The 144179-nt window shown below is 44.8% G+C and overlaps 1 protein-coding gene across 3 annotated transcripts; it reads left to right on the top strand.

Annotated features, from left to right (window-relative positions):
- The first annotated feature begins 47415 nt into the window (after positions 1–47415).
- ECHDC1 (ethylmalonyl-CoA decarboxylase 1) lies at positions 47416–102108 on the top strand. 3 transcript variants are annotated; one of them, XM_073627217.1, is made up of 8 exons: positions 47483–47555; positions 51318–51391; positions 60918–60992; positions 63746–63967; positions 65744–65886; positions 71580–71632; positions 83960–84040; positions 95568–102108. In XM_073627217.1, exons 4-8 carry the CDS (start codon positions 63748–63750, stop codon positions 95968–95970), a joined length of 900 nt encoding a protein of 299 aa, XP_073483318.1. In that variant the 5' UTR covers positions 47483–47555; positions 51318–51391; positions 60918–60992; positions 63746–63747; the 3' UTR covers positions 95971–102108. The 3 variants fall into 3 exon arrangements, with proteins under 3 accessions (XP_073483317.1, XP_073483318.1, XP_073483319.1); XM_073627216.1 differs by lacking the exon at positions 51318–51391 and having other exon boundaries at positions 47416–47555; XM_073627218.1 differs by lacking the exon at positions 47483–47555 and having other exon boundaries at positions 51318–51337.
- The last annotated feature ends 42071 nt before the right edge of the window (positions 102109–144179 follow it).

Raw genomic sequence — 144179 nt, 5'->3', positions numbered from 1 at the left:
ATGGTCTTAATAGACCCCAGGCTTTTGCATTGGATCCCTTGCTGCGCTGGCAAATAATACAAGAGTTTACGTAGTTCTTACAGTCCTGACTCCACCCTGGCCACCAGAAGGAACGATGTATTAGTTCCGAGGTCTTTTGTACCCCGAAATGTCCTGCAAATTTGTTATCATGAAATGTCTTTAGTACCAAGGGTCTTACTTGCGCTGGAACAAATATTTTGTTTTGGGCCCATAGTAAACCATCCTGTTTCCTCAGTGTGGGTACTTCAGGGTTTAAGCATTGGCTGGAGGCCTGTTCAATGGCAGTTCTTAGATCTGGCTGGATTGAACAAAGAAAATTCTGTGAGGATAGAATAGTACCAGGTTCTGCTGTTTGAGAGGTTTCTGGGAACATTCGAGATAGGGCGTCCGCTTTCCCATTCTTGGAACCAGGCCGATAGGAAATGTGAAAGTTGAACCTGGAGAAGAACAAAGCCCAGCGGGCTTGCCGGGGTCTGAGGCGTTTTGCTGTTCTGTGGTACTCCAGGTTCTTGTGATCTGTGAAGATCATAATGGGGTGAGAAGCGCCCTCCAAAAGATATCTCCACTCCTCAAGAGCAAATTTGATGGCCAGTAGTTCACGCTCCCCCACATCATAGTTCCTTTCCGGCGGGGACAGTTTCCGGGAGGCAAATGCCACAGGATGAAGAAGGGCCTTCTGGCCTCGTCTTTGGGATAGAATTGCTCCTAAAGCGGATTCTGAGGCGTCTACTTCCAACACATAGGGAAAAGCGGGGTCTGGATGCAGTAGTACCGGGGCAGAAGTAAATAGATTCTTCAGTTTATCAAATGCTTCCTGAGTTTCTGAGGACCACTGGAATCGACTTTGCTGGCGAGTCAGTTGGGTTATGGGAGAAATGATCGATGAAAATCCTTTTATGAACCTGCGATAAAAGTTGGCAAAGCCCACAAATCGTTGGACCCCCTTTTTGTCTGTAGGGGCTGGCCATTCTTGGATAGACTTCACTTTCTGAGGATCCATTGAGACCCCTTCAGTGGAGATAATGAACCCTAGGAATTGGACTACTGTTTTTTCAAATTCGCATTTCTCTCCCTTTAGGTAAAGTCCGTGCTTCCTGAGGATCGTGGGTACCTTCTTCACATGGACCTGGTGTTGCTCAATGGTTGTAGAGAAAATCAGAATATCGTCAAGGTAAACAATCACAAAGTCATCTAAGTATTCACGAAAAATATCATTTACTAGGTGTTGGAATGTAGCTGGGGCATTGCACAGACCGAATGGCATCACTAGATATTCAAAATGTCCGAACCTAGACCTAAAAGCCGTTTTCCACTCATCCCCTGGGCGTATCCGCACCAAGTTGTAGGCGCCCCTTAGGTCAAGTTTAGAGAAAACTCGTGCGGTTCGAAACCGTTGGAACAGTTCTGGGATGAGGGGAAGTGGATAACGGTTCTTGATGGTGATCTTGTTGATCTCCCTGTAGTCCACACAAGGCCTTAAAGTACCATCTTTTTTTTCAACGAAGAAAATCCCTGCTCCAGCCGGAGAAGAGGAAGGACGAATGAATCCCTTTTCAAGGTTTTCGTTGATGTAGACCGCAGAGCCTCCAACTCCTTTTCTGATAGAGGGAATATACGACCAAAAGGAATCTCGGAACCAGGTAAGAGATCAATGGGACAGTCGTATGGTCGGTGAGGAGGCAAACTGTCAGCTCTCCTTTTGTCAAAAATGTCCATGAATTCATGGTAGGCTGCAGGGACGTGCTGAAGGTGATCAGGAACTGGCTGGACAGTTAGACAGGAAGCTGTGCAGACAGGACCAGAGGTGAAGCAGTGCTGGGAGCAGTAAGCCGAAGAGAAGGAGATCTTCTTCTCACTCCAATTGATATGGGGGTTGTGAGCTTGCAGCCATGGAAGTCCCAGGATGATAGGGAACATGGGGGAGCAGATGATGTCAAAGCACAGAAATTCTTGATGTCCTGAATCTGTGATGGTGAGAATGGGTTTAGTTTCTTGGGTAACAGGCCCGGAACAGGGGGATGATCCATCGGCCAGGTGGATTTGGAGCCTTTGTCTTTTATTTTGCAGAGGGATGCGTAAACTTCGAGATAGGGATGTATCCAGGAAGCAGCTGCAGGCGCCAGAATCAATAATGGCTGGTAGCCGGATCTCCTCGCCTGCCACCTGTAGGGAGACAGGAAGGACAAGATGAGTTGTACTTGAACCATTGACTTGAAAGTTCATAGCTGTTTGTAATTGGGACTTACTGGGTCTTATAGGACAGTTGCGCAAAAAGTGGCCTGACCCTCCACAGTATAGGCAGAGATTGGCCTCCCGCCGGCGTTGTTTCTCATCAGGTGTAAGTGGAGCCCGGATCAGTCCCAGTTGCATTGGCTCGCTCTCCAAGGTAGAGGAGGAAGGGACTGCAGGAAGAGGATGACCTGTGGGGACCCTGGGTAGCATCCATGTAGGCCGAGGAGATTGAAGACGTTCAGAACGTCGTTCCCGTAGACGTCGGTCTAGTTTTATGGCTAGCTGGATCAACTCCTCCAGGGTGGAAGGAGAATCCACACGTGCCAATTCGTCTTTGAGAGTCTCTGAGAGTCCCTGGCGGTACTGGTATTTGAGAGCCGCCTCATTCCATCCAGTGTCCCCTGACCATTTCCGAAATTCGACCGTATAGTCCTCCACCGGTCTTTTTCCCTGGACTAAGGTATGTAAGATGGACTCGGCCGTGGCTATGCGTTGGGGATCATCATATAATCTTCCCATAGATTCAAAGAAGGTTTCCACGGAGTTTAGTAAGGGACTTTTCTGCTCCAGGAGGTTGTGAGCCCAAGCTTGGGGTTCTTCGGACAACAAGGAAATGATGAACCCTACTTTTACTGTCTCAGAGCTGAAAGTCTTAGGTTGGAGAGCCAGGTATAACAAGCAGGCGTTTTTAAATGCTCTAAACCTCTTCCGATTTCCGGAAAATCGTTCGGGTGTGGGCACCCTAGGTTCTGGGAGAGTCATAACAACTGCAGGAGCTGTGCTGGAGTGATCTTGTGAAGAGCTGGCCCCACTGGGGGATGTGGAAGTTGCATCCCCGGGAGATAAGATTAGGTGCTGGAGACGACCTTCTAGTTGGAAATAGCCATCTTGTAGCCTCTGGACTGCTTGCGTAAGGGTCGTTACCTGCTGGCATAGAGCTTCGAGAGGGGAACCCACTCTGTCGGCCTCAGACATCTGGCTGGTTTGTACTATCACGGGTACTCACCGAGGCCGAGATGCTGGGAGTGGCTTCCCTTGCGGCTAAGCGCACCACACCCCTGGTAGTGGTACAGAGGGTGTAGGGCACAGAGAGGCACGGGTCGCCTGCAGGCAGGAAGCTTCTTGAGAGGAGGACTTCAGTCACGCAGAGATGAGAGCAACGGTGGCTCTGCCCCAGAGCTGGAGAAGAAGACCCGGCCGGGGTTCTAACCCGCAAACACAATGGGAGCTGGGATAAGTGCAGGAGATCAGGCACTGAGAACCCAGTAGTGGAGAGTCTATGATGCAGACCGATAACTTAATACTGGAGACTGGTAGATGAGGAAGTCCTTGAAGCAGGCCGAGGGTCAAACACAGCAGATGGTAAGTAGAGGAATCCTGAAGGCAAGCCAGAGGTAGGGGATTGGAGATGTCAGCAGAGAAGTCCGTTTAAACAAGCCGGGGTCATACACGAGAAGGCAGGAGAATCCGGAGACAGGCAGAGGGTCAAACACTGGAAGCAGATCGTGGGAAAGTCCTTTAAACAAGCCGAGGTCAAAATGCTGGAGAGAGACAAGGTAGGTCAGGCAAATCCGGGTCAAACAGGTAAACACAATAAGCAGGAATCAGGAACGGAACACTGGAAGCTGAAAGACAAACCAGCAATTAAACAGGGCACAAGTCAGTCCTTATATAGGCCAGAAAGGGGGCGTGACGCTGACGAGCGAACGTTCGTACGCCATTACGCCGTATGTGCCGCTACTTTGCTAACGCGCATGCGCCGAAGCGCGGCTCCGCCGCGCAAACGCACAGGAACCTTCCGATGTTGACAGGCTCTTTTCTGACACTGAACACTGTGAGGAGGACACACTACACTAACTTGTAGCTTTAGCTGAACACTGTGAGCAGGACGCACCCCACTAACTTGTAGCTTTAGCTGAACACTGTGAGGAGGACGCATTACACTAACTGTAAATAGTCTAGCTGCCTGACTGTGGTACTAATAGGATCAAAAGAACACCAGCAATTTTCTTCAGGTAGCTGTAAATACTGTAACAAGACAAGCCTGCCTGTCAGTAGGAAGATAATAGGAACGGATCTAGCTAAACTGAACACAGTGTATATATATATATATATATATATATATATATATATATATATATATATATATATAAAACACCTGGGATGCATATATATACACAATACACTGTAAGTGCAGCTAACTCACTGACTGTCCTGCCTAATCTATCTAACTTAAATCAAATCACACTGTCTCTGTGTCTATCTCTTTCAACGCCGGAACACACACTACACAGGGCCACCGTGCAGGCGGCCTTATATAGTGTGGGGCGTGTACTAAATCCCCTAAGCCATAATTGGCCAAAGCCTCCTTGGCTTTGGCCAATTACGGCTCTCTGTTCAGACGGCGCTGTGATTGGCCAAGCATGCGGGTCATAGTGCATGCTTGGCCAATCATCATCCAGCAATGCACTGCGATGCCGCAGTGAATTATGGGCCGTGATGTGCCACACGAATTTGGCGCGAACGGCCCATATGGTTCGCAATTCGGCAAACAGACGATGTTCGAGTCGAACATGGTTTCGACTCAAACACGAAGCTCATCCCTATCCCAGAAGAATACTTTCCTCTGGCGTGCAAACAACTTTATATTACATATTATACATTACACCCTACCTACTCTAAAGATATTGAAGAACACTTAAAAGAATACTTTGAGATAAACAGTGAATCGGTGGGGGACCCTGCCATGGTGTGGAATGCGCACAGTTATTGGGGGTATCAAAATGAAATTAAGTTCAATCTGTAAAAAGATGAGGATGCAGCAAATTGACTCCCTTACCTCCCAAATTGCCAACATTGAGACCCAAAATGAAACCGTTACACATCCGTCACTACTGGCCCAAATCCTAACGCTAAGACAAGAACTTAGATCACTACTCCTTAACTCATACGAAGACACGCAGCGCAAAATTAAAGCCACCTCTTATTCTACCTCCAATAAAGCTGGTAAAAAATTAGTGCAATGTCTAAAGGGGGTAAAACTCAAATCTAAGATTCTGCATCTATTTCACCCACACTCAAAAGGAAAACTGTCCAATCCCCAGGATATAGCGAATGCCTTTAGCGACTATTACAGTGATTATACAATCTTAGAAAAGACCCATCTACGCATCAACCATCTACTGATGAGATGGTCCGGAGCCGCTAACTTTTTTTGAAATCCACAACTATTACCTTGTTTTGTTTTTACTGTGCCAGAAGGTTAGGCATTAATGTTTTAAAAAGTTACAACTTATAAGAAATACCGTATTTATCGGCGTATAACACGCACCGGCGTATAACACACACCTCAATTTAGGAGGGAATTTTAAGGAAAAAAAACTTTTAGGAGGGAAGTTGAAGGGAAAAAAACTTACATTTAAATGCCCATCATTGCAGCCTTCTCAGTGCAGCCTTGCCCCAGTCCAGCCTTGTCAGTGCAGCCTTGTCAGTGCAGCCATGTCAGTGCAGCCTTGCCAGTGCAGCCTTGCCAGTGCAGCCATGTCAGTGCAGCCTTGCTAGTGCAGCCTTGCCAGTGCAGCCATGTCAGTGCAGCCTTGCTAGTGTAGCCATGTCAGTGCAGCCATGTCAGTGCAGCCTTGCTAGTGCAGCCATGTCAGTGCAGCCATGTCAGTGCAGCCTTGCTAGTGCAGCCATGTCAGTGCAGCCATGTCAGTGCAGCCATGTCAGTGCAGCCTTCCCCAGTGTCCAGTCCAGCCTTGCCCCAGTCCAGCCTTGCCCCAGTCCAGCCTTGCTGAAGCCTGTGAGCTTCAAAATCGCCGACCGCGATTTGAAAATGGCGCCGCCGGCGCCGAAATACACAGAGCCGGTCCTCGGCTCTTCTCGGCGGCTCTCGTTTACTTTCGGTTCCACTCGGACGGTGAGCGGAGCTATCCGAAACTAGCCGAGTATACTCGGCTAGGTTCGGGCGGCGCTCGAGTGAAACCGTAAGCCGCTGAGAAGAGCCGAGGACCGGCACTGTGTATTTCGGCGCGGGCGGCGCCATTTTCAAATCGCGGTCAGCGATTTTTTAATTCTGACAGGTCAGGATCGCAGGGGATCGGCGTATAACACGCACCCGCGATTTTCCCCTGATTTTAAGGGGAAAAAAGTGCGTGTTATACGCCGATAAATACGGTACATTGAATAAAATACATAAAGTACAGCCCTCCCCTGGGCTACATTAGAGTTCCCATTGGAGTACCCAGGGGAGTGAACCACAAGCCTAGTTTTTCTGGTTAACATATTTCAGCAATCCCATGAAAACAATACAGCTTCTAGTTTCTGTTTGACTGATATGCAAGTCTGTACCCCAACGTTACCATGTATAAGATAACATGTAAATCGATGTATAATGTGCACATTGTGTTCTTTTGGATACTTTACAAAACGATAAAAAACTATTGATGAAAAAAAAAATTATAATGCTGCTGAGATGGTAGAAGATGACTTCAAAGTGAAACTAAGCTGTTGCGATGGCAGAAGATGACGTATAACTGAAACCATGCTGTTGAGATGGGAGTTACTAATTATTTTTTCATTTACTTTATTAAGTAGAAAATTGTGTTTACTTTTGAAGTCTGCCATTCATCCAATTCCTGGTCACGTCTGTTTATCTGAATACTTTGTGAAGCCAATTCTTACACAAACATGTATAACATATGCTTATAGAAATTGACTGTCATAGAAAGTACAACGCTCAATAGTAACTAGGGTTCTTGACAAAACAGAATTATAATGCACAAATCCCCCCCAAAAAAGTCCAGTGTGCATTTATTGAATAATTAACTTGAAAACCTAACATTAATAATGAAAACAAGAACAAGCAGGAACTGAAGACAGTTGCAGTAGAGGCCTGGCAGAGCATCACCAGGGATGAAACCCAGCGTCTGGTGATGTCTATGCGTTCCAGACTTCAGGCTGTAATTGACTGCAAAGGATTTGCAACCAAGTATTAAAAAGTGAAAGTTTGATGGATGATTGTTAATCTGTCCCATTACTTTTGGCACATATACAAACTGTTGTAATTCCTATATCATTCACCTGATTTGGATGTAAATACCCTCAAATTAAAGCTGAAAGTCTGCAGTTAAAGCACATCTTGTTTGTTTCATTTCAAATCCATTGTGGTGGTGTATAGAGCCAAAAAGATTAGAATTGTGTCAATGTCCCAATATTTATGGCCCTGACTGTATGATTTTAACGTTGATTTACTTCTTCTGCAGTAGTTCATCTAGAGCAGGGGTCTCAAACTGGTGGCCCTCAAGCTGTTGCAAAACTACAAATCCCATGAGGCATTGCAAGGCTGACAGTTACAAGCATGACTCCCACAGGCAGAGGCATGATGGGACTTGTAGTTTTGCAACAGCTGGAGGGCCACCAGATTGAGACCCCTGATCTAGAGCAATCTTTTCAAATAAAACTGAGGAAACATTTCCATGTATTTGCTATATGTTTATGGCAATTTTGTTTTTTGGATGTACAGTAGATTCCATAAAAGAATAAACGCAATGCTTAGCATTATGTCCCGGGCTGCCACTCTCCAAAAAGGCACAAAGGTTTGGATCCCAATTCTTGTGGGGCTTTCTGATTCCCTTTATTCCAGTGGGGTTACATAGTTACATAGTAGGTGGTTAAATAAAGACAATAGTCCATCCAGTTCAACCTGTTTGGGTATGTGTGTGTCAGTGTCGATAATCATTTCCCATATCCCTGTATGTTGTGTTCTTTAACCACTTCAGCCCCGGAAGATTTTCCTGCTTAATGACCGGGCCATTTTTTGCGATACAGCACTGTGTCATTTTAACTGACAATTGCGCGGTCGTGCACCACTGTACCCAAACAAAATTGATGTCCTTTTTTTCCCACAAATAGAGCTTTCTTTTGGTGGTATTTGATCACCTCTGCAGCTTTTATTTTTTGCGCTATAAACAAAAAAAGACCGACAATTTTGAAAAAAAAACTAACATTTTTTTTTTGCTTTCTGCTATAATAAATATCCCCAAAAAATATATAAAAAAAACACATTTCTTCCTCAGTTTAGGCCGATATGTATTCTTCTACATATTTTTGGTAAAAAAAATCGCAATAAGTGAATATTGATTGGTTTGTGCAAAAGTTGAAGCGTCTACAAAATAGGGGATAGATTTATTATTTTTTTACTAGTAATGGCGGCGATCTGCGATTTTTATCGGGACTGTGACATTGTGGTGGACAGTACGGACACTTTTCACACTATTTTGGGACCATTGTCATCTATACAGCGATCAATGCTAGAAATAGCCATTGATTACTGTAAAAATGTCAGTGGCAGGGAAGGGGTTAACACTAGGGGCAATCAAGGGGTTAAATGTGTGTCCTAGAGAGTGATTATAACTGGGGGGTGGGACTGCCTGGGGGAGGAGACCGATTGTTGTTCCTAAGCAGTAGGAACAACAGATAGCTCTCTTCACCCCTGACAGAACGGAGATCTGTCTGTTTACATTGACAGATCTCCATTCTCTCCTTTTCAGGAGCAATCATGGGTAGCCGACAGCCATCGCGGCTGCCGGCCATGCGCATGGGCTCCTACGTCACGCGGCAGGCGCTTTAAGGAGTATAGGGCGCATGCACCCGCTGCATGACCCCTTACTCTGATGTATGATCGCCGAGTTTGCTTGACTCGCTGATCACAGAGCGGGGCACACAGGCTGCTCGAGCACGGTAGGATGTACATGGATGCCTTCCCTGCAATTTAGGCCCGTGCTGTAGCCGTCTTTCAGCTATAGCGCGGGTGGGAAGGGGTTAATTTCTCATTATTCTCATCATATTCCACCCAACATTTCTTTGTCAAAAAGATTCTTTCTAGGCATTGGGGGTGTTAAAAAATGATCATATTTTAGGCCCCTTTCGGTGAGTTATAGAGATGTTCCTCCCCTTAGACTACTTGTGGCCCCCAATGTCCTCAATCCCCCAAAGAAAACAACATTATTTCTGGATATGAAGGGTTACTACCCTTATAAGAAATGTGGTGTCTGTAGAGTTAATGAACTCAATAGTAGAAAATGCACCTCATTTCAATCCAGGTGTACCGCTAGTCCTTTTTAACATGTACCTCGAAAATGTTGTTTACCTATTAACTTGCCATGTGGTCTCCAATAGGTGGGCAGTAAGGTTCGCACTGTTCAAGTTAGAGTTAATGAACATATTTCTAGCATAAGAAAGGGTTTCCCTAACCATATTGTTTCAAACCACTATGCTCTCTGTCATACTAGGAACCCAGAGGGGACACTGTTGATGGCAATAGACAGGTTTGTCCCTAACTGGAGGGGAAGCAACATTAGGAGGGAGATCTCCAGACTTGAGACCTGGTGGATCTACACCCTCAAAACATATGTCCCCTATGGGTTAAACATCGAATGGGACGTAAATGCATTCATTAATAATGCCTGATTATTATGGAGTAACCCCTGATGTTTTGTTTTTAAAGTGTTACTAAATCCAGAGCCTGCATTCACTATATCTGGTCTCACACAGTACACAGAACATGGAAATGCAATAGTTTTAGTAAAATAAACAGATAAATACCTTTTTTCATCAGATGTATTTAGCAATTAGAGCAATCTTGTGGCTTATATCAGTGTGTGCAGCTAGATTGTAGGAGGAGTTTTAATTTCTCCCATGATTGTCTTATCAGGCTTCAAGATCCCTGACCCTGTGTCTGGACATGTCTGGACAGTGCTGATTGGCCCTGTGCTGATCACATGCACCCTCCCAAGAAAAAAAAAAAAAAACCTCTCTAGCAATACACACCAAACTGAACACTCCATATACTCTGTAAATATCAGGTTTTTTTTGGAGTCTGTGGAAGAAGGGAAGGACCAGAAAAGACAGGATCAAACAGCCCTTTTACACAATGCACAGGATTAACACGTTAGATTCCACACTAAGAGGTATGCATGCTTTACTGCATATACAGACTGATTTTACTGTTGTGGGTTTAGTAACACTTTAATCATTAACATGGGGTGACATCTTTATTGTTAACATAGTGTTCCATATTTCAATAAGTCCCCGTCCATAGACCATGATACACACCACCACACATTTGTGGTTAAGAGACCCTTGTCCTCTCAACATTGGAATAAGCTGCTTGCAGGTGTTTGGAAGCTGGCAGTGGGTTATGGGGGGGGGGGGATGACAGGGGGTAGGGTGTTAGCAAGGTGGCAATGGAGTGCCAGATGTAATGAGGATGACAAGTAGTAGGGTGTTAGCAAGGTGGCATTGGCACCTGCCATTGCCAGGTGTGATGAGGTTGAAGATGACAGGGGGTAGGTTGTTAGCAAGCTGCCAGTGGGCAGCCAGGTGTGATGAACATGTGGATGACAGGGAGTAGGGTGTTAGCAAGGTTGCAGTGGGGTGCCAGGTATGAGGAGGATGAGGATGATAGAGGGTGGGGTGTTATCAAGGTTGCAGTGGGGTACCAGGTGTGAAAGGGTGTACCAAGATGGCCGTAACAGAACCTCACTAAGGTTGCATTTTCTGATAGGTAGCGGCTTTCTGATAGAACACCGGGAGCAGACACATTCCTCCTGTCTTGCTTCAGACCAGTCACAGAAATGTTGCTAAGACTCTGCAGCTGCCTGGGCCTGGGACACCATTATTAAAGCGAGAATCCAGGGAGGCATACTTTTAACTGGGGACAACATCGGCAACACTTCTTTCCCCAGGGACAGTGCCCTAAAAGCAGGGACAATTTTTCCTGAGAGCAGAACCCCAAAATTGGAGACCTTCCCCTGAAACCAGGGACATCTGGTCACCCTTTAATACAGTCTACTAGGGTATAAAAGAGGACACAGAAAATAAAAAGAACTTAGTCTATCAGGGTATAGGAGATGATACAGAAAGTAGAAGTGACAATTATAAGTGAAAAAAACACAATGAGGAAGAACTTTCAGTTCAATAGGGTATAAGGAAGGATAAATAAGATAGCAGGGGCGGATCCAGGGGGGGCAACGGGGCAATTGCCCCCTCCGAGAAATGCGGGTGACTGTGAGAGCAGGGTGTGACAGAGAGCCCGCTGGCGGGCGGCTCCGTGAGTGAGAGAGCCGCCGGGCGGCTCCGTGAGTGAAAGAGCCGCCGGGCGGCTCCGTGAGTGAGAGAGCCACCGGGCGGCTCTGTGAGAGAAAGAGGAGCCGGGCGGCTCCGTGAGTGAGAGAGCCGCTGGGCGGCTCCGTGAGTGAGAGAGCCGCCGGGCGGCTCCATAGGTGAGAGAGAGAGAGCCGCCGCTGACATGTGCCGCTCAATGTGTTTGTGGGCAGGTTGCTGCCTGCTGGCCAATAAGGGAGCCGGCGCCCGCCCTGCATCCCTGCAGTTCAACTTCCCCCCTCCATACAGGCAGCTGCGGCAGCAGAGAGATTACACCATCTCTCTGCTGCCTGTCTCTGGGACACAAGAGACCACCTTAGCAGGTGGCAAGTGACAGGCGACGTGGTAAGTGACAATCCGCAACATGTGGCAGGCGACGTAGCAAGTGACAATCTTCATCTGGTGACAGGCAACGTGGCAATTGACAATCCGCAACATGTGGCAGGCGACGTAGCAAGTGACAATCTTCATCTGGTGACAGGCGACGTGGCAAGGGACAATCTGCATCTGGTGACAGGTTACGTGGCAAGTGACAATCTGCAACATGTGGCAGGCGACGTGGCAAGTGACATGGCAAGTGACAATCCGCAACGTGGCAGGCGACGTGGCAAGTGACATGGCAAGTGACAATCCACAACATGGCAGGTGACGTGGCAAGTGACAATCTGCATCTGGTGACAGGCGACGTGGCAAGTGACAATCCGCAACATGTGGCAGGTGACGTGGCAAGTGACAATCTGCATCTGGTGACAGGTGACGTGGCAAGTGACACACTCGGAGCTCCCACTGATTCTGCATTATGGTGAGTTAAACTATTTAATTTTTTATAACAATGTAATTATAGGAATAATGCGCTTCAATCATCCTGACACCATAACAACCATGGTGCTGTGATGATTGAAGCGCCAACACCAGCCATTTCCCCGATAGATGTACCCCAAAAAAATATATTTTCTGGCAGTGCCCCTCCCGAGACTAGACTCTGGATCCACCCCTGTAAGATAGATGAGTTTACAAGCCATAGAAGGTCTGCAGGGAAAGCGATTTATAGTAAAAGCTCTGATTGCAGAGTTATACTTTAACATGGGGTCTCTGACACTGCAATAGTGCCCTGATAGCTGTGATAGGAGAAGGTGATAGAGCTCTGAATACTAGAGTCTCTAGTCACAGTATGTGAATTCACAAAGCACACACACCAGATATAATAGTAATAAAGATTAGAGGCAGTACAATGTTCTTCAAGATACAAGATTCAGCTTCCAGAAATGCTTTTCTCCATTCCATGTTGTATGTCTCCATCTAGTGGTAAAAATAAAGAATGCAGATCATTAAGAAAGCTGACTGTTACAGCCTAGAAAATAAATGTTTAAAGAGGAACGTTACCCTAAACATAAAAATTACAACAAAGGCACCTTTTAGAAGTGTTTAGGAATGACAATCTATAAACAAACAGACACATCTAGATAATTGCAGGTTGCTTATCCTTTGCATAACTTATTTTTATTTTCTTTCCTTCTTCTCATGATAGCTATTTGTACTAGGGTTGCGACGACATGCTTTTTTCACCGGCGTGTACGAGTACCGATACTTTCGGTCAAGTGCTCGCCTAGACCGGGTACCAATACCTTTGCGATTATATATGTAAAACAAAATACAAAATAAATGGGCTCAAATCGCACTGCAAAGAATCGCACTGCAAAGAATCGCATGCGATTTAAACAGGAATGTGGTGCAATTCCTGCCTGAATCACGTGCGGTTTCCTGCTCCGCTCCTATATGAACCCAGGCTGAAGTCACTATTATAAGCCTGGGTTCATACAGAAGCAGTGGGGGAAACCGCATTTGATTAAGCTCCCTTGTAGAGATGAATGTGATTGAAAAAAATCCATATTCTGCTTATTCACAAGGTACACACTTGCCACATGATCACACAGAAAACCTGTAAAAAAAACAAAACATGAGTTATTACCTGATAACTCCTTTTCCAGGAATCCTCCAGGACAGTCACATGAGAGACAGGCTCCTCCTCCTAAAGGAAATACAAGCACAGAGAGAAGTTAAAAGCTCCCCAACCACTACTGCCCTTCAGTATTACCAAAGGTGAACCAAAAGACAAGCAGAACCACCCACACCTAAAATAAGAACCTTAGGGCCGGAAAGGTACCATCTTGGAGGATAACTGGAAAAGGAGTTATCAGGTAATAACGTTAATAAGTTTTCCCAAGTCATCCTCCAGGAGGGTCACATGAGAGACTACAAAGACCCATATTTTAGAAGGGTACAAAGCCAGAAAAAAACTTTAAACAGCAAGAACCAATCTAAGCAAAACTGAAGATCTGTACTGCCAAGTCAGAAGTGTCAGAGCTAGACCACAAGGTGGCTCTGTGACCAGCTCAAAGATGGCAACAGTCCTCCAGAAAAAAAGATTAAGTAAAGTCTGCTGAAACCCTGACTGGACACACAGGTTATGGGATATAGTAATATTAGACTAGATTTATCTTGCAACTAAAGTCTTAGCTAGTTGAAAACCCCTGAAAGAATGGACAAAATTGACCATAACATATACTACAAGACTCTTTGTACCTCCAGATACAGCTACTCTTGTCCCTAGAAGCAACCTTTTTCTAGAATATCAGCATAGAGATAGCAGAGTTGCCTCCTGAGAATGGCAAGATGATTGATCAGGCCTAACACAGCTGACCATTACCTAGCCCCTCTGGAATGCTCACCCACGAACTGCTTTACATCCAAACCCCAGTGCAGAGCATCAACCAATGTAGAACTGCAGTTTGGGTGCTTATACCCATTATGATAACTAAGGTGCATAGACAGTTGACCTACCTGCTCCACATATCCAAAATACACCCATACCTATAACTTTCCTCACATCCTAATGTTGGTATGGCAGCTATGCAAGTGTATACCTCAGCTTACCAAACATCTGCAGTTAAATTTACTATTAAGCAGGAAAGAGCGAGGTAAACAATGTCCATGACTATTTTACCAAATGCTAGGTGTCCCGCTCAATGTTTGATGTCTGACTCTACTCCAGCACCATAAGGCGCACTGTAAAAATGATGAGTGTTAAGTCATGAAGATCACCAGTTCAAAAAACTGAGCCTGTGCCCATAACAGAAAATTTCCATTGATATGCTACATCATGTTCTTTTATGCGGACTGTGTAAAAGATACGTATTGACTTATTTCCATATAAATATAATACCATAGAATAAGGGTCCAGTGATAGAGAGTCAGGGTACCACCTCTACCGGCCTGCAATAAATATATCAAGGGAATGGCTTGTCTGTAGGGTTGCCACCATTTCTTCAAGCCAAACCCGAACACTTTAGCAGCCTGGGACACATTTGGGTGCCCCAAGGAGAGTAGTAATGTGGTGTGCATAGTGTGCTGCAGCGAACAGTGGGTGGGGCCAAATGGCTCTTTCTGACATCATCACCCTGCCACCCAGTGATGCTGAACTTGCCCCAAGACAGCCACCTGCAGCTCCCGGATGGCAACAGATTTGTGTGATTATCTTGGTTACTTGAGGAGCCACTGCCCGGTTTGAATAATGTGTCCGGGTTTCAATCTGCCTGAAACCTGGACACATGATTCAAAACCCTGACTGTCCAGGTGAATCTTGGACAGGTGGCAAACCTACTTGTCTGCCTCTGCAGAACCCTGGCCTATTACCCCAGTCACTCCATCATTCATGCAAGAGTTTAATACCATAGTATACAACCCACAAGAGTGATCACACAAAACTATGTAAAAAGCCTAGTGTTTAACATCTAGTTAGCTTCATTTCTAGCACTATACCATGAAAATGACCTTTACTGTAGGAAAAACTACATAAACAGGATGAGGAAAACTCATAAAAGGTTCAGAACATGAGTTATATGCTTTAATACAAAAGGAGATCTACTGTATAACATTTCAAATGGTAGATGACTGGAACCATTTGTAATAACCTTACCAGTCAGGCCCAATAAGTGCAATTGGTATGCCTGAATGTGAAATATATGAACATGAACATTCAACTGCCAGAACCCATGAACCATCCATGTGCAAAAATATGAAAAATCACAGGGTTAACAGGTTGTGAATGCCTGAGATACTATATGTAGTGCCCTCCCCAACCTCCAAGGGCCTGGTGGTGACCCCCAGAGGCCAGAAGGGCCCACATTCCTAAGCATGGTGGGTGTTGTGCAAGGTGGAAAGATGGGCACCAGTCACTTTTAAAAATGAAGAAAGAGATTTTATTTCTCTCAACAGGAACTGTGGGAGAGAGGGGTAGTGGACAGGACACCCTTAGGCAAATGCAATAGATATAAATAAATAGACAGACTCCTTAGACAAAAATAGAATTAGGCAGACAGCAATACAGAAATATGACCTTTAAGCTGAATGCAGCAATCTGTATTTTGCAGCAACTGCTGTCTCCTAAGCAACAAGCTTAACTCACACAGCTACCCGCTGTACTTCCTCAAGCTTAGGTCACACAGCTAGCCGCTGGATTCCTCATGCTTTTTTTAACAAGAAAGGATTCCTCAAGCTTAACTCACAGCTACCCATTGTACTTCTTCAAGCTTAGTTCACAGCTACCCGCTGCACTTCTTGGATGAAGTCTCTCCTGAAGCTTTCCCAGCCACTTTACAGTCCCCGGCTGATGAAAAGTGTCTCCTCTGGTACTTCTTCAGATCTGAATCCCTTTACACTTGCCTCAGGCAACAAGAGTGTTTGACCCTCTAGCAACTTCTTCTCCCTTGCCTCACAGGCAACGATCAGGCTCCCCTCAGGCCAAGCTCCTTTACACGTGATTAGGCCTCAGGCTTTAGGCCTACACCTCTGCTGCTGCTCCACACCAATGGCGGCTGGTGGTTTTTTGTTTGGGGGGGACAAACAACCACCCCCCCTGTGGCACCTCAAACCCCCCCTGTCTGCCAGTCCACCGGCACTTACCCCATTGGCTATGCATGAATCTATCCATTAACCATATTGGGGGCGGCGTGAATAGAGGGGCGGCGCCCGTACGCCCTTAATGGACGGGCCACCGCTGCTCCACACAGACCCACCCAGGCCACAGTCCGGGTGGAAAAGAACCCCGATCACCTGATCTTCTCTGAATAAATACCCTCTCCCAGCATCCACGGCGGCCAAAGAAAAGTATATACATGCATAACCTGAATCCACTATAATTCATCACACTGATGCTAAAGGTGAGAGTGCCACCTATTGACAAAAGGGAGAAATCACAGTTAACTCCAGGCTTAGGAGAAATCCATTTGATTAATAGACTACAAATTACCCAGGTTATCTACCACCTAGCACAACTACATTTACTAGCAGCCCTGTTTAGGACAAGGGTGCTACATATATAAAAGATACCATGATAAAGTCTCAGCAACCAGGAAGTTTTATCCCTAACCTATATATTCCTATGTTACCCATGTGCATTTATGCATAAAGACAACCATATTGCAAAAGGCATGGGACCACATACAGAAATAAGGCTTATGCCACCAAGCATACTATAGGAAATATCACACATACAGAGTCACAGATAATTCATTTAATAAATTAGGCATGATCTATCACAAAGAGAAAACAATAGAACATAAAATAAAACAAGCATAGGCTCCAATGTCGTGCTATTCCAATAGTACATTGCAACCCCTACTGCAGAAGCATGAGGTCAGTCATGGTGTATTAATTTATGAAATACCCAACATTGACACATTTTCAAATGAGGCCGATGCCACAAAGTTCAATCTGACTATAATAACAGTGATATATGTATATATGTATAACAAAGTGATACCCTATGTCCTGCCCTAAATTAACACATAGTTAAAAGTATTTTGTACAGTACACGAGTCCAAAGTTGAGGTACATTCATATAAGGACAGCTAATTATGCAGAACCTGCCACAAGGCCTGTAACTAAAATCACATACATAGGGAACAGGTTGTGAACTTCATATATCAGATGTGAGGCACTTCAGCAGTGGTTTATTAACTTAAATCAGGCACAGATTCCACCCCTAAACATATATGTGGGGGGGGGGGGGGGTGGCAGGTTTGCTTGCCGCCCCCCCAAAAAATATTAAGCACTGGCACCAAGTGAGTTTAATTAATCAGCCACGGAACCTGTATAATTAATATGTGCTTGGTTTTAAAGGGATGAGGTGGCAACTCTAAGTACAGGACTTACACCTGGGTGGGTGCACAGAACTCTTCACTCCAACCCCATGAGGGAAACAGCATAGGGTAGTGCTCCAAAATGAAACAAATGGGAGTCACCCTGTCCCTGAAGGAAGGGTTAGTAGTCTTGCCTGAGAATATGGTTATCCCTCTCACCATGCACAATGCCTAGGCCTTCTTTCTGAAAACTTACATGTCTGTCCTGTATGTGTTCCAATAGGCAGAGGTATGTACCCTCATAGGGTTGGACCTATAGAGCCCTCCACCAGACTTACCCCCTAACCTGTCACAGTCTTACCATGGAAGGGCTGGTGAAGGACCCTGGTGAAGTCCCCCTGTGCTCTGGAGTGTACTGTACCTACGACTACAAGGCTACAAATGAGTAGCACAATGAGCAATTTTAATTCACGTACTTGTGAGTATAATGTATGACAATTGTTTCTTATTAAATGTTGTGGGATAATGCACTAGACTGGTGCGCCCTCTTTCATTTGTTTTTTATAGTGGCTTCAGGACATCCCCAGTCCAAGAGGGCAGCAAAGCTTGAGGCTATATCCCTGTGAATTGTTATAACCATATAATTTAGTTATGTACACTGGAAAATAGATTTTCTTACTGATTGCTACAAGATAACTTAATTATTATTCTTCTAAGTTATTATTGAGAAGTTCCTTTTCCTCATATTTTGTAACCTTACATAAATTTAAAACCAGTACTGTAAAATTGTATTGTTGTATTCTCAATAAATTATTTGAAAAGAGGCTATATCCCTGTGATATTGAGTCATTCTCAATATCTTTACCGGGATACCATACTTTTGCGCAGGAGACTAATTCTTGTTGTTTCTATTGAGGGGTTGGTGCCTGGCTTTGGAGAAGTTGCCACCGTGGCTAGGTTCTCCCATCCTGAAGGGGTAGGTCTGGCATAGTTGCCAAGATTGTAAAAAAATTTATAGGGGCACTTTTTGGCCTGTGAGCGGAGGCTTATAATTAGGGGGCGGGGCATTCGTTTGTAGGTGTGACGTAGAGGGGGGAAACAAAAATGCTATGTGCGCCGCTGCTAAATATGGGTGTGGTTTAAGCTAACTATTGGGCGTGGCTTAAAGGGGCGTGACTCAAAGGAAGTATGGTTAGAGTCTGAGATGAACGAGGGATGGAGATGGAAAACAAAGGGAGAAAGAGAGCAAAAAGAAAGAAAGAAAGAGGGATGGATGGACAGCAGGCCCAGATCCTACACCACACTATAAATATGTGTATTTCAGAAAGTTTAACAACCAGCAGATAAAGATACTCCAAACACCTGTTGTTGGCACTTCAATCATCCCGGCACCATGGTTGTTATGGTGACAGGATGATTGAAGCGCATTAATTCTATTATTACATTGTAATATAAAAAGAAATAGTTAAACTCACCATAATGTAGAATCAGTGGAAGCCCCAAGTGTGTCACTTGCCACGTCACCTATTATCAGGTGTCCACAGCGGAGTCCCTCCATACACCAGGCATTCCCAGCAGAGTCCCTCCTTACATCAGGCATTCCCAATGGAGCCCCTTTATACACCAGGCAATCCCAGCGGAGTCCCTCTTATACCAGGTATCCCCAGTAGAGTCCCTCTTTACATCAGGCATTCCCAGCAGAGTCCCCCTTACATCAGATGTCCCCAGCAGAGTCCCTCCTTACACCAGGCAATCCCAGTAGAGTCCCTCCTTACACCAGGCAATCCCAGTAGAGTCCCTCTTTACATCAGGCAATCCCAGTGGAGTCCCTCCTTACATCAGGCATTTCCAGCGGAGTCTCTCCTTACACCAGGCATTCCCAGTGAAGTCTCTCCTTACACCAGGCATTCCCAGCGGAGTCCCTCCATACATCAGGCATTCCCAGCGGAGTCCCTTCATACACCAGGCAATCCCAGCGGAGTCCCTCTTACACCAGGTATCCCCAGTAGAGTCCCTCTTTACATCAGGCAATCCCAGCGGAGTCCCTCCTTACATCAGGTGTCCCCAGAGGAGTCCCTCCTTATATTAGGCATTCCCAGCAGAGTCCCTCCTTACACCAGGCATTCCCAGCGGAGTCCCTCCTTACACCAGGCAATCCCATTGGAGTCCCTCCTTACACCAGGCAATCCCAGTGGAGTCCCTACTTACACCAGGCAATCCCATCGGAGTCCCTCCTTACACCGGGCAATCCCAGCGGAGTCCCCCTTACATCAAGTATCCCCCAGTGAAGCCCCCCTCTCATCAGGTATCCCCCAGTGGAGCCCCCCTCTCATCAGGTATCCCCCAGTGAAGCCCCCCTCATCAGGTATCCCCCAGTGGAGCCCCCCTCTCATCAGGTATCCCCCAGTGGAGCCCCCCTCTCATCAGGTATTCCCCAATGAAGCCCCCCTCTCTTCAGGTATCCCCCAGTCAGAGCCCCCCTCTCATCAGGTATCCCCCAGCAGCAGAGACTCTCTCCGCCGCCATTACAGAAAACCAGATCAAACAGGCAGAGTCAGTGGAACAAAATAGGTGGCACCAGCTGGGTGGCTGCCAATAGAAATTGAGCTGCGGTGCCGCCCACCCCCACCCCTTCCCAAATCAAGTCACAAACAGACCGGCAGCAGGGCGGGAGGTGGGCGGTGCCATAGCTCAATTTCTATTGGCAGCCACCCGGCCTCTTGTTCTAGTCTTCAAGAAAATGGAGGCCAGTGGAGACATTGTCTCCACTGGCTGCGAACCTCTAGCGGCGGCAAAAAATTGGGAAAACAAGGATTTCCCGGGAATCACGAAAACCGGGAAAAGGGTCTAAATCCCGGGAATGTCCCGGGAAATTCGGAACAGTTGCTAAGTATGGTCTGGCCATGACAAAAAGGCTGCCACACAACATCCTCTCCCCAGGAAATGACAGGCAGCCCCCAGCGATGTCACTGCCTGTGCACATCCGAGGATCAATGGAAGTGGCCTCTGTCCAATTCAGGGGTGGATCAAGAGTCTAGTCTCGGGAGGGGCACTGCCAGAAAATTTTTGCCTTACTTGTAAAATGCATTTTTTGGAGTACAGTACAGACACATATTCTAAGAGGACTGGGTTGTATGTTGCTACTTTTACGTGATTGGACACTGGCAGCAACACCATATAACCCCTCCCACTGACAGTTATCTTTAGTTTTTTTAGCAAGCAATAAGGATAAACAAAACCAGAGGTGAGGACCCTGTGTCTTGTACTATACTCCAAGAAATGGATTTTACAGGTAAGTCAAAATTCCTTTTTTCTTGATCGTATTATAGGACAAAGGCATATTCTTTTATGACTGGGACTTTCAAAAGCAATACAAAAAAGCAGGGTTGGCGACACAGTAAACAAACTGTCAACAAGCCCCTAAACAAGGGTATAAGACCCTAACAAAACAGCTGCTTGTAGTACCTTATGGCCGAAGCTTGAACATCCACCTTGTAAAACTTAGCAAACATGTAAACAGAGGACCATGTCACAGCCTTTCAAATCTGTGAAACAGATGCTTGATGCTGAAAGGACCAAGAAATTCCCACAGATTTAGTGGAGTGTGCCTTAATTGGCATGGGAGGAACCTCATTGTGTAGGGAATAGGCATGAACCACATCCAAGCAGTGAAGAGAGACCTCTCTAGGGTGCGCATGAGCCAAACAAAAAATTACAGCATGACATCCTGGTATAGGTGAAAGGAGGAGACCGCCTTTGGCAGAAAAGAAGCCTTAGGTCTCCGGACAACCTTATCCTTGTGCAACACCATGAAAGGTTCCTTACAAGAAAATGCAGCCAACACTGATACTCAACTAGGGGATACAGAGTTTTGCCCATTGGGACTTTAGATGAAGCGCCACACAGTCAGTAATAAAAACATAGTATAGATTTATTGAGTATGCCAGCAATAGGATTGGGAAAGATGTCAAATGCCAAACCATTGGCCCAAATGTACATATCCATTACATAGTTACATGCAGTCATCAAATAATTCATAGTAGGTGTGTCATAGCATCTATGGTGACCCAACATGTTTCATGAGTTCAGTCTCATAGGGCGTACACACGGTCGGACTTTGTTCGGACATTCCGACAACAAAATCCTAGGATTTTTTCCGACGGATGTTGGCTCAAACTTGTCTTGCATACACATGATCACACAAAGTTGTCGGAAAATCCGATCGTTCTAAACGCGGTGACGTAAAACATGTACGTTGGGACTATAAACGGGGCAGTGGCCAATAGCTTTCATCTCTTTATTTATTCTGAGCATGCGTGGCACTTTGTCTGTCGTTTTTGTGTACACACGATCGGAATTTCCGACAACGGATTTTGTTGTCGGAAAATTTTATATCCTGCTCTCAAACTTTGTGTGTCGGAAAATCCGATGGAAAATGTGTGATGGAGCCTACACACGGTCGGAATTTCCGACAACAAGGTCCTATCACACATTTTCCGTCGGAAAATCCGACCGTGTGTACGGGGCATTACTCTTCAGGGGTTGATGCATAGACATGAACTATAAAGTAAAATAGTAAGAAGAAATAACATAGTAAAGAACATGGAAATATGTCAAATAAATTGAGTTGTGAGAATCAAACTGAGGGATTTATACCCACAAAGATGCAAAGTGCTGCGTGCCAAAATCGCTCCGCCGCTGCATCTTTGTGAGTATGGATACCTAGTTCATTGGAATGTCCTCTAGGATGAAACTTTCTCTGCTCGCACCATGCAAGGTAAGCCTTCTAGGTGTGATGGTAGATTTTGCAGGAAGTTGATTTCTTAGAACAGAGAAGTGTCAAGACTACCAAATCCGATAAGCCTCTGTCCCTCAAAACCTAGGGTTCAACAGCCAGGCTGTCATGGTTATGCAATAGAGTTTGTCTGTCAGCGTACCTGTCTCCATGTGTTCATCTCTAGAGACCAGCTGACCCTCACCTGACTGCTTTTGTAAACTCTCCTTTAGCATGGCTCCACCCCAGCTCCTATCAGGGAACCCTATATTAACCTGTGCACTGCAAGCCAGCAGTGCTGATCAACCATTGTGTGTTAGCTTACTACTTGCTTGTTGTACTTGCTGTGTTCCTTACGTCTGATTCCAGTTACCGACTTTGGCCTGTTCTTAACTATTCCTGTCTGCTCGTGACCCTGACCTTTGGCGTGTCCCCGACCATCCCTGTTTGCCTGTGACCCTGTACCTTGGCGTGAACTCTGTTGTCCTTGTCTGCTTGTGGCTCCGACCTTGGCTTGTCCCTTACTTTCCTTGTTGTTCCAGCCTGCTGCCTCCTTCCTCTTCTCCTGTAGTCTACCGTGAGCGTAAGCTGTGAGACCCTGGGGGCCACGACCTGGAGCCAGACTGCAGCGCAGTCCATCCTCACCACTAGAGGCTCTGGTGAACACCTGCTGGCTCTTAGACTCCGCGCCCTGGGGAATCTATGCTCTAGCTCCCAGTGGGATCTGTGTCAGTTATCCAGTAGACCTGCTTCCTGAACCTCCCAGGGTTCAATCCGCAGCAGTCAGTCCTAGGGTCCACTACCTAGCGGTGCACGTCTGTCTCCTACAGAGTGCATCTGTCACCTAGCCTCAAGGTGACCTGACACAGGCTGTCAAAGGCAGAAGGAGAATAATAGATTGGATGAGATAGTAGATCTATACGATCCATAAGAGGGCTAGAGGAGTCCACCAGAAACCGGAGTATGTCCGAGTACCAAACCCTCCTGAACCAGTTTATTGCCAATCACTGGATTGCCCTCAAGCTCAATCCTGTGGAGCAGTTATTTAAGGAGCTTTAGTAGAGGAAAATCAAGGTAAAAAGTGGTGAAACTGATCCCATTGGGTCACCAGTGTCCACTGCGAAAGCTTGGGGTTCTATGGACCTGATGATGAACCTGCTCAGTTTGTTCTTGAATCAGGATGCTACCAGGCCCACATCTGGCGTTACATAACCTACAACAAAGGTCCAGATGCTGGCGGCTGAGGAAGTCAGCCTGCCAATTTTCTACTCCTGGAATGTGTACTGTGGCCAGGGCCGGAATGTGGCTCTGTGCCCAGGTCAGAATCCTTTCCATTTCCTCTTCGGCTGCTCAACTTCTTGTGCCTTCTATTGGTCGATGTACTGTAGGCCATGGTGTTTCCTGACTGAACATGTGTTGTAAGTCCCCAAGGCTGAAAGGTTCAGTGTTGGAGGAACAGCTGTATGGTTCCAAGCTCCACAATGTTTATTGGGAATTTGGATTCCTCCACTGACCATGCTCCCTGAACCATCAACATTCCGAAGAATTCTTTGCATCCCAACAGACTGGCATGCATCATAAGAACATCCCAAGTCATTGGAAGTTGACTTTCTCCACTCTAATGCTGGACTGAAAAATTCACCAAGTCAGGCAGAGGCAGACCAAGTAAGACATACGCATGCAATAGTCCGAAGATTGTGTCTGCTTGTCCCATGCAGACAGGATGTTGAGTTGGCATGACCTGGAGTGGAATTTGGCATAAGGTACTGCCTCAAATGAGGCTACCATTAGACCCAGTACACTCATGCAAATGTTTACTAAGCAGTGTGATGTCTAGGAAAGAAAGACCCAGCCCGGGATGTGTCCAGCATCATTCTTAAGTATTGCAAACTGTAACTTGGATCCAGTATAGACTTCTGGGGATCCAGCCAAAATTCTGCAAAGCCCCTTACATGTAGGCATTCAAAGCCTGGATGTAATGATACTACAATAGCAGGTTGTCAAGGTGTGGGCAACCTGAGAGCAAAGAAGAATCAGAACAGGGACCAAGACTTTTGTGAAGACTTGAGGAGCAGAGGCGCAAGGCCACTAGCTGAAAATGATAGTCTTCCACCATAAAAAATAAAAAATTGCTGCAGCATGGGAAAAATAAGAATGTGCAAATAGGCATCTTTGCTGCCAATGCCAACAGGTCCCTCTGTCGTAGGGATGCAATGACTGACCTGTATGATTCCATAGAAAACTTCTGGATCCCAAGGAAAACATTCAAACCCTATTGGGCACCCGCCATCTACAGGTATAACTCTTATTCTTTTTTCAGTCACCACTAGGGGGCAAACAAGAATCCAGTTTAGACAGGAGCGCCTTCATACTAAGAGAGCTCCCCCCTGTGGTTAATTGGCAAACTACTATCGATTGTATCAATTGTACCATACATGTTTAGATTCATAATATAAAGAGTGATCAGCGCAACTTATTAACAGCTGTGTGTATCTTAAAATGAATGTGTAAATATTGCTCTGTAAATATTGCTGTGCAAACAAATAACTATGTGCAACTTCAATAAACAATGATATACTAGTAATCATGTATGAGTAAATATGCGTAAACGCATGCAATAACAAATCCTATATATAAGGTTAATAATAGCTATTCTCAGTATATGAATAATGAGATAATCAATGCCATATAATCAGATGATAATGGCTATATGATAGGCCATTAGCTCTGAAATATAAAAGTAAATATAAATATACGTAAACGCAGTGCAATAACAAATCCTATATATAAGGTAAATGATAGGTTATTCTCAGTATATGAATAATGAGATAATCAATCCCATATAATCAGATGATAATAGCGATATGATAGTCCATTAGCTCTGAAATAAGGGTGCAGGATTGCAAAAAATATCAAAAAAATATATAAATATACGTAAACGCCTTGCAATAGCAAATCCTATATATAAGATAAATGATGGACTATTCTCAGTATATGAATAATGAGATGATCAATTCCATATAATCAGATGATAATAGTGATATAATAGTCCATTAGCTCTGAAAAATAATAATAAAGGTGCAAAAGTGCAAAAAAGTGTTTATGTGCAACAAACTATCAAAATAAAGTCTTTAATAGGTGGTTGCCGATGTGCGATCTTCCTGTGCTCCACTTAGTGCTCTCTATATTCTTACCTCAATATGGGTAAAAAACGCCACAGAGATCACTGTAGTTTGGGGCCTCCCCTGGATCGAGCAACAAAGGATGATATCTCTCATAATGGTGTATTACGAATGATAGCTTCCAATCGGTCCATACGACCGTTCATTCACAGCGAGTATAAACAGGGGATAAAAAGGAATCTCCCATAGTGTAGTATATAAAAACTCACTAGTTTATTAAATAGCCAAATGGATACTTACAACGATAAGAGTTAAAAACAGCAGATCTGTAATTTACACGGCATTACAGGCGCCTCTTTACGTCACTTCCAGTTTTCTTGTAGTCCGGTTACTAGATTCATACCACCAATTTTCTTTGCACGTTATTACCAACTTTTAACCGTTTCAAGTATATAACTTTATTTATTAGGGAATCACCAAAACAGATACACACAGAGAGAAACATCAGACTGCAGCAGGCATAATCATTTTATTCATGTATAAATGAAAAGAATGTCAAACCTTCATTAAGGCGTGAAGGCCAATCCAAAGATCCATCTAGCTTCAGTTCTCAGCGGCATTCTATCCAAATCACCCTTTCTCTGCCCCAATTAATGTCCTGCACAACCCAAAGTTTTAGACGATCGGGTTTACCCCTTAGTTTATGAATGAACGAATGAATGAATGACTTGTATAGCGCTACAAATGTGAACTGAATCGCCTCAAGGAGCTAAATCCGTCCTGTGTTGTCCTGCTTCTTAGAAGAGGTGGGTCTTGAGTTTTTTTCTGAAGGCTCGATGGTTTTATTCCATGCGGATGTTAGTGGGTAGAGTGTTCCATAGCCGTGGTCCTTGGACTGCAAATCTTCGTTCTCCCTTTGATTTGTAGCGGGACTTGGGAATGAGGAGGAGGTTTTGGTTAGTTGATCGGAAACTTCGATTGGGTGTGTAGTGTTTAGGGATGAGCCGAACACCCCCCCGGTTCGGTTCGCACCAGAACCTGCGAACGGACCGAAAGTTCGCACGAACGTTAGAACCCCATTGACGTCTATGGGACTCGAACGTTCGAAATCAAAAGTGCTCATTTTAAAGGCTAATTTGCATGGTATTGTCCTAAAAAGGGTTTGGGGACCCGGGTCCTACCCCAGGGGACATGTATCAATGCAAAAAAAACTTTTAAAAACGGCCGTTTTTTCAGGGGAGCAGTGATTTTAATGATGCTTAAAGTAAAAAAAAAAAAGTGAAATATTCCTTTAAATATCGTACCTGAGGGGTGTCTATAGTATGCCTGTAACGTGACGCGTGTTTCCCGTGTTTAGAAGAGTCCCTGCACCAAATGTCATTTTTAAAGGAAAAAATCTCATTTAAAACTGCTTGCGGGTTTAATGTAATGTCGGGTCCTGGCAATATGGATGAAAATCAGTGAGACAAACGGCATGGGTACCCCCCAGTCCATTACCAGGCCCTTTGGGTCTTGTATGGATATTAGGGGGAACCCCGCACCCAAATTAAAATAAGGAAAGGTGTGGGGCCACCAGGCCCTATATACTCTGAACAGCAGTATACAGGCTGTAGGTTTGTTGTTAAGTAGAATCTCTTTGTAATTTTGAACGGGTACATTTTTAACGTGTTTAGCTCCAGCCAAAAAATCTTTTTTAAGCTTTTTGGAAAACATAGGGAAGGGTTATCACCCCTGTGACATTTGTTTTGCTGTCTTTCCTCCTCTTCAGAAGATTTCACCTCACTTTTTGTCCCAATGGATTGGAAAGCATCAGTGGAAAGGAGAAATGTTTTTCCCATATTAACTCTTACAGGAGAGAATTTCCCTTCCTAGGGGTAGATTTCACTTCCTGTTGTCTCCTTCCGTTTGCAAGTAGGAGTCGTTTGTAAGTTAGTTGTTTGAAAGTAGGGTCCTGCCCTATATACTCAGCAGAAATTTGGGCCTTAGGTGTTGCTGTAGCCACAACACTGTAAGCCCTCACAGGGCTCTGCTGTGAAATATTAGATCAAGAATTGTAATTACATGCCCCTGTTGAACAGGAGCTGAAAAATTAGGCCTTAGGCACTGGTGCTGGTGCCACAACACTGCAACCCCTCACAGACACTCTAGTTGGAATGCAGGAACGAGCCCTGCTGCAAAGTATTGCATCAAAAATTGTAATTACACGCCCCTGTTAAACAAGGGCTGAAAAATTGGGCCTTAGGCACTGGTGCTGGTGCCACAACACTGCAACCCCTCACAGACACTCTAGTTGGAATGCAGGAACGAGCCCTGCTGCAAAGTATTACATCAAAAATCATAATTACACGCCCCTGTTAAACAGGGGCTGAAAAATTGTGCCTTAGGCACTGGTGGTGGCACCCAGAACCAAAAATGTTCTTACAAGCTATCAGCGTGATGATTGAGGAGGAAGAGGATAATTACTCAGGGATAGTCACTCAGCATCAGCATAGGCAGTCTTTGAAGGGATCTGAGATTTCAAAAAAAATTATTCGGTTACATCAGCATCAGGTGCTTGGTAGCTGGTGGTGATCCAAGACTCATTCATTTTTATGAAGGTCAGTCGATCGAGTCAGTGGACAGACGCACCCTGTGATCGGTTACCACGCCTCCAGCAGCACTGAATGTGCGTTCCGTAAGAACGCTGGATGCAGGACAGGCCAGTAGCTCAATTGCATACTGTGCAAGCTCTGGCCAGTGATCCATCCTCAAGACCCAGTAACCCAGAGGATTTTCGGTGGGAAAGGTGTCCAAGTCTGATCTTGCCCCTAGGTATTCCTGCACCATGTAAAACAGACGCTGGCGATGGTTGCTGGAACCGATCATACCTTGGGGCTGCGGACCAAAAAATTGTCTGAAGGCATCGGTCAGACGGCCACCTTCTCCACCGCTCCTTCTTTGACTGACCGAAGCCTCAGCAACACGTTGTCCAGAAACAGGAGTTTGTAACCTCCCAGTCTCTGGGAACGCGTTGCACAGACCTTTCTGCAAGGCCTCCCGAAGATGTTTCATCCTCTGCTCCCTCTGCGATGGCAAGATAAGGTCCGCAACCTTACCCTTGTAACGTGGATCAAGGAGGGTTGCCAGCCAGTATTGGTCCTTCTCCTTGATACCACGAATACGAGGATCCTTACGCAGGCTTTGCAGGATCAGGGAGGCCATGCATTCGGTCCGGAGTCCTCTGGGTCACTAAGGACGACATGGTCCGCAGCCACCTCCTCCCAGCCACGTACAAGCCCATGTGTTTCTTGGGACTGATCCCTTAAAGACTGCTGCTGATGCTGAGTGCCAGGCTCCACCTCCATACTGACACAATCTTCCTCCTCCTCCTCCTCCACTTCCTCCTCGTCCTCTTCCTGTGTGATCGGCGGGCACGCAGGAACACTGTCTGGATAAAGGGGGCCTTGAGAGCTAAGGAAGTCCTCCTCTTCCTGCCTCTGTTCTGCCTCAAGTGCCCTGTCCATTATTCCACGCAGCGTGTGCTCCAACAGGTGGACAAGGGGGACAGTGTCACTGATGCATGCACTGTCACTTCTCACCATCCTCGTGGCCTCCTCAAATGGTGACAGGACAGTGCATGCATCCCTGATCATGGCCCACTGGCGTGGGGAAAAAAAACCAAGCTCCCCTGACCCTGTCCTGGTGCCATAGTCGCACAGGTACTCATTGATGGCCCTCTGCTGCGTGTGCAGCCGCTGCAGCATGGCCAACGTTGAGTTCCACCTGGTGGGCATGTCACAGATTAGGCGGTTCTTGGGCAGGTTAAACTCCTTTTGGAGGTCCGTCAGCCGAGCACTGGCATTATATGACCGGGGGAAATGCACACAGACTTTCCTGGCCTGCCTCAGGACATCCTGTAAGCCCGGGTACCTGCCCAAGAACCGCTGCACCACCAAGTTAAGGACGTGAGCCAAACAGGGCACATGGGTCATTTGTCCCTGTCGGAGGGCAGAGAGGAGGTTGGTGCCATTGTCGCAAACCACCATTCCTGCCTTAAGTTGGCGTGGCGTCAACCACCTCTGAACCTGCCCCTGCAGAGCTGACAGAACCTCTGCCCCAGTGTGGCTCCTGTCCCCCAAGCACACCAGCTCAAGCACCGCATGGCATCTTTTGGCCTGCGTACTTGCGTAGCCCCTTGAAGGACTACGGAGCACCGCTGGTTCCGAGGAAGAGGCCATGGAGGAAGAAGAAGAGGAGGGGGTGGAGGAGAGAGGTGTGTCACAATCATTAGCATTTTGGAGGCGTGGTGGCGGAACAACCTCCAACACTACTGCACCTTGTCCTGCATCCTTCCCAGCTGCCAGCAGAGTCACCCAATGCGCCGTGAAACTTAGGTAACGTCCCTGTCCATGCCTGCTGGACCATGAGTCAGCGGTAATATGCACCTTACCGCTGACCGCCCTGTCCAGCGAGGCATGGACATTGCCTTCCACATGCTGGTAGAGAGCCGGAATTGCCTTCCGTGAGAAAAAGTGGCGTTTGGGTACCTGCCACTGAGGAACCGCACATTCCACAAACTCACGGAAGGGGGCAGAGTCTACCAACTGAAAAGGCAGCAGTTGAAGTGCTAGCAATTTTGCCAAGCTAGCATTCAACCGTTGGGCATGTGGATGGCTGGGAGCAAACTTCTTTCGGCGGTGCAGCAGCTGGGGCAGGGAAATTTGCCTGGTACAATCTGACGTCGGTGTACCAAAATCAGATTGCCCACAAGTACGTGGCTGTGACACACCTAATTCTACACCTTCATTCCTCTCAGTGCAGGTCTCAGAGAGGACTGAAGGTCTAGTGGGGTTGGAAATCTCAGCTGATGAGGAGCAAGCAGAGGTCCTCTTTGTTCTTTGGTGTGGGTCTTTTAGATACACTTGCCAACGAACTGCATGGCAGGTCAACATATGTCTGGTCAAGCATGTGGTACCCAAGCGGGAGATGTTTTGGCCACGCGAGATACGCTTGAGACATATGTTGCAAATAGCAGCGGTGCGATCTGATGCACTCGTCTCAAAAAAGGCCCACACCAAAGAACTTTTTGAATAACGCGCAGAGACTGCAGCGCCCTGCACATGTGGAGCTTTGGGGTGTGATGCAGTCAATGTGCTGCCCTTAGGCTGGCCCCTGGAGGGCATCCTGCCTCGTTGGTGATGTGCCGCCTCCTCCTCCTCCTCCTCCTCCTCTCTCCTATCAGGCACCCACGTTGAGTCAGTGACCTCATCATCCCCTCCCTCCTCATCACTGGAGCAAACCTGGCAGTATGCTGCAGCAGGGGGAGCATGACTGCCAGATTGCTGTCCTTCTTGGGCACCCCCTCTGTCCGTGCTCGTGTTACTGCCTTCATCGAGCTCAGTATCATCATCAGAGCCTTCCAAGCGCTGGGCATCCTCCTGGAGCATGTACCCAACACTGTGGTCAAACAGTTCGAGGGACTCCTCAGGAGGACATGGTGGGGCTAGGGAAGGAGTCACTGATGACATTGAGCCAAGGGAAGAGGCCGCTGCTTTGCCAGACAAAGTACCCTGGGCATGGGTGAGAGAGGATGAGGAGGATGAGGACGGCTTGGTCATCCACTCGACCAAGTCTTCCGCATGTTGCGGCTCAACATGGCCAGCTGCCGAAAAAAAGGCCAAGCGTGTCCCATGGCCACGTGCTGATGAGGATGCACCGTCTCCACGACCAGCACTAGACACAGAGCCTGCTTGCCCTCTCTTATTGGCTTGTGACTGTCTGCCTCTCCTTCTTGGCCTTCCAGACATACTAATGGCCTGTAGCTGCACTAAGCTGGGATATATATATATATATATATATATATATATATATATATATATGTACTGATACTGCAGCTAGCAAAATCAACTGCCTGCCTGTAGTATGAGAACACCACCAACCTTCTACAGGTAGCTTTAGCTGAACACTGTGAGGTGGATGCACCCCACTAACTTGTAGGTTTAGCTGAACACTGTGAGCAGGGCGCACCCCACTAACTTGTAGGTTTAGCAGAACACTGTGAGCAAGACGCACTGCACTAACTGTAAATAGTCTAGCTGCCTGACTGTGGTACTAATAGGATCAAAAGAACACCAGCAATTTTCTTCAGGTAGCTGTATTTACTGTAACAAGACAAGCCTGCCTGTCAGTAAGAAGATAACAGGAACGGATCTAGCTGAACACTGTGAGCAGGACGCACCCCACTAGCTTGTAGGTTTAGCTGAACACTGTGAGGTGGACGCACCCCACTAACTTGTAGGTTTAGCTGAACACTGTGAGCAGGACGCACCCCACTAACTTGTAGGTTTAGCAGAACACTGTGAGCAGGACGCACTGCACTAACTGTAAATAGTCTAGCTGCCTGACTGTGGTACTAATAGGATCAAAAGAACACCAGCAATTTTCTTCAGGTAGCTGTATTTACTGTAACAAGACAAACCTGCCTGTCAGTAAGAAGATAACAGGAACGGATCTAGCTGAACACTGCGAGCAGGACGCACCCCACTAGCTTGTAGGTTTAGCTGAACACTGTGAGGTGGACGCACCCCACTAACTTGTAGGTTTAGCTGAACACTGTGAGCAGGACGCACCCCACTAACTTGTAGGTTTAGCAGAACACTGTGAGCAGGACGCACTGCACTAACTGTAAATAGTCTAGCTGCCTGACTGTGGTACTAATAGGATCAAAAGAACACCAGCAATTTTCTTCAGGTAGCTGTATTTACTGTAACAAGACAAGCCTGCCTGTCAGTAAGAAGATAACAGAAACGGATCTAGCTGAACACTGTGAGCAGGACGCACCCCACTAGCTTGTAGGTTTAGCTGAACACTGTGAGGTGGACGCACCCCACTAACTTGTAGGTTTAGCTGAACACTGTGAGCAGGACGCACCCCACTAACTTGTAGGTTTAGCAGAACACTGTGAGCAGGACGCACTGCACTAACTGTAAATAGTCTAGCTGCCTGACTGTGGTACTAATAGGATCAAAAGAACACCAGAAATTTTCTTCAGGTAGCTGTATTTACTGTAACAAGACAAGCCTGCCTGTTAGTAAGAAGATAACAGAAACGGATCTAGCTGAACACTGTGAGCAGGACGCACCCCACTAGCTTGTAGGTTTAGCTGAACACTGTGAGGTGGATGCACCCCACTAACTTGTAGGTTTAGCTGAACACTGTGAGCAGGATGCACCCCACTTACTTGTAGGTTTAGCAGAACACTGTGGGCAGGACGCACTGCACTAACTGTAAATAGTCTAGCTGCCTGACTGTGGTACTAATAGGATCAAAAGAACACCAGTAATTTTCTTTAAAATACTGTAACAAGACAAGCCTGCCTGTCAGTAAGAAGATAACAGGAACGGATCTAGCTGAACACTGTGAGCAGGACGCACTGCACTAAATGTAAATAGTCTAGCTGCCTGACTGTGGTACTAATAGGATCAAAAGAACACCAGTAATTTTCTTCAAAATACTGTAACAAGACAAGCCTGCCTGTCAGTAGGAATATAACAGGAACGGATCTAGCTGAACACTGTGAGCAGGACGCACTGCACTAAATGTAAATAGTCTAGAAGATAACAGGAACGGATCTAGCTAAACTGAATACAGTGTATATATATATATATATATATATATATGCAACACCTGGGATGCATATATATACACAATACACTTTAAGTGCAGCTAACTGACTGACTGTCCTGCCTAATCTAGCTAACTCAAATGAAATGACACTGTCTCTCTCTCTCTCTCTAAGCACACCGGAACACACTGCACAGGGCCGCCATGCAGGCGGCCTTATATAGTGTGGGGCGTGTACTAAATCCCCTGAGCCATAATTGGCCAAAGCCTCCTTGGCTTTGGCCAATTATGGCTCTCTGTTAAGGCGGCGCTGTGATTGGCCAAGCATGCGGGTCATAGTGCATGCTTGGCCAATCATCAGCAAGCAATGCACTGCAATGCCGCAGTGAATTATGGGCCGTGACGCGCCACACGAATTTGGCGCGAACGGCCCATATCGTTCACAATTCGGCGAACGATCGAACAGCCGATGTTCGAGTCGAACACGGGTTCGACTCGAACACGAAGCTCATCCCTAGTAGTGTTTTATTTTCTCGCATAGATATTGAGAAGCGTTTCCTTGTGTGCACCATTGTGTGCATTTGTGGGTGAGGCGGAGGGTCTTGAATGTGATCTAATCCTTTACGGTTAGCCAATGTAGGGTCCTCAGGGATGGGGAGATTCACAGGGTTTTTTTCCCGTTACCAGTCTTGCTGCCGTGTTTTGGATGTCTTGTTGGCGTGCAATCTGGTATATAGTAGTCCTATGCAGAGGGAGTTTGCGTAGTCGAGTCGAGTCGAGATGATTGTTCCAACTACTGCTGCTTTGTCCTCTTCTGGAATGAAGGGGATGAGTCTACGTAGCAGGCGGAGAAGATGGTGAGATCCGCTGACTACTGATCCTATTTGTGTATCCATCGACATCTCTGAGTCGAAGATGACTCCGAGACTTTTTTTTTTTTTTTTTTTTACAAATATTTTTATTAAGATTTTTGAGACAAACAACAAACAACACAATAACACATGGCTGCTACAGTACATCAAAACTTTGTCAGATTAAGTAAAACAATTGATAGGACATATGACAGCGTAAGTTGCCAGGTTAATTAATAGCAATCAGGGTATGTATGTGGTTCTCTTCAGAGGGAATTAAATTAGTTAGGTACCATAACAAATTACGCCTGAGATTTCAGACATCGAGGCCTAGAGACACAGTATTTTAATCAGTTTATTAACCTAAGGACTATTGTGAATCTGTGTTCAATGTGAGATATTCAGAACCTCCATCCATTTACACCAGACCCTGTCGAATTTCAAAGGACAACCTCTGTTAGCGTATGTGTCTTTGTATAGCGGGAGGTTCTCATTGACCAAACGTTTCCACTGTGTGATTGATGGGGGGTTAGGTTTTTTCCACTGTATTGCGATGCACTTCCTGGCATAGAAAAGTAATAAACTGGTCAACGTGCGTTTGGCTATGATTGGAACAATATTTTCAAGTAAACCTAGTATACAAATCTCCATCAGCGGTTGTAAGTTAGTTGAGGCCACCTTGTTAGTCAGGTCGAGTACCTCTCCCCAATATTGCTGTATTTTTGGGCAGCGCCAGAAGATGTGTGCGAAGTCTCCTGGGGATAGACCACATCTCCAGCATTCCGAAGAATGCTGAGGGTTCATCAAATGTAGTCTATGTGGGGTAAAGTAAGCCCTATGAACAATTTTAAATTGTACTACTCTGTCTCTTATGGAAACAAGTGACCTGAAGGGGAAATCCCAGACGTCATCCCAGTCATCATTATCCAACGCAGGAATGTCGCGTTGCCAACGGGACCAGAGCCCTTCCAGAGGTGGCAGGGACACAAAGGTCAGGTGCGCGTACAGAGAAGATGTAGGCCTCCCATCGCAGCCGGACCTGAGCGTCTTCTCCAGCTCGGATTGAGTCAGGATGCAAGATGCGTGGGGGAATTGAGCCGCAAATGCGTGTGCTAGTTGAAAATAACGGAACTGGTAGTGTTTCGGGAGATTGTACATTGAAGATAACTGGGCAAAAGAAAGCAGTGAGGTCTGTGACACCACTTGTGAAATTAATTTGATACCATATTTAGTCCATGCCTGGGGGTCTGTGAGCTTAAAGATATGTGGTAAATTGGGGTTTGACCATAGCGGGGCGTTGGGAGAGAGTTCTGAGCGGTTGTATTTACCAATACTAAGACCTATTCGCTATGCTCGCAGAGTAGTGTGCATGGAGGGGGTAAGTGGGTGCAGGGCGCGTGGACCTCTGTGAATTAAAAATTGAAGGGTCTCCCAGGAACCCACCACCGTAGCCTCCAGGGCTGAGGCCGCGTTAGTTTTGTCCGGGACCAACCACCGGACCACTGTCACTAACTGAGAGGCCAGGAAATATTTGTAGCAGTCTGGGAAAGCCATGCCTCCCTGTGATGTGGGCCTCATCAGGGTAGACAGTTTATATCTTGGTGGGGTAGGGCCCCACAAGAAGTCAGAAAATTTTTGGTTAAGTTTGATGAAAAATGATTTGGGGATCCACTGTGGGGAGTGGCGAAAGAGGTAGGTAAATTTGGGGATGATTTTCATTTTAAGGAGATTAACTCTACCCCAAACCGATAAGGGTAGATTGCTCCATGATTTGAGTTTAAGTTTCATATCTCCCACCACTGGGTCAAGGTTTAGTTTAATGAAGTCTTGGGCATGGGCAAAGATCTGGACTCCAAGATACTTAAAGGTGTCCACCCATCTCAACGGGCTGTCAGGGGGAGAGGTGTTTTTTGCTTCCTGGTCTATGGGGAATAGGGTGGATTTGGACCAGTTGACCCGAAGACCCGTCACCTCAGAGAATGTGTCTAGGACTGATAATGCACCCCGGAGCGACGGGCCAGCGTCCGCGAGAAAAAGGACCATATCGTCAGCGTACAGGGCTACCCTCTCCTCCAGCAGGCCAATACGCAGCCCCTTGATGTGGGGTGATGTACGTAGGGCTTCAGCAACTGGCTCAATGGCTATGGCAAACAAGGCCGGAGAGAGGGGGCAGCCCTGCCTAGTTCCCCTAAACAATTTGAAGGGAGATGATAATTTGGAGCCAAGTCGAATCGAAGAGGTGGGGCACTTGTAGATCACCTGTAACCACGCAATGAATTTTAAAGGGAAGCCCATTCTACGGAGGGTCTCCCACAGAAAGGGCCACTCCACTGTGTCGAAGGCCTTTTCTATGTCCAATAGCGCTATGGCCCTTGTCCCCGAGTTTTTATGCTGGGTATGGATGTTTGTGAAAAGTCTCCTGAGATTTACATCAGTGGACCTCTTGGGCATAAAACCTATTTGGGAGGCTAGCAGTTTGGTTAAGATTTTAAGATCGTTGTTTAACAGTGCGATCGGTCTGTAAGATGCGCATAGTTCCGGGTCTTTGGGGGGCTTGTGTATTAAGGTAAGGTATGCCTGGTGCATTGATGGAGGTAAGTCACCCCCAGACAGGCAAGTATTATACAGCTGGGCCAGAATGGGTGCCAGCAGATCGCAGTGAGTTCGATAGAAATCTATGGGAAGTCCATCTGGCCCTGGAGCCTTACCGGTGGGGAAAGAGCGGATAACGTTTAAAACTTCTAATGTCGTAAAAGGCTGGATCAGTGACTGTCTCTCCACGTCCGAGAGCCAACCAAGTGCCAGCGGATCTAAGAGATCTTGTAGTGACTCTGGACTGAAATCGGAGGGGAGAGAGGAGGCATAGAGCCTTCCGTAGAAGGCACCAAACATCTCCAATATGTCAGATTGGGACGTCACTGTCTCTCCATCTGGGGAACGCAGGCTAGAGACTACTGTGAGTGGATGGTCATGTTGAGCCAACATAGCCAGAAAACGACCGTTTTTGTCACCCTGCTCGAAGAACCGTTGTCTACCTGTATGTATGTCTAGCCTAGTGACCTCCGACATATGTATGTTCAGTGCACTCTGAGCTGCATTTAGCGAGTCAAAATGAGAAGGCGAGGGGTCTGCACTGAACACCGCAGCCTGATCATCAACTGACTGTTGAAGTAATTGAGTTTGTTGGCTTTGTTGTTTCTTGACACTGGCAATGGTGGAAATGTAGAGGCCTCTGGCATAGTCTTTGAAAGTGTCCCAAACTATTTGTGGAGATGAAGAGTCCTTATTATGATCCCAAAAATCAACCAACCTGGGGGGGATAATGTCCGCCACCTCGGGGTGGGAGATCCACCATGCCCCCAGCCTCCACAAAGCCGCATCACGGGATGCAGACGAGCGGAATTCCACAACCAGCGGGCTGTGGTCAGATAACCCACTAGGGCGATATGAGGCTTCCACTACGTCCGCCAAGAGCGATGGGTTGGAAAAGGCCAAGTCTATTCTTGAGGCAGTCTTGTGGGAAGCCGAGAAGCACGAATAGGCCCTAAGGGCAGGATGTCTCCATCTCCAAATCTCCTCCAGTCCCATTGCCCGTGCCCAGCAAAGTAAGTCAGAGTTATGTGTCTTAGGAGGGACAGGTCTATCCATGTCTGGGGAGATGATAGCATTAAAATCTCCCATTACTAAGAGTTTCCCGGGACAAAAGGGGGCCGCCCTTTCAAGGACTGCGTAAAGAAGGTCTGGAGAGAAGGGTGGAGGGACATACACATTCACAACAATATATTTCTGAGACCAATGTCTAAACACCAGAATTGCAAATTTACCCTGGGTGTCCGTGCATACCTCTTCAATTGTACATGGAAATTTTTTAGCGATTAGAATTGAGACCCCCCTTGAATATGAGGAGTATGTTGCATGTAAGGACCTCTGTATCCAGGGTTTTTTAAGGGTCAGAACCTTGCTGCCTGTGAGATGAGTTTCTTGTAAAAGTATAATGTGAGGGGAGTGGAGTTTAAGGTATTTAGTTAGTAGCGCACGTTTAAATTTGGAATTTCGGCCTCTGACGTTCCATGAAAGGACAGTGAACGTATCAGTTAGGGAGGTAGCCATCTGAAGTAAGGAAACCAAGGCAAAGCAGGATGGCTGGAGGGGCTTATGGGGGAGCAACTGGCAGACAGCAAGGACCCCACGTCAAACCACCATGGGGCAGTAGCAAATGATCCCTGCAGCAGCCTTCTATAACCTAAAATTAAACAAAACAAACTAAAACCTAACATGCCCAAGCACAAGGTGCTTATCCTACTAATTCCCATCTCCTCTCCCGGAAGGGAAATATAACCCAGGGAGGAGAATTGGGAATAGTTTTACCCAAAAACAAACAAACTTCTAACTGTAGATGTACCCCTAAGTAGGGTTATCACGCTGCAATACTCTTACTGCAGATCAGTCCGTGGTTCCTTGATCCATCTATAGTTGATAACAAAGTCCCAAAAACAACAACAAAAAGGGAAAGAAAAAAGAAAAAGTGGGGACTTATTTTCACTCTCCTTAAAAAATATGGGGTGATAAGCCTTCTTTGATTAGGAGCTGATGAAGGGGTATGCGGGAGGGGTACGTGAACATGAGTGTGAGTGGTGATCTCTGGATCAAAGGGGGGGGGGATCCTGAGAAAATGAGAGCGCCTGTGGCTTGATCTCCGATCAGTGATCAAGAGGACAAAATCAAAAACAATGGAAAAAAGGAAAACAAAAAAAGTCAGTATGGGTGCCGCTGGAGCTCCTCCAACAGGAGGCGCTAGCATTAGGTTCAACATCCCAGTGTACCCCGTATAGATTTAGGATATTGTTGGGGTATAGTAATGCAGGAGAGGGTGGGAGCTGAAAATAAATTGTGCTGGGAGACCAGAGGGGACGAATGTGGGGGTCCTTAAGTGGAGGTAGGATATGTAGCTGGGTCTCACAAGTCATAAAGCCGTAGATGTTCCAGTTGCTGATATGACCCTAGTGGGTATCCAACCATGCCGCTGCGGCCTCGGGGGTATCAAAGAAGCGTGTGGAGTCACCATCTGTGATCCTCAATCTGCTGGGGTATAGAAGGCCAAAACGTATTCCCCTCTCTCGGAGTCGGCGTCTGACATCTGTGAAGGATTTGCGGCGCTGCTGCACCTCTTGTGAGAAATCAGGAAAGAAGGACAGTCTAGTATTCTCATACTTGATTTCCGGCATGGAGCGGGCCGCCGCCAGGATACGGTCCCGGTCCCGGTAGTTTAGCAAGTGTAGGAGGAAGGGGCGTGGGGGAGCCCCGGGTCTCGGAGGGAGCGGTGGGACTCTATGGGCTCTTTCGACCACGAAAGTGGGTGGCATGTTGGTCAGATTGAACAAGGTAGACAATAGCTGTTCGGTAAACTCCGCCGGTTTGGAGCCCTCAACTCTCTCAAGTAAACCAATTATACGAATGTTGTTGCGCCTAAGGCGATTTTCGGTATCAATGGCTCGTTCCTGAAGCGCCTTCACCTGAAGTTGCAAGGCCCTCACCTCTCTGGAATCCGTCCGGATCGCATCCTCCACTGTGGAGACCCTGTCTTCTACTTCGGATATACGTGATCGAAATTTATCCATGTTATGACGAATGAGACTTACATCTACTGTTAGGAAATCAATCTTGGTAGTAAGAGTTTCTTTGCATGCTGTGATGGCTGCCAGGATCTCTGCTCCCGTTGGGGACTCTCTGGTCCCGGGCTCCGCCACCGCCTGTGCGTTCGCCGCCATCGTAGCCGTCTGTTGGCGCCCGGACGACGCGGCCACCGAAGTAGCGGCGTGGGAGACCTTTTTTTTTGGGTGTGTACAGCGGGTCCTGGGTGGGCCCATCCGCAGTGTGTTCTGCACTGAGGGGTGGCTTGTCTATGGGGGAGGGCAGGAAGGCACCAGGGAGCACAGCGAGCGGGACAGAGGGTGTACAGGGCCGGGGCCCACCGTAAAGGCAGACCCCGCTGGATGGTGTTTTAGTGCAAGCAGCACAACCTCTATAGGGCACAGTACCTCAGTATGTAAGGTGGGCCAGGCTCCACAGGTCACCGGATAGCAGCAGGTCCTGGCTCCCAGAATTCCTCCTGGCAGGTCCGCTCTGGTCGTCCACACCGCCCCGCCGCTCCTGGGAGCCGCCGCTAGAGGCGCGGAGGTAGATGCCGCTCCCCGTTCCACCGACCGCGGCACTCGAGCCCGGGGATGCCTGAGGATCTGTAGGCCGCAAGATGGCGGCGGCCGGGAACCCCCAGAGAGGAGCCGTCCCCTGGCCCCCAATGTTGAAAAAGTCCCCTCCAGGAACCACCGTCGTGGGGACAGGGAGACTGGCCGCTCCGGACCCCGGCGCCCCAGCTCGGATATGTCGGAGGCCTCACAGGCCTCAAGATGGCGGCGGCCGTTACTGTGTGGGGCCGGCCGCTGCCGAGTATGACTGGTGGTCAGCGCGGCCCAGCTCCACAATCCACCCCGGGTCCAGTGCGGGTGATGTCCTGTATTGAGTGGGGAAAGTACTGGGGCTCTGGAAGGTTTTTTCGGGTCAGGATGGCAAAGGATTTTGTCAGGATTGCTGGAGCTCCACAGCAACACGTCTGGTGCGCTCTACATCCGGACACGTCCCCGACTCCGAGACTTTTGGCTTTGGTGCTTGGGGAGATGGTCTGTCCAAGGATGGTGTGTGGTGTCCATGGGGTCTTTGTTTTTGTATTTCGGTTTGCGTGGAGAAGAAGCTCTGTTTTGGATCCATAGAGTTTGAGGGAGCTCGTGGTCATCCAGTCATCTAGCAATGTGAGGCATTTTTCTAGTCTCTAATATTGGTCTTTTTGTCCGGTGATGCGAAAGTAGAGTTGAATGTCATCAGCGTATGAGTGGAAGCATAGGTCCGATTTTCTGATGATATTGAGGAGTGGAGTGTAGATGTTGAAGAGCACGGGTGATAAGGGTGATCCTTGAGGGACTCCATAAGAAATTGTGCGAGATTCAGAGGTGAAGGCTCCTAGTTTCACTGTCTGTGAACGATTTTCTAAGAAGGATGCGAACTGAATCTGAATCTGTGACTCCTGCTACTTCTGCGAGGCGGATGAGTAGAGTATTGTGGTCCACTGGTTTGAACGCTGCACTGAGGTTCAGCAGTACCAGGAGACATGATTCTCCATCATCTGCTGCTTCGAGGGCGTCGTCCCATATTTTGAGAAGTGCCATGGCCTGGGTGGAAGTGGGTCCAAGAGTTTGTGTGTGTCCAGATGGAGTTGTAGCTGTTGTACTACTGCTTTCTCCATAATGTTGGAGATGGGGTTAAGGCTTGTTACCGGCCTGCAATAGTTAGGGTCTTTGGGGTCGAGGTTGGGTTTTTTTAGGAGGGGTTTGACTATGCCTTGCTTGAGGGCGATCTGAACAATCCCTTCTTTGAACGACTGATTTATGAGATGTGTTATAGTAGGAGCCAAGATGTCGGAACATTCTTTCAGGAGTTTTGTGGGAATTATGTCATTTGGTGATGTGCTGTCTCGGAGGCTTCTGATGATGTTTTTGGTGGTGTCAGTGGTGATCAGGATCAGCGAAAAATTTGGTGACTGTGTGATGTTCGTATCAATTTCCTCTTTTTGCTTTAGTTGAATGAGGTTGGTTGTTTTTTTTTCTGTTGAATTACTTTCCGAATGTTGTCGATTTTGTCAATAAAAAAATCCGATAACTCATTGCAGAATTCTGGAGTTTCGTCGGCGGTTTAAGGCTTTTGAGATGGTGTTTGAGAAAAGTTTTTTGCTTTGAAGATTGCTTTGTGATATTTCTTAGTGAGTGTTTTGTAGTTTGTAAGGTTTTCCTTTGTAGAATTTCTTCTCCAGGCTCTTTCAGCTCTTTTGCGTTCCTGCTTTAGTAAAGTAGGGGTGCCATTAAACCATCCAGAATTTTTTTGCGGATGGGTGCTCTATCTACGTTTCGGAGCGACTGAGTCTGCTGTTTGTAGTAATGCCTTGTTTAAGGAGTTGAATATTTGTTCCGTTGAGTGGTTTAAATTTAGCATTGCTATTTTGTTTGATAATGTGGTTTTGAAGAGTTCAGAGTGTAGTTTCTTCTGAGATCTGGTCCAGTGTTTTGTCATTGAGTGTTTCGGTTTTTGGAGGGTGGTGTTGGTGGTGATTTTAAATTTGATAGCGTGGTGGTCCATCCATGGTAGCGGTACGTTGTTGAGTATGTTGATGTCCATATTTTGTTTGAAGATGAGGTCTAGAATGTGTCCTAAACCATGTGTGGGAGCATTTATCAGTTGCTGAAGACCTAGTTCTTCCAGTTGGTTAATTCAGGCGGTGGCGATGAGGTTGAAATCCCAGAGTACCAGAAAGTTTTTGGTTTTCAGGGTGTGTATCAAAATGAATTCGGTGAAGGGTATAAGGAGATTTGTCTTTGGTCCTAGTGGTCTGTAGCATAGCAGTATGTGAATGATGTCTTGGGGTGTTGTTTGAAGATGTAGAGTAAGTGTCTCAGTGAAAGGCACTGAGTTCTGTAGAGTTGGTTTGGTGAGCGCAAGGTGAGATTTGAAGATTACTGCTAGGCCTCCTCCTTTTTTTCCTATTCTATGCTCAGTTAAGATACTGTAGTTCTCAGGCACCAATTCTGTTAGGATGGTGTTGCAGTCGGGTGTTATCCAGCTTTCCGTGATGAAGAGGCAATCTATGTTGTTTTGGGTGATGAAGTCATGGACTTCCTGTCTGTGCTTGACTGGAGATCTGGTGTTGATCAGGGCACATTCTAAGTGTTGTAGTTGAATTAATGTCTTTCTGTGTTTGGTGGTTGATTGTATATTGCTCCTTAGTAATTATTCTTTTTGTAGTATTTTTTGAATGGAGGTTGGTAGTGTTGAGGAGGTATTTCTTAGCCTGTGGAGGGTGTCCGCTGAGTATTTGAAGTTGCACGTGGTGAGAAAAAAATTGATGTTGATGGGATGATACGATGATGATACTGATGTAGCGACAATGAGGTTGCTGAGAAGATGATGGTCCTGAAAGATGCAGCTGATAATGGGGGTGGTGATGCTGATGGGGCAGATGATGGTGCGAATAGTTCTGGTGGTGGTGATGGAGGAGAATCCCGCTGACCTAACCGCCCTCCCGTTGATCCAGAGGAAGGCAAAAAACCCCTAGCTGAGCTGGCCAATTGCTACAGCAGAGGAAAAAATTCCTTCCTGACCCCCCGAGAGGCAATCGGAGACCCTGGATCAACTGTTAAGTAGGTGGTGCCCCAAAGTACTTACCTGACCGGGGATGGTCCAGAGATGAAGAGAGTGAAGGAGAGGATGAAGAGAGGGTGGACGGGTGTGTAGGAGACTGTCAGGAACAGATGGTGAGGGCGCTAGGGTGAACCTAGGCCACTACTTACCAGTACTGCAGCCTCGTCTGGGTGGATCAAGATGGTCGCCGGGGCTAGGCCTGAGCCGTGGTTTATCCTGGCGCTCGGTATCTCCCGGTGTCGCTACGGTGAGGTCCAATAACGGAGGGGGAGGTACTCCGTGGTATGGAGGGGCACGCTGGCCCGCTGAAACAGATAGTGGGGGAGAGCTGTGGAGGTTGGCCAGCGCGAGGCCGGAGCTGGGCCGCAGCCGCGGTCTGTCCTTCGTATCTAGCAGGCTAGAGAAGAGGTGACCGGATGGCGGCTGTGGATGGTGCCCTGGTGAGCTGGGGGCTGAGGAGGGGCCGGGTGGGACCAGGATCCCGGTTCAACTATGCTGGGGAGTCCGCGGAAGAGTTCTGGATAGCCAGTAGAGTGCTGCGGTAGCGTCTGGACGGACCAAGATCGCCACTGGGCTAGGCCCGAGCCGCGGGCTGTCCAGATGCTCGGTGGCTCCTGGTACGGCTCCTGGTACGGCTACGGTCTGGTCCGTTGGTCATTCAAAGTGCGACAGTGCTGAAAGCTGAAAATTGCCTTGGGCAGGAAGGGGGTGAAAGTTCCCGGAAGGCAAGTGTATGTATATTGTTTACTATTCTCAGGGTAGCAAGCATGTATGTATGGTGAGATTGTGATTCACGGGGGATGCTTTTCACTGGGCAGTTTATACTTCTGTCTCCTAAACTATGTATGTCACCCACCCCAATCACCTGCTCCTGCACTATTTTGCTTCTCCTTTCACTGTCCAGTCACAGGGTGGGGGAAGAAGACCTGTAATGCCCCGTACACACGGTCGGACATTGATTGGACATTCCGACAACAAAATCCTAGGATTTTTTCCGACGGATGTTGGCTGAAACTTGTCTTGCATACACACGGTCAGACAAAGTTGTCGGAAAATCCGATCATTCTGAACGCGGTGACGTAAAACACGTACGTCGGGACTATAAACGGGGCAGTAGCCAATAGCTTTCATCTCTTTATTTATTCTGAGCATGCATGGCACTTTGTGCGTCGGATTTGTGTACACACGATCGGAAATTTCGAACGGATTTTGTTGTCGGAAAATTTTATAGCCTGCTCTCAAACTTTGTGTAACGGAAAATCCAATGGAAAATGTGTGATGGAGCCTACACACGGTCGGAATTTCCGATAACAAGGTCCTATCACACATTTTCCGTCGGAAAATCCGACCGTGTGTACGGGGCATAAGTGTAAACAGAAAATTCAATACTCACCTTTCCTCTACTTTCCTTTTCAAATGCCTATTCATGGCAGTATATGCATGTGGTTTTCACTGTACAGTATGCTGCCATGAAGGGACCAGGAAAGATCAGGTTCCCTCACCTACCAAACAGGGCTGTGCTATGGGACAAAGCTGTGTAACGCTGCATTTACACCTGCACATTTCCTAAATGCGCAACACAACATACAAAGATTTGCTTTTTTCCCCCCAGGTGTTACAGAAACATGCTGCAATCCTGGGTCGAGCTTGAGGTGCCATTAATTGTTAAAGGCACCCCAAACACGGGAAGCAGATCTGCGTTTTGCCACATGACAAAACACGCCAAAAGCTGCACTGAAAAAACACTCCACACTCCACGACCAAAAAGGTTCTGGAGCTACTTTGAGGCATTTGTTGCACATAGAGCAGCCCGTTCAAGTGAATAGACCACCCTAGGTGCGGCGTGTGTCAACTCATGAAAAACACACAAAAAAAGCAAACGGGAACGCGCATTTCTGCAACCCTCAGGTGTGAATGGGGCCTAGATCTAAGGACTGGTTGGACAGGGATACAAATCTTTTACCAGGTAAACAGTATGCGTTTTCTCTAGCCTTTTGCAGCTTGTTTTAAAAGCATTGTAAGCACCCCCATCAGTGCTGTAGTTTGAGCCAACCCCTATAACTAAGACCTCTTTCACACTAGTCGGTTTTCAGGCACTTTAGCGCTAAAAAATAGCACCTGTAAAGTGCCTGAAAACTGCCTCCCCTGCAGCCCCAGTGTAAAAGCCAGAATGCTTTCACACTGGGGCGGTGCGCTTGCAGGACGGATAAAAAAGTCCTGCAAGCAGCATCTTTGGGGCACCGCCCTCCTCATTGAAATCAATTGGTAACGCTGCCGAAGTGCCTGCAAAGTACTTCGGCAGCGGCGCTTTTAGCCCCTTTACCACTGATGCCCCACCTCCTCATTGTGAAAGTAGCCTTTGCTGATCAATATGAAAATGTGGGGAACAATATAAAGAATTGCCTGTCACATTAAGGGCTCGTTCACACCATCTGTGCATGAAAACTGATGGGAAAACCAACATCAGTTTCCATGAGTTTTCATGTAAGTCAGTTATGTGCCCTATTGACACCAATGTTGATGTCATGTCAGTTTTTTTCCCATGCAGAAAAAATCTGCACGTATTACCAGTGTTGTGGTCACATCATGGTGCAGAGACGTCAGTTTTTCTGCACACGTTTTGCAGAGGCACAAAAAAAAAACAATTGTTCTCTATGTGCCCTGTTCACACCACAACTAGGGTTGCCACCTCATGCCTTTAAAACAGAACACATATTAATTACACAGGTTCAGGGGCCAATTTAATACAGATAAGGCACTAAATTAAAAGAGAAGTATGTTTTTTTTATTTTTTTTATTGCCCGTTCATACTTACCTAAGTGGATACAGCATTCGTCCGATGCTGCATCTGCCCCCCGGCATCTCTGCACTGAGAATCGAGTGATCGAACATTGCCGATGGCTCAGTTCTCACAGATCCCCGAGAGGAAAGCTGCTGTCAATCAGCAGCTCTCCTCTTTGCTCCTCCACACTCACTGGAGCGCTGAGCTGTGGAGGGGCGGGGAACGGCCGTCTCAGGCTCCCAGCGGCTCGCTGAGAGGCTGAGACAGGTATCAGTCCGGGCACCTGGCGGATTCAGACTTCATTGTCGGGATGAGGCAGTGCGCTGCTTGGACTGATTCCTGTGACATAAGCAAAGAATGGACTTCAGTCTACTCTCTGCTGAAAATGGGTCACAGGAGTGCAAAGCTAATTGCACTCCTGTAACCCATAGGAGAAGCCCAGTCAAACGAGCTCAGGCTAGACTTCTCCTAATAAGCCAAAACCTGTGTTATTATTATGCGTTCGGTTTTAAAGGGATGAGGCGGCAACCCTAACCACAACACTAATGTATCGCTGGTAGATTTGCAATTTACCGCATGTTAGGTAAATTTAGTAAAGTGTGCGTTAGGAAGGTTAAAGTTTGCCTCTGTTCCAGCTTGGCTGACGTTGTGGGTGTTTCCGTGCTGACCGGTGGGTGTCGCTGTTACCACTGGTCAGGGTTGGAAAGGCAACGTGTTGAAGCGTATGGATGCCGAGGAATGGTCCTGAGCTGTCGGTCCTGTGTGACGAAGCTGGACAACCGAGGAGATCCCAGGGGAGGACCCGTCTTGGAGAGATCACGCAGCGTGCTGGTCTATAGAGGGGCCAGGTGACTCGGTTGGAGGACGTATCCAAAAGTAACTATACAGCATAGTGTTGCCGGCTCGGCTTAAAGGTTCAAGCACTGTGACTGATTTTTACTACAGCAAATCTATACATCCTGTGGCAGAGGATCGTACGGATTTTATTTCCAACCAAGTCTGTGGCAGAGACTTTGATTCGTGCTGCGTACTGTCTGCTAGACCGGTGAGAGAGGCCTATCCAGACGAGCAAAGAGTGTGTCCCACGAGGGGAGCGTATTTCAAATAGTATTTGAATTATACCAAGACCCTTTCAGAGAATATTTGAGTTTCTTCTGCGAGTTTCCTTTCTACCTCTTTCCTGCTACTTCCTAAGTCGTTTGTTTAATAAAGCATTGAAAACGTACTCCAGTGTTGGTGCGTGTGTCGTCCAGAAGTAAACTCAACGGACCCCTAGACCCGGTGCCGGTGAAACAGAGGGAAGCAGAGTGAAGGTAACAGACCCGCTTAAACCAGCAGCTCCACCGTGAGTTAGTGCTACACTAATATCACGTGCAGATTTTTTTCTGCACGGGAAAAAAACTGACATGACATCAACATTGGTGTGAATAGGGCACATAACGTGCATGAAAACGGATGTCTCTGCAAGTGAAATCTGTGTATTTTTTTCCTTTCAGTTCCCATGCACTTATGGTGTGAACGAGCCCTAACTTGTCCCCTCCTCCCTGGGAACAGTCAATGTACAGCAGGAACTCTCTGTGCTCTGCTGGTTTCTAGCCGGACACATTTCTCTGCTGCATCGTGGTGAGTGTTTGGGATAATAGGGCAGGATTGTGGTTTGACATTGCAATTAGGAGAATAGTGTTATGTTTACTTGTAATAGTGACTAGAAAACGTGTCAGCATTGCACATTGTAGTTTTCTACCCTGAATAGTTAGAATGGCAGCAGGAACTCTCATCAGGATCCTGTAATAGTACAGTAAGAAATGTGTTAAAGTAAACTAAAGGCAATTTTACATTTTTTTTTGGATAGAGTGGGGCAGGGTTAGAACGTTTTCTAGTATTTTATTGCAGACTGTGTCCACATTAAGGATTTTTTCTGTTTGTTCTGCTTACAGTTTCACTGAATGTGAAAGAAAATTCCAAATTTTGGGTTGTCACCAGGAAGAGAAATAGAAGGAAAAGTTTCCTGAGGGGATACTAGTTCTGGTGACAAGCTCACTTTGAACGGATTTCCTCTGACTTCCTGTTTTGGCTATGGAACAGGAAGTTAAGGAAAATCTTTAAACACAATTGGCCAAAAAAAGCATTTTAGGCATCTTTCACACTTGTGCAACTTTGGACATCCGAGTAGAGTTGCCATCTCATCCCTTTAAAACTGAATACATATTGATTACACAGGTTCTGTGGCTGATTAAGATGGTATTTTAACAACTTACGGACCGCCGCACGCTGATATACGTCCTAACTTTGAAGAGGAATATCGCTGTTATGGCAGCGGTATCCTCTTCTTCAGCCGGTGGTCCGCTTTCAGATAAAAGTGGTCTCTGCGGCGGATTCACTGCGAGATCACTTTTATCGGCAGTGGGAGAGGGCCCCCCTCTGCTTACCAGAGCCGTTGGCAGCAGCGGAGGTGATCGGATGTTGCTCCTTACTTGGCATGGAGACGAGTGAGGGGAAGATGGCCCATTTCCATACCATTGCAGGGCGGAAGCGACGTCAAAATGTCACTTCCACCCATAGCTCTTAAAGGGACATTTTTTTTTTTTTTTAAAGGACACTTTATTTTTATTTTTTGCATTTTAGTGTAAATATGAGATCTGAGGTCTTTTTGACCCCAGATCTCATATTTAAAAGGTCCTGTTATGCTTTTTTTCTATTACAATGGATGTTTACATTCCTTATAGAAGGGACAAAAGTGACAGATTTTTTTTTTTTTAAAGAACAGTGTAAAAATAAAAGGTAAAATAAGAAAAAAAAAAAACTTTTTAAACGCGCCCTGTCCCGCCAAGCTTGCTTGCAGATGCGAACGTGTACGTGAGTAGTGCCGCATATGAAAACGGTGTTCAAACCACACATGTGAGGTATCGCCGCGATTGGTAGAGCGGGATCAATAATTTTAGTCCTAGACCTCCTCTGTAACTCAAAACATGCAACCTGTAGAATTTTTAAAATATCGCCTATGGAGAGTTTGTCACCATTCCACGAGCGGGCGCAATTTTGAATCGTGACATGTTGGGTATCAATTTACTCGGCGTAACATTATCTTTCACGATTTAAAAAAAAATTAGGCTAACTTTACTGATGTCTTATTTTTTAATTCAAAAAAGTGTATTTTTCCCACAAAAAGTGCGCTTGTAAGACCGATGCGCAAATACGGTGTGACAGAAAGTATTGCAACGACCTCCATTTTATTCTCTAGGGTGCTAGAAAAAAAAAATTATAATGTTTGGGGGTTCTAAGTAATTTTCTAGCAAAAAAAAAAAATGTTTTTAACTTATAAACAACAAATCTCATAAAGAGGCTCGGTCCTTAAGTGGTTTACTCACTTGGTGCCTTATCTGCGTTAAATTAGCATCAGAACCTGTGTAATTCATGTGTGTTCGGGTTTAAAGGGATGAGGTGGCAACCCTACATCCAAGTCGCATGACAAATCATACCCCATGATTCCCATTGATAACCATTCGTATCTGTGCGACTTCAAAATAGTCCCTGTACTACTTTGGTCCAACTTTGATGCAAGTTGAGGTCCATAGACCTCAAGTTTACACAGGCATTCCCTGAAATTGCACGACTTTCAAGTCGCGACAGTGTGAAAAGGGCCTTAATGGTTATAAACCTCCCTTACTCTATCCAAAATAAAATAATGACTACAAAACAACTTTTGCCCTTAGTTCTTCTTTAACCTCTTCCTGCCTGTAGAACATCATATGATGTCCTGGACATTTGGTGATTATACTGGAAATTGCTTACCCACCCCACCGCCTTTTTCTGGCTCCCCTGTCCGATCGGGAAGCCCGGGACTAAGGATGGACTCAGGCGTGTTTGCAACTCCACGTGCCCGCACCCGCCAGGAAGCTTACACTGCGCACTAGTGTTAAATGAGCTTACACTTATTTAACACTAATAAATAACCTGTGTAAAAAAAGATTTATATACTTATCTATACCTATTTTCTGCAAGACCCAGTCACATGATCTCCATTATCAGCCAGTGGTGGCTGCAGGGGGAATGGAGAAATTACTCGACAATGGCTGGGAAAGCCTGGAGTGATGATGTTACTCATTGGCTCCTATGGTGCAGCTGTTGTCTGTGGTCCCTCCTGCCGCTGCTGCTGGCTGACACAGGGGAGGTTGCTCATGTGACTGAACTGGAGTGGGCTGAAGATAGAGATATATATATATATACCTATTGTAAGTCTTTATTTATTTATTTACACAGGTTGTTTAGGATAGGTGTGTGGGTGGCATTTTTTAAGACTAATAAGGCTTTAGCTGGAATTCTTCTTTAAAGTGGAGTTCCACCCAAAAATGGAACTTCCACTTTTTGGATTCCTCCCCCCCCCGGTGTCACATTTGGCACCTTTCAGGGGGGAGGAGGGAGCAGATACCTGTCTAATACAGGTATTTGCTCCCACTTCCTGGCATAGATCACCGCGGCGCTTGCGGTGACCTAAGCCACTTCCGGCGCCTACTCTGTCCTCCCCCGCTGTATTCTGGGAGACACACAGGTCCCAGATCACAGCAGGGACCAGAGAGGATGCGCAGCGCGACTCGCGCATGCGCAGTAGGGAACCAGGAAGTGAAGCCGCACGGCTTCACTTCCTTATTCCCTTACCGAGGATGGCGGCGGCAGCAGCCGAGAGCCGACGGACGGATCGGCTTCGGCTGCCGACATCGCGGGCTCCCTGGACAGGTAAGTGTCCATATATTAAAAGTCAGCAGCTGCAGTATTTGTAGCTGCTGGCTTTTAATATTTTTTTCGGCGGACCTCCGCTTTAAGTAAATAGATCCATAAAAAGGTCATACCTGTAAAAGAAGGCGGCCAATACTTACTTTCCATGCAGCCAAACTCTGCTCTGATCAGTAGAAATGGTCCCCAAAGTCTTAAAGCAGTTGTATACCCGCACAGATTTTTTTATTTTTTTTTTTAAAACCAAAAAACCTGCAAGGCAAAGGCATAATGAGGCCTCGACATCTGATCCCAGTCCACACCGAGGGAGCTGACATATTTCTTCCGGGTATCACGGCTCCGGCGCTGTGAGTGGCCGAAGCCATGATTGCGTCACTCCCCGGCATGCACGCAGGAGTCTTCTTCCCAGCAAGGTCCGGCAGCGTCTGCTGGACCTTCAGCCGGGCCTTCACAGCGCATGCGCCACTGACGTCAGCGGCTGCATGCAAAGTAAATATCTCCTAAACCATATAGGTTTAGGAGATATTCATTTTACCTACAGGTAAGCCTTATAGGCTTACCTGTAGGTAAAACTAAAAAAAAAAAAAAGGGTGTGCAACCGCTTTAAGGGAAACTGACACTCTCATTCCTCCAACTGACTTCCACTTATTACAGGATACAACAGTGATGTGGAGGTAGGCAGAAGGAACCAGCGAGAGCCGCAGGGGATCCAGAAGTTGAGCACTTCTGTAAGTTTTGTTTTCTCTATAGATTTTAAGGACTAAGGTGAACTAAAGGCAAAACCTTTTTTTCTTCATTTTGGATAGCGTAAGGTAGGGTTAGACCAATGCAGGGGCGTATCACAAAATGAGTGGGCCTGTGTGCAAGATCAAGAATGGGCCCCAAGCACCGGCAAATTAAGAAATGCGGCACGCACAGCTCGCTGCGTCAAAAAGTGGGCGTGGTTTAAATTGCGCTAAATATTGGGTGTGGCTTAAAGGGTGTGGTTAAATAGAGTCTGAGATGACTTGCATAGTGCAGAATGTGGTAATGTTAAATAGGGAATGTGCAGTGCGGAGTATACGGAGGTGGGTAGTATCTGCAGGAGAGGAGTATGGGGTGTAAGACGGTGGATAGTATGTGCAGGAGAAGAGTGTATGGAGGTGGGTAGTATGTGCAGGAAAGGAGTGTGGAGTGTACAGCGGTGGGTAATATCTGCAGGGAGAAGAGTGCGAAGTGTATGGTGGTGGGTAGTATGTGCAAGGAGAGGGGTGTGGAGTGTATAGTGGTGGGTGGGATGTGCAGGAGAAGAGTGCAGAATGTATGGGGTGGGTAGTATGTGCAGGATGGTGTCAGTAGGGCAGTGGACTGTCAGTAGAGAAGGACACGGGGCCGGGGGAGGACACAGTGGGGCAGTCGAGGGTGATCGGTGCAGTGGATGGGGGGCAGTTACAGCAGGGCCACTGTTAGAAATTATGAGGCCCCCAGCCTGCTGCTTAGTGGGGTCCTGCTGCTTAGTGGTGAGAGATGGGGTCTTTGAGCTTAGTGGGGCAGATTGGGGGGCACTTCCAGTCAGTGGGGGAGGGGGCACTGGTGCTCCTTACCTGGCTGCTTGATCCACCTGGTATGGGATAGCAGTCAGCAGAATTTAAACACAATAAAACACACTAAAACCTTTGATTGGAAAAATATTTGGCAGTGGCCTTTATTATTGGCTTTAATAACTAATAAAAAAAATAATTAATAAAAGTTAAACTTTAGAACACTTAAAACAGCTCAGCCACTACGGCTCAAGCTGTATAATCAAATAAAGTGGAATCACCCCACTTTCAACATATAACTTTATCACCTTTAAATAATTTGTTGAACTTTGTTTAACCACTTGCTTAATGGGCACTTAAACCCCCCTCCTATACAGACCAATTTTCAGCTTTCAGTGCTCTCACACTTTGAATGACAATTACTCAGTCATGCAACACTGTACCCAAATGATTTTTTTTCATACAAATAGAGCTTTATTTTGGTGGTATTTGATCACCTCTGGGTTTTTTAATTTTTGCGCTATAAATGAAAAAAGACCGAAAATTTTGAAAAAAAAATAATTTTTCTTAATTTCTGTGATAAAATTTTGCAAATTTAGTAATTTTTCTTCATAAATTTTGGCCACAATTTATACTGCTACATATCTTTGGTAAAAATAACCAAAAATTTGTGGAAATTATTTGGTCTGTGTGAAAGTTTTAGAGTCTACAAGCTATGGTGCAAATCATAAAAAAATTATCACATCTGATGTACTGGTGGCCTATCTCATTTCCTGAGACCCTAACAAGCCAGGAAAGTACAAATGCCCCCCAAATAACCCCTTTTTGGAAAGTAGACATTTCAATGTATTTAGTTAGAGGCATGGTGAGTTATTTGAAGTTGTATTTTTTTCCCACAATTCTTTGCAAAATTGAGATTTTTTTGTTGTTTTCCCCACAAAATTGTCATTGTAATAGCTTATTTCTCTCACATGGCATGTGTATACCACAAATGACACCCCAAAATACATTCTGCTACTCCTCCTGAGTATTACGATACCACATGTGTGTGACTTTTTCACTGCCTGGTCACATACAGAGACCCAACATGCAGGGAGCACCATCAGGTGTTCTAGGAGCATAAATTACACACACATTTCTCATCCACCTATTACACTTTTGAAGCCCTTGGAGCACCAGGACAATGGAAACACCCACAAAATGACCCCATTTTGCAAAGCTAACACCCCAACGTATAATCTATGAGGCATAATGAGTCTTTTGAACGGTTCTTTTTTTCCAGAAGTTTTTGAAAAATGTGGAAAAAAAATGAAACGCATTTTTTGTTTACACAAAGTTGTCCGTTTATAAGATATTTCCAACACATAGCCTTTGGATAGCAAAAATGACACCCCAAAATACATTTTGCTACTCCTCCTGAGTATGGCGATACCACATGTGTGAGACTTCTAGACAGCCTGGCCACATACAGAGATCCAACATGCAAGGAACACCGTCAGGCCGAATATCTTCCTCCTCTGAGTCACTCAGTGTTCCACTACTGAGGACTGGCTCATAATTTATGTCCAACTCGGAATCGGAGTCGGAAAGGGAATCCGAAAAAGAGAGCTCCTCGTTGCTCTCGTCGGCCTGGGACAGTATTTGGTACGCCTCCTCGGCGGAAAAGCTTCTTTTGGACATTGTTGCTAAGCCGAAACTGATGAGGCGGCACTGATGAGCACAGATGGGCACTGAGGTGGCACAGAGGGGCACTGATGAGGTGGAACAGATGTGCACTGATGAGGTGGCACAGCTGGGCACTGATGAGGTGGCACAGCTGGGCACTGATGGGACAGCACAGATGGGGCAGCACAGATGGAGCGGCACAGATGGGCACTGATGAGGTGGCACAGATGGGCACTGATGAGGCGGCACAGATGGGCACTGATTGCACAGATGTGCACTGATTGGCACAGGTGGGCACTGATGTGGTGGCACAGGTGGGCACTGATGAGGTGGCACAGGTGGGCACTGTGCAGATGTGCAGATGGACACTGATCACTGCTGGGCAGACAGGTGGGCACCGATTGGCACAGGTGGGCACTGTACTGATGGGGCACTGTACTGATGGGCACTGTAAAAACATTTTTGAAATCTCACAGATCGCTGACAGTTTCTCTCTCTCCTCACATGCTGTCTCTGTGTGAGGAGAGAGAGCCGGCAATGAGAGATGATCTCAAATGTTTACATTTGAGATCATCGCTCATTGGCCATGGCGATCGCGCTGTTAATGGCCGCTGTGATTGGCCATTTACAGCGATCTGTGATTGGCCGTGTCCAAGGGACATGGCCAACACAGAATTTCCCCGATGCGCGCTCGTGAGCGCGCACTGGGAGCGAGGAAAGGGGAGGCCGTCATATGACGGCCTCCCGGGAATTGATATCCGCGCTGTAGCCGTCATTCGGCTACGGCCGGGTGTCAGGTGGTTAAAATAAACTGTCCCCCTTGAAAGGTGACACTAGCCACATAATAAAGTTCTTAGCCGTGACGGGTGGGAGGGAACACCACAGCTGTTGCTACTGAGGCGACTGAACCTCTGGGGCTCGGAACCCCCCTTTTATTTGAAATTCCACACAGAAAACCCCTTAAACTGCCCAGATACAGTGGTCATCTGACCTTCCCAGAGGCCAAGGGCCAATGGGAAGTCTTCCCGCAATTTTTAAAACGTGAGGGGATCTTTTTAAATTCCATACCACAATCCCCTTAAACTGCCTAGATACAGTGTCACCTGACCTTTCCAGGGGCCAAGGGCCAATGGAAAGTCTTCCCGCAAATTTTAAACCTGAGATACTAGAAACTCAGCTGCCGCAATCTCATGAGGCAAGGGGGGCTTAAAACTGTTTTCCCCCCTTTTCCTAACATGGAATAGCAGTCAGCAGACTTTAAACACAATAAACACACTAAAACCTTTGATTGGAAAAATATTTGGTTGCAGCCTTTATTTTCGAAATTGGAATTTAACCACTTCAACCTAGGGATCATTTCTGAAAAAATCAGATCTGTCCCCGGGGATGAAAAATTAAACCTTAACAAATCGTCCCTGATTATGTAAATTATATTGAGGGTTTTAACCTTCCCCAAATCATTACCTCCCATATGCAAAATTAAAATATCAGGTGCTGGCCACTTTAGATTTAAAATTTCTAACTCGCTAAATAAATCTGACCAAACCATTCCACGCTTCCCATGCCACATCACTTTGAAATCTGTCCGGTCTAAACCCAAGTTCTTAGAATATTATCTCTCATCCGATCTCTTGCTGGCCCAATGTATGAATGAATGTCTGATAATTCAGACTATTTTCTGGGGACCCGAAATTATTCAAACGAAAGAGTTAGGACGAACATATAAGAAACTATCCGATTTCCATCTACCTATTTTCTTGATCAAACTTTCACTGAGACCTAGTCTGGCTGCTTCAGTGGCTGCCCCTATTATCGAAACCTAAAATTTGTTTTCACTTTTTAAAAACCTGTAAAAATTGAAATTTGCTTAAAGGAGAGCCGTCAAAATGTAAAAAAACCTGCCCTTTAACCTCTGGCCTATGCCTGATATAATTCTTTAACAATGTCACTGGGCAAAGCAGTGAATTAATACAAACATTTAATACTACCCAGGATCCTTTACCAATTTGATCCGTTTTTGACTGTCTAATACAGGGATCTCAAACTGGCGGCCCTCCAGCTGTTGCAGAACTACAATTCCCATGAGGCATTGCAAGGCTGACAGTTACAAGCATGACTCCCATAGGCAGAGGCATGATGGGACTTGTAGTTCCGCAACAGCTGGAGGGCCGCCAGTTTGAGACCCCTGGTCTAATACGTACAGTATTTTACCTGTAGCCTCACCTACCAACACGTCCTCCCATTGTAGTCCCCTGTTTTATGCTTAGCTGAAGGGACCAGCTCTGAGATTCTTAGAGCAGCAAAGAAGACTATTAAAAATACAGTTTTAAATAGTGTCACTTCAAACTCTGACCAGCAAACTGTGTCTGCAGCCTTGCAAAGCCTCCCCAGAACCTCAGTGGAGATTGGCTCCCTAGAATCCGTAACCTTATTTGCTTTTTTTTATATCCTTTCAATGCTTGCCTTACCATGAAAAAACTGAAAAGAGAGGGAAGATTGTTCAATTTAAAACTTTAAACTTTATTCACATGTGACCAGGAGAAGTCTTTACTGAAAAGTTTGTTCAAGAATAACAGAGCTAAGCCTTTGGAAACCGAGGTATCAGCGACACCATGCTCTTGCAAAAAGGAAGACCATAACCACCAAGCTGATTGGTATCCCACCATGGTGGAGGGGCAATAGAGTGCTGCACATTGATTAAATCTTCTTCAAATGAGTTTCCATAAGAACTTCGGGCAAGTCAAACCCACCACGTTTGGCAACAGGGAAGTGAAACGTTCCATCTGAAAATGAGATAAAGCGTCCACCAAGTCATTTTGTTCTGCCGGGTATAAATTATGCTTTAATCCAAATGTTCAGACTCAAACATTTAAAAATGAAATGCCTCAGCAGAACAATGACTGGTGGAGACTTTGAGGATAAGCAATTCCCCATCCTTGACAAGATCTCTTTGCCAAACCGCCCTGCCGTTAAAATATTTCAGAAACTTTAACCAAACTAAGTCCTCCTGTATGTCGTGTGATAATCTTACATGAGCTGATGGAGACTTGAGTCCAGCTATTGCCATATAAAGCCTCTGAGAGAAAATCCTCCCAATAGGCATTATACGGGTGGCAAATGCCAACTGACCCAGCAGTGAGTGAACCTCTTTAAGAGTAACCTTCTTTTTCCTAATCACCAAAATGATACAACCTGTAAGCCTGCTGATTTTTCCCTTAGGCAACCTGAATTTCATATTTACCGTAACTATGGTGATACCCAAGAAATCCAGAGAAACTGACGGAGAAACTGTCTTTTCCTGTGCTAAAGGGACCCCAAACGCCTCGCAAACTGAACATTTTTTAGCAAGAAATCTCTACCACTATTTGAATGAGAAGGACCTAGGAAAAGAAAATTGTCCAAGTAATGGATCAGGGAATGCACTTACACCACCCGTGAAACTACCCATTCTAAGAAAGAGGTAAAGGATTCAAAATAAAAACAATATAAAGAACAGCCCATTGGCAGGCATTTGTCAAAATAAAAATGTCCCTGAAAGAAAAAGCCCAACAAATTAAATGACATGGGGTCTATAGGCAGCAGCCTGAAAGCAGCCTTCACATCTGCCTTAGCCAGCAGTGCTCCCGGACCTAATTCCTTCCAAATGTCTAAAGCGTCCTCAAAGGAAGCATACGAAACAGACAAAATCTGGTCGTGTATTTGGTCATTTAGGGAATCACCGAAAGGGAATGACAAATGATGAAGGAGCCTGTAAGAGTTTGGTTCCTTTTTGGGAAATTCCTAAAGGGGAAATCCTAACATCTGAAAAGGGGGGGGCCAGCTACCCTACCCAAACTCATTTCGCTAGCAATTTTTTCCACCACTATAGCTTCTAAACTCTTTATTGATTTTACATTGTGATGTAGCTTGCACCCTGACCCATTAAATAGTGGTAAAGAAAACCTGACAAAAACCCTTTAAACAGGAGATGTGCTGTCTGTGTGTCTGGGATTTCCTTGAGCCAAGGGGCCATTACGTGTAGTTTCATCGGTGACTCCGCCTTTAGAAAAGGATTCCTTACCTGCCAACTGGTTGGAAGATGATAGTTTCTTGAAACACTTGGAGATGGGGTGAGTACCTGCACAAGCCTGTACTTACACGTGTTAGGCAATCTAAAGTGGTTTTCATTGAAGTTAAAACAGACCTCTTTTCTATAACTTGAGTGTGATGCTTGTACGGCCAATTTTTGTCAGAATGATTCATCGTAAACATACCAAGCCATACCCCCAAAGTTTTTGTAAGCCTCTAAAACTATGTCCAAATACTGAAAAAGACCTGGTCTTTTCTCCAGATGTCTTTCGCATAGGACGCTAGCGAATATGAAAAAGGCTTGCAACCAATTGTTAAATGTTTTGTTAATCGGCCGTCCTCTATCCTCTTCAGATTTATCATCTCTTCCACTTGACTTTTGAAAAAACTCTTTTGATAAGGGGAGTAATGATAATATATCCAAAAATTCCCCTCGCCAAATCTTCTCCTTGATGCGGTGGACAAATGAAAACCTAGAGGAGACAAGATGCATGGCAACGCTTCCTTTCTACATGTTTCAGGCGTATTAGTGTTTTGTAAAGCAATAATATCGGCTGTAGAAGAAAGCTGTGATTTAGCCAATGCGGAGCAAACTCACCAGTGCCAGGTACAGCAGCAGCAGCACCTGCCTGTTGATCCCTTGAAGTGCAGACCACCGGGATAGGATTTCCTTGGGGTTGTTGCCCAACCTCCAGAGGGGCTTGACACGCCGGCCAGGATCCTCTCTCCTCCAGCGCCCCTTGTGACCCAGGCGGCGCTATTCTTGCTGGCCGGAAGGGAAGTGACTAGTTGAGCTGACAGCCGACCCGAAACTTTCTTCATGGGTGGAGCATCCTCTTCCTCCAAACCTCCAAAAAGGCTTTTTTCAACGGGAGATACCATTTAATGGACACAGTTGAATGCTATGCAAACAGCAGAGGGACACCGTATTTGTCATATTGTGCCTTGCTATTGCGGCATGGGTTTACCGTGTGCTCAAGGTTGGGTTTTGTCTGTGTTGCAGGGCGGGTTTTGCCTGTATCTAAGGGTGGGTTACAACACAAACATAACCCGCCCTTCAACACACCCACAACCCGCCTGCAACAGCGAGGCTCAATCTCCGTGCATATCTCTCTTTGCATAGCTTTCAATTGTGCCCGTGAAATGGTATCTCCCGTCGAAAAAAGCCTCCTACGATGTGCGCATGTGCTATGGTGACGTCAGGCCAGCTGATCAGGAAATCAGCTGGAGTGCCCTTCCATTCTGCGCATGCGCGGGCACAAATCAACAGAATACCAGCCCGGCCACAGGAGCAGTGATGGGTTTGTCACTGCTCCTGTCAGCAGCGGTGCCTGCCTCACCCACCCTTCCTTCAATACGGCACCTCTGGATGAAAAGATGGGCCCCCACCGCTGCACCAATCGTCCCTGAACGTTTCATTCGTGGATACAGGGTGGGTCAGGTCACAGTGTGGCCCCCCCCGGAGGCCCATGTGCAGTGAACACCCTGCACCTATGGGTGATGCGCCACTGTACCCCTGCCAGATTTGTTTTTGCCATCTGTGTCCCATTGGGGAGATTTCTCTTCACTTCCTGTACAATAAAAACTACAGGAAGTGGGGTGGGTGGGAACCCTTCAAAGTAAGGGAATCCCTGGTTGTCACCAGAACTAGTGTTGCCATTGGATGATTTTCAAATGTGGGATTTTTTTAACTTTCACTTTCAGTGATAACGGTACATAGGACAAATGGAGATGGTGAATCCCCCAAAGGGACAGACAGCAATAAAAACTGACAGGGGTTCTAATTCCTCTCCATTCTGTCCAAAACCTGAAAACATTTTTGACTTTAGTTATACCATAAGTAGATATATTAGTTCTGCTATTCTGACAATGAACACTTTTGGGAGTGTTAGTTTCTCAAATGTAAAGGCCTACCACACCTTCCTCGTAAAAGAGATTCATCCCGTTATCCCTGGTGATTATTTTCAACTAAATGGACAGTAAAGAGAGATCCAAAATGTATATGTTACCAACAGAACAAGAGCTGAGGGTTAATTATCCAATTGGGGTGCACAAAATAACCTGAAAGGGGTTTTAACATACCTCCCAACTTTTTGAGATGGGAATGAGGGACACGTATCAGCAAAAGTATGCAGGCATAGAACACACCCCTTCACTCCCCCTTAAAGGAGAATTTTACAAAAAAACAAGATTGGTTAAACCCACAAGTGCTTTTTTTTACCACTACTATTCCTTTTATATTGGCTTTTGGAATTTACAAATGCAGCAATTTAGAAATCAGATGAAAAATTTAGTGCTGGAAAACTTTTTGATAGATAAAAAGTGCATTTTATATACATCTATATAGATCAGACCATAATGAGGGACAAATGAGGAATGAGGGACATTGCTCGAAATCTGGGACAGTTGGTAGCTATGGTTTTAACCCTTCCCTACTTTATCCTAAACTGAAAAACGAGGTGACCCTTTTCAGGCCATGCTCTTCACCAAGATAAAAGGTAAAGGAAATGATTATTGCTCCATGGCTTTATTTGCAGAACAATTTATTCATAAAAGAGCCCTGTTTATACCTTAATCCCCCACAGAGTGCTGTAATATACTTCACTTACAGGACCTCACACAGCTAGGCAGTATCACTCTCGGGAAACTCAGAAACCCTGCGTCCTAATGTGTGGATTGTATGTAGGAACTCTGTCTTATTGTAACTTGTATCAACAGACCCTTTGTGATCTCCCAGCAATGAATGACTCAGCAAGCAAGGAAGACAGCACAAAAGAGCTTCCGCATGCAGTGCAGAATTAAATTAATTTATTGCTTATTAAAGCAGTAAATGCATTTAAAAGACAACATAGGTAACAGGGTTATAACCCAGTGTGTCAAAACAGGTCATGTTCAACACTAAATGGCAAACTTAACCCACTTAGCTTGTTAAATCTTCACTCGCCACATTATTATTAATAATAATAATAATAATATCAATAATAAATGTTTTTCAATTTAGGATTTCTGCATGCAAGGAACAGCAAGGACCCTACAGTGGGTGTATTTGGGAATACTGCACACCCATTTCAAACAGGTAAGCAAAATCCTTTTCTAGATCATCATATTACCAAACATCCCAACCTGCAAAAACTAATTACAGGGAGGTGGTGCTTCGCGTCGATCCGAACCGCACTGAAGGATACCCAGAGCAGGGAGGGTTTTGTGCTGCTGGGAGAGGAGTGCTGTCACTTGTAAACAGAGAAGCTGGGCTTTTCTGTTTATAAGTGACAGCCGTGAGCAGAGGAGCGAGTGATCAGCGCCAGAGGTGGCGGAACACAGTTCCGCTGAGTTCTGGCTGAAAAAAAGCCCTGCATCCACCTGTCACTCAGCCACAGACAGAAGATAGAGCAGCCCGAGCAGCTGTACTCCATTTGGCCGCCTTGGGATGTCTGTATTACTGACAAAAGCTAGTGAAATAGTACACCAGTGACTGGATGAAAAGTTGATGAACTGAGCAAATTCTCTGTACCTTCAGTATGCATTTCAAAATTGAAAGTGCTATTTAACTCAAAAACAAAAATCTAATATATTGCATCTTACATATCCTACAATCCCTGGGTCTCTTAATCCCCATACACATGGGCGGAATATTGGCCAAAATCACCTGGTACAGTAGAAACCAGCTGACATTCTTCTTATGTGTACAGGTCCTTGTCTGACAGAAGTCGATTTCTCGACTGGCTTCTATTGAATGAGCATACTGGAAAACCAGTAGCCGATCGGCATCCAATCAGCACTCTCAGCCAATGGCTGCAAGCACTGGCTGGTGTGTTCTGGCACTGTCAGAACCCAATAGAACAGCGGGGAGATCACTGTGCTAACATCACATAGTACAGCAAACTCCTCAGTCTTATTTTTGTTCAGCCCACTGGGTTGAATGAAAGTTAACTTAGCATGTGTACCAGGCCTTAGTCTAGTGCTGGTGCAGGTGGGATCTAATTAGATCTGCCAGCCACAAACAGGATGAGCATTCACAGACACACAGAGAGTTTACAATGCAGCAAGTTTTTTTTTTTTTTAATTTATATTAGCACTCCCAGATTTGTGATGCGACACAGAGTGGATGGCAGTGCATGCACTGGACACTGTGACCCAGGACATGAAGTTGTCTTGTCCCTTTGAAGATTAGGGAAAGGCTAGCTGCAGCAAACCATGGATATTGAGGAACCGGTCAGCCATGACCCGACATACTTCAGCCCATCATTACAAGGTAAGGCAAACAGGCACAGGGAATATAACTGCACTAATACTTAGTTAAAACAAAGAAAACGTTTGAGTGTACAATGCCTTTAAAGATTCTCCTAGTACATAAAAAACATTTCCATACTTATGTGTCGCTAATGCAAAGGTAGAGTATATTCTCCAGTCCCATGAGAAATATTATCCATACCTCAAAATTTCATGATATCCATATCCTGCCTGTACCACTGAATGTCACTCTCTTGAGGACCTACTGCTGCCACGTGGTTCTTCTGCATCTGCCACTTCCAGGACTGTTGATTCCTGGTTCCCCTCTGTGCTCTGTGATTCCATCTACCAGCCTTTATTTCACTAGAGGACACAGTAGTGACATTTTGGCTGACAGACGGAACCACAGTGTTTGGCTTGGATCAGGCATTTTACCCCAGAATGTGTGTCCGATGTGGAGGATTCTGTGGCAGGGAGAGAGCTGACAGTGAGCCGGTCGGCAGACCTTTTTCGGTCATGACCCTTCAACAGAAACCGGCCTGGCTGCCGCATACACGAGCCGAATGTTGACTGGTTTCTATTGAACTGGCTGATGCCGCCCGACATTCGGCCCATGTGTACTAGGCTTAACTGTAGCATATTTGGAGTCCAAAATTTAGAATGGTTTTAAAGGCTGAAGGTTTTTTTACCTTCATGCATTTTACATTGTATGCATGAAAGTAAAAAACCTTGTGTGCTGCTTCCCCCACAGCCTTCCTAATACTCTCCTGAGCCCACTCTTGATCCAGTGATGTGCACTGGAGCGTCAGCTGTCCCAGGTCTCTCTCTCATTGGCTGAGACACAGCCAGTAAGCCACTGAGAAGAGAATATTGGCATGTCTCGGGAGCGAGCATGCAGCAGTGCTCCCATAGCAAACAACTTGTTATTGAGGGCACTGGTCAAGGGGGAGGAGCCCCAGCGGGGGACCCGAGAAGAGGAGGATCAGGGCTGCTCTGTGAAAAACCATTTCACAGAGCAGATGAGTATGGAATGTTTTTTTCTTTAAAAAAAAGAAAAATACCTTTAATTTATCCATTGCTTTATACAGTATATATGCTCCAACAAACAGAGGGGCCTTGGTGAGGCAGTGTTGCTTCCACATATATTGGCAAATGTTGTGCAACTAAAACCTCTTGTACCGCAATTGTTAGAATTGTTAGTGTAACAGGGTTACCATATTTGTTTAGTGGGTTAATAACATCCATACCAGAATGACATTTTATATCGGACACACGTTTTTATTATGAAATGTACTCCATTGTATATAAACCTGTCCATAGCACTGACTATATTATGATCACCCACAGCGCATCTATGTTATGTCTTCTATTTTGAACTATGACGTTCTTTGCAAACAAATCACAGTACACATTTCATTTTCATGTTTCTTTTATAGCAAAATAGGCAAACTTCCAGCATAACTAAATCTTGCAATATTGCTTATGTTACAGTTTTTTCTCTACAACACATTGTGAATGCTTATATAAACCTATAATTGCATTTATTTTGCCAAAAACTTCCAAATCCTAATATTTTAAATATCTTCTATTTATTTGCAGTCATGGCCCTTTCCATATGGAGATGCATGCTGAACAGATCAGCAGCAAGATGGCATCTTCACAGATCCCTGTCTCTGTATAACAGCAGCCATGGTTTTAATGAAGAAGAAATTAAAAATAAACTAGCTCCATTTACAGGAGGATCAGTAACACTCGTTAAAAGAGAAAACGGAATTGCAGAACTGTGCATTGATAATCCAGCTCGAATGAATGCATTTACAGGTAGGGGGACTTCACAAATTTTGATAGATGGATGCTCATTAATGTGGTTTACCAGTCAGGGTCTGCATATCCATTTCACAAGGAGAATAGATGGAGAATTCTTTATGAAATATGCAAACGCGTAATTGGGCTATGGTTTCTGCTGGCCAGATTTAGGGAATAATTACTAATTAAAAGAACAACTCCTGTATGACAGTCTAAACAAGTCCCAGATCCAGTTGCTATATGACACACAAGTATATGCTCATAAAGCAAATAAAGTTATCTTATGTTCCCTGACTGAGCCAAATCCTCCACACCAATGCAATCGCCTTTTATTGGAATAAAATACAGTCCATACAGTAGACAGAGATACAGAAATCAGCTGTAGCTGATGCGTTTCACACCCTCACTGGTGCTTAGTCATGACACCAGTAAGGGTGTGAAACGCGTCAGCTACAGCTGATTTCTGTACCTCTGTCTAATATATGGACTATATTTTATTCCAATAAAAGTGATTGCATCGGTGTGCGGTTGTCCAGATCTCCTTACTTCCATAGACTGTGTATGCTGAGCCAGCACTCTTTCCTGACGTGTGGGGTAGGTGTAATCGTGGGATTGCCATCTGAAGCTGTACATATTTGTTTGCTTTCCAAATCAAATCAATATTTGGTGTGACCACCCTTTGCCTTCTAAACAGAATTGACTCTTCAATTCTTCTAGTTATACTTGCACACAGTTTTTGAAGAAACTCTGTATCAGTCCAGAACACCTGTTGCCATTTTTCTGCACTCCAGTTCCTAAGTTTTCATGCATAGTTGAGTCACTTAGCCTTGTTTCCATTTCCTATGCATGAAAACATAGGAACTGGGTGCAGCAAAATGGGTGCAGGTGCTCTGGAGTGATGAGTCAAATTGTTCACAGAAGGGCTGAAGAGCAGCACAATAATGAGTGTCTGAAGGCAACAGTGAAGCATGGTGGAGGTTCACTGCAAGTCGGGGCTGTATTTCTGCAAATGGAGTTGAGGATTTGGCTAGGATCAATGGTGTCCTCAATGCTGAGAAATACAGACAGATACTTTACCCATCATGTCACACTATCAGGGAGGCGTGTAATTGGTCCCAAATTAATTCTGCAGCAGGACAACAACCCCAAACATGCAGCCAGTCATTAAGAACTATCTTTGGTGTAAAGAAGAACAAGGAGTCCTGGAAGTGATGGTTTAGCCCCCACAGAGCTCCGATCTCAACATCATAAAGTCCGTCTGGGATTACATGAAGAGACAGAAGGATTTGAGGCAGCCTACATCCATAGAAGATCTGTGGATAGTTCTCCAAGATGTGTGTACCTTGAAGAATTGATGCTGTTTTGAAGGCAAAGGTGGGTCACGCCAAATATCTATTTGATTTGGATTTCTCTTCTGTTCATTTACTTTTCATTTTGTTAATTGATAAAAATAGGCTATTAACACTTCTATTTCTGAAAGCATTGCTAATTTCCAGAATTTTTTCACATCTGCTTAAAACTTTTGCACGGTACTGTACACATGGAACATAGATAAGATGAGCAGAATTTTCAGGTAATTTCTCGGCTCTACTACAGGCCCCATAAACTTGACAGGGCTGTAGAGGTAACTTTTCCGGGGTTTTCCAAGAGCTAATATTTCTAAATAGAGAAATAATTCTTGTTGTACTGTGCAATATAGCCTTGTTTTCACCAGATGTTTATGCATTGTCTTCTCCAAAGCTCTTCTTGACATACCTAGATTTTGGAACCTATATTAAATTTGTGTTGCAGGAACAATGATGATAGAATTAATGGAACGGGTCCGTGACCTGGAGAACTGGCAAGAAGGGAAAGGGCTTATTGTTTATGGTGCAGAGAACACATTTTGTTCTGGTTCAGACTTAAATGCCGTTAAAGCTATTACTAATTCACAGGTAAGTAAATTGTACTCTTATGCGTTACTTTCTTACCATTCTTCATAATATTTCATACACAGATATGTAGGTTGTATTGTTGCTGCATGACAACTGCAAGAAAAGTAAATAAAAAGTAAGCCATTCAGTGATTATAATAAAAAAGAAGCCTCCATATATTTTAACCTGAGCATCTCTCAGTCCCAAAAATGTAGCAACACACAGGTATTATCTATCAGCAACTACAGAACCAAGGCCCAAAGGGTGATAGATAAAGGGCCCTGTAAAAGATTTTACAACCAGGGCTTGGTGCTGGGTAACAGCAGCCCAAAAAGGGCTTCCCCCACGGGAGCTGAGGATCAGTGGGCAACCACGCAGTGAGGTACACGCAGGAGAGACCACTGCTGCAGCCTGTATATGTAAATCCTCAAGAGCCCATCTAAATTGATCATACACACCCCACGATGGGGCTATAGTGTGTCCTCAAAATGTGACCGGCCTGAAGATATCTGAAAAAAAGGTATTTAGAGGCTTCGTTTTAAAAAAAACACTAATGCCCCGTACACCCGAGCGGAATTTCCGTTGGAAAAATCTTAGATGGTTTTTCTGACGGAATTCCGCTCAAGCTTGGCTTGCATACACACAGTCACACAGGTTCTCTGAACTTTCGACCGTAAAGAACGCGGTGACGTACAACACTACGACGAGCCCAGAAAATGAAGTTCAATGCATCCGAGCATGCGTCGAATTGTTTCCGAGCATGCGTGATTTTTTGCGCGTGCAAATTGCATACAGACGATCGCATTTTTGGATAGGAACTTTTCCCAACCGAAAAATAGAGAACATGCTCTCAATCTTTTGCTGGCTGGAATTCCGCCAGCAAAAGTCCGATGGAGCATATACACGGTCGCATTTTCCGACCAAAAGCTCTCATCGGAGTTTTGCTGGCGGAATTTGCGATCGTGTGTACGTGGCATTACACTGTGTGTTATGCCTGGATAAAAGAGAGGAGCTGGCAGTGCGATTTTTTTCAAACCTTTCGTTACTACTTATAGCGTCGGGGGGGGTGTAGACGGCTCACACAGACCCAGGAGCTGACGGGTGGGGAGGGAGAGGAAAGCTGTGGATGACGGAGGCATGTAAATTGACAACGGTGATCAGAGCTCAGTAGCCCATGGTCAGCACACAGAGGGGGACACAAGAACTGGCAAGATCAGCCAGGTTTTTTACACTTACAAGGGGCAGGTTAGACAGCACATGCACTGTGCCATTTAACCTGCTATTAGGAAACAGGATCTCTCTTTTTTTTTTTTTTGGGTTAACAAACACTAAGACTCCTTTCACACAGAAGGCGCTTTACAGGTGTTTTAGCGCTAAAAATAGTGCCTGTAAAGCACCTGTAAACTGCCTCCCCTGTGTCCCCAGTGTGAAAGCCCAAGTGCTTTCACACTGGGGTGGTACGCTTGCAGGAAGGAAAAAAAAGTCCTGAAAGCAGCGTCTTTGGGGCGGTGCAGGAGCAGTTTGTACACCGCTCCTAATCCGCCCCTGCCATTGAAATCATTGGGCAGCGCTGCCGATGTGCCTGCAAAGAGATTCCGCAGCAGAGCTTTTCGGGCACTTTTAACCGCTTGTTAACGCCTTCTTTGGGGTTAAAAGCTCCCCGCTCCCACCCGCACAGGTTAAAAGCGCCCCAAAAACTCTGCTGCGGAATCTATTTGCAGGCACATCGGCAGCGCTGCCCAATGATTTCAATGGCAGGGGCGGTTTAGGAGCGGTGTACAAACTGCTCCTGCACCGCCCCAAAGACGCTGCTTTCAGGACTTTTTTTTCCTTCCTGCAAGCGTACCACCCCAGTGTGAAAGCACTTGGGCTTTCACACTGGGGACACAGGGGAGGCAGTTTACAGGTGCTTTACAGGCACTATTTTTAGCGCTAAAACACCTGTAAAGCGCCTTCTGTGTGAAAGGAGTCTTAGTGTTTGTTAACCCAAAAAAAAAAAAAAGAGAGATCCTGTTTCCTAATAGCAGGTTAAATGGCACAGTGCATGTGCTGTCTAACCTGCCCCTTGTAAGTGTAAAAAACCTGGCTGATCTTGCCAGTTCTTGTGTCCCCCTCTGTGTGCTCCGAGCGAGAGCGGGCTCAGGCTGTGCTGCACACAGAAGGTTTTTTACCTTCATGCCTTTACAGGCACTTTAAGCTGTGGGGGTGGCCTTGTCAATACCACTTAGTTCAACAAATTTAAAAAAATGTTTTTTGGGAGAATACAAAACAGGAGCCATCTAAACCAGGGTCATAGCAGAAAGGTCAGCTGCGCAGAGCCCAGTTCAACAGACTTTGACTGAAAAATTGAAGGGGCCGGGTTAAAAATTGGAATTCGAACATAAATGTCATCCTATCAGGTGCAGTCTCTGTTCAGATATTCAAGTATCCAATGGTGTTGCAGCTGCTTAAAGCGATACTAAATATTTTTAAAAAAAGTAACAAACAAGTTATACTTACCTGCTCTGTGAATTGATTTTGCACAGAGCAAACCGCATCCTCCTCTTCTCGGGTCCCTCGTCGGCGCTTCTGGCCCCTCCCTTCCTGTCGAGTGCCCCCACAGCAAGCAGCTTGCTATGGGGGCACCCAAGCCCAGCCGCAGCTCTGTGTGTCCATTCAGACATGGAGCCGCTGTTTGGTCCTGCCCCCTCTCTCTCCGGATTGGTTAACTGACTTTGATTAACAGCAGCGGGAGCCGATCAGGAGGGAGAGTCCCCGACGCACTTGTGCACATCGCTGGATAGTGATGCGGCTCAGGTAAGTATTTGGGGGGATGAGGGGGCTGCTACACACAGAAAGTTTTTTTATCTTCATGCATAGAATGCACAATAGCCAGCAGTTTAGCAGCACTCTGTTTTAGCTTGGATGCAGGAACCTATACAATTTTTCTTGTTCGGACGAAAGACTGAACAAGAGAATTCTATGTATTAGCCTTACTCTTACTCTCACCCCTAAATATTGATAAACACCCTGCGAAAGCTATTGCTTCCTCTAAGAACAGCATTGTGTTATCAGCATGAGCTTAGAGCAGCAACTGTTGGACCTTTTAGGATTCTCTCACCTCCTAATCCTCAAAATATATAAAGCGCATTTGTACCTGTGCCCTTTAACGCAGTTCAAAGCACGTACACTGGTTAACTATGGTTTGAATTTGTGGTAATTCACATCCATGCAATGTTCTCTTTAATTAGTATAACCACTTGCAAACTTCTGGCTGACATAATACAAAATTAATGAGGTTGGGTTTACTACACTTGACAAAGTAAGCTCATCAGGAGGAAAAAATACCATAGTTTAACTGGCTTTTATCACATCGGACACATAGAAAAAATACGCAATAGGAGGATTACCGGAGCTCAGTTTACAATGATGGCTGAGCAGGAACACAAATAATCCTTCAATCTCACATCATTCTCTTTACAAAAAAAACATTTGGTAGAGCTTTGAGTGGAATGTATCCATGAAGAGATTTCTTATGTGCTAGATTCCAGTGCCCCAAAATGATAACTGTATAATTCACATAGTTCTACTGCACTCATTGTAAGTAAAAAAAAATAGACTTCAGTATAACATTTGAAACGATAAATGCTAGCCCTAAAAATAAAATTGTCCAGTGCCATAGCTATAACTTAAAGGCCCCTTTCACACAGGCATTCTATCTCTCTGTTTTTCATCCATCCATTGACGGATGAAAAAAAGACAGCAGTGCATTCCTATGGGCAAACGGATGTAAATGGATGAATTATGGCCATGAAAAAAAAAGCCTGCTAAACCCGAATGTATCCGTTGCTGGCACCAAATGACAGCTCTGCTTCCCCTCCACCTCCAAAGTAAAACAAACGGTCGGGGTAACCCGGTTCAGCGGCTTTCTCTCATCGTGATTGCCTTGGGGGGGCAGGATCTGGGGGCCCCCTTGTCAAAGGGGGCTTCCAGACTCAGATAAATCACCCCCCACACTCCCACAAACACCAGGCTTGTGTTGTGGGGAAGAGGCCTTAGTCCTCATCAACATAGGCATAAGGTGCTTTGTCAAGGTGGGACCCTGTGGCAGACCCCTGAGGTCATGTGACCCAGTATGGTTTGGGGGGGCACACAGTTGTCCCCCCACCTTTCTTGGCCTGGATAAGGATCTGGTATGGATTTTGTGGGGGACCTAATGCCATTTTTTTTTTTTATATTTTGGCTTGAGCTCCCTTCAAAATCCATAATCCATACCACCATACCGGGGGGGGGGGGGGGGGTGTCTGCATGCTGTCTTTTTTTAATTAATGTGGGCTCTTTGGTTCACATTCTGCTGTCAGTGGGGAATCATGGTTGAAGTCATGTTTCAATCAGGAATGAGTCCTGTTGTTAACGACGCCAGTGGGTGGATGTAAAAACAGATGTAAACTGATAAGCCACTTACCAGATAATACTGGGTTATAAGCATGTCTTTAAATAGTTGTTGTGAGCAAACACTGTGTGTCTTCATCAGATAATGCTGGGTTAATAAGTGCGTATTAGGTGATTGTTAACAGGGAACACTGCATACCTCCATTTACATTGTTGCTCATCACAAGCAAAAAACAACAAGGGTGCACATAGCACAATCCAGTAACGGAAGGTTTGTTTATTTAAAATAATCCCTTATAGATGTACACTTACAATAAAACAAGATATTAAAAGCATAAGTCAAATCTACTTATGAAGTCTTTACCTCCTGGTGTACCTCTCACCGCTACAGCGGTGTTCCCGAGTCAGGCAAGCAGGGAATCCAACGTCGTGGGTTGCTGTGTGGTTACGTACTGACGCGTTTCGTCATTGCTTTTCGCCCTCTGACTAAAGCAATGATGAAATGCGTCAGGGCATGACCACGCAGCAACCCACGACGTCGGATTCCCTGCTTGCCAAAACCTGCTTGTGTTTACATAAGTTTATGTCTTTATTAGCCTAACAGAGGTTGTACTATGGTAAGATTGTTTGCACATCGAACAAAACATTTGCCCATATATGCCTGGATTCAGGAATAACACGATCGAACATATTCAATTGTAGAGCTATGATTACTTACAAACTTACAAATTACAACCAGTCAGCATTTATGTCTTACAGTGCTGACTACAGCATAGTCAACTCTTATGGGGCGTACACACGGTCGGACTTTTCAGCTACAAAAGTCCGACAGCCTGTCCGACAGACTTTCGACGGACTTTCGACGGACTTGCGGCGGACTTTCTAACGAACAGACTTGCCTACACACGATCACACAAAAGTCCGTCGAATTCTTACGTGATGACATACACCAGACTAAAATAAGGAAGTTGATAGCCAGTAGCCAATAGCTGCCCTAGCGTGGGTTTTTGTCCGTCAGACTAGCATACAGACGAGCGGATTTTTCGACCGGACTCGAGTCCGTCGGAAAGATTTGAAGCATGTTTCAAATCTAAAGTCCGTCGGATTTGAGGCTGAAAAAGTCCGTTGAAAGTCCGGAGAAGCCCACACACGATCGGATTACCAGCCAGCTTTAGTCCGTCAGCGTCCGTTGGACTTTTGTAGACGAAAAGTCCGACCGTGTGTACGCGGCATTATGGTTGCTATGACAAATGCACTTTGTAATTAGTGTACTTAAATGTTACTTTTTACAAACTTTACATTTTGATGTACAGCTGTTTTTTTATTTTTCTTTCTTTTTATAGGATGGGATAAAGATGTGTATGTTAATGCAGAATACCCTGACAAGACTGCTGAGGTAGTATTCATTGTTTTTGCCTTTGTTATGGTTTCACAGGGTTGCAGTAAAAGGGATTGATCGCATTCAGACATTCAGTAAAGAACCATAGTGGTGGTGGGGGGGGGGGGTACTTGTAACTCTAATTAAGGGACAACTCCATTAGGTATCATTAAAAAGGACTGCAGGAGGTAACTGTAATGTTTTTATTATTACTTATCTCTGTGAAATCCTTTTCAAGATGCAACTCTGAGCTTGGTGCATAGTGGTATCATTATCTGACTCTTTCTGCTCAGCCTCATAAGCCTCTATTGCCCTAACAAATTACAATTATTTTACCTGGAATTTCCCTTTTTGAAGACGCAGCCAATGCGAAAACTGGCTATTGTTTTTCCAAATCTTTTGAAACAATAGATTACCCAAGACTTTGTTCCTTAGGAAACACCAGGCCAGAAAAGGCCAGTGCAGTAAAATAAAAATTCAATACATTGCCAAAGCTAGGCAAGACAAATACTTTTAATCCTGTCAGCTTTTTTGTCTTGCCAGAATGATTGTAGCTGCAACATGTACTGTAACACATAGACAGGGAGATGAAAAGGGGTACCATAAATCACATTCACATCTAAAGTTAAAGTGGTTCTAAAGGCAGAAGGTTTTTTACCTTAATGCATTTTATGCATTAGAAGTAAAAGGAGATATCTCTTGCTTTAAATGTAGCATACAGGACAAGATCCCAAATGGGGAGATGCAATTGGAATATTAGAAACATCACCAGAACAATATAAGGTTAATTAGAGTCCACTTAGTGGAGCACTCCGTGCTCTAGATTACGGTACATGGTGTAATAAGACCAAGGCAGATCCATCAAACAAGTAAAGTACAAGACAGGACAATCAAAGTGAAGAGAGGCTGCCTATATATGCAAATATAATATACATTAGTGGAGGCATACAACCATTGTAACCATTTTGTACAAAAAAAATAATTTCAATATAATAGAAACTGAAGTGTAAGAGAGGAAATATCATAGAAAAGAGGAGGAGATAGAAAGAGAAAAAGAGTAGAGAAGAAAAGGAGAAAGGAGAGAAGAGTCCAAAGGGGGGTGCAGCGGGGAGCCTTTAAATTGAAAGAAATCTATTGTCGGACCTGGAAGGTTGAGAGTACGTTATCCATGGCTGCCATACCCTTAGAAATTTGCTGTGGGTGTCTGAAGCAAGAGCTGTTAATTTTTGGTTGATCGTGATATCGTTCATGCAATGCTTGACTGCTTCAAAACTAAGCATCGGGGACTTCCAGGCTCTTGCAATAGTCAGCTTAGTGGCAGTGAAAAGGTGTAGGGCCAGTAGGCGCTCAGGATGAAGCAGTTCTGGGATCAGTTTACAAAGAAGGGCTTCATAGGGGTCTCTTTTAAGATTGGTGTGAAGTATGTTATGAAGGAGAGTGTAGACCCTGACCCATAATCTGCAGACCCTGGGACATGTCCACCAAATATGGGCCATTGTTCTGTCTTGTGAACTCGAAAGCATAGAGGAGAATAGGATGGAATGAAACGGCCCAACCTAGCAGGTGTGTAATACCATCTATAGAACACCTTATAGGCATTTTCCAATATAAGGACATTCCTGGAACTTCTGGAGAGGTTTATCGTCCTAATCTGCCAATCCTCTGGGTCTATTTGCTTTCCCAAATCCTTCTCCCATTGTAAATGATAGGATTGTACTGGGGGTCTCCTATAGGAAATGATCAAAGAATAAAGCAGAGAGATTATTCCTGGGGAATGGGGTCGTGCCCTACATAAGCTCTCGAAAAGGGTCAAAGTATATGGGGTAGTTTGAGATTTTATTAGTTGGTGGAGAAAGTGCCTAATTTGTAGATAACTGTAATGTTCTCGTAGAGGAATATCATGGGAAGATCTAAGAGATTCAAAAGTCAATATTCTCATTGGGGTGAACAGAGAATGAATATCCGTGAAACCATTCTCAGGCCACCAGGAGAATTGCTTAGGATTGTCGCAACCGGGAGGAAATAGCGGGCAATGTACAAGGCGAAGTAGAGGTAAATGAGGGGATATTAAACCTGCCAAAAATTTTATAGAGTCCCACAGGTGGAGAGAATGGGTCAAGCATGGTCCGAGTCTAGTTGGGCGATGTATAGGAGGGAGCCAGGGTAATGATGACACAGGGATAGGATGAGAGTCTACCAGGTCTATAGTGGCCCATAAAGGTAGTTGATATGTATCATGGAGATGGGCTAATGGGGCTATGGTTGCTGCAGTATAATATGCCTGTAAATTGGGAACCGAAAGTCCCCCATTAATCCTCCGGGCGTATAAGACACGTTTATTGATTCGGGGGCAAACTGAGCCCCATATAAATTTCCAAAGTTTACTTTGATGAATACGCAATATATGCGAGGGGATCGAGATCGGTAATACCCTGAAAAAATATAGTAATTTCGGAAGATAAGACATATGTACCGCAGCAATCCTGCCCAACCAGGATAATGGGAGGTAAGACCAGGAGGAGAGCATATCTGTCAGTTTCCTAAAAAGAGGGGGGAAATTGGCCTGATAGAGCCCATTATATTTAGGGGTAAGTCGAACCCCCCAAGTAAGGTAAAGAGGGAAGCCACTGAAAAGGGAAAGACTCTTTCAAAGTGGATAATTCGGGGGGAGAGAGATTTACCGACATGGCCTTAGACTTATTTGGGTTAACATGTAGACCTGAGATGGATGCAAAAGTACTTAAAAGAGATAATAAATTAGGCAGGGAAAATCTAGGCATCGTTAGGGTTAGCAGAATGTCATCCGCGAATAATGAAATTTTGTGGGCTGACCCTGCATCTCGATGCCCTTTACATCTGGATGTGAATGTATCGCCTCAGCCAGAGGCTCCAGGGCCATGACAAAAAGGAGTGGCGAAAGTGGACAACCCTCACGAGTACCCCTTCGGATTGGGAACAGAGATGATTCAAATCCAATGTATTAATTTATTTAATCTAGTATATTTAGTTCTTAGTTCAATCTTGCTAGGTAGATGTCCATCATGGACAGGCAGTTTCTCAAATCCTCAGCATGTTTTGCGGGAGTGACCCGTTTCTTCAGGAGGTAAGGGGAGCTAAAAACATGAAAACAAATAAATCAAGATACAAGGAAAAATAAAAAAATAAGAGAAAATACATCTATTATACATGTATGAAACAAAGATTCACACTTACCAAATCACGAAAGTCTGGCACCAAACAAAGAAAGGCGCATACGCACAATGTGGTATACTGCCGCCAGGATTTATTGCCACCCCTGCCCTCGGGGTGCTTTTAACACACATGCATCTAACCAGACTTTTGTGCCTTCTTTTGTTTGTACAAGTATAATTAATAAATGTATTTTCTATTATTTTTCTTGTATCTAGATTTGTTTTTTTATGTTTTTAGTTCCCCTTACCTCCCAAAGAAGCAGGTCAGATCCCATAAAACATGTTGAGGATTGAGCAACTGCCTGCCCATGATGGACACCTACCTAGCAACAGTGAACTAATAACTCCTATATAGATATGCTCTGTATTATTATGATTTGGTGTCATGGGAGGCATTCAAGGGAGGTTTGCTACGTATAATGTGTGTCAGGACATCTCTCCTTTTTCTTTTAAAATTGTGATTTAATGAATTTTGTTACAATAACATTTATTTTTTTTAATTTATGTTGTTGTATTGTATCCATCTTTCTTTTATTTCCAATTTTGACCATATAAACCACTTCCCCACCAGCTCACACACATTTACGGCGGCATGTTGGCTTGTTCCCGCGAATCACCGTCCCTGTACGCCGGCTCCTTTAAGAGCCATAGCAGGCGCGTGCCCGCTGCATGGTGAGGGACCCGATGCGCGTGGCCGGCGGCTGCGATGTCCACCAGGGCCACCCGCGATCGCAGGCACGAGAGCCAGAACGGGGATCTGTGTATGTAAACACACAAATCCCTGGTCTGACAAGGGAGGAGAGACAGATCTGCTGCTCCTAGTAATTAGGAACAGCAATATGTATCCTCCTCCAGACAGTCCCATCCCCCAGCATTTAGAAACACTCATGAGGGAACACATTTAACCCCTTGATCGCCCCTAGTGTTAACCCCTTCCCTGCCAGTGACATTTATACAGTAATCGGTGGCTATTTTTAGCTCTGATCACTGTATAAATGTCAATGGTCCCAAAAAAGTGTCTGATCTGTCCGCCGCAAGGTCGCAGTCCCGCTAAAAATCGATCGCCGCCATTACTAGTAAAAAATAAAAATGCCATAGATCTATCCCCTATTTTGTAGATGCTTTGCGCAAACCAATAAATATATGCTTATTACGATATATTATATATATATATTTTTTTTAACCAAAAATATGTAGAAGAATACATATTGTCCTAAACTGATGAAGACATTTGTGTTTTATTTTTTTTTTTTTTTTTGGGGGATATTTATTATAGCAAAAAGTAAAACAAATATATATTTTTAAAAAAATTGTCGGTCTCTTTTTGTTTATAGCGCAAAAAATAAGAACCGCAGAGGTGATCAAATACCAACAAAAGAAAGCTCTATTTGTGGGGAAAGACATAGTCAATTTTATTTGGGTACAGTGTCGCACAACCGCGCAATTGTCAGTTAAAGTAACGCAGTGCCATATCGCAACAGTGGCCTGGTCTTTAAGGGGGAAAATCTTTCGGGCTGAGGTGAAATGAATGTATTTGAATGAATTGAAATGAATGGGCAGCATTGCTGAAGCGTCTGCAAAGCAATTCGGCAGCACCGCAATACAAGCGCTTTTAACCCTTTCTTCAGCCGCTAGCAGGGGTTGAAAGCACCCCGCTACCGGCCAAAAAGCGCCACTAAATCGTCAGTAAATCGCCGCTAAAACTAGTGGCGCTTTACCGCTAACGCAGAGCAGCTACAGTGTGAAACTAGTGATGGGCATACTGATTCATGGCAGTTAGTCTCCACAACTTTGTACTTCTGTTAATTATAACAAATTAAATGTCAGGTCCATAAATATTTGGACATCAACACAATTCTAATCTTTTTGGCTCTATATACACCACCACAATGGATTTGCAATTAAACGAACAAGATGTGCTTTAACTGCATACTTTCAGCTTTAATTTGAGGGTATTTACATCCAAATCAGGTGACGGTGTAGGAATTACAACAGTTTGTATATGTGCCTCCCACTTTTTAAGGGACCTAAAGTAATAGGACAATTGGCTGCTCAGCTGTTTCATGGCCAGGTGTGTGTTATTCCCTCATTATCCCATTTACAAGGTGCAAATAAAAGGTCCAGAGTTCATTTCAAGTGTGCTATTTAAATTTGGAATCTGTTGCTGTCAGCTCTAAATATGAGATCCAAAGATCTGTCACTATCAGTGAAGCAAGCCATCATTGGGCTGAAAAAACAAAACAAACCCATCAGAGAGATAGCAAAAACATTAGGTGTGGCCAAATCAACTGTTTGGAACATCCTTAAAAAGAAAGAACGCATCGGTGAGCTCAGCAACGCCAAAAGACTTGGAAGACCACAGAAAACAACTGTGGTGGATGACCGAAGAATTCTTTCCCCGGTGAAGAACACACCCTTCACAACAGTTGGCCAGATCAAGAACACTCTCCAGGAGGTAGGTGTATGTGTGTCAAAGTCAACAATCAAGAGAAGACTTCACCAGAGTGAATACAGAGGGTTCACCACAAGAGTTTGCCAAACAAACATCTAAAAAAGCCTTCACAGTTCTGGAACAACATCCTTTGGACAGATGAGACCAAGATCAACTTGTACCAAAGTGATGGGAAGAGAAGAGTATGGAGAAGGAAAGGAACTGCTCATGATCCAAAGCATACCACCTTATCAGTGAAGCATGGTGGTGGTAGTGTCATGACGTGGGCATGTATGGCTGCCAATGGAACTGGTTCTCTTGTATTTATTGATGATGGGACTGCTGACAAAAGCAGCAGGATGAATTCTGAAGTGGTTTGGGCAATATTATGCTCATATTCAGCAAAATGCTTCAGAACTCATTGGACGGCGCTTCACAGTGCAGATGGACAATGACCCAAAGCATACTGCCAAAGCAACCAAAGAGTTTTTTAAGGGGAAGAAGTGGAATGTTATGCAATGGCCAAGTCAATCACCTGACCTGAATCCGATTGAGCATGCATTTCACTTGCTGAAGACAAAACTGATGGGAAAATGCCCCAAGAACAAGCAGGAACTGAAGACCGTTGCAGTAGAGGCCTGGCAGAGCATCACCAGGGATGAAACCCAGCGTCTGGTGATGTTTATACCTTCCAGACTTCAGGCTGTAATTGACTGCAAAGGATTTGCAACCAAGTATTAAAAAGTGAAAGTTTGATGGTTGATTGTTAATCTGTCCCATTACTTTTGGTCCCTTTAAAAAGTGGGAGGCACATATACAAACTGTTGTAATTCCTACCCCGTTCACCTGATTTGGATGTAAATACCCTCAAATTAAAGCTGAAAGTCTGCAGTTAAAGCACATCTTGTTTGTTTCATTACAAATGCATTGTGGTGGTGTATAGAGCAAAAAAGATTAGATTTGTGTTGATGTCCCAATATTTATGGACCTGACTGTATTTACACAAGCTCATGTATGTAGTTCAAAGTGGACCCTGCTCTATAAAAGAAGGTCCAGCTATTTAGTGTGGGCCTCTTTTTTTTACCACTTTATCTCTGGAAGATTCACCCCCTTCATGATCATTTTTTGCGATGTGGCACTGCATTACTTTAACTGAGATTTATATAGTCATGCAACTTTGTACCCAAATAAAATATATGTCATTTTTTTTCCCACAAATGGTTTCTTTTGGTGGTATTTGATCACTACTGTGTTTTTTTTTTTTTTTTTTATTTATTTCTTGCTCTATAAACAAAAGCCTAACAATTTTGAAAAAAAAAATTATTTTTTTACTTTCTGCTATAAAACATATCCAATAAAAAAATGTAAAAAAATCTAACTTCTTCATAAATTTAGGTCAATATGTATTCTGCTACATATCTTTGGTTAAAAAAATCCCAATAAGCGTATATTGATTTACCCAAACGTTATAGTGTCTACAAACTATGGGCAATATTTATGGAATTTGAATTTATTTATTTTTTTATTTTAGTAATGGCGATGATCAACGATTTATAGCGAGACTGCGATATTGCGGCAGACAATTGGAAACTTTTGACACTGTGGGAACCAGTGACACTAATACAGTGGCTGGGAAGGGGTTAAACATCTAGGGTGATCAAAGGGTTAACTGTGTGCCTAGCCAGTGTTTCTGTGTACTGTATGTGCTGCTTTTACTAGGGGAAGAGATGGATTTTATCCCTTGCTTTGCAGGAACACAAAATCAATTCCTTCCCCCTGTCATAACGGAGATCTGCCCTGTTTACATGGGCAGATCTCCATTCTGTTTGTTTTACACACACTCGGCGAGTGCTGGCGGGCATCCAGTGCCCAGCACCCTCATATCAGCTTACACCCCTCACATTTTTGTATATATTTTATTATATCTTTTCATGTGACAACACTGAAGAAATTACACTTTGCTACAATGTAAACTAGTGAGTGTACAGCTTGTATAACAGTGTAAATTTGCTGTCCCCTCAAAATAACTGAACACACCCATTAATGTCTAAACCGCTGGCAACAGCGATGAAAATGTCCAAACTGGGCCCAAAGTGTCAATATTTTGTGTGGCCACCATTCTTTTCCAGCACTGCCTTAACCCTCTTGGGTATTGAGTTTACCAGAGCTTCGCAGGTTGCCACTGGAGTCCTCTTCCACTCCTCCATGATGATGTCACGGAGCTGGTGGATGTTTGAGACCTTGCGCTCCTCACCTTCTGTTTGAGGATGCCCCACAGATGCTCAATAGGGTTTAGGTCTGGAGACATGCTTGGCCAGTCCATCACCTTTACCCTCAGCTTCTTTAGCAAGGCAGTGGTCATCTTGGAGGTGTGTTTGGGGTCATAATCATGTTGGAATACTGCCCTGCAGCCCAGTCTCCGAAGAAAGAGGATCATGCTCTCATACTGCTTCAGTATGTCACAGTACATGTTGGCATTCATGATTCCCTCAATGAACTGTAGCTCCTAGTGCCGGCCACACTCATGCAGCCCCAGACCATGACACTCCCACCACCATGCTTGACTGTAAGCACACTTGTCTTTGTACTCCTCACCTGGTTGCCGCCAACACACGCTTGACACCATCTGAACCAAAAAAGTTTATCTTGGTCTCATCAGACCACAGGACATAGTTCCAGTAATCCATGTCCTTAGTCTGCTTGTCTTCAGCAAACTGTTTGCAGGCTTTCTTGTGCATCATCTTTGAAAGAGGCTTCCTTCTGGAACAACAGCCATGCAGACCAATTTGATGCAGTGTGCGGCATATTGTCTGAGCACTGACAGGCTGCCCCCACCCCTTCAACCTCTGCATCGATGCTGGCAGCACTTAAATGTCTATTTCCCGAAGACAACCTCTGCATATGACGCTGAGCACTCAACTTCTTTGGTCGACCATGGTGAGGCCTCTTCTGAGTGGAATCTATCCTGTTAAACCACTGTATGGTCTTGGCCACCGCGCTACAGCTCAGTTTCAGGGTCTTGGCAATCTTCTTATAGCCTAAGCCATCTTTATGTAGAGCAACAATACTTTATTTTTTCAGATACTCAGAGAGTTCTTTGCCATGAGGTGTCATGTTAAACTTCCAGTGACTAATATAAGAGACTGGGAGAGCGATAAAACCAAATAGAACACAACTGCTCCCCATTCACACCTGAGACCTTGTAACACTAACCAGTCACATGACACCGGGGAGGGAAAATAACAAATTGGGCCCAATTTGGACAATTTCACTTAGGGGTGTACTCACTTTTGTTGCCAGTGGTTTAGACATTAATGACTGCGTTTTGAGTTATTTTGCGGGGACAGCAAATTTACACTGTTATACAAGCTGTACACTCACTACTTTACATTGTAGCAAAGTGTAATTTCTACAGTGTTGTCACATGAAAAGATATAATAAAATATATACAAAAATGTGAGGGATGTACTCACTTTTGTGAGATACTGTATATACGTGATTCTGCACAGGAGAGCTGCCCTGTAGCCGTAAATTTGCTATGGGACGGAGGGCAAGTGGCTAAAATTATGCATCAAATTGCATGGGGAAGTTAGATAATATACTCCTCTGTCCCAGTGACTTCTGGTCACAGTGCCTAGGTAAAGAAGATGTCATCATCCTTCTGATGATTGCTGAGTAGCCATGTTGGGGGGACATAATCCTGCACTGTGCTGCAGCATCTTGTCATAATATTTGGTCTACACAGCATTCCAAGAGATCTTGTCAGCAGGATGATGAAATTACCCCCTGCAGTATTGAAACCGGACAAATGGAAAATATATTAAGTAACTTTTCCCCCTGACCAGTTTTATGCAGCATAAGTGGGACGTATCACAGTTAAAAGCTGACCATGGCTGGAATGCAAAGTGAACCTACACGTTGCCCACGCAGGACTAAATAAGCAGTAGATTTAATATAACCCCTCCGTATCTGCACATACAGTGGGGACAGAAAGTATTCAGACCCCCTTAAATTTTTCACTCTTTGTTATTTTGCAGCCATTTGCTAAAATCCAAGTTAATTTTTTTCCTCATTAATGTACACACAGCACTCCATATTGACAGAAAAACACAGAATTGTTGACATTTTTGCAGATTTATTAAAAAATAAAAACTGAAATATCACATGGTCCTAAGTATTCAGACCCTTTGCTCAGTATTTAGTAGAAGCACCCTTTTGATCTAATACAGCCATGAGTCTTTTTGGGAAAGATGCAACAAGTTTTTCACACCTGGATTTGGGGATCCTTTGCCATTCCTCCTTGCAGATCCTCTCCAGTTCTGTCAGGTTGGATGGTAAACGTTGGTGGGCAGCTATTTTTAGGTCTCTCCAGAGATGTTCAATTGGGTTTAAATCAGGGCTCTGGCTGGGCCATTCAAGAACAGTCACGGAGTTGTTGTGAAGCCACTCCTTCGTTATTTTAGCTGTGTGCTTAGGGTCATTGTCTTGTTGGAAGGCAAACCTTTGGCCCAGTCTGAGGTCCTGAGCACTCTGGAGAAGGTTTTCGTCCAGGATATCCCTGAACTTGGCCGCATTCATCTTTCCCTCGATTGAAACCAGTCGTCCTGTTCCTGCAGCTGAAAAACACCCCCACAGCTTGATGCTGCCACCAACATGCTTCACTGTTGGGACTGTATTGGACAGGTGATGAGCAGTGCCTGGTTTTCTCCACACATACCGCTTAGAATTATGGCCAAAAAGTTCTATCTTGGTTTCATCAGACCAAAAAATCCTATTTCTCACCATCTTGGAGTCCTTCAGGTGTTTTTTTTAGCAAACTCCATGCGGGCTTTCATGTGTCTTGCACTGAGGAGAGGCTTCTGTTGAGCCACTCTGCCATAAAGCCCTGACTGGTGGAGGGCTGCAGTGATGGTTGACTTTCTACAACTTTCTCCCATCTCCCGACTGCATCTCTGGAGCTCAGCGGCATTGATCTTTGGGTTCTTCTTTACCTCTCTCACCAAGGCTCTTCTCCCCCGATAGCTCAGTTTGGCCGGACAGCCAGCTCTAGGAAGGGTTCTGGTTGTCCCAAACGTTTTCCATTTAAGGATTATGGAGGCCACTGTGCTCTTAGGAACCTTAAGTATAGCAGTATTTTTTTGTAACCTTGGCCAGATCTGTGCCTTGCCACAATTCTGTCTCTGAGCTCTTCAGGCAGTTCCTTTAACCTCATGATTCTCATTTGCTCTGACATGCACTGTGAGCTGTAAGGTCTTATATAGACAGGTGTGTGGCTTTCCTAATCAAGTCCAATCAGTATAATCAAACACAGCTGGACACAAATGAAGTTGTAGAACCATTTCAAGGATGATCAGAAGAAATGGACAGCACCTGAGTTAAATATATGAGTGTCACAGCAAAGGGTCTGCATACTTAGGACCATGTGATATTTCAGTTTTTCTTTTTTAATAAATTTGCAAAAATGTCAACAATTCTGTGTTTTTCTGACAATATAGGGGGCTGTGTGTACATTAATGAGGAAAAAAATGAACTTAAATGATTTTAGCAAATGGCTGCAATATAACAAAGAGTGAAAAATTTAAGGGGGTCTGAATGCTTTCCGTCACAACTGTACTTTACTTCTTTGCGCTCTCGTACTGACCACTGGAAGCAAAGAGAAATACCCTCTATTTCCAGAAGTGGGGAGCAAGTTACTCCTTACCCATGTGACAGTGCTGGAGGTAAGCTGTTCAGTGTTGCTGGCGAGGTTGGAATTGAAGAGAACCTGTTGCATTGCTCAGCATAGGCGAAGCACAGGTTCACTTTAAATTAAATATTATTTAATAGATCCGCGCTATGGCCGAATGATGGCTACAGCGCAGACCTACTTTGCTGGGAGGCCGTCAATAGACATCCTCCCCTTTATGCGCTCCCCGCGCTGTGATCACCGAGTCAATGAGATTCGGGGGATCACAGATCGCAGTAAGGGGCCGATCCTGGCCCCTTACCATGTGATCAGCTGTCAGCCAATGACAGCTGATCACGTGATGTAAACGTGAGGAGAAAAAAAAGCCAATCACCGGCTTCTCTGCAAGGGACATCGGTACCGAAGAGGAAGGGGTTAAGCTGCCTCATCTGTGCCAACCAGTACCGCCTGCCAGTGCCCACAGTGCCACGAATCAGTGCCCACCAGTGCATAACAGTGTCGGCAATCAGTGCCACTTATCAATGCCTACGAGTGCCACCTATCAATTCCCACCAGTGGTGCCAATCAGTGCCACCTATCAGTGTCACCTACAAGTGCCCATCACTGCCACCCATTAGTGCCCATTACTGCCACCTATTAGTGCCAGCTATCAGTGCCACCTTTCAATGCCCATCAGTGCTGCCCATCAATGCAGCCTATCAGTACCGCCTTATCAGCGTACATCAATGAACGAGAAAAATTACCTGTTTGCAAAATTTATTAACAAAATATAAAACTGTTTTTAAAAAAATTGGTCTTTTTTAATTTTTTTAACAAAAAATAAAAAACCCAGAGGTGATCAAATACCACCAAAAGAAAGCTCTATTTCTGGGAAAAAAAATGATAAAAAATGTAATTTGGGTACAGTGCTGTATGACCGTGCAATTGTCGTTCAAAGAGTGACAGCGCTAAAAGCTGAAAATTGGTTTGGAAAGGAGGGGGGTTTAGGTGCCCAGTAAGCAAGTGGTTAAAATATGCCTTGTGTTTTTGTTTTTTAGATTGCCACTCATTAGTGTTGCACTAGTGCAAGGAAAAGCATTGGGAGGAGGGGCTGAGTTATGTACAGCATGTGATTTCAGGTATGTTGTCCTGGGTTTCTGATTTTCCGCACACAGTGTTAATTTAGCTGTGAAAGTAGAGTAAAATGATCCTGTGATTAAAGTATTTCAACTGTAATTGCTGACTTGTTTTAGAAGGGCAAGCTTCAAGGTGATGGCCCTGATTCTGGCTTCATTACTTAGTAAGACATGCACCAAGAGCAGGTATGGAGGCCAGATATGTTCGTATGACTGTAGCTTCATGATTGTTCCTTGTCAGCGAATCACTAAGAAATAAAGCAGAAAGAAGCACTTGTTCAAGAACAAGTTAGAAATGGCAGCTCCAAAATTTCTTTCACATGTACGTTGTTTTTGGCAAGAGCCTGTCTGTTGCTGGTAGTTCAGAGCAGTACTGTCAGCAAAGAGCATAAGTTAAAGGAGTTGTAAAGACAGAAGTTTTTTTTGTTTTTTTTAATCTTAATTCATTCTATGCATTAAAATAAATAGCCTTCTGTGTGCAGCAGCCCCCCTAATACTTACCTGAGGTCCCTCTCTGTCCAGCAATGTCCACAAGTGTCTTAGCTGTCCGAGATTCGCCTTCCTGATTGGCTGTGGCACCATTGGCTCCCGCTGCTGTCAGTCAAAGTCAGCTAGCCAATCGGGGGAGAAAGGGGGTGGGGCCGGGATGGGGCTCCGTGTCTGAATGGACGCTGTGAGCTGTAACTCAGCTCGGGTGCCCCAATAGCAAGATGCTTGCTGTGGGGGCACTGAACAGGAAGAAGTGGCCAGGAGAGCCAAAGAGGAACCAGAGAAGAAGAGGATCTGGGCTACTCTTTGCAAATCCACTGCAACAGAGCAGATAAGTACAACAGGTTTATTATTTTTACAAGGAAATAAAATAAGACTTCACAATCGCTTTAAAGTATTTTTAAAAATGTCCTGGATTTCCTCTGGAAGACAGGTTCAAAGGATTCTATTCAAACAAGTTCACTGTACCAAAACCAAACAGGAGTATTTGTCCTACCCTTGACCTATAATCCATAAACCATTGTCTTCACATTCTAACGTTTCACATAGAATATGCGACGCCGGTGATTGCCTCTCTGAGACCAGGGGAATACCTAGCATCAGTAGACATTCAAAATGCTTATCTACGTATTCTCATTCACCCATTGCATCAAAACTTTCTGTGCATTGCAAACACTTGCAATTTGTAACGTTGCCATGTGGCTTATCTTCTGCATTCAGGATATTCACAAAGGTACTAGTGCCCCTCAGGGCATTCAGGTAACAGGGTATCTAGATTAATTTCTTCTGAAGGACTCATCTCCTTTTCAACTACTGCTGTTCTCTTAGTTCCCAAATAAGGCTGTTCCTTTCACACATATGCATTCAAGGCCTTTCCAGAACAATATCCTGTTGGCCTGCCTGGAACAAACATGCTTATTTTCTAAATCTCCCTTTTCTCCTCCCCAGCCAAGCAATTGCCTTCCTAGCTTGGATTTCCAGTTGAACCTTGACAGTAGAGACATTGTTTCTACCACACCCTTTGAGGGCACCCAGATGGTAGCCTCACAGGCTGGGGTGGAGTGTTCCAATCTCTCATAATTCAGGGAACATGGTCACCCAGGGAAGCCAAGATACCCCATCAACATCCTGGAGCTCAGAGCGATAAAACTGTCTCTGCATCACTGGACCCCCTTTTTCAGGGACACCCAATCAGGGTACAATCAGATAACGCCACGACTATGAACTTTATCAGTCACCAGGGGAATAAGTCATGCAGACTTAAAACAAATAAGTCTGATTGTCCCATGGGTGGAGAAACACTCCTTGCTTTCTTGGTGTCTTAATTTGGTTCTCTCTGCCCTGAAAAACCATCAATCAGGAAACTATCCCTGGATGATTACTTCTGCAAGGTGGCCTATCCAGTGGCTATCGCAGTCAGACAAATTTCTGAATTACCATCTCTCTTGTAAGGAGCCATTCCTGATGATAATTCTTCTACCTAAGGTGGTTTAACCTTCTACCTCAACGAAGACACTGTCCTTCCTTCGTTGTGCCCTGATTCTAAGCACCCCAAAATGATTGCTCCTCCTTTTTCTGGATGTTGTCAGAGCTACCAGAGTTTATTTTAAAGCCACAGCTCCTATCAGATAAATTCCTTTTTTTTGCATAATCTCTTTTTATTTGAAAAAATTATCCAATACAGCACATACATAAAGAGAACAACAAAAGAGAAGAAAAGGAGTACACAAATAGGGACTGTCACTAAGATCGTCAGCACAATAAGATCAAATAATCCCATAACATTCTCTACATCCGATATATACCATTTCAAAAATATATATAAGCTGTACCTCTCTGGAAAAGAAGCATGTAAACCATTACTTTATTTTCCCCTCTTTCCCCCCCCCCTTTTCCTCCCCTCACCCCTCATACATCCTCACAGATAATCTACCTCCCTCTCATCCTATACCTTCCTTACTCCACTTATCCATCTCTCACCCAATCCAGCCATGCTTTCCATATCTTCTCAAATTTCTTATAACTGCCCCTTTTCTTATAGATGTATTTTTCCCTACAGACCATCTCCCCTACTGCATTTTCCCATTCTGTCAATGTTGGAGCCTCCTTCCTCTGCCAGTGCCGTGCAATAAGCTTTTTTCCCTGGAACAAGCATCTGTCTCTTGCCGTCTGCACATCCTTTGAGATCCCTCCCTCCCCCTTCAAGCCCAGCAGGCACTCCCCCGCCTCCACCCTCAGCGATGTCCCAAACACTAAGTTTATTTCCCCCACTATCCCTTCCCAGTATCTATGCAACTTGGGGCAGCGCCAGAACATGTGGATCAGATCCGCATGCCCCCCTCTACATCTCTGGCATTTCGCGTCAGGTCTCCTGCCCCACCTGAATAGCTTCAAAGGTGTGTAATATGCTCTATGTAGCAGATACAAATGAGAAATCACTTGTGAGGGAGAGAGAGTGACCCTGGGACCCATCGCCAAGACCTGATCCCATTGATCATCAGATATTGTGCCCACGTCTTTTTCCCATCTAGCCCTGTTTTTATTTTCGACCCGGCCTTCTTGTGCTGCTGCTTTCAGACACCCATACATGTCCGAGATCAGACCCTTTGTAGATCCCGCATCGATCAGCCTTCTCAAAAAGGTCATTTCGCACCACACTGGCATTTCCTTCCCAAATTGTGCCTCCAGGGCGTGCCTGAGTTGCAAATATTTATAAAATGACCTGTTGGAGATCGCATACTCCTCTACCAATTCCTGGAAGGACTTTAACCTCCCTGCCCTATATACCTGTACAAGGTAATGAATGCCCATACGGTCCCATTCCTCTACCCGCCCCATTTTCTTAAGCTCGTTAAGGCTATTATTGTCCCATAGTGGCGAGAATTCCGCAAAACCATCATATCCCAGAATTTTTTTAGCCTGTGCCCAGACTTTACTCATCAACCGGGTGGTAGGGCATTTGGTACAGAATGAGTCCGCCTCTAACCCCTCCGCCACTGTATCGTGTCTGGTGTCGTTCAATAAGATGCTACCCCCTGCTCCTACTTCTCCTGGCCTATTACTACCTCCCATTTGTTGCAGTTGGGCTGCCAGGAAATAGCCTCGTGGATCTGGTACCGCCAGGCCTCCTTTCTCCTCTGGTCGCCGTAGCGTCTCCAGCCCGATCCTGGCCACCCCTTCCTTCCAAATAAGCTCTCTAAATATACTGTCCAGTTTTTTGAACCAGTGCTTGGGAATCCAGACAGGAGAATTCTGCATGACATATAAAATTTGAGGTAGCCAGACCATTTTAATCAAATTGCAGCGCCCGGCGACCGAGAGGGGTAATCGTCTCCATACTTGACACTTCTGTTTAAGTTTCTTCATCAGTGGGACTAGGTTTCCAGATATGTACTGGCTTGGGTCTCTGGTAATATTAATCCCCAGATATTTCATTTGCCTAACCACTTGAACCTGGGATGCCTGGTGCGGGAGAGGCTCACACAGGGTATCAATGGGCAAAATCACTGATTTCTCCCAGTTGATTAATAACCCAGAGAAATTTCCGAACTCCTTCACTATCCTCATAGCTGTTTCCAGTGACTCCTGCGTATCCGCCAAAAATAATAAAATATCATCGGCATACAAGGCCACTTTATCCACCCCTCTCCTCCTCTTAAATCCCTGTATGCCCTGTGCCATCCTTAGAGTCACTGCCAAGGGTTCAATTGCCAGTGCAAAGAGCAGGGGGGACAAAGGGCACCCCTGTCTTGTGCCCCTGCTCAGCTGAAACCCCTCCGAACATTGCCCGTTAATTTTTACCTTGGCCCTTGGTTCGCTGTACAGTAGTCTTAGCCACCGAGCAAACCCGGGGCCAAGCTGATATTCCGCTAGTACCTTCCATAAGTAATGCCATTCCAGGGAATCGAAGGCCTTGGCCGCATCTAACGAGAGAATTGCTCTCCTACCGCTATTTTCTATGGGAATTTGCATATTGAGATATACCCGCCTTATATTGGTGCTTGTGGATCTGTTTGGGATAAACCCAGACTGATCCGGGTGTATTAGTTTAGGAATTATTTTATTAAGCCTTGCAGCCAATACTTTGGCAAGGATCTTCACATCCGAGCACAGAAGCGATATGGGCCTGTATGAGGACATATCTATTGGGTTCTTCCCTTCTTTTAGCAGAAGTATTACTATGGCTTCTGCCATAGAGGGGGGCAAAGCCCCCTCCTCCTTAGCCCCATTAAATACTTTCAGCAATAAGGGTAACAGTACCTCCCCATATTTTTTATATAATTCTATAGGCAGGCCATCCGGGCCTGGGGATTTTTGAGCCGCCATGTCTCCAACCGCACTCTGCAGTTCCTTAAGAGTCAGTGGGGCATCCAACATTTCCCGATCTGCCTCTAGTACCGGGGTTAGCTCCAGCCCCTCAAAGAAACTCTGCATTTCCCCCTCTACATTTACCCTGGAGGAACTATATAACTTTTCAAAGTACATTTTAAATTCATTTACTATATCCGGAGTGTTTTTTCTTATCTCTCCTTCCCTCCCTATAATTGCCGGTACTGCACTCGGGGGGCCGTTTGCCTTGATTATCAGAGACAGAGCTTTCCCTATCTTCTCCCCCTCTCCAAAGAAGCTCCGTCTCTGAAAGGATCTTATCTTTTCTGCCTTCTCCCGAAGCACCCTGCTGTACTCTTCTTGCCTCCTCACCCAACACTCGTGGTTGACTTGGGATGGTGTTGCTACAAAGTGCGCCTCTGACAGTCTTGCATTCTCTTTAGCTTCCATTTCAACAGCTTGCGACTGTTTTTTGACATGCGCTATTCTCTGGATTAAGGCTCCTCGGATATGTGCCTTCAAGGAGTCCCAGACCACCCCCAGTGGAGCTGATCCTAGGTTTATACTAATATATTCTGAGAGCCCCTCCATCATTTTCTCTTCCTCTCCTATAAGTTCGAACCAAAAGGGATTAATCTTCCAGCTCCCCCTGCCATACTGTCCCCCCACTCTCACGGAGGCAATAACTGGGGTGTGGTCCGAAATGCCTCTTGGCTCATATACTATCTCTTCCACTACATTTAGTGCCTCCTCATTCCCCAGTACAAAATCGATTCTAGACAGGGTGGCATGGGTCTTGGAGTAACACGAATACTGCCTCTCTCCAGGATGCCTCCTTCTCCAGATGTCTACCAATCCTAGTTCCTCACAATACTGCAGAAGGGGACTCCTGTTGGCCTCTCCCACTCCAGGCTTTGGCGGGAATCTGTCTATACTCCCATTCATCGTCATGTTAAAATCTCCCAATGCTATTACCGGTGTCCCAGGGAAATCTGCAACAAACCTGGCTAAGTCCTCCATTACCTCTGTGCAAAATGGGGGGGGAATATACACATTCGCCAGTATATATCTTCTATTTTCTATTGAACAGGAGAGGAAAATATACCTTCCCTTTTCGTCTACCCTGCTCTGCCTGCAGGAGAAGGCCAGCTCCGTACTTATCAGTACACTCACCCCTCTCGAGTATGATGAGTGAGTAGAGTGAAACTGCGTCCGGAACTGTTTGTTGCTCAAAGTTTCGAGTGTATCCTTCACCAGATGCGTCTCCTGCAGGCAGAGTATCTTGACGTTCCCCCTTTTGGCTATTGAAAAAATAATTTGTTTTTTAAGCTTGTCTTTTACTCCTCTTACATTCCATGAGCATATATTGATCCTTTTGCACGTATCCGGAATTTTACCCCTCCCTCCTTTAACGCTCCTGGACCCTTCTATCTGGTACCGTTATGATATTTTGATCCCCTATCAGGACTAATCTCTCATTATAAATGCGATATGGGGGCACGTAGTTTATCTCCTTATCATTTACCCACCCCATTAATCTAACCACCTGAATCCACTCATATCCACTCACACCACTCCCTAACCTCCACCTCTGGTTATGTACCTGCCTCTCCCCCCCCACCCCCCATCCCCCGTTCCCCCTCCCAACACCCCCCCTCCTCCCCCCCCCAACCCTCCCTCCCCCACTCCACCACCGCGCCCACTTTGGGGCCTAACCCTCGGGCTTCTATTGTGACCTTCGAAAAACTTTGAGGTTTAAGAACAAAAAGAAAAAAAAAACCATGAACCAAATCCAGTAGGGGGGGGACTTTCCCCCTCTTGGGAAAAAACAACAAACAAACATGTATTTTGTGCTATTACCTTGTGCGTACATTGTGCATTTTTCTCTATAGGTACATTATATTACTTTTTACTTAATCCCAAAAAAGAGAAAAAAAAAAAACCATGTATTCTGTGCCATTACCTTGTGCGTAATTTGTGCATTTTTGCTCTATAAATATATACTATTTATTACTATCTACTTAGTCCCCCTAAGAATACAAAACACACAAAAAAAAAAAAAAAGGGCGGAAACATGCATTTTTGTGCTACTACCTTGTACACAGATTATGCATTTTTCTCTATAAATACATTATATTACTGTTTACTTAATCCCCCCCCTCTCCCCTCCCCCACTCCACTCCCCATTTAACACATCAATGGAAAAAAAGAAAAAAAGTCCGGTGAGAAAACAACCCAAAAATAATGCAATAAAAATTCCAGAGAGAAAAAAAAAGAAAAAAGGGAAAAACAGGAGACAGTTCCAAACAGCACTCAGCTTCCCTCTCCTCTCTTAATTCTTTCCTCAATGTCTTCTAGCCAGGTTGACACTTCATTGGGGGTAGAAAAAAACCTAACTTCTCCCAGAGCCGAGACACGTAGTCGCGCCGGGAACAACAGCGCATAATTGATTTTGAGTTGCTGAAGCTTGCGCTTACAATCTCCGAATTTGGCTCTTTGCCTCTGCAGCTCAGGGGAGAAGTCTGGATAAATTGAAATCCTGACTCCGTTGTGCTGAATATTCCTTAACTCTCTTGCCTTCTGTAAAATAGTGACTTTGTCCCGGAAACACAAAAGCTTAAAAATAAAAGGTCTAGGGTGGCCTCCTGGTGCTAGGGTCTTGGGGCCTATTCTGTGTGCCCGCTCAATAGCAAATGTAGCAGAAAATGAGTCCCTGCCGAACTTCTCCCTCAGCCAGTCCTCCATGAATTGAATGGGGTTGTTCCCCTCACAGCCTTCTGGGAGCCCAAGCACCCTCAGGTTCTCTCTGCGTAGCCTGTTCTCCATACTGTCCATTTTCTGTAAGCAATCCCTTAGTTGAATTTTCATGAGTGCCACCTCTTGCTTTAGTGGGTACACATCATCCTCCATTTGGCTACATCTCTCCTCAAGTGCTGTTGTGCGGGTACAAACCGTGCGTACTTCCCCTTTAACCATAAGCAGTTCATCTCTAATACTTTTGAATTGCTCAGACAGCTCGGTAATTGATTGCTTGCAAGTATTAACAGCTGTAAGAATATCTTGCAGGGATGGCTCTCTCTCCCCTGGACTGCCCTGGTCCCCCCCTATCGCCCCTTCTAGGCCCAGATTTTGTTGTTTATCCAGGATCCCTTTTGGGGCTGAGCCTGCAAGTGGAATAGCTGATGATGGAGCTATCAAAGTCCCATTTTCCTGAGTCTGGCTTCTCCTCCCAGGATGTCCCACCTGCTGTTGGCCCCCTCCTGGGTTGCTGGATTTGTTGGGGGTTTGGTTTGGGGTGTGCGCAAAGCGCTCTAGTTTGGTGGCTACTTGATTTCCCTTCTCCTTAGCGCTGCGGGTTCCGAGACCCCCTGTCCCTTGCTGGACTAGCCCATCCTCCATCCCCTTCTTCCTGGACATTTCTGATGGTGTCCTAATAGTTAGCTGTTTTGCCAATACACCGCGCTAGCCCCCTGCCCTGTAGCCTGGGCCTATATAGCCGCAGTCCCCTTACCGGGGTATCGATAATAGTGTCTCTCTGCCGCAGGGCTTTTGTGCTATGGGTGCACACACAACCAGTGACTCACCCCTCCAGTGCTCCGGACGAGATCCTGTGCCACTTAGTCCCTTCCAGGGTTTTCCAGCACCGCACAGCGCAGCTCAATCCCAGGTGTCAGCGCCTTCCTCTCTCACAGGCGCTGCCGGTGTATTGACTGTACAATTGGGCTCCGTGCGGCTCCGTGTAGCAGTCCCGCTACGTTCACATCCGCGGTAGCCTGGTTAGGTGCTCCGGGCAGTCTCCTGGGTCTCACGCTATCAGGCGCTGGGTACGGAGCGAGGGGAGAGGGCTGAACTCAGTCATGGCGTCCTCTCTCGCCTCTCACCTCAACATCCGGTCACGCCCCCCTTGAGGAATGTCTTCCTATCAGATAAATTCTAATGACAGGGCCTTGCAAAAAGCATCCTGTTTAAAAATTAATTCTTGCTAGGTGATAAGACGACTCATCTTAAGAGCTAACACTCAAAAGAATAAAGAACATCCAGCACTATTATATGCTCACTCCACTAGATCGGCCACCTGGTCTTCAGTTCATACTTTTGTTCTACTGGGTGGACATCCAAGCCTCTGTGATTGCAGCCTTTGGTTCCTGCAGGGGGACTCTTGAGCTGAGTCCGCTAACCCTTGTTATTGTTGGGCCTGTTGGCACAGTTCTGTTTGCCTTGTTGTTGCACACCCATCTTATTTATTTATTGGGGATGTTCTGGGCTTTATGACTATACAACCTGTGTCCTGTACTGTACAATTAACATAAAAGAAGTTTTGACTTGCCTGCAAATTTCTTTTTTCGGAGTACAGCACACAGGCCACCCTTCCTTCTGTTCCTGTGTGACTCTGGATTGATTGCAAACAATGATGTCCTGGCAGTCCAGTTTAATTTCTTAGGCAGGCTAGAATGACATACTGTACCAGTACACACTGCACACCTCCCAACTCAAGGGAGTGGAGGAGAAAATGGGAAGCTTTGAAGCAGAGGGACGTGTCTAGACTTATCAGCTCTGCTTTGATTGTTAAAAAATGGATGTCTCGTGGAGTGGGGTAGGGTTATAGGGGTACGCTCAGGGGGCGTGTCCAGGAAAGCGTTGCCAGTGTCCAGTCACCTGAAGATAGTAGCCTATAACCCAGAGTCTATGAATATCCAGCCTGTGTCCTGTACTGTACTCCAGGATATGAAATTTACAGGTAAGTTAATTTTTGTTTTTGTTTTGGATAGTGGAAAAGGGCTGGAAACCCTGTACGATTTTTACTGCTGTCTGTGTTCCTGCTGGGAAGGTTTGCTCTGTATATGCTGTTGACCATGCTGCAGGGGCTGAAAATGAGTGGAAATCGAAACTTTGAGACAACGATTTCTAACAGCTGTGTCGATTTTCCTCACTTTATAGAGATTTGCTCTCATTGTTTGTTGTCTCTACAGGACGGAAAATAAAGGGAAATCTTCACAATGGGACTCTGAATAGAAAAAACTATTCCACAAGGCTTCGTTCTCACCTGAGCGATTTTTTGCTTGAAGCTTTTAGCTATAAAACGCTCAACAAGCCAAATCCCATTTCATTTCAGTGGTCCCTGTTCACATGAGCGTTTTGTCGTCTGAAGCAAAACTCCTGTCACTCAAACGCTTCTTTTTGGCCCTATAAACTTCAGTAGAAACACCTGAAAATGCGTGGCTTAAGCGTTTTACAAAGGCTTTGTCACGCGTTTTATGCTCAAGCAACAGCTCTCTGCCCCTAATCTCCTCCACCTCTCCTCCCCCAAATGCTTTTAAATCAAAAACGCCTGAGGCTGTAAAAGGCTTGTAATAAGCTTCTAAAGCGCTTGCAATACACTTCTAAAAACGCTCAAAAGCTCTCAAATGATAATGCCAGTAAATTGATATGCTTAGCTGTGAATGCAGCCTAAGAATCAGTCTGCACCTTAACATTTAACTTTGACTTAATCCTTTAAACCTAAAGTTTATCTAAATCTAATAGCACAAATTTTGTGCAAGCATTAACATTTTAAATTCAAAAATAGTTTTTAATCTTTACCAGCCCATAGGATTAAAATATACCTGGTGATCCTGCCATGAAGGGGTTCAGGTCCAGGTACTTTGTGTTATGAGTTGACAAGATGTGCTTATGTGCTGTCACCCTGTTAAATATGCCTCTGGTTGCCAGTAGTCCAGAGCAATGATGTGCAGTTTACGCTAGAGTGTGTTCAAGTAGACAGGAAGAGGCTGGAGAAGATCAGCAGCACTGAGATAAAAAAAAAAAAAAAAAAAAGGATAAACAAAGGTGAAAACAGTATTTTTATGGAAAAAATAAAAAACATGTTTATAATACTCAGAAGCTTAGCAAACTAAATTTCATCCGGTTAGGGTTTAGATTTATTTTAATGTTTAACAGCTAAAGTAAATCTTTACTTTTTTTTAAACTGGAAACAAAGCCTGCAGCTTTAGAGCAGGTACCTCCATTCCCACATCTTTCCTTTAAAAGAAGTGCCTATTGCCCCAATATTCTTCTGGAGCCCCCTTCCCCAAATATCTATGCTGCTGGGGAAGGAGAATAGGGGGGGGGGGCACAGTAGCACACTGGATCAAACTAAAGGTAAGTAGTGGTATTGGAGTGTGTCTAAACATTTGCAGACTTACTGGCTTGCTAAAACCTAGTGTATCTCCAACCTAATTTTTTTTGTTTGTTTTAAGTTTTGGATATATAGTATAGAATAGTTACAACTTTTTAAAACCATCTATGAGATTTTCCTGTCCCCAGAGATACTACAAGTAATTGGACAACTACCAGAAACAAGGGGAACTCTCTCTTTTGGCAGATGTCACTTAAGCTGTCACTTTTCCATTGACTGTAAACTGTTGATCCTCCCTCCACTTTCTCTCCCTGTGTCATCAGGACCAATAGTAGATTTACTCAAATGTCAATGGCACAAGAGGTCTTCAGAGGAAGTTTTTCCCTCTCTGTACTGGAGACAACTCAAAAAACTGTATTTTCTCTAACATTGTAATCTGACCAAACCTTAAAAATCTGAGATATTTTTGTACTTTGGCAATTTTGATAATGTGATATATAGTTTTGTGTGTTACATGCATTAAATGCTACTTTTTTTTTACAATACAAGATAATTCATCAGACAAAAACACAAATGTTATATTCTGTTCTCCTGCAGGTTGATGACTGAAGACAGTGAAATACGATTTGTCCATAAACATATGGGTTTGGTTCCAGGTTGGGGTGGAGCAACAAGATTAATCCATCTTATTGGAAGTAGACATGCGCTGAAACTACTCAGCAGTGCTCTCCGTGTTCATCCTAAATATGCATTGAATATTGGCCTTGTTGATGAGATTTTATCTTGTGGTGCCGATGGACCATTGGCAGAAGCCCAAAAATGGATAGCATCCTACACAAAAGGAGCAGCTGATGTGAACAGAGCTGTAAAAAAAGTAATAGCTTCTGGAAGAGAGAAGTTGATTGAGGATTCTCTCAGGACAGAGAAAGATATTTTTGGAACAGTGTGGGGTGGGCCTGCCAATATGCAGGCATTGTCAAAAGGAACCAAACACAATTAATGAAGATATTCTTAAAGACTAAGGTTAGCTTACAGGGCACCTGCTTAAAAAAATTAATGAATTAATGTGCGAAGTATGCAGTTTTCTAGCATCTAGTCTCTGTACACTTGATTGTGATAATTGAAAAATGTTAATCAGGTTTGGCCTGTAATGAGTTGCTATTATATTATTAACTCTCTAAAGCAAAGCATTCTTTTTTACAGTAATCAAATTTGTTATGGGGATGATGGCTTATAACTTATCTACTAATCAGGAAAATACTATAACGCTCTAAATAGTATAGCATTGATCTACTTATTTGGTTTATTAAAGAACAATGTACAAATTGCACTAAGCTATAGCAGCTCATCAGAAGTCAGTAATGTGACAAAGTGAACCTGTATTGGAAGTAAACTAAGACAAGCTACAGAATAAGGCCAGTATTTTATAGAAGGCACCAAAAGATGCCTCAGCATACTTCTGTTTGGCCACTTCTCCCTTAACCACTAAAGTCACCCAAAAAGTTAGATAGTGGATTACTAAACTCCACCTACCAAGGGCTACTCTGCCTCCCTAAAATATGTTTATGAATGCACTGTATGCCCTGGCCTAGTAGAGGCATTCATCTAAGTATTCAGTCCCCATTCACTTTTTTCAGTTTTGTTATGTTGCAGCCTGGTACTACAGTTGTTTAAATTATTTTTTCTCATTAATCTCAATTAAAAATGTCTGTGAATTTATTAAAAAGATAAAACTTTATTCAGACCCTTTATCAATACTTTGTTGAAGCACTTTTAGTAGCAATTACAGCCTTGAGTTTTTTTAGGCATGATACAACAAGCTTTGCATAGCTGGTTTTAGGGATATTCTGCCATTCTTCTTTGCAAATTCTCTCAATCTCAGTCAGGTTAGATGGCTACCGTTGGCGGACTCAGGACTCTGGCTGGGCCACTTTAGGACATTCACAGAGTTTTCCCTAAGCCACTCCTGTGTTGTCTTAGGATTGGTGTCATGTTGAGAGGTGAACCTTTGGCCCAGTCTGAGGTCCTGAGCGCTGTGGAACAGGTTTTCATTGAGGAGATCGCTTTACTTTTGCTCCAGCTTTCCCTCAGCTTTCACTGTTGGGATGGTATTGGATGGGTGATGAGGCCAAACAGTTTGATCTTGGTTTCATCAGACCACAGAATCTTGTTCCTTAGTCTGTGAATCCTTTGGGTGCTTTTCTGCAAATTCCAAGCAGGCTTTCATGTGTTTTGCACTGAGGAGAGGCTTCCGTCTAGCCACTCTGCCATAAAGCCCAGATCAGTGGGGGGCTGAAGAGATGGTTGTCTTTCTGGAACTATCTCCACACAGGATCTCTGCAGCTCAGAGTGACCAATCGGGTTCTTGGTCACCTTTCTTACTAAGGCCCTTCTTCCTCCAATTACTCAGTTTGGCCAGGCAACCAGTCCTTGGAAGAGTCCTGGTTGTGCCAAACTTCTTTTGTCCTAAATGCTTCTCCTTGCCTGGCAGCATTTTTTTTTAAGTATACATCTAGGTATGTGGAGCTCCATACACAGTCTCGGCATGATTTTGTGTGGGGGCAAAGTAACTTCTGTGTGCAAACAGAAGAAGACTGGGTGAAGATGGGAGCAACGAGAGAGAAGGTGTCATATCACTGGGGAAGGGCACTGATATGTTTGTCATAATGTGTAAATACGCTGAGCATACTTTCATTTTATGGTAAAAGCTCTAGGGGTTCACAAAACTAGTTGATCATTTAATCTTAAAGCAGACCTTCAGTCATTTTTTCAACTTTCCATCTATTAAATCTTCTGCCCTTGTTGTTTTAACTTTGGATAGTAAAACATTTTATTTCTGCCAGTAAATACCTTGTACAGCCCACTTCCTGTTTCTTGTCTGGTAAAAAGCCTAGGCTAATGACATCATGCACAGCGCTCTATCTCACTCTTGTGAGAGTTTGCCAGGAAGGGAGGGGGATGAGTCATAAGAAGGCCAATGAAAGCTGGAGAGCTGGAGGTGTGCCTCTGATGTAAATCCAGGAAGTGAACAGGCAGCAGCTTCAGCTGCCCACAGTTAAAATGGATGCAGCCAGACTTAGTGGAAGGCGATTTCTGCAGCATATTTGGCAGGTACAGAATCATAATAGCCACATTTAGCAAACCCTTATGAATGACCCTTACAAAGGCTTCAGAATGGCAAAGATGTTTGTATTATGTGAGCAGACTGCAGTTCCTCTTTAAAGTGTACCATAAGTTTGAAATAAAATCTGGTACCCAAGCTACACTTTCCTCATCAAAACTATCGTAAAAAACATACTACTGTGTAGCCTTAATGCCTCACCTGCCCAGTGTTGGACAGTGATTACAGCCTATTACACGTAAAGCAAATTTCAAGGCAAAATTTAAAAAAATATATATGAAGCACAGCTCTACAATATGTGCACATTTGCCTATGTTTTAGCCCTTTGAACAAGCTGTACAAGTACAAAATCAGTGTTGATGTGGCAGAAATATAGTATGCTCCTACCTTCCTTTTTTTTTTTTTTTTTTTCTTTTTCTTTTTCTTAAATAAAGAAAGAAGAACAAAGAAGAGCTGGTGTATATCACAATAAAATAGTCATTCCCAATAACCTCGTACATACATCTGTCAGGGCTGGGCTCAGCCCTTCCTTCTCTGAGCTGGCCGCTCAGCTGTCAACTAATTGCCAGCTCCTATCTCTCCACAGTTACTCAGCTGTTGATGATATCCTGCTCGTCAGTCCTGCCTACTTAAGCCGTCCAGCCCAGAGGATCTCTGCCTTTGCCTTAGTCAACATCACAGAGACGCTCGCCTGCTTTCCTGTTAAAAGACTTGCTTGGCTGACATCCCTTCTGGCTCCAGATCCTGCTTTCTGTTTTACTACCCTCATCTCTGGCTCCCTGACATCTGGCTTGTCTGACTATCCGTTCCAGTTCCTGAACTCTGGCTATGTTTTGACTATGTTTGTTCTATTTACTTTTATTATTAAACAAGTGTGATTTAACTGTACTTCGGTCTCGGTCTGATTTCATGGTTTCTGACAACATCACAGTGTAAAGAGGAGAAGTCTTCTATCAGGGGGAATCACACTGAGCTTCAAGGGAACAGGAGTCCTCCGTACCCAGCATGGCCCTTTTTACGGAAATCGCCATTTTTTAGGGATTGGGATTTGAGCCCGGTACTGACCGGTTCTAAGGTCACAGCACTCACGTGCTGGCATTATAGACAAGTCAGGAAAGGGAAAATGGGTAAAGTGGGGAGCAAGGAGAAGAGAAAAGGGAAAGAGAAAAAAGAAAAAGAGAGAAAAAAAAAGGGGGGAGGGGTTAGTACCACCATCCAGTCACACCCACTCTGGGGAGCTTTCAGAGTCATCCCCCTTCAGGGGAGCTGGGCCACTAGATGCCCATACTCCTTGGAGTAGATGAATTTGTGCCAGTGGAACCATTTTTTGGAAAATTTTTCATTTAGGTCTTTTTCCGTGGCCACCAAGTCCTCCATTGCGTGGATGTCCGCTACTCTTTTCAACCAAACGGCCACCAACAGAGGCTGGGTCTGCTTCCAGTTCAAGGGGATGCAGCCTTTTGCCGCAGTGAGCAGGAGCAGCAATATGGATTTCCTATAGCTCTTACTCGGAATCCCATGGTCATGCAGAAGGAAGAGCTCTGGTGACATCGGTAACTCCCGATCTGTGAACTTCTGAATGATACGATGTACCTCTGTCCAGAAGGGCTGTAAGATGTGGCAAGACCAAAAGACATGAAGGAGCATTCAAACCTCTTTCCCACATCTCCAGCATAGGTGTGTAGTACCAACGGGACAGTATTTTATATCCCGCCTCCTGGTGTTTTGCACAGATAGAAATCTTGTAAGAAAAAAGGATGATCCGATCGACTTGTTTCTCTAAGTTGTAATCCCAGCTCACGCTCCCACCTGGCAATATAAGGAGGCCTAAAGTCCGGTGGCGGGCATACCAGTAGTTGGTATATCAGAGAAATTGCATGCCTCAATGGAGACTGGTCCAGACTTAGCGATTCAAAGGGGTCAGTTGCCTCCCGAAAGTGAAAGGGAGGGCAGTGAGCTAATGTAATGGGACAACTGTACTTTTTGCCAAAAAGAGAGCCCCATCAGGGCTGGGTCATCCAGGATCTGCTGCCTATTTCTCCATTGTCCATTGGTGAGGAAGTGTCGGGCCTGTGACCTCTCAACCAGTTTCATTTCCAGAAATCTAGGGTGGTTGACTCCCGGAATGAAGGCCGGGTTGCCCACTACAGGGGTGAGTAGGGACGGGAGCAGCGTGATAGAAAAGTCGCGGAAAGCCTTCCGAGCAGTCTGTACTGTCACCTCCACTGTGGGATGGTCTGAAATCTGTTTTGGCAAGGGCTGCTGACGCCAGGGCAGCGACTCCAGTTGGACTACCGTTAGGGATTGTTCTATTTGCACCCATTGTTTCGGAGCGCCGTGACGACACCAGTCTAATATACGGGTTAGGTGACATGCCATTTGGTAGAGATTGGCATCCAACAAGGCTATGCCTCCCTTCAGTTTTGGAAGTCTGAGGACTGTTTGTGCCAACCGTGGGGGCTTCCATGCCCACAAAAAGTGGACTAGCACACCTATTCACTACTTTTAGGAAGGAGGTAGGAACCTGTATAGGGAGTGCTTGAAATTGGTATAGCAGTCTAGGCATGACATTCATTTTTACTATGCCACAGCGTCCGAATCAGGAGAACAGGCCATGCTGCCACTCCTGTAAATCCTTTTTTTTTGCTGTCAGAAGAGGGGTGAAGTTGAGCTGGAAAATTTCCTCCATCTTACTGGGCAGCAAGATTCCAAGGTATTTAATGTGGGACGTAGCCCATTTAAAGGAAAAACATATACGGAGCAGTGCGGTTAAGGAGGGTGGCAAGGCGACATCAAGTGCTTCCAATTTCTGATTATTGATACGGAACAATGACAACTCCTCATATTTTTAGTTCCTTAAGCAAGTTTGGGATAGATACTAGGGGATTGGTCAGAAAAAAAAGAGTAGGTCATCCGCGAACGCCGCTATTTTCGGGGACAGGGTGGCATCCAGGTGAAGGCCCGTGTTATTTGGGTTATCTCTGATGAATCTCAGAAATGGATCAAGGGTGAGGATGAATATCAGGGGTGACAAGGGAAACCCCTGCCTCGTCCCATTTGCTATCTGAAATGAGGAGAGGTGGCCGTTGATCTTGACAATTGGCCGATGGGCCGGAGTAGATAGCTTGCAACCAATTCATCGTTCGGTCCTTCAGGCCTATACATCGGAGACAAATACATGTAAAACATATACATATAAAACATATGAGGCAAAGTCCCAAATTATATCTTAATCCGAGAAGATGGATGACTGTCCACTAGCAGAAAGGAAATTCCTCAGATGGTAAGAAAGGGTGCAGTGATAAGATAAACTTGACATTCGTGTATCAACACCACTGTGTTTCACCACCAGAAGTCTAGGCCGCTCACCTTATTGAGTAGACCTTCTGCGTTAACAGATAGGTCACTCATGCAGTCCCTTCCACAGGGTAATTATAGGGATGAAGGAGGCTGGCCACAAATATTTTTCAAGACTTGCAGTACCCAAATGTCAATCTCATCGGCAGGTATATATCATGTTAAAACAAAATAACAGGACATAGTGCTCTCTATACGATAAATATTGAATTTATTGAATAAAAAACATTACTCACAAAGGTGGCACTGATCCCCAGTGCAGGGGTATAGGACATATATGAATAAAACCAGATAGGTGGCTGTACTGACGTCACGGAGCCCCTCGCACACGTATTGTCCGTAAGGACTTCCTCAGCGAAAGTGTTTCAAACAGGAAGGGCCAGCTCACCCTGTTGAATAATTTGTGCTGGGACCTCTGCGCTACTAAGTGAAAGTGCAATATGAGGTTCTACTGTGAATAAAACTAACAAAAAGTGATGCTGCAAAATCAATAGTGCGCACTGTAACACCATAAAGTAAATGTTGTGAATGGGATTTCGCGCAGACACATATAAATCAAAAATAATCATACACAAGTGTTGGCTGGTGTATCACGTGGTCTGTGTGTAACCATTAATATAGAAAACATAACAAGTGTCCAATAGTGGTAAAATAATAATAGATGCTGGCTCCTGACTCCTGGCCAGGTAATATAGTGATCAATCAGCTGTGTGACGTGGCTTAGTTATGGTGTTTCCAAGAATATAAAATTCACGGCTAGACTTGTTCCCTCTATGTGAGTGCTCCCATTGCCCTTACCTGAAGGGGCTTAAGATAAAGCCTTGACGTGTGTGGTCTGGGGATGTCTCTTCTCTAAGTTGCCAGGTGGTGTCCTCTGGTTCCAGGTGAAAAGATACCTTGGCTACTTCTTGATGGAGTTGATTCAATATCCTTATCTTCAAGCCAACAAAAAATGAGAAAAAAGACAGGGGGCTCCCAATGGTGTATTACGTTTTTTTTTAAATCCAATTTATTTGGTTAAAAAATTGGATTTTAAAATCAGCAGGGACCATCCAGATTGCAACGCTTCACTTCCTGATTCCCTCATCGAGGATGGCGGCAGAAGCCGAGAGCCGAGCGATTGATCGGCTTCGGCTGCCGACATCGCTGGACCCTGGGACAGGTAAGTGTCCATTTAGTAAAAGTCAGCAGCTGCAGTATTTGTAGCTGCTGGCTTTAAATATTTTTTTTTTTTTTTTTTTTTTTTTTAGGTGGACCTCCTTTTTATATCGTTTCAGAGTCGCGTAAGAGATTTGGGAGGCATTCCTGGAGGAGTGCCTGCACTTTATACTTATAATTTTACACATAGCGCTACATTTATTTATTTACTATCCATGTTGTTAGGCGCACCTTCTTAAATTGACAGGACTAATCTGCGTACCGCATGAGCACATACTGTAGCCAGTTTGTGGGAGCTAGAATTGTTGGTTGGTAGGGGATAATGCACACAGTGCTCTGGACTGTCTGAGGTGCCTTGTAATGCACACAATGCACACAATGCAGACAATGCTCTGGACAATGGTCTGAGGAGACATGTAATGCACAGTGCTCTGGACGGTGGTCTGAGGAGGACTGTAAATGCTGCACAGTGCTCTGGCCTGTCTAAGGAGGCCTGTAAAATGCTGCACAGTGCTCTGGACTATCTGAGGAGGCCTGTAATCCTGTACAGTGCTCTGGACAGTGGTCTGAGGAGGCCTGTAATGCTGCACAGTGCTCTGGATGGTGGTCTGAGGAGGCCTGTAATGCACATTGCTCTGGATGGTCTGAGGAGGCCTGTAATGCTGCACATTGCTCTGGACGGTGATCTGAGGAGGCCTGTAAATGCTGCATAGTGCTCCGGATGGTGGTCCATGGAGGCCAGTAATGCACACAGTTCTCTGGACTGTGATCTGAGGAGTCCTGTAATGCTGCACAGTGCTAAGTTGGCTATACCACTAAGCATGGTACAGTCGCTACCTTGCTTGCTGGAAGGAGAAACACTCACGTGCTTTACATGTAGAGCCCCGAGGAAACCAGAAGTTCAGGTTGGTAAACGACCCGCCCTCACATTTTCCGTCATAGTTTTCGTCAACTGACGAAAATGTGGGGTAATTTTTGTTTAGTTGGAAATCTGCTGCTGACAAAAGATTGACAAAAATGTTGTCGACGACGAAATTAACACTCGTGTAAATCAAATCCTCAAAAAGAAGAAATACATAAACACCCAGTGTAGTGTAAAAATCATAACAAGTAAATAGTCCAAATGAATATCTTTTTACACCGGTGTTAAGATATTTGGTTGAAAAAAGAAGATATTATTTGGACCATGTATTTTTATGATTTTACATTACACTGGGTGTTTATGTAATTCTTCTCTTTGAGGCTTTGATTGACACTTTTGGGCTGATTTACGAAAAGTTTGAGCCATGTGTTGGGGCGCATGGCGAGGCGCAATGCACATTTCCATATTTACGAAAACGTTTGCGCCGGTAACAGAGCGCTAATCCCCATTTACTATAGCGATCTTGGCTCACGGGAGAATGAAATCTGAGCTCCATTATGGACATGGAGCACGGCATCTTCAATTCAATATTAACAAAAGATGGAGGTGCCAATATTATGGGGTGAAGTGAGGAAGTAAAGTAACAACTGCCCAAGTAACAAATATGCCCAAAATAGAATGAGAAAGTAACTTTTTCTGAACAAGCCTGCTGTGCCTGCAAGTACGTTTAGAACTGCGTGAGATCAATTTAGGCACGGCGCATGAGCAAGTGGCTGTTGCGCTTGTTCAAATGTGTTTGTTCACTGCGCGGCCAAAAATCTTAGTAAATGTCAAGCAACGCAAATGCAGTTGCGTGGGTTGAACGGGTGCAACTTTACACCTGACAATTTTTTTTTTTTTTACGCTGGTTCACCTCTATGTATTTTTTTTAAGGATATTTGCACACAGGTCATGTTAGCATGTTACGTTGCCAACATGTGGCATGCACATTGTTAAAATTATGTATAAAGACTCTCTCTCTCCTCTAGCTCCTCCTAAAAGGGCATTTAACCTTCCCCCTCTAATGCATATGATTTCCCTGGGCTAGCTTTTGCTTTTAAAGGGGAACTCCACACTCCATTCCCCAATGCTCTTGTCTCTCCCCTCTAACCCCTTTGATTTCCATGGGCTAGCTTTTGCTTTTAAAGAGGAACTCTACACTCAACTCCATTCTCAAAAAGCTGTGAGCTTCCTTCGCCAATCCAAACCACATCTTTTTTCAGAGCATACAACAGGGCCGGCTAGGAAAGGGGCAACAAGAGCGATCGCCCAACCCCCTCCTGAACCATACAACGCCACATGCACTCAACATAGCTGTCTGCTTTTGGGGCATTTTGGGCTCAGCCCAATACCAACCACTAAGCACCTTGTGCCCACTAGTTTAAAGGGGCTTTCCACATTCTGTAAAGCCCCCTGTCTGCAGCCCCCCACAACTCGAGCCTAGGGTTGTTTGGAAGAGACCCTTGTCCCCTGAATATGGTAACAAGGTGGTTGACTTTTGGGGTGCCCAAACCCCTCCTGCCCCTAAGCATACACCCCCCTTTCATGGGCTGGCTTGCTGTGTGTTTGGCTAGGGGTTTGTTAGTGTGTGGGAGGGGCACAATATTTTTTTATTTTGGGGTGGTATTTTTCACGTGGGGGTTCTCATTTTAAGCCTTTACAGACCCAAATGGCCTTGTATGTTTTGGGAGGGAAGGGCTATTTTTTGTTTTGGGTTAAAATCTTGCAGCTGCAATGTCGATTTGTAAGTTTTCTCTAAAGCTGTACATCTTTGAAGCAGCATTTTAGATACATGCTACAGATGCACCACTTTACAGGCAGAGTAACCCCCCTCCCCCCAAGTTACTAGCTTTAGGGTTAGTTCACTCCATAGAAATGCAGTCAAGATGCGTTCCAGATGCTTTTCTGCATGCGTGTTTTTGATGCGTTACAGTGCGTTTATGATACGGTGCATTTTTGAGGCAGTCCAGTACTTTTTTCCACCACCTTTTTTCTTAACCTTAAATAAGGACAAGCTGGATGATGTGCTTAATTTTGGACAGGGGGTGGCTTATTTTGTGCTAGCTGCATTTGGGTTAGTCTGGGCGTGCTCAGGGACTTGGTCTGGGCATGCTGAGGGACTTTGCTTTTTTTTGTGTGTGTGAACAGCACTTGGATGTTTCTGGGCATGCTCAGAGAGTGTTTTTTGGGTTAGTAATTTTAAGGACATCCTTAACAGGTGTACCCACTTTGAAGTTCTGTCTCTACATTGGGTGAACTTGCATTTTGTGTGTTTCATGGACTGTGCATATGTTTTCAATTGCCTCATTAGCACACAAACCTGTGTTATATAAAGCTTGCAGATAGCATTCTTTACCTTGCCCTGAAAAGAGGCAAAATTGTGTGTGGGACCGGAGAGAGGGTGTCCTTATCAAATTTGTAACACGTGTATTTTCTCTTTGTATTTTGTTTATGTCTTTGCAAAACAGTTGTGTTTTCGAGCAAGTTTTTTTTTTTTTACTTTGGTTTATTGTATTTTTTTGGGTGGGGGACGTTTTCCCCTGATATATATTTGATGTTGTCAATGTGTGTCGTTTGTAGGTTGTTCACTTTGATTTAATTGTCTGTGCTACATTATTTTGCAAAATCTTTCTCAAGATGTTGTGACTAATGTTTAAATCCTTAATAGATATCCATTTGTGGACGCACTCCTTTTAACTCATGTTAATTTCAAATGCAAAATGGTCAGACCCCAAAAAACCTATTCTGTTAGTGTCTCAAATTAACATACATGTGTTTTTTGCTTTCCTTGCTCTTTTCCAAGTTTTATGTGTTTTGTTACTTTTCATGCAACAGATTTACCAGCTGCAGCTTAACTAGGCTGATTGGCATGGCAAAACAAAAAAAAAGTGTGATTTGTCTACAAGCTACTTTCCTGTTGCCTTCATGGTAGCATATGCATGGATTGTGTGTATGCTGCCATGGATAGTCACCAGGAAATGAAAATTTCAGAGAGGTAAGTATTAAATTTACCATTTTAGCGCAGTGGTTCCCAGCCTCAGTTCTCAAGTACCCCCGACAGGACATGTTTTGGGAATTTATCTTAGCTAAAATAGCTGCCCAAAATACAAAGTCATTGACTGTGATTTAAAGCACCTGGGCAAGATGAAGGAAAACCTGCAATCACGGCCTGTTGGGGGTACTTGAGGACAGGGTTGAGAACCACTGAAAATCGAGCTCCAGACAATCCCATTCTAATTGTGGGCATTTGAGGGAAACCAAGTGAGTGTTAGAACCCCTGCTTGTCTTTTTTTAGATTGGGCTTTGTGTCCCTTTTCTTAAAATTGGCTTCACTTTCTGTCACATAGCCAAACAGGAAGTGAGGGTAAAACCCTACCAATGTCTTTCCTTGGAGACACACAGGTCAATCTAACTAGTGTCCCCATTAGGCAAATTGCACTCTAGCACTTTGTTGTGTACACCCCACATTATTAGGTATTTGGGGGTTTAAAGGCAAATCCACTCTGCAATACAAATGTAGTCGCTGTAAATCTGAGGGGAAGCACTGGTGATTTTATCATCCAATCATGTCGAAGCAAAGATGCTGTTTTTTTTTTTTTTTCCTTGCATGTCCCCCTCGGATCTCCAGCAACTGCACTTCCAAATGCACTTGTAGTGCAAAGTGGATTTGCCTTTAGTAAATAAACCCCAAAGTCCAAGATACCTAATAATTTGGGGTGTACACAGCAAATGCTAGTGTGCAATTTACCTAATGGGGAAACTATTTAGATTGACCTGTGTGTCCCCAAGGAAAGACATTAGTAGGGTTTTACCCTCACTTCCTGTTTGGCTATGTGACAGGAAGTGAAGAAATTTAAAGGAGAAAGTGGCAAAATTTGGGAGGCGTCTTCACCCTATCGGGGTGCAGACATCCCCCAAAACTGACAAGACTTCTAATCCCTCTGCACTCTATCCCCAAGCAAAAATAAGAAAGGATTTCATCAAGTTTAACTTTGCAAAGACACATTCCTAAGTTCAACTGAGATGCATGCCAGTGGCCCATTTAGACCTTATTCAAAATAAAACAACTGTTGCCTTTCACTAGAAACATTTGTTAGTCCAGTCCTGGAAATCTGCATCTGCTTTACTATTAATTCACATCAAAATATGGATTCCTTCAGCTAAATGCACCAAATGCATCTAGATGCGCAACCGCTGTCTGTGAGAGATGCGAGAGTGCTGTGTGTGCATAGGTATGTTCCTGTGACGCGTATCTGGTTCCTGGAAGCGGCGGACAGCACACAGGAATGACATCACACCCCTACAGGAAGTTGCTTGTACTGCTGCTAATTTCTTCCCACCCTCATAGGTGGCACTGGGGGACAGATGGCACTGACAGATGGCTTTGGGGACAGATGGTACTGACAGGTGGCACTGGGGACAGGTAGCACTGGGGACAGATGGCACTGTGGGCATGTGTGTTTGTGTGAGCACTGTGTTTGTGTTCACACTCACACTGCAGCCAGAGGTCGCACCACGTGTGAGGAGGGAGAGCCAGCGATGAGAGATGATCTCATATGTTTACATATGAGATCATCTTTCATTGGACACTCAGATCGAGTGCTAAATGGCCGCTGTGATTGGCCATTTAGCACGATCTGTGATTGGCTGTGTCCAAGGGACACGGCCAACACAGATTTCCCCCGCGGCGGCACGCAGGGAGGATGTAAACAGGAGGACGTCCAGGGACGCCCTCTCGGCAATTGATCGCCGCGCTTTAGACGTCTTTCGTCTATAGCGCAGGCGCGAGGTGGTTAATTACTGAACTTATTTGTTTTGGTTTCTTTGTATGTTTGGATTGCATGGGCTGTTGCCGACATGTGGTGAAAATTTCATATACCACCTTTAGAAATATATTTACCTAGAAAAATGGTGACATGTTCAATACTTATTTTACCCGCTGTATATATTTATCACATAGCGCTTCTTTTCATTTGGTTATTACTGAATAATGTACTTCGTTCGTCTTTCTTGTTTTATATTTATTCCTTCTGGCAAAATTAATAAACATTTTGCTACAAGGCAATTTCTCAGCAAGTCCATCTGTGCTCCCATTGTTTATAAAGGGTGGGGAAGTTATTTAAAATGTATCTCTAGCCAAAGCATTTTAGTATTTTTATTGGAGCAGTTAAAGTAGCTGTAAAGTTCACAAATATTAAACACATTATTAAACAGAGAAATGTTACCTTGTCAAAACTCAAGGGTTTTTTTTCTTGAAAAATCTGGCTATAATTTAACCCCTGGTGCCTAAATTGCAGGCTACGTGATCACTGTAGCTTACCAAGCGATCCAGGGACCTGCTGGTGGGCGTGTTAAGAGAGGGTGTGTGATGTTATTACAGGAAATGAAATTGCCGCTAAGCTTCTGTGTTTCCATGGCAACGAAACACAGACCGGACAGCATAACATCACTTCCCCAGCCAAGTGCAGTGAGAGGACTGGCTGCAGAAGGTGTGCAACTTTGTACAGACTACAGAAGATACAGGCATGCTGTGCACTTACACAGCGTACTTGTATTAACAGCAGGATGACACAAAATGTGAACTGTCCATGCTAGTGCGGTCAGTTTACTCTCAGGGGGAGGGGCGCAGGCAGGATCAACCAGGTATTTATATAACACAGGCAGGACTGAATAAAATAGGAACATTACAAAGCATATTATATTTGTTAGGTTTACAAACACTTTTTAAAGCTGGTCTCCAAGTTTTAGTGAAGTTTAAATAGTTTGTTTGGGCTAGCTTGGTCCAAACAAACTATTTGCTTCACTAACACATGCAGTGGCTGTCAGCACGGTATGAGATGTATGTTTCCAAAACCACATACAGTATACAGCACTGTATTCCAGCAGCAGAACAGGGACCTTGCGTCTTGCTTCAGGAACAAAGCGCTGTTCAGCCACTCACAGGGAACTTTGTATTCTATGAATGAATACAAAGCTTCCTCTAATTGGCTAAGGTGGGTTGCTGACTTCACGATCTCTGAATCAGCCAATTAGAGGAAGCTTTGTATTCATTCATGGAATACAAAGCTTCCTGTAAATGGCTGAGCAGCTGTCAGCCAACTCAGTTTTATTCCAGAGGCGGGGCGGGACAGGAAGTCTGCATCGTGTCCCGGAGCCGATACGCGTGCCCGGCGGGCGTGATGACCACTGGGCATCCGCGATCACTCGTTACAGAGCAAGAACGGGGATCTGTGTGTGTAAACACACAAATCCCGGTTCTGTCAGGGGAGAGGAGACAGATCGTGTGTTCCCACTAAGTAGGTACAACAATCTGTCTCCTCCTCTAGTCAGCCACACTCGCCCCACAGTTAGAAACACACATAGGGAACACAGTTAACCCCTTGATCGCCCCCAAGTGTTAACCCCTTCCCTGCCAATGACATTCATACAGAAATCAGTGGCTATTTTTAGCTCTGATCGCTGTATAAATGTCACTGGTCCCAAAAAAGTGTTCAATGTGTCCGTCGCAATGTTGCAGTCCTGATAAAAATCGCAGATCACCGCCAATACTAGTAAAAAAAAAAATAATAATAAAAATGCCATAAATCTATCCCCTATTTTGTAGATGCTATAACTTTAGCGCAAACCAATCAATATACGCTTATTGCGATTTATTTATTTTTTTTTTCACCAAAAATACGTAGAAGAATACATATCGGCCTAAACTGCTGAAGAAATTTTTTTTTTTTCATGTTTTGGGGGGATATTTATTATAGAAAAAAGTACAAAATATTGTATTTTTTTCAAAATTGTCGCTCTTTTTTTGTTTATAGCGCAAAAAATAAAAACCACAGAGGTGATCAAATACCACCAAAAGAAAGCTCTGTTTGTGTGGAAAAGAGGACATACATTTTTTTTTTTGTGTACAAAGTCGCACGACCGCGCAATTGTCAGTTAAAACGACACAGTGCTGTAGCGCAAAAAATGGCCCGGTCAGGAAGGGGGCAAATCCTTCCAGGGCTGAAGTGGTTAATGAAGACCCAGATACAGTATCTTAAGCAATCCAAGGTAAATTTAATAAGGTTGTAAGTGTTACTGTTAAGAAGGACAATGTGTGAGAAATACTTACCATACTTCATACCTGAACCCCTTAAGGGATTTGTGCACCTTTGTTGCTTTACAATAAAGCTCCCCAGTTATTAAAGCTAGTTTTGATGACAATCAGCCTGTACATAGTATTGTTGCTAAAAAAATTAGTTACCTCTCTGTTCAGACATGCTGTTTCTGAGCTGATTTTTTTTTTTTTTTTTTTTTTAAGGCTGCACTGAAACTACATATCCAAGGGTTCAAGGCAGCCAACTGCATGCATGGACAGGAGAGGTAGGGGAGGTTCTGTGAACGATTGGATGGCCTAGACATGTGAATGCAATACATTTTTTTTGTTAAAGCTCCCTAACTTTTTATCCATCCTGCATTAATTGAAGGATGCCAGCGATGTCATGCTAAATAAAAAATTCTGTGCAGGATTTAGGTAAGCTGCAGATGACATACAGATAAGTGTATTCTCTAATCTACATACTGATTAAGAAACTATTTGGGACTCTAGGACTAGCATGTTTATTGTAAATGTGAACTAACCCTTTAACCACTTGCCTACTGGGTACTTAAACCCCCTTCCTGCCCAGTCTAATTTTCAGCTTTCAGAGCTGTCGCACTTTGAATGACAATTGCGCAGTCATGCTACACTGTACCCATATGACATTTTCTTTATCTTTTTTTTACACAAATAGAGCTTTCATTTGCTGTTATTTAATCACTACTGGGGTTTTTGTTTTTTGCTAAACAAAAAAAAGACCAAAATAAAAAATAAATAGTCGTGCACTGATGAGGCTGCACTGATGGGCAGCACCGCTGATGAGGCACGGATCAGCACTAATAGGTGGCACTGATAGGCTGCACTGATAGGTGTCACTGGTGGGCACAGATGAGGCCGCAGTGGCTCTTTGTTCGGGACCGATGTCCCTCTGACAAATGCCAGTATACTGTTTTTTTTTTTTCTTCTCGTGCTGTCAGCGTGAAGAAAAAAAAAAGCAAATTACCGGCTCTGCTTACATCACGTGATCAGCTGTCATTGCTGACAGCTGATCACATGGTAAGGGGTCAGGATTGGCCTCTTACTCCGATCTATGATCAGCCTAGTCTCGTAGACTCGCTGATCACAGAGCGCGCCCCGCAGGGGGCACGCAGGCAGCTCATGCACAAGAGGACGTGCATGGACGCCCTCCCAGCAATTAAGGCCCATGCTTTAGCCGTCTTTTGGCTATAGCGCGGGCGTGAAGGAGTTAATGTTCAAATACCTTAATCACTTAAGGACTGAGCCTCTTTTTGAGATTTGTTGTTTACAAGTTAAAAACAGTTTTGTTTTTGCTAGAAAATTACTTAGAACCCCCAAACATTATACTTTTTTTTTCTAACATCCTAGAGAATAAAATGGCAGTCGTTCCAATACTTTTTGACACACCGTATTTGCACAGCGGTCTTACAAGCGGACTTTTTTTGGAAAAGTACACTTTTTTGAATTAAAAAATAAAACAACAGTAAAGTTAGCCCAATTTTTCTTTATATTGTGAAAGATAATGTTACGCCAAGTATTCAATTGATATCCAACATGTCACGCTTCAAAATTGTGCCCGCTTGTGGAATGGCGACAAACTTTTACCCCTAAAAATCTCCATAGGCGACATTTAAAAAATTCTACAGGTTGCATGTTTTGAGTTACAGAAGAGGTCTAGTGCTATAATTATTGCTCTCGCTTTACCGATCGTGGCGATACCTCATGTGTGGTTTGAACACCATTTTCATATGCGGGCGCTACTCACGTATGCGTTTGCTTCTGCACGTGTGCTCGGCGCGACAGGGCCCGTTTAAAAAAAAAAAAAAAAAATTCTTATTTATTTTACCTTTTATTTTTTATCTTTACACTGTTCTTTTTAAAAAAAATGTGTCACTTTTATTCCTATTACAAGGAATGTAAACATCCCTTGTAATAGAAAAAAAGCATGACAAATATGAGATCTGGGGTAAAAAAGACCTCAGATCTCACATTTACACTAAAATGCAATAAAAAAATAAAAAATAATTTTTTTTGTCATTTAAAAAAAAAATATATAAAAAAAATGGCCCTTTTAGACCTATGGGTGGAAGTGACGTTTTGACGTCGCTTCCGCCCTGCAATGTTATGGAGATGGGTGGGGGCCATCTTACCCTCACTTGTCTCCATACCCAGCAAGGGAAAACATCAGATCACCTCTGCTGCTGGATCCGGTAAGCGGGGCAGGGCACCAGAGCGCAGCGGGAGCAGGGGGGCCCTTTCCCGCTGCCGATAAAAGAGATCTCACGGCAAATCCACCGCAGAGACCACTCTTATCGGAAAGCGGACCGCTGGCCGAAGAAGAGGATACTGGGGTTATGGCAGCTAGCTAGCTGCTGCCACAACAACGATATTCCTCTTCAAAGTTAGGACGTATATCTGCGTGTGGCAGTCTGTAAGTGGTTAAAGGGTAACTCCACTTTCGTGGGGAAAAAAAATAAAGCAAATAAAGAAAAAATAAAACATATACAATTCCGACACATCATATTGTAATTGAATGTTATTAAAAATTACCTTTCCTTTTCAATCTGCAGCTTTCTAATTCTCAGAAAATGCAATGCAATATGGCTACCTGGAGTTGTTCTGTACACAGAATGTGTACTGAACACACCCCAGAAAACTGAAAATGGTATACTCACCTTTCCGTAATTTTCCTTTCCTGGTGCATCTTCATGGCAGCATACAATGGGTTGTGACTCCGTCCCCACAATCTGATAAGACTGGTTAACTCTAAATCAAAGACAGACCCGGCTCACAGCATTCTCTGTAACTCTCACAATTTGGGTGGGCATCTGTATGCTGCCATGGAGATGCACCAGGAAAGGAAAATTACGGAAAGGCGAGTATACAATTTTCCATTTCTTGGTGCATCATGGCAGCATACAATGAGAACTAACTCGCCATACGGGAGGGTGCAAGAAAAATTTTGTAATCGGTAGCGTAAGTATGCACCATGAATTTCCCAAATTTTACTGTCGTGAGCCGGCTTCACCTATTAAAGTGTAATGAAGGTATCCTGGGAGGACCATATTGCTGACTTGCAAATAGCCTCACGAGACAGCCCACAGACTGTCCACAGAGCTGGCACTGCCCTAGTTGAATGTGCTCTTAAGACCTCCGAAACAGGAAGGTCTTGTGAAGAGTAGGCTCTTTTAATTGTCTTAACAATCTAGGTGGTGACTGAATGTGTTGATGCTGACTGAACCTGCCTTAAGTCACGCTGGAACCAAGTACAGATTTCAGCTTTCCTGAATAAAAAGGTAGCTGCCAAGCAGGTCACCAGAGTTAGCTCAACATCCAGGGGATATGATTCTCATTCAACCAAGAAAGACGGTATATTGACTTCCTGGTTAAATTGGAAGGAGCAAGACGCCCCATGGAAAAAAGAAGTCTGGAGTTTTAGGACTATTTTGTCCGGGTAGAACGTTAAGTGAGGCTCCTTGAGTAAAAAGCCTGCAGTTCTGACACCCCTTTTCACAGAGGTTGTAGCAACCAGAAATACAGTCTTCAGGGTTAGATTGCAGAGTGTAGCCAATTCTGTAGGATAGAAATGAGGCCTTGATAGAAATGAGAACCATAAGCAAGTTCCACATAGGGAACAATGGTTTCCTGGGAGGTCTATAACTTTGCAAGCCTTTTAAGAATTGCATCACTAAAGAGTTAAGGACTCCTTAAACCCCTGTAAGTGCAGACAAGGCTGAACTTTGAACTTTAAAACATATTTGAACCTAGACCCCTGTTCAGCCCCAGTTGTAAGAACTGTAGAACCTTGCCTGGTTTAGGTGATAAAGGTGACTTCTGGGGTCCCCTGGCAGCTCTCGCGGCTTCTCCCCACATCAGATAACCCCCTAGGAGAAGCGCTCTGCCAGGGGGTTACCTTGTGGGCGCGCTCCCGAGTCCAGTATTTGCATCCATAGACACGAATGCCGGGCCACGTCATTGGATTTGATTGACAGCAGCGGGAGCCATTGGCTGCACTGCTATCAATCTATCCAATCAAGAGTTGGGACCCCGTGGAGAGAGGGACAGCGAGTCCCTGCCGAGTGAATTCCAGGGCTCAGGTAAGTAAAACGTGGGGCCGGTGACTGCCAGAAGTTTTTTCACCTTTAATACATTGGATGTATTAAGGTGAAAAACATGAGGGTTTACAACTGAAAGGAATTATACACCTTGACGACCACCCTGGTTATGCAGGGCGACCACCGGGACCCTCGGATCCGTGAGACACCACATGACACGAGAAACAAGCTTGAGTGTGTTCATAAGATTTCTAACTTTAATGAGGAAGACAATGGCTTATATGCAAGTAAAACAAAGAAGGAAGGGGCTGAATATAAGGCATATGTGTCTTAAGGGTTATACAAGCTTACTCAGTACTTCCTTATCACAAGTTAGGCTGCTGAAAAGAGAAAAATAAATAGCCTTTGTCTTCACAGAAAACAGGAAGCTGTTCTGGAAATCGGCCTAACCTCAATAACTGAAAGGAAGTGGTTCTGTGCAAACTGAAGTTAGGTTTTTTATGGCAAAACTCATACATACAGAAGTTCATTTCTTCAAAAAGAAATGGAGGGGAATCTAAAATGGAGTCAAAATTGTTTATACATTCTCTTACAATCCCTCATAAACATGACTGACTTTCTCTCCATGGTAACATAATTAGCTTTCTTATAGTAATGCTAAGGTAAGCTTTATTAGCAGAGCAGGGTCAGGGTTTCGGGTAGCTCTATCAATGATACACATTACACGTTTGAAACATGCATATAAAAATAGAGAAAGCAAAATCATTATAATAGTCATAGCAATGTCTTTCAGCCATGAAAATATTCCTCCAAAATTAAATCCACCTAATCCTTTGAAAGGATCCAAATTCTTTGCTATGTCTCGTGCTTCTTTTTGTAATTTATCTACTTCTTTTCTGTGTTATGAGATTGTCATAATAATAAGGTATTTCTATACTGGTATTATGTATCCAAGTACAACATTAATAGTCTTACTTTCAATGGCCATGTCATGAAGTTTTAGTTGTTTTCTGATTGCTCTTGTTTCCAAGTTTAACTTATGCGTATGTACATATAAACTTGATGTGTTGGTTAAAACAACGGGAGGAGTTCCATTTAGAAAAAGGGTCATATTTAAAAGGTACTGGGATGCAGTTTGCTACATATCCAACATTTCTCATACACTGATTTCTGGGCATAATTATATTTGAATTTCAGTAGCAACATTTTGTCTGTAAAACTATTGGTTTTAACTCCTTCATTATCTGATTGTGTATCTCTCTTGTGTCTGGTATGTGTATTATCGATGGTGTTATTGGGTGACCAACATATGCCTTTAAGGGCTCCCAAGTCCTCAGGATGATAAATACAATTAGTTATGATCCATGTAGGAACACTATCAGAGAGATTAGAAACAGGAGGCAAAATGCCTTCCCAGATGTCTGTGGTGCAATAAGCAAGGTGATCTTGTTCAGAGACTTTTTCACCTGCTTCACTCTTTTTTCGAGGATTTATTTCACCTGTTTCACCTCCTTTATCCTGGCTTGCTTCTTAGGTGTTTGGTTCACCTTCTTCACACGACTGGCATGAATCTGGGACTGTTGTCCCTTGGTAAGGATTGCGGTACGTGTGACTGCGATCACAGTGGTCAGGGGTCCAAACGGGTACTCTTGCTTCTTAGTACGATTCAGCTGTTGGACCACCACTACGTCTCTTACCTGGAAAGGGTGTGTAGGTTCCTGTGAAGAAAAAGGAGAGGTGCGAGCAACATTTCTTTCAACTCTGTCCAGAGTTTTGATGAGTTTCCTAATGTACTCTCCCTGTATTACTTCTAGGTCCCCTCTTTCTAACATAAGTGGTTGTCTGGCCCATGGGGTGGGAAATGGCCTACCTATAAGGACCTCAAATTGAGAGTATCCTGTTTTCTTTGAGGGGGTCATTCTTATTTCGGCCAAAACTGCTGGTAGGACTTTCTGCCACTTATTATATGTGCCTCCTGTTGCTTTTGTTATTTTATCTTTAATGGTTCTGTTCATTCTCTCAACAATACCTGAACTCTGCGGGTAGTAAGGTATATGAAATTTCCAATCAATTTTAAGTGCTTTTACTAAATCTTGGCACACTTTTGAAATAAAGGCAGGACCATTGTCAGAATTTATTTAGAGCGGGCATCCCCCTCTAGGGATAATTTCCTGCATGAGGATTTTTACAAATGTTTGTGCATCTTCTTTTGTGGTTACAAATGCTTCTGTCCATCTTGAGAACATGTCTACTATCACAAGTAAATATTCCTGTCTTTTACCTAACTTAGGCATATGGGTGAAGTCAATCTGTAAATGTGTAAAAGGCATGGATGGAATATGTAAGGTGTTCATGTTTTGCCTTGTGTGGATTTCTTGGGTTGTTTCGGATGCATGTGATGCATCTGGCAACATATGATTTGACCAAAGAGGGAAGACCGGGGATAAAGAAATCGTTGTCCAATAATTCACGTGACCTGCCAGCCTCTGTGCCCTACCCCATGATACTGAGAAATAAATAAAGGTGCACTAGCTATAGGTATACATGGTCTCCCCTCTTGGAAGACAAGTCCAGCATCTGGGCTTTTCTGTACTCCTGCAATATTCCATTGTTTAATATCAGTTTCTGTAGCATATGTCTGAAGATCTGACAAGGTTTGGTCTAACGGGGGCATTTCAGGTGCAAGTGATGGCATTTGTATGGTAGCTTCTTGTTTAGAAGCTGCTTCCTTTGCTGCTTTATCAGCTAAGGCATTTCCTTTTGAAACGTCATCTTGGTTTGTGGTATGTACCTTGCAATGGAAGATAACTATGGAGCAAGACAATTTAATCGCTTCCAAAAGGCTGGACACTAACGTTGAATGTGAAATTGATTTGCCATCTGCTGTTATGTACCCTCTTCTTAACCAGATAATACCAAAATCGGGGACAACACCGAATGCGTATTTAGAATCAGTATAAATGTTCACATCTTGTCCTTCAAAGAGCTGGCATGCTAGTGTAAGGGCAATCAGTTCTGCAGCCTGTGCTGATTGAAATGGGACTGGGTTTGCTTCGAGAACTACATCAGGCAACTGGACTACAGCATATCCTGCATGGTATGTGTTGTCATTTGGTCTGGAACAAGATCCATCACCAAAAACATTTTGTGCCCCAGGGATTTGCAGTGGAAGACATATCTGCATGTGGAGATGTGTCCTGGTGGATTATTTCAATGCACTCATGTTGAGGAACTACCTCATTCTCTTCTCCTTTTAGACCTAGTAACGCATTGAGGATCGGGGCTGGGCATGAAGTGGGTGCAGCATATTTTATTTCGAGATTTGGATTTGAGAGGAGAATAACCTCGTATCTACTCAATCTTTGGGCTGACATATGTTGGGTATGAATATTTTTTAACAAAATGGATACATTATGAGTAGTATGTAAGGTGGTTGGATGTCCTAGAGCAGGAGTCTCCAAAGTTTTTAGCCCGAGGGCCACATTGCAGATTTTATAAATATTTGTGGGCTAAATGAATAAAAATGTAAATAATTTAGTCAGAGCCTTTCCACATGTCTGTGTCCCCGTCAAAGCCTTTCCGCACTTCTGTGTCCCCCACCCTGATTACACCCCCAGATACCCCCCCCCCAATCTGATAACACAACCCCCCCAGCCTGATCACCACCACCCCAGATACCCCCAGTCTGATCACACCCCCCATACCTCTCCATTCTAATCACACCCCCCCATACCTCTCCACTAGCACACCCCTCCACCATCACACACACCCTTGGGTTTTGCAGTCCTGAAGACAGTTCCTCCTAGTCCCGGATCCTCCTCCAGATGATGTCAGTGGAGGAATCTGCAGCACACCAGGGTGGGTTAGCTGTCACTGGAGCAGCCACAATACCTCCATACAAATCTGGCGGTGGCAGCTGCACAGAGCGGGAGCCTCCTCCACTCAACCTCGTCCTCTGCCACCACTCCCCCAGTCCAACCTCCTCTGCCACCACTCCCCCAGTCCAACCTCTTCTGCCGCCACTCCCCCAGCCCAACCTCCTCCTCTGCCACCACTCCCTCAGCCCAACCTCCTCCTCTGCCACCACTCCCTCAGCCCAACCTCCTCCTCTGCCACCACTCCCTCAGCCCAACCTCCTCCTCTGCCACCACTCCCCCAGCCCAACCTTCTCCTCTGCCGCCACTCCCCCAGCCCAACCTCCTCCTGCCGCCACTCCCCCAGCCCAACCTCCTCCTCTGCCACCACTCCCCCAGCCTGACTCCAGCACACACATCCAGCCCACATCCATGCTGCCCAACAGAGGGGCCCCTCCTCCCTGCGAGCATGGGAATCCGCCCTACCGCTCCGCCTTCCTCTGCCTCATTGGATCCGCACTGACAGCGGCACACATACATCGCCCTGCCTGCCTTCTGCTCTGACCCACTGCCTAAAGCGCACAGGGGAATTGAGGCAGGCAGTCTCTGAATGAGCTGCAGGCTGGATAAAACATCCAAGCGGGCCGGATGTGGCCCGCAGGCTGGGGTTTGGAGACCCCTGTCCTAGAGTAAAAGAAGTAGCCATTTCTACTACCATAGCACAGGATGCCAAAGCTCTGAGACACGATGGCATGCCCTGTACCGGCATTGACACTACTCTTGAGAAAAATGCAATAGGGAAGAGTTTTCCTCTGTGTTCCTGCGCCAGGACTCCCGCCATTGTTTTACAATTGTCCCTGGCAAACAAGTGAAACATCTTGAAAAAAATAATTATTATAAAATGAATTAATTAGAACCGCACTCTCTCAAAAAATTATTTTAAAGTGCAAGTGCTCAAAGTGCATCAACCAATGTCAGCAAACACAATCATATACATATAGTGTGAAATTATGTGTACAGACCACAAAATATCTGATTGAGTGTCTAATCAAAGTGAATAATCAAAAATGTGCATGTGAATCTTCCAATTATTGGCGAACAAGGAGTAGATCTTCCACCACCATCACCTGCCACACATCCTACTCACCAGAATCCCATGACACCCATTACAGGTATTTGAATTAAAAAATGGGTTTAAGGGACTTTAGGTGAACCTGTGGCCTGGTAAGGCCAGCTGTTCCATCCCTTGGGACTTTCAATGAAAATGTGGCCTGGTAAGGTCACATATTTCCATCCCTGTCATACATTGAGAAAAAAAGGGGGGGAGAGAACAAGGGGGTGGGACTTTAAATGAGGCACGTGGTAGCCAAAAAAATAAAGGGTGAACATTGTGTGTTTGTAATTTTTAATTGATTGCCACATAATACAATTAACCACTTGAGCCCCGGACCATTATGCTGCCTAAGGACCAGAGGTCTTTTTCCAATTTGGCACTGCGTCGCTTTAACTGCTAATTGCGCGGTTATGCAATGCTGTACCCAAACGAAATTTGCGTCCTTTTCTTCCCACAAATAGAGCTTTCTTTTGATGGTATTTGATCACTTCTGCAGTTTTTATTTTTTGCGCTATAAACGGAAAAAGACCGAAAATTTTGAAAAAAAATGATATTTTCTACTTTTTGTTATAAAAAAAATCCAATAAACTCAATTTTAGTCATACATTTAGGCCAAAATGTATTCGGCCACATGTCTTTGGTAAAAAAAATGTCAATAAGCGTATATTTATTGGTTTGCGCAAAAGTTATAGCGTCTACAAACTAGGGTACATTTTCTGGAATTTACACAGCTTTTAGTTTATGACTGCCTATGTCATTTCTTGAGGTGCTAAAATGGCAGGGCAGTACAAAACCCCCCCAAATGACCCCATTTTGGAAAGTAGACACCCCAAGGAAATTGCTGATAGGCATGTTGAACCCATTGAATATTTATTTTTTTTGTCCCAAGTGATTGAATAATGACAAAAAAAAAAAAAAAAAAAATATTTACAAAAAGTTGTCACTAAATGATATATTGCTCACACAGGCCATGGGCCTATGTGGAATTGCACCCCAAAATATATTCAGCTACTTCTCCTGAGTACGGGGATACCACATGTGTGGGACTTTTTGGGAGCCTAGCCGCGTATGGGACCCCGAAAACCAATCACCGCCTTCAGGATTTCTAAGGGTGTAACTTTTTGATTTCACTCTTCACTGCCTATCACAGTTTCGGAGGCCATGGAATGCCCAGGTGGCACAACCCCCCCCAAATGACCCCATTTTGGAAAGTAGACACCCCAAGCTATTTGCTGAGAGGCATATTGAGTCCATGGAATATTTTATATTTTGACACAAGTTGCGGGAAAGTGACACTTTTTTTTTTTTTTTTTTTTTTTTTTGCACAAAGTTGTCACTAAATGATATATTGCTCACACAGGCCATGGGCCTATGTGGAATTGCACCCCAAAATACATTTAGCTGCTTCTCCTGAGTATGGGGATACCACATGTGTGGGACTTTTTGGGAGCCTAGCCGCGTACGGGGCCCCGAAAACCAATCACCGCCTTCAGCGTTTTTAAGGGCGTGAATTTTTGATTTTACTCTTCACTGCCTAACACCGTTTCGGAGGCCATGGAATGCCCAGGTGGCACAAACCCCCCCCAAATGACCCCATTTTGGAAAGTAGACACCCCAAGCTATTTGCTGAGAGGCATGGTGAGTATTTTGCAGCTCTCATTTGTTTTTGAAAATGAAGAAAGACAAGAAAAAACTTTTTTTTTTTTTCTTTTTTCAAATTTCAAAACTTTGTGACAAAAAGTGAGGTCTGCAAAATACTCACTATACCTCTCAGCAAATAGCTTGGGGTGTCTACTTTCCAAAATGGGGTCATTTGGGGGGGTTTTGTGCCACCTGGGCATTCCATGGCCTCCGAAACTGTGATAGGCAGTGAAGAGTGAAATCAAAAATTCACGCCCCTTAGAAAGCCTGAAGGCGGTGCTTGGTTTTCGGGGTCCCGTACACGGCTAGGCTCCCAAAAAGTCTCACACATATGGTATCCCCGTACTCAGGAGAAGCAGCAGAATGTATTTTGGGGTGTAATTTCACATATTCCCATGGCATGTTTGAGCAATATATCATTTAGTGACAACTTTGTGCAAAAAAAAAAAAAAAAAAAAAAAAAAATTTGTCTCTTTCCCGCAACTTGTGTCGCAATATAAAATATTCCATGGACTCGACATGCCTCTCAGCAAATAGCTTGGGGTGTCTACTTTCCAAAATGGGGTCATTTGGGGGGGTTTTGAACTGTCCTGGCATTTTATGCACAACATTTAGAAGCTTATGTCACACATCACCCACTCTTCTAACCACTTGAAGTCAAAGCCCTTTCTGACACTTATTTTTTACATGAAAAAGTTTTTTTTTTTTTGCAAGAAAATTACTTTGAACCCCCAAACATTATATATTTTTTTAAAGCAAATGCCCTACAGATTAAAATGGTGGGTGTTTCATTTTTTTTTTTCACACAGTATTTGCGCAGCGATTTTTCAAACGCATTTTTTGGGGAAAAAACACACTTTTTTAAATTTTAATGCACTAAAACACACTATATTGCCCAAATGTTTGATGAAATAAAAAAGATGATCTTAGACCGAGTACATGGATACCAAACATGACATGCTTTACAATTGCGCACAAACGTGCAGTGGCAACAAAATAAATACATTTTTAAAAGCCTTTAAAAGCCTTTACAGGTTACCACTTTAGATCTACAGAGGAGGTCTACTGCAAAAATTACTGCCCTCGATCTGACCTTCGCGGCGATACCTCACATGCATGGTGCAATTGCTGTTTACGTTTGACGACAGACCGCCGCTTGCGTTCGCCTTAGCGCAAGAGCAGGGGGCGACAGGGGTGCTTTTTTTTTTTTTTTTTTTTTTCTTTATTATTTTTTTGCTTTTTTATCTTATTTTTAAACTGTTCCTTTCATTTTTTTTTTTTTAATCATTTTTATTGTTATCTCGGGGAATGTAAATATCCCCTATGATAGCAATAGGTAGTGACAGGTACTCTTTTTTGAAAAAATTGGGGTCTATTAGACCCTAGATCTCTCCTCTGCCCTCAAAGCATCTGACCACACCAAGATCGGTGTGATAAAATGCTTCCCCAATTTCCCAATGGCGCTATTTACATCCGGCGAAATCTAAGTCATAAAATGCTCGTAGCTTCCGGTTTCTTAGGCCATAGAGATGTTTGGAGCCACTCTTGTCTCTGATCAGCTCTATGGTCAGCTGGCTGAATCACCGGCTGCATTCTCAGGTTCCCTGTTGAGACAGGAGAGCCAGAGAAAAACACGGAAGACGGTGGGGGGGGGGGGGGCATTCCCTCCCACGGCTTGTAAAGGCAGTCTAGAGGCTAATTAGCCGCTAGGATTGCTTTTACATGAAAGCCGACCGCTGGCTGAAAAGAATGATACCAAGATGATACCTAAACCTGCAGGTAACCGGTTCCAGGTTCGGGTCTCTCAAAATGCGATGGCATCTTGGGAGACCCTGTGAAAGTGTGCCTAGTCTGTGGAATGCTGTACCCTACGCTAATACTCAACTAGTGTATGGTAGCGTTCAAAACATTCACCAATGCAAAGACCAGGATTGTCAGGACAGAAGGGACAATAATAGCGGGTGTCACGCCTATATCCGCGTTTGCTGCAGACACAACATCTTTTTGGGGGGGGTTCGTTGGGTAGGGGTACTCGGGAGCACATAAAAATGCCTCTCATGCAGCCGACTGCATTTCGTTGGGGGATGTGAATGGGGGAAGTACGGGCGCTGCAGAAGTGGTGGGTTCCCAATTAGGATTGGCGAATGCAGCAGGAAGGGCACTATGGGCACGACGGGCCTGTGTTTGTCTTTTTGGTGGCAGCGGGACACTACTTGTGCTTGTCACCTCACCAGCTTGAACTGCACTTATGGGACTCGCCACGTCACCAAGTGTTACTGCAGTGCTGGTTTGACTACGACCGGGGTGTACTAGGCCGCTGGTGCTTGCCAGTTCAATAAAAAGCTTCCAAAAAAACTGTTAGCGATCGCAGGGATCAGGCCTGACTCTGCGAACGCTGCAGTTATGCGTTTAGTGTTTTGTAAGTGACAGTGATCGATCGATACTGCACTTGGGTGGGCTGGACTGGGCCGGGCGGAGGGGCAAAACGCAGGTGCTAGCAGGTATCTGGGTTGATCCCGCTAACACTGCGTTTTTGGGAACCCTAAACTGCTGGGGACGCTAGTATAGATCTGATCTGATCGGATCAGATATTGATCCGTTCAGATACTATACCACTAAAGGAGGCGTATGCTGCGTGCGTGGGTGTTAGTGGTACTGGCGCTAACCTGACGCTGCCTGGGGCCGGTGCTTGCTAGTTCACCAAAATGCTACCAAAAAAACTGTTAGCGATCGCAGGGATCAGGCCTGACTCTGCGAACGCTGCAGTTATGCGTTTAGTGCCTTGTAAGTGTCAGTGATCGATCGATACTGCACTTGGGTGGGCTGGGCTGGGCCGGGCGGAGGGGCACAACGCAGGTGCTAGCAGGTATCTGGGCTGATCCCGCTAACACTGCGTTTTTGGGAACCCTAAACTGCTGGGGACGCTAGTATAGATCTGATCGGATCAGATATTGATCCGATCAGATACTATACCACTAAGGGAGGTGTACGGTGCGTGCGTGGGTGTTAGCGGTACTGGCGCTAATCTGACGCTGCCTGGTGCTTGCTTGCCAGTTCACCAAAATGCTACCAAAAAAACTGTTAGCGATCGCAGGGATCAGGCCTGACTCTGCGAACGCTGCAGTTATGCGTTTAGTGTTTTGTAAGTGACAGTGATCGATCGATACTGCACTTGGGTGGGCTGGGCGGAGGGGCAAAACGCAGGTGCTAGCGGGTATCTGGGCTGATCCCGCTAACACTGTGTTTTTGGGAACCCTAAACTGCTGGGGACGCTAGTATAGATCTGATTAGATCAGATATTGATCCGATCAGATACTATACCACTAAGGGAGGCGCATGCTGCGTGCGTGGGTGTTAGCGGTACTGGCGCTAATCTGACGCTGCCTGGGGCGACGCATATCACCGCCGGGCGATCAGGGGGCTAAACCTTTATTAGGTAATAAATGGCGGGTGCCCTGACACTATAAAAAATAAACGAACTAACCTGCGTCACCCGTAACGGTTATACGGTGATCAGTGGTGAAAGGGTTAACTAGGGGGCAATCAAGGGGTTAAAACATTTATTAGGTAGTATATGGGGGTCCCTGTCACTATAAAACGCTGACGGCGAACCTAAATATTTACCTCACTAACTAGCGTCACCAGCGACACTAATACAGCGATCAGAAAAATGATCGCTTAGCAACACTGGTGACAGGGGGTGATCAAGGGGTTAAAACTTTATTAGGGGGGGTTAGGGGGGTACCCTAGACCTAAAGGGGGGTAATACTAACTGTCCCAACACTGTAACTGTCACAAACTGACACTATGCAGTAATCAGAAAAAAAAAAAAAAAAAAAAAAAAAAAAAACCTGCTGGTGTCAGTTTGTGACAGGGGGGGGGGGTGATTGGGGGGGGGTCGGGGGGCGATCGGGGGGGGGATCGGGGTGTTTTGTATGCCTGGCATGTTCTACTGTGTGTGTGTGTGTTGTGCACTCACATTGATGTCTTCTCCCCTCGGCGCTGGAACGGAAAATACCGAGCCGAGGGGAGATGACATCATTTCCTTTGCTGCTGTTTAGCATACAGCAGCAAAGGAGTGTTCCCATTGGCCGGCGGCGATCGCGAGGGGGGGGCCACGAACGGATGGCCTCCCCCTCATCTCGGATCGCCGGGGAACAGAACGGGACCGCTTCGGGCACCGGGGGGGGGTCCGATCGGACCCCCCACCCGCGAGAGGCAAATCACGTACATGTACGTGATTTTGCCTGCCCGTGCCGCCTTGCCGACGTAAATCGGCGTTAGGCGGTCCTTAAGTGGTTAAGTAAAGCAGGTACAACATATGACAATGGTACAATGATAATACAGTATAAATGACATCATAAGGTCAGTGTCACGTATATAGCAGAACAGGATTCATCAGTAGTGCTATCAAATGATAATACAGTATAAGTGGCATCAAACAAGCAGTATTACATATATGGCAAACAAGATTCTTATGTAATGCACCAAAATAATGTTGGATAAACCATAATAGTATTTGCAGAGTCTATGACCTCGTTGGTCCAAAGAAGGGGGTATATAGGTGAACTTGGTATCCGGGTAATGTGTATTGTGATCATGACGTATGGCAGCTCAATGCGTTTCGTGGCTAGAAGGCCACTCATCAGGAGCACGCACAAGATGTATCTATGAGTAAGAAAAATTGGCCAGTTGGTAGGGTAAATGCGAAGTTAAGCAATAATAGGGTAACAAACCCCTAACCCAAGGTTGGAAACTTACTGAGGTTCGTGTGTTGGCTGTGTGATGCTGGGTACCATGAGCCGTCCGAACAAGTACTCCCAACCGGGAGCTGTGGCGGACATCTCGTCCGAAGCCCCCCAACAAGCGTCAACCAGAGCAGGCAATGGAACACAAGGCAACCTAGGTGTGGGTAGGAATGAAAAATGAACCATGGTGAGACTATGTGCTGGGACTATGTGCAGAGAGGGTATGTGGAGGATAGATGATGAAACCCAGTTTGGGGAAACTAGGAGGAGGATGACAGCCAAAGGGCTGACATGAAGTGAACAGAAAAGAATTGAAACTGGAAAAGACCACCACATGGGACCGGGACAGTGCAGTGAAAAACAAGGGAAGATGGACAAAAGGCTGATACCTGTGATAAAGTGGGAAGGAATCCTGAACCAGCGTGGATGTGTGAAGGAGCCCTGAGTGCCAAAGCCAACCCCAGAGACGCCTATAAAGGGGCTGTGGCGATGACGCCACCGACGTCACACCAGCGCAGCAGAGGGAGTGGGGAAGGGGGCAAGAAGGATCTGAGAAGCGGCACCCAACCCAGCATCGCCATCCCCCAATCCGCTCGCGAGCGTGGCAACCGCAGCTGGGGACGCAACGGCGCCCAAGGAGCGCTGAACGTCCTGTGTGGGGTGCGTGACGTAGATGCGCAGTGGCGGTGTCCACGCCCCCCCAGGCAAGCAGAGCCAGAGGTGGGAGGAGGCCCGCCAGGCATGTCACAGCTCCCGGACCAGGAGACCAACAGGGGCGGCAGGCAGCCCAGCCTGGCTCACACTGCCCCCATAGAGCAGAGCAGAGCCAAAGCACCCTGGGAAGGTATAGAATAATTTGGTGAAAAATAATTAAATAAATAAACTGGAGTAAAAAATAAAGCAGATATAGTAAAGGTCAATGGTGATGGGATAACTAAGGTTAGAAAATTGAAACTGGATCAAGAAAATTGTCATAGAATAAACCATTGCAATGGGGTAATGCAATTAATATATTAACGTTAAACCACGTGCTTCCATCCCTGTATCTAACATTGAATTAAAAAATAAGTTCATGCCATACGTCATGATCACAATACACATTACCCGGATACCAAGTTCACCTATATACCCCCCCTTCTTTGGACCAACGAGGTCATAGACTCTGCAAATACTATTATGGTTTATTGGTTTATCCAACATTATTTTGGTGCATTACATAAGAATCTTGTTTGCCATATATGTGATACTGCTTGTTTGATGCCACTTATACTGTATTATCATTTGATAGCACTACGGATGAATCCTGTTCTGCTATATACGTGACACTGCCCTTATGATGTCATTTATACTGTATTATCATTGTACCGTTGTCATATGTTGTACCTGCTTTACTTAATTGTATTGTGTGGCAATCAATTAATACACAACAAGACTCTACAATGTTCACCTTTTATTTTTTTGGCTACCACGTGCCTCATTTAAAGTACCACCCCCTTGTTCTCTCAACCCATTACAGGTAGTCATATGCGCCTGTGAATGATACCAATGGAAAAACCTCACAGCCATAGCTCCGGTCCGGATGTTCAATCAGGATCCCATGGAACCTATTACAGGTACTCATAAATGTTTGTAGAAAATCCCAATGTGGAAATTTGCATGACCACAGCATCAATCCGAACAGGTATCCAAGGATTAAAAGAAAAAAAGGGCTTCCATGGTGAAGTATATCAAAATTTATTCAAAAATTGAGTTAAAAATGAGTTCAAATCAAATCTCCATAGCAGCTTACACAACCATGTGTTGGAGACGCCGTTCGCGTTCCAGCTGCGTTGCAAACGGCGGAAGTGATGTATCGTGCTCAAGCCGCCCTATGCGTTTCTTCAGCACTTCAGAGGTTTGGGTCAGGGTGGTGGTTACCTCATTAACTCTTCTCTCCTTCCCAAAAGGAGTTACAGTACTGTTTTGTCTAATGTTAATGAATCCTCTCTCTAGGACTCACAGGTCTCCCAAAGACCGTTCACACTTTAAGGCGTGGTCCGTCTCCTTTCTATATAAATTTTAAGGGACTAAAGCTTTATCAAAAGTCCTTTCTTTTCTTTTAATCCTTGGATACCTGTTCGGATTGATGCTGTGGTCATAATTTCCACATTGGGATTTACTACAAGCGTTTATGAGTACCTGTAATAGGTTTCATGGGATCCTGATTGAACATCCATTCGGAACGGAGCTGTGGCTGTGAGGTTTTTCCATTGGCATTATTCACAGGCGCATATCACTACTTGTAATGGGCGTCATGGGATTCTGGTGAGTAGGATGTGTGGCAGGTGATGGTGGTGGAAGATCTACTCCTTGTTGTTTGCCAAGAATTGGAAGATTCACATGCACATTTTTGATTATTCACTTTGGACACTCAATCAGATATTTTGTGGACGTTACACATAACTTCAGACTATATGCATATGATTGTGTTTGCTGACATTGGTTGATGTACTTTGAGCACTTGCACTTTAAAATAATTTTTTGAGAGAGCGCGGTTCTAATTAATTAATTTTGAATTAATTCTTTTTTTCACTCATTTTATTTACAACAAGCTGCTCCTATTTGTCAGGGAAAGTTCCATCCGCTGGTAAGATCTGTCATTTGACGTGCAGTACTGAGGTCCACCAGCAGGTGTCACCTGGCAGTGTGGAGCAGACAGCACCTCCTACAATCAGGTGTCACTTGAGGCCAATTACAGGCCTATAAATACCCAGCAAGCACTCACATGTTTGCCTTGGTTTCGTCCTTGTGCCCTGACCTGCTAGCTTGTGATCTGATCCTGATTCTGAACCTGTTCCTGTGCCCTGAACCTGTGACCCGTGTATCTGATCCTGTCTCCCTGTCCTGATCCCCATCCTGTCCCACCTGTTACCTTGCATCCCTGCCCTGCAGTTTGATCCATCCATCCTCTCCCTGTCCTGTGTTCCTTACCCCATCTGCTGATCTCCCTGTGTATGACCTTGGCCTGGCTTATGTCTATGTTTCTGGAACATCCCATGTCCATCTGCTGTGTATGACCCTGGCCTGGCTATTGTTTATGATCCTGGTATTTCCCATTTATTGTACTTATCTGTCTGTTGTTATTTGTGGGTTTCTGTCTGTTGGTTGGTTATTGCACTGTGTCATATTGGAGGTGGTTGCACTTATATTATTCACTTACGTTAATAAATCATTTATATTTTCACTTACATGTGTTTGGTGTTCCTCTGTAGCTAATAACGCAGTTCTGGTCACACCTGGTACATGACAGTAAACTAAGGCCATTCCTGACCAGAAGTGGCTACAACAGAGGAACCATCTTATTTCTGGTTGCTTGCTGCAATGAATTCTGATGTGATTCGTTATTATGCTCTGCTGGCATCAGAGAGTAGTGAATATCTCTGCCAGACACCGAAGGAGTGGACCAGTGATCAGCTGCTAGAGATCATTCGTTTTGCTCACTACTGGGTTGATCAAGGCTGTATGCTGTTTGGGGATGTTCAGCCTTTAATTCAAATCTGCACAGAGCAGGCTTTGCCCTGCATCCCAGAGGGCCAGGATGATTTTTCTCCCCCTTTCAGTATTAATCAGGTCACATCACTGGTATGGCTTCTGGAAGATGACTCCTCTTACTTTTTTGAACATTACACAGCCTGTTCCCAACAGATGATAAAAGAATGTGTTGATTCTATACAATCCCTTGTCAGACAGGCAGTATGTAACCTGCAGTTTGTGCAACCACTACTTTTAGCATGGTCCGTTATTTTGCAATCAGCCCCAGCTAGCCCACAACAAACCATCTCTGCTGCCAGACCCCTCCCTGCCCAGGAATCTTTTTCCCCTTCACCCATGGCAACCTCCGTTTCAGCCCAATATACCCTGCTTCCCACCAAATATCAATACCTTGTCTCTACCCGCTGCACTTATCCTGCCTTTAACCCACCTGCCTCTTCTCTGCTATCTACAACTTCCCCACAAGAACTTCCTCTGGCCGATGTTCCCTCTTCCTTGCCATATCCCAGCCCTTCTCTTCAGCATGCCTCACCTCCTACCTACAGTCCTGCAGTCACCTACAGATCTCCAGCAGTTAAGCCAAAGAAGAAACTGAAGTTCTTTCCAACCCACACAATCCTGCCAGTAACCCAACCTCCCTCCACACCAACCAACCTGATCCAGTTTGCTTGCATGCCGGCTGAACTTGATAACCCACCTGATTCTGCCAAACATCTGCCTGCGATCCAGTTAGTGTCTCCGCCTGAAGTTCCTGTGCCCCAGTCTGATGTTCCTGTGTGCATGTTCCAGTCCAATGTTTCAATACCTTCCGACCAGTCTGATGTGCCTACTGTTCAACCTGTTGTGCCAGTGTCTGCTGTTTAGCACGTTGTGCCAGTATTAGCTGCCCAGCCTGATGTATCCCTGTCTGCTGCCCAGCCTGATGAGCCTCTGTCTGCTGCCCAGCCTGATGAGCCTCTGTCTGCTGCCCAGCCTGATGAGCCTCTGTCTGCTGCCCAGCCTGATGAGCCTCTGTCTGCTGCCCAGCCTGATGAGCTTCTGTCTGCTGCCCAGCCTGATGAGCCTCTGTCTGCTGCCCAGCCTGATGAGCCTCTGTCTGCTGCCCAGCCTGATGAGCCTCTGTCTGCTGCCCAGCCTGATAAGCCTCTGTCTGCTGCCCAGCCTGATGAGCCTCTGCCTTCTGCCCAGCCTGATGAGCCTCTGTCTGCTGCCCAGCCTGATGAGCCTCTGTCTGCTGCCCAGCCTGATGAGCCTCTGTCTGCTGCCCAGCCTGATGAGCCTCTGTCTGCTGCCCAGCCTGATGAGCCTCTGCCTTCTGCCCAGCCTGATGAGCTTCTGTCTGCTGCCCAGCCTGATGAGCTTCTGTCTGCTGCCCAGCCTGATGAGCTTCTGTCTGCTGCCCAGCCTGATGAGCTTCTGTCTGCTGCCCAGCCTGATGAGCCTCTGTCTGCTGCCCAGCTTGATGTGTCCCTGTCTGCTGCCCAGCCTGATGAGCCTCTGTCTGCTGCCCAGCTTGATGAGCCTCTGTCTGCTGCCCAGCTTGATGAGCCTCTGTCTGCTGCCCAGCTTGATGAGCCTCTGTCTGCTGCCCAGCTTGATGAGCCTCTGTCTGCTGCCCAGCTTGATGAGCCTCTGTCTGCTGCCCAGCTTGATGAGCCTCTGTCTGCTGCCCAGCTTGATGTGTCCCTGTCTGCTGCCCAGCTTGATGTGTCCCTGTCTGCTGCCCAGCTTGATGTGTCCCTGTCTGCTGCCCAGCTTGATGTGCCTCTGTCTGCTGCCCAGCCTGATGTGCCTCTGCTGCCCAGCCTGATGTGCCTCTGCTGCCCAGCCTGATGTGCCTCTGCTGCCCAGCCTGATGTGCCTCTGCTGCCCAACCTGATGTATTCCTGTCTGCTGCTCAGCCTGATGAGCCTCTGTCTGCTGCCCAGCCTGATGTGTTCCAGCCTGCTGCCCAGCCTGATGAGCCTCTGCTGCCAAGCTTGATGTGTTCCTGCTTACTGCTGCCCAGCCTGATGAGCCTCTGTCTGCTGCCCAGCCTGATGAGCCTCTGCTGCCCAGCCTGACGTGCTGGTGCCTGCTGCCCAGCCTGACGTGCTGGTGCCTGCTGCCCAGCTTGAAGTGCCTGTGCCTGCTGCCCAGCTTAAAGTGCCTGTGCCTGCTGCCCAGCTTGAAGTGCCCATGCCTGCTGCCCAGCTTGAAGTGCCTGCTGCCCAGCTTGAAGTGCCCGTGCCTGCTGCCAGTGCCCGGCGTCCGGCTCGCTGATCCGGTGCTCGTTACCCAGCCCATTGGGCCGGGACCCGTTACTCAGCTTGCTGAGCCGGTGCCTGTTAAACAGCTTGATGTTACGGTGCTCGCTGCTCGGCCTGATGTTCCAATGTCTGCCGCCCAGCTCGGTGACCCGGAGCCTGCCGCCCAGCTCGATGACCCGGAGCCTGCCGCCCAGCTCGATGACCCGGAGCCTGCCGCCCAGCTCGATGACCCTGCCGCCCAGCTCGATGACCCTGCCGCCCAGCTCGATGACCCGGAGCCTGCCGCCCAGCTTGATGGCCCGAAGCCTGCTGTCTGCCCTGATGTGCCTGATGCCCAGCCTGACAAACCCCCATCCATTGTTCTGCTTGAAGCCATAGACTATGGACAAATACAACCAGTTGGAGCATCCGGAAGGCCGCTCCTTTGAGGGGGGGTACTGGCAGGGAAAGTTCCATCCGCTGGTAATATCTGTCATTTGGCATGTAGTACTGAGTCCACCAGCAGGTGTCACCTGGCAGTTTGGAACTGTCAGGAGAGCTTTTCCCTGCTGATGGTATATCATCTTTGGGCCGCAGTACTGGCGTCCACCAGCGGATGGATCCTGGCAGTGTGGAGCAGACAGCGCCTCCTACAATCAGGTGTCACTTGAGGCCAATTACAGGCCTATAAATACCCGGCAAGCGCTCACATGTTTGCCTTGGTTTCGTCCTTGTGCCCTGACCTGCTAGCTTGTGATCTGATCTTGATTCTGAACCTGTTCCTGTGCCCTGAACCTGTGTATCTGATCCTGTCTCCCTGTCCTGATCCCCATCCTGTCCCACCTGTTACCTTGCATCCCTGCCCTGCAGTCTGATCCATCCATCCACTCCCTGTCCTGCTTACCCCATCTGCTGATCTCCCTGTGTATGACCTTGGCCTGGCTTACGTCTATGTTTCTAGAACATCCCCTGTCCATCTGCTGATCTGCTGTGTATGACCCTGGCCAGGATATTGTTTATGATCCTGGTATTTCCCATTTATTGTACTTACAGTGGGGATGGAAAGTATTCAGACCCCCTTAAATTTTTCACTCTTTGTTATATTGCAGCCATTTGCTAAAATCATTTAAGTTCATTTTTTTCCTCATTAATGTACACACAGCACCCCATATTGACAGAAAACACAGAATTGTTAACATTTTTGCAGATTTATTAAAAAAGAAAAACTGAAATATCACATGGTCCTAAGTATTCAGACCCTTTGCTGTGACATATTTAACTCGGGTGCTGTCCATTTCTTCTGATCATCCTTGAGATGGTTCTACACCTTCATTTGAGTCCAGCTGTGTTTGATTATACTGATTGGACTTTTTTAGGAAAGCCACACACCTGTCTATATAAGACCTTACAGCTTACAGTGCATGTCAAAGCAAATGAGAATCATGAGGTCAAAGGAACTGCCTGAAGAGCTCAGAGACAGAATTGTGGCAAAGCACAGATCTGGCCAAGGTTACAAAAAAATTTCTGCTGCACTTAAGGTTCCTAAGAGCACAGTGGCCTCTATAATCCTTAAATGGAAGACGTTTGGGACGACCAGAACCCTTCCTAGAGCTGGCCGTCCGGCCAAACTGAGCTATCGGGGCAGAAGCGCCATGGTGAGACAGAGAGAGAAAGAAGAACCCGAAGATCACTGTCGATCGAGGGAAAGATGAATGCGGCCAAGTACAGGGATATCCTGGACGAAAACCTTCTCCAGAGTGCTCAGGACCTCAGACTGGGCCGAAGGTTTACCTTCCAACAAGACAATGACCCTAAGCACACAGCTAAAATAACGAAGGAGTGGCTTCACAACAACTCTGTGACTGTTCTTGAATGGCCCAGACAGAGCCCTGACTTAAACCCAATTGAGCATCTCTGGAGAGACCTAAAAATGGCTGTCCACCAACATTTACCATCCAACCTGACAGAACTGGAGAGGATCTGCAAGGAGGAATGGCAGAGGATCCCCAAATCCAGGTGTGAAAAACTTGTTGCATCTTTCCCAAAAAGACTCATGGCTGTATTAGATCAAAAGGGTGCTTCTACTAAATAGTGAGCAAAGGTACTGAATACTTAGGACCATGTGATATTTCAAATTTTCTTTTTTAATAAATCTGCAAAAATGTCAACAATTCTGTGTTTTTCTGTCAATATGGGGTGCTGTGTGTACATTGATAAGGAAAAAAATGAACTTAAATGATTTTAGCAAATGGCTGCAATATAACAAAGAGTTAAAAATTTAAGGGGGTCTGAATACTTTCCGTCCCCATTGTATCTGTCTGTTGTTATTTGTGGGTCTCTGTCTGTTGGTTGGTTATTGCACTGTCATATTGGAGGTGGTTGTACTTATATTATTCACTTACTTTAATAAATCATTTATATTTTCACTTACATGTGTTTGGTGTTCCTCTGTAGCTAACCACGCAGTTCTGGTCACACCTGGTACATGACACTATTATTATTATTATTGAATATTTGGTTTTGTCATTTGCGCAGGTTTGGTGGTGGTTTAATACTTCCACACATACGCATTTCTAAGTGAAACATCTTGCCATAATCATGCAATCCGAGGCCAGGGGCCGTTACTATTGCTGTCTTAACCACTTCAGCCCCGGAAGGATTTACCCCCTTCCTGACCAGAGCACTTTTTACAATTTGGCACTGCGTCGCTTTAACTGCTAATTGCGCGGTCATACAATGCTGTACCCAAACGAAATTTGCGTCCTTTTCTTCCCACAAATAGAGCTTTCTTTTGATGGTATTTGATCACCTCTGCCGTTTTTTATTTTTTGCGCTATAAACGGAAAAAGACCGAAAATTTTGAAAAAAAAAATGATATTTTCTACTTTTTGTTATAAAAAAATCCAATAAACTCAATTTTAGTCATACATTTAGGCCAAAATGTATTTGGTAAAAAAAAATGTCAATAAGTGTATATTTATTGGTTTGCGCAAAAGATATAGCGCCTACAAACTAAGGGTACATTTTCTGGAATTTACACAGCCTTTAATTTATGACTGCCTATGTAATTTCTTGAGGTGCTAAAATGGCAGGGCAGTACAAAACCCCCACAAATGACCCCATTTTGGAAAGTAGACACCCCAAGGAAATTGCTGAGAGGCATGTTAAGCCCATCGAATATTAATTTTTTTTGTCCCAAGTGATTGAATGACAAAAAAAAGAAATTACAAAAAGTTGTCACTAAATGATATATTGCTCACACAGGCCATGGGCATATGTGGAATTGCACCCCAAAATATATTCAGCTGCTTCTCCTGAGTATGGGGATACCACATGTGTGGGACTTTTTGGGAGCCTAGCCGCGTACGGGGCCCCGAAAACCAATCACTGCCTTTAGGATTTCTAAGGGCGTAAATTTTTGATTTTACTCCTCACTACCTATCACAGTTTTGAAGGCCATAAAATGCCCAGATGGCATAAACCCCCCCCCCCCCAAATGACCCCATTTTGGAAAGTAGACACCCCAAGCTATTTGCTTTGAGGCATGTTGAGTCCATGGAATATTTTATATTTTGACACAAAATACGGGAAAATGACAATTTTTTTTTTGCACAAAGTTGTCACTAAATGATATATTGCTCACACAGGCCATGGGCATATGTGGAATTGCACCCCAAAATACATTTAGCTGCTTCTCCTGAGTATGGGGATACCACATGTGTGGGACTTTTTAGGAGCCTAGCTGCGTACGGGGCCCCGAAAACCAATCACCGCCTTCAGGATTTCTAAGGGTGTAAATTTTTGATTTCACTCTTCACTGCCTATCACAGTTTCAGAGGCCATGGAATGCCCAGGTGGCACAACCCCCCCCCCCCCCCAAATGACCCCATTTTGGAAAGTAGACACCCCAAAGCTATTTGCTGAGAGGCATGGTGAGTATTTTGCAGCTCTCATTTGTTTTTGAAAATGAAGAAAGACAAGAAAAAAAATTTTTTTTTTCTTTTTTCAATTTTTAAAACTTTGTGACAAAAAGTGAGGTCTGCAAAATACTCACTATACCTCTCAGCAAATAGCTTGGGGTGTCTACTTTCCAAAATGGGGTCATTTGGGGGGGGGGTTTGTGCCACCTGGGCATTCCATGGCCTCCAAAACTGTGATAGGCAGTGAAGAGTGAAATCAAAAATTTACACTCTTAGAAATCCTGAAGGCGGTGCTTGGTTTTTCGGGGTCCCGTACGAGGCTAGGCTCCAAAAAAGTCTCACACATGTGGTATCCCCATACTCAGGAGAAGCAACAGAATGTATTTTGGGGTGTAATTTCACATATTCCCATGGCATGTTTGAGCAATATATCATTTAGTGACAACTTTGTGCAAAAAAAAAAAAAAAAATATTTGTCTCTTTCCTGCAACTTGTGTCACAATATAAAATATTCCATGGACTCGACATGCCTCTCAGCAAATAGCTTGGGGTGTCTACTTTCCAAAATGGGGTCATTTGGGGGGGTTTTGAACTGTCCTGGCATTTTATGCACAACATTTAGAAGCTTATGTCACACATCACCCACTCTTCTAACCACTTGAAGACAAAGCCCTTTCTGACACTTTTTGTTTACATAAAAAAATTATTTTTTTTTGCAAGAAAATTACTTTGAACCCCCAAACATTATATATTTTTTAAAGCAAATGCCCTACAGATTAAAATGGTGGGTGTTTTCATTTTTTTTTTCACACAGTATTTGCGCAGCGATTTTTCAAACGCATTTTTTGGGGAAAAAACACACTTTTTTAAATTTTAATGCACTAAAACACACTATATTGCCCAAATGTTTGATGAAATAAAAAAGATGATCTTAGGCCAAGTACATGGATACCAAACATGACATGCTTTAAAATTGCACACAAACGTGCAGTGGCAACAAAATAAATACATTTTTAAAAGCCTTTAAAAGCCTTTACAGGTTACCACTTTAGATTTACAGAGGAGGTCTACTGCTAAAATTACTGCCCTCGATCTGACCTTCGCGGTGATACCTCACATGCATGGTGCAATTGCTGTTTACATTTGACGCCAGACCGACGCTTGCGTTCGCCTTAGCGTGAGAACGGGGGGGGGACAGGGGTGCTTTTTTTTTTTATTATTTTTTTGCTTTTTTGTCTTATTTTTAAACTGTTCCTTTCAATTTTTTTTTTTTTTTAATAATTTTTATTGTTATCTCAGGGAATGTCATTCTGGTATAACCACTCAAAGTCGTGAATGGCGTACCTGAAGACAACAAAATGGTTAACAATAAAGCACAGTAAAAACGGTAAAGTATAAAAAATTGCATACCTGAAAAGCAAACATGATAAAACATAATAACAATAAAACATTGCAGAATAGAATACAGTAAAAAAGAGCAGAACAATAGAGAGAGAATAGAGAGAGAGAACAATAAAACGACAACTATTATTTTTTATTTTATATTTTTGTTTTTAGGTTTTTTTTTTTTACACTTTTTTTTGTAACTAACTTTTATAACTGTAACCGGTTCCAGGTTCGGGTCTCTCAAAATGCGATGACATCTTGGGAGACCCTGTGAAAGTGTGTCTAGTCTGTGCAATGCTGTACCCTACGCTAATACTCAACTAGTGAATGGTAGCGTTCAAAACATTCACCAATGCAAAGACCAGGATTGTCAGGACAGGAGGGACAATAATAGCGGGTGTCACGCCTATATCCGCGCTTGCTGCAGACACAACATCTTTTTTGGGGGGGTTCGTTGGGTAGGGGTACTCGGGAGGACATAAAAATGCCTCTCATGCAGCCGACTGCATTTGGTTGGGGATGTGAATGGGGGAAGTACGGGCGCTGCAGAAGTGGTGGGTTCCCAATTAGGATTGGCGAATGCAGCAGGAAGGGTACTATGGGCACGACGGGCCTGTTTGTCTTCTTGGTGGCAGCGGGACACTACTTGTGCTTGCCACCTCACCAGCTTGAACTGCACTTATGGGACTCGCCACATCACCAAGTGTTACTGCAGTGCTGGTTTGACTACGACCGGGGTGTACTAGGCCGCTGGTGCTTGCCAGTTCACCAAAACGCTACCAAAAAAAAACTGTTAGCGATCGCAGGGATCAGGCCTGACTCTGCGAATGCTGCAGTTATGCGTTTAGTGTTTTATAAGTGACAGTGATCGATCTATACTGCACTTGGGTGGGCTGGGCCGGGCGGAGGGGCAAAACTCAGGTGCTAGCAGGTATCTGGGCTGATCCCGCTAACACTGCGTTTTTTGGGATCCCTAAACTGCTGGGGACGCTAGTATAGATCTGATCGGATCAGATACTATACCACTAAGGGAGGCGTATGCTGCGTGCGTGGGTGTTAGCGGTACTGGCGCTAATCTGACGCTGCCTGGGGCAACGCATATCACCGCCGGGTGATCAGGGGGCTAAACCTTTATTCGGTAATAAACGGCAGGTGTCCTGACACTATAAAAAATAAACGAACTAACCAGCGTCAACCGTAACGGTTATACGGTGATAAGTGGTGAAAGGGTTAACTAGGGGGCAATCAAGGGGTTAAAACATTTATTAGGTAGTATATGGGGGTCCCTGTCGCTATAAAACGCTGACGGCGAACCTAAATATTTACGTCCCTAACTAGCGTCACCAGTGATACTAATACAGCGATCAGAAAAATGATCGCTTAGTGACACTGGCGACGGGGGGTGATCAAGGGGTTAAAACTTTATTAGGGGGGGTTAGGGGGGTACCCTAGACCTAAAGGGGGATAACAGTAACTGTCCTACCACAGTAACTGTCACAAACTGACACCATGCAGTAATCAGAAAAAAAAAAATGCTTGGTGTCAGTGTGACGGGGGGGGGGAGTGATCGAGGGGGGATGGGGGGTGTAATGTGTGCCTGGCATGTTCTACTGTGTGTGTTTGTGTTTTACACTCACAGTGATGTCTTCTCTCCTCTGCGCCGGAACGGAAAATACCGAGCCGAGGAGAGATGACATCATTTCCTTTGCTGCTGTTTAGCATACAGCAGCAAAGGAAGATTCTCATTGGCTGGGAGCGATCGCGAGGAGGGGGGCCACGAACGGATGGTCTCCCCCTCACCTCTCATCGCTCCCATTCACAAGCCGACCACCTTGGGCACCGGGGGGGGGGGTCCGATAGGACCCCCCCCCCCGCGGGAGGCAGATCACGTATGGGTACGTGATTCTGCCTGCCCGTGCCATTCTGCCGGCGTATATCGGCGTGAGGCGGTCGGCAAGTGGTTAAGGTACACAAATGCATCACACATTTCATCTGTCCATTTTACACAGTCTGGCATCTCTGAGCCTGTGGCTTGCCTCAGGAGGTTGTCATAGAAAGAGCAGTCAGGTATCCATTGGCAGCAGTAACCAATCATGCCAAGAAAAGATAGCATAAGTTTCTTTGTCAGTGGGCGGGGCAGACCCACGAGAGCCGCAGCTCTCTTGTGACTGACTCTTCTTTCGCCTTTTGTGAGGGTAAAACCAAGGTATTCAACAGTTTCTTGACACCATTGCAATTTCTTTTTAGAGACTTTGTGACCATTTTCTGCTAACCAGTACAATAAATCTTTACCATTCTCTCTGCTGGCAACCAGGCTCGGACTGCATAACAACAAATCATCAATATACTGTAATAGGACTGAACCATGGCGGGGAGTCCAGGACTGCAGGGCTGCCTGGAGTACAACTGAATAGACTACAGGGGAGTCTACATACCCTTGGGGCATTCTGCACCAGGTCATCTGGCGATTTTCTTTTTTTTTTTTTTTTTTTTGATGCCACTTCAGCAGACAGGTTTGAGGGACTTGCATCAACTTTGCAATTCATCTTTTCCATCCCCACTCATTGTCACATCATAGTAGTAAAATTTAAAAAAATAGAAAAAATTTTATTAAATTTATTCAACCTTATCAAACTGCCAAATACCCCCACATTGACCTTGCTCATTAAACCCTCCCCTCCTACCACCCTCAACGTCTGCATGTCCCCCCGTTCACTTGATTAAGGCCTAAGCCAAATCACCTCCTTGCCCAGATCTACAGTCTCAGCTCCTGAACATAACTCCAAGTATTTTTGAAAGCTTTCCAACCCTCCCATTTTTCCATGGTTCTGTTGTTAACCTCGTCAATACTACTTCCCCAACATTCCATAGTATATGTTTCTTCTACCAAATCTATCCACTCCCATATTGATGGGTTTTCCACCTTTTGCCACTTCCTGGGTAAAAGTCTCTTTGCGGAATTTATTAGGTGAGGAACCAACAACCTTTTATACCATTTTATGTCGCCCACCCCACCGTGGAACAACACCGCCCACGGGTCTTCCACTACTTCTTTTTTCGTCATTTCCTTAATAAATTGAAGAATCTTTTTCCAAAATTCCCTAATTTTAGGGCACTCCCACCACAGATGGGTCATAGATCCTACCTCCCTACAACCTCGCCAACAGTGTGATGGTGTGTTGCTCAGAAATTTACTTGTTTTATCTGGATTTGCGTACTATCTTACCAGGCACTTATAATTCATTTCTGCAGTTCTACTGTCTACTGCCGAAACATGAGCAAGTTTCAAAATTTTTCCAATGAATTTCTTATTTCGCGTTGTCCCCAATTCCCTCTCCCATTTTCTGATGAAAGGCGGTATCTCCACTTCATCTGCCCTCAACAGTACCCTATACATTTTTGATATGATATTTCTTGAATCCTCTTCTGAGAACAGTCGTTCGAAGATGATAAGATCGTCTCCGGATTTAATAGGTTGAGGTAAGTTTTTAACAAAATGATTCAACTGGAGAGACCGCCACTCCACCATCCCCCGTGCAATATTATTGTGCATTAAGTCCTGTGTTGGGATAATTTTACCTTTTTTAATTATATCCCTTAATTGTGTAACCTCCTTTTTTAACCATACTCCTCCTATACTATTTATTCCTGGTGGAAAATATTCATTATCTATCAGTGCAATTAAAGGTGAATTGTATTTACCATTAAGTTGTTTGTATATCCCATCCCAAATTTTAAAAACATTATGTGTCAGTGTGTCGGTGTTTTCATCTAGACTTCTGTGCTGTGGGGGATTCCATATAATACTTCCCAATTGTGCTGTACTAAGTGTTTTCTCTATACTAACCCATTTTTTATCATTTTTTTTCTTGGCCCATTCTACCGCTCTGGACAGCACTACAGCTTTGTAATAATTTGAAATGTTAGGGACTGCTAAACCCCCATTCGTTTTCCACTGTTTCAATGTTTGAAAAGAGACTCTCGGTTTTTTATTTTTCCAAGTTAAATTTATTAGCCACATTTTTAATCTTCTCAGATATTGTTGAGGGAGTACTACTGGCAGCATCTGGAACCTGTACATAATCTTGGGAAGAATTGCCATCTTTATGTTATTGATCCATCCTATCCATGATAGCGACTTCCCAAGGAATCTTTTACAGTCGGACCTAACTCCATCTAGTAGGGGAATATAGTTTATTTATATAGATCTTCTCCCTTGTATTTCCTAGTTTAATTCCCAGATACTTTAATTCTTTCTTCCAGACAAATTTGAACTCATTTTTCAGTGCTCTTTCTTCCGTCTGACTTAAGTTAATATTTAATATCTCAGACTTTGCTTGATTTATTTTGAAATTAGAGATTTCCCTGTATTGTTTCAGGGTATTTAATAGGCTACACATTGTACTCTGGGGATTCGTGACATAAAACAGTATATTGTCCGCAAATGCTGAAAGTTTGGGTTCTTCCTTTCCCAGCTTAAATCCACTTATGTTAGAGTAATTACGTATCGTGGCCAACAGTGGTTCCAAGGATAGAACAAATAACAATGGGGACAGGGGACACCCCTGTCTCGTCCCATTTTTCATCTCGAAAGGGAGAGACATTAGACCATTTACTTTTACTGATGCTGTAGGATGGTGATATAATGTTTTAATCCAACTGATCATTCTTGGGCCGATGCCCATAATCTCCAGAGTCTGAATCATGAACCCCCAGTCTACCCTGTCGTAAGCCTTTTCGGCATCGATCGACAGTAATAGTCCTGGGGGCCTCTCTCTTTTATCATTTGGAGTAAGAGTACAGTTTTCACCCCATTATCTCTCTCCTCCCTTTTAGGGGTAAATCCAACCTGGTCCGGATTTACCAGAATATTCATTACCCCCTTCAGCCTGCCAGCCAACAATTTAGCGTAAAGTTTTATATCAGCGTTCAGTAATGAAATTGGCCTGTAACTAAAACACATAGTTTGCTCCTTGCCTTTTTTCAAAATAACGGTGACAGCAGCTGATAATGCGTCCCTACTAATTTTTTGCTCTACCACAAGGCAATTCATGTATTGGCATAGCTTTGGAATTAGGATTGCTTTGAATTTTTTATAATAAGACAGTGTAAATCCGTTGGGCCCTGCCCCAATGCTGATTCGGACAGGGCCTTCCCTATTTCCTCCTCAGAAATTGGTGCCTCTAGTGCCTCCCTGGTCTCTGCGGCAATTTTCGGGAGTCCCGCCTTCCTAAATTAGTTGTTTTTCTACTTTCTCCAGGTCGGGCTTCCCGCTGCTCTACTGAGTATAATTCTTGGTAGTAATTTTTAAAGTGGAGTTCCAACCCCCCAAAAAAAAAAAATTAGTAATGTGTTTAAAAAAAAAAAAAAACATTTGGAGAAATTTTTTTTTTTTACTCACATCTAAATGCCTGTTGCTAGGGGGTCTCTCATAGTCTGCCTCTTTCGGTGCATGGGCTGGTGACATCACTTCCCTCGGCACAGGAAAGGAGATCGCCTCTCTCCCCTCCCTCTTGTCAATCATCTGGGACACGTGACCGGTCCCAGATGATTGCGGGGCCAGTGACAGCGCGCGGCCTGGCTCGCGCATGCGCAGTGGGTGCCCGGCTGTGGCGCCCACAGTTAGAATGCCAGCGCCGCCGAGCGGAGATGGGACGAGCGGGGCTTCGATCCCCCGCATCGCTGGACCCTGGGACAGGTAAGTGTTCAATTAAAAGTCAGCAGCTGCAGTATTTGTAACTGCTGACTTTTAATTTTTTTTTTTTTTTTTAAATGGGAACCCACTTTAAATATTTCCGCAATTCCTTTGGGCGAGTAAACCATATTACCTTCCTTAGTTTGTATTTTCTCTATATAATTGATGGCTTTTTTCTTTTGTAATATTGTTGCCAGATGTTTACTAGGTTTATTCCCCACTGATATCTTTCTCCTACAATCCTATTAAAAGTTATCCTAGTTTCATGATCTAATAAAACTTTCAGCTCGGCTCTTTTATTTACTACCTTTTGGTATAATTCTTGATGGCGTGCCGGATGTTTTTTGTGTTCTTGTTCAGCTTCAAATAGTTCTTCCGTTTAATGTACGTATTTTCTCAGTTCTCTCCTTTTTTTTCCGTGTTCCTAATTCAATCAGGATCCCCCTGATGTTAGCTTTATGGTCCTCTCACAAGGTGGACCCCGATACTTCTTCTGTGTCATGTAGTGAGAAATAGTTTTCGAGTTCCCTTGCTACAATTGCAGAACCCTCCTCAACTCGGATCAGCTCTTCATTCAGGCGCCATCCTACATATTTGCCTAGTTTCCCTGACACTATCATTTTCATTCTCACTGGGGCATGATCTGAAAGTGTAGAAATTTCTATCTTGGATTCCACCACACTGTCTATGTCCCTATGTTCTACAAAAATGTAATCTATCCTAGTGTAAGACCCGTGCACGGGGGAGTAAAACGTGAAATCTTGTGTTTTAGGGTGTTGAATCCTCCAAATGTCAACCAATTGGCTGGCGTTCAATTTTTGTTTAATCTCTTTTAATTGTACATGAGTTGTCTCCCGTGCACTTCCTATGTCCTTTCCTAAAGTCCCTCAACTTTACCAAGATATTTTTTAAATATTTCATCGGATTTTTATTGGGGGCATAAATATTTGCCAATGTAAATTCATCTTCGCCTAATTTACCTTTTAAAAAAAGAAATCTGCCTTCTGGGTCAGTCAGCCTTTCTTTCAATACAAAACGGGTTCCATTTGCGAACCCAATTGCCACCCCCCTCGCTCTTTTAGTAATTGTGTTCCCATAGAACCACACCGGAAAGTCCCTGGAGGACAATTTCACATTTGACTCATGGGATATGTGTGTCTCTAGAAGGAAAACCACTTCCGCCCAATACCGTTTAAGCTCTTTCATTATCATGTATTTCTTACTAGGAGTATTAAGTCCCCTGACGTTGTAGGTCATAAAATTAATTGTTGTCGTCTCTTTATTCCTAAAATCCTATCTGAACCTCGTTTATTTGGTCTATGGCGAAATTTAACTGTTTTTACGGACATTATAGCAGAGGTATCCTCCCACCCCATCATCCTTGTCCCACCCCCCCACATGTCCCCT

Source organism: Aquarana catesbeiana, linkage group LG04 (assembly GCF_042186555.1).
Source record: "Aquarana catesbeiana isolate 2022-GZ linkage group LG04, ASM4218655v1, whole genome shotgun sequence".
Taxonomy (NCBI): domain Eukaryota; kingdom Metazoa; phylum Chordata; class Amphibia; order Anura; family Ranidae; genus Aquarana; species Aquarana catesbeiana.
This window is presented reverse-complemented; position numbering and strand designations above follow the sequence as displayed.

Coding starts and splice junctions, on each gene's coding strand:
- ECHDC1 (XM_073627216.1), top strand. CDS start 63,748: ATGGCCCTTTCCATATGGAGATGCATGCTGAACAGATCAGCAGCAAGA. Junction 63,968..65,743: donor TCGAATGAATGCATTTACAG/GTAGGGGGACTT, acceptor TTTGTGTTGCAG/GAACAATGATGATAGAATTA. Junction 84,041..95,567: donor TGTACAGCATGTGATTTCAG/GTATGTTGTCCT, acceptor GTTCTCCTGCAG/GTTGATGACTGAAGACAGTG.